We start from the raw sequence: 144,179 nt of genomic DNA, 5'->3' as shown, positions 1-144,179 counted from the left end.
ATATCTCCTCAGGATCACGTAGTGTCTTTAAGAGGGCTAAACGTCCTCACAGGGTGTTTGTCAATCATCCTGAGTTTAAGGTCATTGTCCAGAGACATAGGGATCAACCATATAAACGGTTCACAGGGCAGAAGCCTATTGAGTCGAGATATCCCTTTGCTCCTGATTTAAAAAAGCATTGGCTACAGACTCTTTCAGTGGACCCCTTGTATCGCGTCTTGCATCCAAAATGCTCCTATCCTTGTCTGATAGTTCCTCAGTCAAAAATCCCACTCACAGTCAAATTGACCACCTTGCTCGGTCAGTCTTTGAGGCCTCTGGAGCTGCGCTCTTTCCTTCCTTTGCCACGACCTGGGTGGCAAAGCTATGGTCGCTTGAGCAGAGACTTTAACCACAACCATTCAGGATAGTGATCTTCCGCTGGAGGCAGCAAGCCTCGCTAGTCAGATATCTCAGGCCAGGGATTTCATAGTAAGAGCTTCTTTAGATGCGGCCAATTGCGCTGCACAGGCAGCAGCAAATGCCTTCTCCATCAGGAGGGCGCTATGGCTCAGAGAATCGCGAGTGGATTCTGCTTCCAAAAGATCTTTAACCTCTCTGTCTTACCAGAGAGGTCGCTTATTTGGAGAAAAGCTGGGACAACTTATCTCCGATGCTACCCGAGGGAAGAGTAAATTCCTTCCCCAACAAAGGCCCACTCAGCCATTTTGGAGCCAACAACAGGTCCGGACCCGGCCTTTTCGCAGCAATACCAACTGGTCCTCTACAACCTTCTCTTCTGGATCAGGGCAGTCCCCGCTTAGGAACAGAGGTTCCCAGGTCTCATATAGACCTAATCGTACCTGGAATAGCAGGCCAAAACTGTCAAGGATCCAAGGGAGCCAGATCCCATAGATCCTCTACACAATGACTTGTTACGGCATCTGGTGGGCACCAACAAAGTAGGTGGCCGTGTACTTTTGTTGCACTGAGCCTGGCTCTCTGTCATTCATGACGAGTGGGTCAGAGAGCTGGTGTCCTCTGGATACAAAATAGAGTTTTCTTCCCCTCCCCAACACATTTCTTTCCTGTCTTCTCCTCCCAAAACAAAGGCAACAGCCTTAGATGTGCTCCGAAGGGACAGAGTCATTATTCCGGTCCATCAAGATGAAAGGTTCAAGGGTTTTTACTCGAACCTATTTGTGGTTCTGAAGAAGGACTGAACAATGCGACCCATACTGGACCTGAAACTGTTAAACAGGTTTGTCAGAGTGCGACTTTTCAGAATGGAGTCTCTCTGCTCAGTCATCGCCTCGATGGAGAAAGAGGATTTCCTAGCATCCATCGACATCCAGGATGCTTACCTTCACATTCCGATTTTTTCCCCCTCACCAAAAATTCCTTTGCATCGTGGGGAACACTTTCAGTTTGTAGCCTTGTCCTTCGGCCTCGCCACCACCCCCAGAGTCTTCACCAAGGTCATGGCAGCTGTCATTGCCATTCTTCACACTCAGGGAGTGGTGTTGTTTCGGTATCTAGACAATCTGCTGATCAAAAGATCGTCTTTTCTGGCCTGCGAGGAGTGCATGAGTATCACAGTGGATACACTTTCTCGCCTGGATTGGAAGATAAACTTAAATACGTCTTCAGTATCTGCTCAGCAAATTTCCTTCTTGGGAATGATCCTGGACACTTCCCGCGAGTTGGTAATTCTCCCTGCAGAAAAGGTCTTAGCCTTACAACAGGGAGCACGGATGCTCTCCCGCTCTTTCCCTCACTCTATACGATTCAGTATGGGGATTCTCACCAAGATGGTGGCAGCGATAGAGGCAGTTCCATTCACTTAGCTACACCTCAACCCTTTGCAACATGCCTTTGTCCTCATATGAACTCGAGCCTGGGAGCTTTCTAGGAAAGTTCCCACGCTCGAGGGACAACCAGCAGAGAGCGCCTCACAGCAAATGAAGGTAAATATAGGTCATTGACCTACTTTACCTTCATTCCCCGGGGTTTTGCAGCCACGAGCACTGCTGCATTAGCAGAGCTCCTGGCTGTAAAATATTTTAACCCCTTCAGATGGATTTACATCGTGGGAAGTTACAGATCTTCGGAAGGTATGTATATTGTTGGTTTATTATTTTTTCTTTGTTACAGAGCGAGGGTCTTCAGATGGATTAAGTGGAGAATAAAATATTACAACAACCTTTGTGTTTATTTCATTAAAATACTTTTAAATAATGTGTTTGTGTTTTTTTTAACCCTTGGATTAATAATGGATAGGTGTCATAATTGACGCCTCTCCATTATTAATTTGGCTTAATGTCACCTTACAATAGCAAGGTGGCATTAACCCTTCATTACCCCATATCCCACCGCTACACGGGAATGGGAAGAGAGTGGCCAAGTGCCAGAATAGGCGCATCTTCCAGATGTGCCTTTTCTGGGGTGGCTGGGGGCAGATGTTTTTAGCCAGGGGGGGGGGGGGGGCATTAACCATGGACCCTCTCCAGGCTATTAATATCTGCCCTCAGTCACTGGCTTTACTACTCTGGCGGAGAAAATTGCGCGGGAGCCCACGCCAATTTTTTCCGCCATTTAACCCTTTAATAGCTAGAACGGCCAAATTTTGCATATACACACTACTAACATTAGTAGTGTGGAATATGCAAAAAAAATGGGGATATGAGATGGTTTACTGTATGTAAACCATGTCTCATATGTCGGGTTTAGGAAGGAGATGGCAAAAGCCGGCAATTGAATTACCGGCTTTAAAGCTATCTCGCGCTGTATGAAATATTAATATATATACATATATGTGTCTACTGACATATATATATATATATATACATATATATATATATATATACAGTATATATGTTTTTATGTTTTTTTTAACACATGGATCCCTTGTATATCCGTATGTCGGTTTTGCAAGCCTTCGAGAAAAACACGCAGTACGGATGCCATACGGATTACATACGGAGGATGCCATGCGCAAAATACGCTGACACACCCTGCCCACGGAGGAGATACGGACCACTATTTTGGGGACTTTTCTGCGTATTACGGCCGTAATATACGGACCGTATTGTCTTACGCCGAGTGTGACGCCGGCCTGATATCGCTGGTCGTAGCTAGAAGTCCAGAACTTTATTTGGTCGTCAGGTCGGCGTGTATCGTTGTGTTTGACAGCAAAAGCAACGATGCCTGCAATGTTTTACATGGAGCTAACAACCAGCTACAATGATAAGTGAGTCGCCGTTACATCACAGGATCGCTCCTGCATCGTTCTGGAGCTGCTGTGTTTGATGTCTCTACAGCGACCTAAACAGCGACGCTGCAGCGATCGGCTCGTTGTCTATATTGCTGCAGCGTCGCTGAGTGTGATGGTACCTTAAGTCTAATGGCTTGTGTTTGTTCCTTAGTTTTGACAAAGTTTATTCTTGTTAATGGTTACAAGCTCCTACTGCATTGTTAAGGTACCTTCACACTGACCAATTTCACAACGATATCGCTAGCAATCCGTGACGTTGCAGCGTCCTGGCTAGCGATATCGTTGTGTTTGACACGCAGCAGCGATCTGGATCCGGCTGTGACATCGTTGGTCAGAGCAGAAAGTCCAGAACTTTATTTCGTCGCTGGATCTCCCGCAGACATCGCTGAATCGGCTTGTGTGACGCCGATCCAGCGATGTCTTCACTGGTAACCAGGGTAAACATCGGGTTACTAAGCGCAGGGCCTCGCTTAGTAACCCGATGTTTACCCTGGTTACCAGTGTAAATGTAAAAAAAACCAAACACTTCATACTTACATTCCGGTGTCTGTCGCGTCCCACGGCGTTCTGCTTCCCTGCACCGTCAGCGCCGGCCAGCAGTAAAGCAGAGCACAGCGGTGACGTCACCGCTGTGCTTTACGGCCAGCCAGCGCTCAGTCAGTGCAGGAAAGCAAAGCGACCGGGGACAGACACCGGAATGTAAGTATGTAGTGTTTGTTTTTTTTTACATTAGCACTGGTAACCAGGGTAAACATCGGGTTACTAAGCGCGGCCCTGCGCTTAGTAACCCGATGTTTACCCTGGTTACCAGGGGACTTCGTATAGTTGGTCGCTGGAGAGCTGTCTGTGTGACAGCTCTCCAGCGACCGCACAGCGACGCTGCAGCGATCGGGATCGTTGTCTAGATCGCTGCAGCGTCGCTAAATGTGACGGTACCTTTACTGAAGTGGTTCAATTAGAGCCAGCAGGAGGGTGTATACTGCAGAGGAGGAGTTAATCTTTCTATGTTCACTTAGTGCCTCCTAGTGGCAGCAGCATAACACCCATGGTCTTGTGTCCCCCAATGATAGGCTCGGAGAAATGGATTTTATGGTGAGTACACAAAAATCCCTATATTTCATCAGTTCCTCTGTGTTCATAGGATGAGCTTTCATTGATTCCGGAGCTGTGAAGAATTTTATGAACCTCTCTCTAGCCGAAAGGAAGAGAATTCCTTTTGTTTCTGTGAGGATGCCTTGGAAAACAATCACTACAAATGACTTTGCAATTTCTGGTGGTTGTGTCCCACTAAGACGGTACTCCAGATTGAATCACTACATGTTGATAACATTTTTTATTAGTTTTGTCACTTTCTGATGCCCTAGTGCTTTTTGGACATTTATGGCTAAGGCTTCATATCCTGGTTATTGATTTGTCATCCTACCATATTGCCCTTTGGAGATTATATTGCTCTCAAAATGGCCTCAAGCTGTACCTCAACCACCATCTCTGAAACTCTGCTTTGTCTCTATTGTCTCCAATTTGCCTGTTCCTACCAGGACTTTGCAAATGTTTTTTCTAAGCAGAAGGCCGAGACACTCCTTCCACATCAGCTGTTTAACTGCACTATACTTTTTTTTTACCAGGTACTGAACCACCTTAAAGTTTTGCCTCTATTTCTCCCTGCAGCTGAGGCAATGTCAAGTTACAACAAAGAGGATCTGGAAAGGGATTTCATCCACTTCTCCGTCTGGTTCAAGCTTCTTCTTTGTTAAAAAGAAAGATGGTCATGGAGACCATGCATAAACTATAGGCACGGCCAGCTCCAGGCGTTCGTGGGCCCCGGGTGAAAGAGCCCCTTTAACACATACCGCGGTTCATGATGCACAGATACGGCAAAGAAATATAGGTATAGTACAATGCCAAAAATTTCACTAAGATTTTACTTCTTACATTACATGAGTAATATCTATTGTAAATTATACAAAGCTCAGAAACTAGACGGTATAGTCCTCCAAATAGTATTATGGGCACCACATAGTGCTCCATACAGAATAATGAGCCCCATATATTCCTCCATACAGTATTATGGGCCTCATATAATGCTTCATATATAATGGGCCCCATATTATGCTCCATACAGAATAATAAGACTCATATATTACTTCATACAGAATAATGGACCACATATAATGCTTCATAGAGTATAATGATCCTCATATATTGCTCATTACGTATAATGAGCCCTATATATTGCTCCATACATATTTGACCCCATATAATGCTCCATACAGTATATGATGGGTCCCATATAATGCACCAAACATAATGGGCCCCATATAATGCTCCATACAGTATATTATGGGCCGCATATGATGCAAAATACATAATGGTCCCCATACTCCATACATAATGAACCTCATATAATTCTCTATACAGAATGGGCTTCATATAATGCTCCATATATAATTGGCCCCCTATAATGCTCTATATGTAATGGGCCCCACATAATGCTCCAAATATAATGGGCCCCATATAATGCACCAGTATATCATGGGCCCCATATAATGTTCCATACAGAATGGGCCTCATGCCACACCATGGCCGGACAACATATTACCACCACATAGTGACTGAATACTACAATACTGATCAATAATAAAAAAAAGCCCACAATACTAATATCACCATAAGTTCCAGTATTCACAGGAGATCTGTATTTAGTATGCAGTTTCTGTGTACAGGTAATACAGTGATCACCGGTGACATTGTACACTGGTGCTCTGTATATAGTGTATAGTGTAAAAGTAATTCAGTGATCACTGGTGACATTGTGCACAGGACCACTGTATATAGTATTCAGTGTATAGCATCAGTGTAACACACTGACTCACCAGTGACGTCTCTAGGTGAAGTCCTTCATCTTTGCTTTTAATCTTCATCCAGCACAGATCACTGTCACTTCATCCAGCCAGGGCTTGTCTCTGCAGGAAATAACAGTTAGCTATAGCTCCACTTGCAGAACACATCACTTAGTTTTTCCCCAAATTCTAAACTACAACAGATGAAGAAAAAAAGCGACAGTGTTGGTCTGCACAGTAACAGGACCGCCCCGCCCCCATTTAAAACAATATCCTAAAAAAATAAAATAAATACATTACTGCAATAATAATATCCCTTAATTAGCCCCTATCGTAACAATATTCCCCATCCTGGCCCCCATGTGTCTCATTCCTGGCTCCAGCCATATGTTCTCCTATCCTGCCCCCATGTGATGCCTCATCCTGCCCCATATGATTTCCCCATCTGTCCCATGATTCTGCCCCATCTGCCTCCAGCCTGCCCCATATTCCTGCCCGATCTGTCTCCATTCTGCCCCTTATCTCCATTCTGCCCCAGTGTCTCCATTCTGCCCCTTGTCTCCATTCTGCCCCAGTGTCTCCATTCTGCCTTTGTGTCTCCATTCTGCCCCCTTGTCTGCATTCTGCCCCGTGTCTCCATTCTACCCCCGTCTCCATTCTGCCCCCTTGTCTCCATTCTGCCCCATTGTCTCCATTCTGCTCCCTTGTCTCATTCTGCCCCCTTGTCTCCATTCTGCCCCCTTGTCTCCATTCTGCCCCTTGTCCCATTCTGCTCCCTTGTTTCATTCTGCCCCTTTGTCCCATTCTGCCCTCTTGTCTCCATTCTGACCCCTTGTCTCATTCTAGCCCCTTATCCCATTCTGCCCCCTTGTCCCATTCTGCCCCCTTGTCTCCATTCTGCCCCCTTGTCTCATTCTGCCCCCTTGTCTCATTCTGCCTCCCTATCTCAATTCTGCCCCCGTGTCTCCATTCTGCCCCCTTGTCTCCATTCTGCTCCCTTGTCTCATCCTGCTCCCTTGTTTCATTCTGCCCCCTTGTCTCCATTCTGCCTCCTTGTCTCATTCTGCCCCCTTGTCTCATTCTGCCCCCTTGTCCCATTCTCCCCCCTTGTCCCATTCTGCCCCCTTGTCTCCATTCTGCCCCCTTGTCTCCATTCTGCTCCTTTGTCTCATCCTGCTCCCTTGTCTCATTCTGCTCCCTTGTCTCCATTCTGCCCCCTTGTCTCCGTTCTGCGCCCTTGTCTCCATTCTGCCCCCTTGTCTCCAATCTGCCCCCTGTGTCTCTATTCTGCCCCTTGTCTCCATTCTGCCCCCTGTGTCTCCATTCTGCCCCCTTGTCTCCATTCTGCTCCCTGTCCCCCTTCTGTGCCAGACTGGATGGAGACACATGGTCCACATTGCTGCTTGCCGCTTTCAGTTAAAAAAATAAAAAACCTTTCTTCTTACCTTGCCGCGCTCCTGCGGCGAAGCAAAGATCCCTCCCGGCGTTTCAGCGCGCACTCGCCGGCGAATGACAATGACGTCATACGCCGGCGAAGTGCGCTGACGTCAGCTGCCAGCCTCCGATTGGCTGCCGGCTTTAACCATTGCAGTGCTGGCCCGTGGGCTGCAATAGAGTAACTGAACCTACGCCCGGGCCCGATGAGCAGAAGAGACGGGGCCTGATGAGGGCCCCCTCTGCCACCGGGCCCCATACGCCAGTCAGGGCAGTAATGCCCTGATGGGGTGGCCCTGCTCTGACTTGAACGTCAGAAGATGCAGAAGACGCTGCAGCACAGAAACAGGGAGAGGTAAGTATTGCAAGTACCAGGGCTCTGAGCAGGCGGCCACTCGTCGGCGCTGGCACTGGGCCCCCATGACTATCAGAGTCTGCATAAAATCATGCTTAAAGAACATTATTGATTGCCTCTCATCTCTGAACTATTTGACAGGAATAAAAGTGCTACTATCTTCACCAAAATGTAGCTGTGTGGAGCTTATATCTGAAAGACCGCGTGCAACCCGGCGATGTTCATTATGAATATGTTGTCATACCTTTTGGATTATGAAACACACAGACTGTGTTCCAGCACTAACTTAATGATACATTTCATGATGTCTTGTGCCAGGATATCTTACTCTATCTGGATGAGATCCTGATATTCTCCAGAGATGTAGACTCACACCATCTTCATATTCGCTACAGTATGAAAAAACTTCAACAAAACCATCTTCATGCAAAGCTGGGAAAATGTCTCTTAACTTTTAAGTATCATAAACTGCTGTTTCTTAGAAATATTATCTCATATAAATGTCTGAGTATGGATTTAGAAAACGTTTTGGCTATTTTGTATTGGCCACAAATTGTTAGACTCAAAACCCTCCAAAGATTACTTGGCTTTGCAAATTATTGCTGTCAATCCATTAAATATTTATTGGCCCTTATTTGCAAGGTTTCTAGTTGTCGCTAACTTAAATCTTGTGTTTCCACTGCTCCAGTCCTACACCATTCCAATGTTCATAGATGATTTTTACTTGAAGTGGATGGTTGCAATTGGTGTAGGTGCTGTTGTGTCAAAAAATTCCTCTGAATTGGAAATCAACCATGCAAATTATTCTTCAAGAAATTCTGTAGTGCGTAACAAAATTATTCTATTGGTGATTGTAACCTTTTAGCCATAAAATCAGCTTTTGAGGAATGGTGACTTCTAACCAAAGGAGCTAAGTTCTCGATAACTATATATAAGGACCATAAAAATCTGGAATATCTTCACTCAGCCCATAGGCTGAATCCAAGTCATAGTCGATGGTCTCTCATCTACCATTTTTACTTCATCCTCAGTTACCAATCTGCCACGATAAACCACTGGGCCCAACACCAATCCAGTTTTATTTTTCAATATAATGTCTCTAAAGATATGCTTGCACATTTATTTGAGCCTGAATGTATATTTGTTTCCATTCTTCTTCCAATTCTCCCCTTAAACAATTTTTTTTCCCTCAAAAGTATTTAATCAGAAAGTGTTAAGTGAACTGTTGAACTCCTCATTTTTATTGGGGTCATACATGGAAACAAGACAAAAGTAATTTGTGACATATTGTCCTCATTGAACCACAACAATCGTTCAAGGAATCAGCGTCGGTTATCAACATATTATTTACAAATTGACAAAGGCAAATAATTCCTACTTAAAAATTCCTAAATATAACTTTAAATGATGCCTATTTAATAGATATACAAGAAATGAAATATGTGCTCTATAAAATCACAAATAATGTGATGGTCTAATTCCCTTAACCAGAGAGATTTATATTGTGACAGCTGTGATCATACATCAAGTCACAGAAATAGTAGACCTCCAATTAGAATAGGGTACGAGTTATAATATATCTGGCCTCTCAAGCTATCAGTGCTATGCACCATACACCGCTATTTCAAAGAAAAATACAAGATATTAGTCTCTTTACACTCTCAGCATTATATGGCTGAGATTAATAATAAATAGCTGTAATGGCTTACCAAGATGGGTAGTAATACTACCTCATTAACATTGAAGATTATTCCACCCTAAGAGTAGTTTGAATTAGAGTCGAGGTCCACTCATATCTATCTGATCGTACCGCTTTACTGAGTGTTTTCAGATATACTCCTCAACGGCTGTAAGAAATCTCTCTATTACCAGGAACTAGTCTCAATCATAACTCTGTCTAATGTGGCTGCGGATCACACATTTTTGCTTTCATATTAGTGCAACACATTAGTGCTTATTAAAACAAAACTGCAGCTGGTTCTCCAACATGTTTCCCCATTACTGGCATCTTCATCTTTCAATGACCTTACAAAAGATTGGCTGTAATGTCATAAAGGTCATCCAATCCTTATTTTGAATGCATCTTCCAATCTTACAAGCTATTACTAAATAAGCCGAGCTTGTTAATAAGGCTATAAACAACAGAAGCTCTCATAGGTTTCCTTGTTCATGACATATGGACTAGTCTGTCCAATGAAGGTTTACAGAACCAAACTGACCAATCAAAGAATCCTTCCAGGTCGACCATTAAGACCTGTGGAGATCATATGACCAGAAATAAAGTAAGCACTAGACCACTTGTAAAAGGACCTGTGCAATGTGTCAGAAAACCTCCCAACAGGACTTACCGGTACCATGTAACCGGAAATGACATAGGTATTGGCCATGTTACTAATGCCAGAGCCTTATCACAGGACCTGCGAAGGTCATGTGACCAGAGATGACATGGGTGCTGGACTGGTAAAAGGACCTGTGCAATATCTAGAAGAATTATCCTCACTGGGTACAGTTAAAAATATCATTTGGCACAGTTCATACTCTCATGTGCCATCTATTGGTCATTTTCAGTCTCTTTCTATATCACAAGAGTTTTTGGATGAGATTTCAATGGAATTTGTTGCTGATATTCCTGAGGCTCGAGGATTTGCTACCATCTAGGTTGTAGGGGATTGTTTCTCCAAGATGTTTTGTTTTATTCCATTAAGAGGACTTCCATCTGTTCTACATTTAGCTCAAATATTTTTCAAGGAAATTTTCTGTTTTCTTGGTCTTCTAGTCCATATTGTGTCTTACCGTGAAATGTAATTTGTTTTGAGGCTCTGTAAAGTACTCTGCAAAAATCTAAAAATCTCCTAAGATTTCTCCTCCACAGACTATCACCCATAAAGTAATGAGCAAATTGAGACAATTAATCAGTCCAGGAGACAATACCTAAGAATTCTCATCAATTCTCATCAAGATAATTGGATGGATTTGTAATCTTTGGCTACATTCGCCAACAACAATTCAGTTTCTTAGGGTACCATCACACAGTGGCATTTTGATCGCTACGACGGCACGATCCGTGACGCTCCAGCATCGTAACAATATCGCTCCAGCGTCGTAGACTGCTATCACACTTTGCAATGTACGACGCTGGAGCGATAATTTCATGACGTATGTGCGATGTAGAAGCCGTTGGTTACTATGCGCACATCGTATACAATATCGTGCACACCTTTGTTACACCATGCGATCATGCCGCCACAGTGAGACACTAGACGACGAAAGAAAGTTTCAAACGATCTGCTACAACGTACGATTCTCAGCGGGGACCCTGATCGCAGGAGCGTGTCAGACACAGCGAGATCACTGGAACGTCATGGATATATCGCTGGAACGTCACGAATCGTGCCATCGTAGCGATCAAAATGCCACTGTGTGACGGTACCCTAAGTCTTCTCAGAAATCTCCCTTTGTGGCAGTGTATGGTTAAGAGCCTCATCTTCCTCTGACAATTGCAACAAAAAGTCATCTTACTGCCATGTGCAATGTATCTCAGGACATTCATAACATTTGGACTGATGTACAATTCAATTTTCATGCATCCACTGTGAAAGCGAAGAAGAGTGTGTGTCCTCAACATCTCTCCTGGAAATAAGGTTAGACGTTCCACCAAAAATACCTTTTAAATACTCATGGCAAGAAACTGGTTTAAATTAATCCAGCCACTTCGCATGTGAAGTTACCTCTCACATTAAACATTTCAAATGTCCTTACTACATAATCTTGTACTTAAAAAAATTGTCTCCTACTGTCAAGACAGCTTGTGCTTCTGGCTCTCCTGCCATGATGCTTCTGATCCTAACAAGGAACATGAGTTCATCCAATTCTGAACTACAGTGGTGCAAATAAGTATTTGATCCCTTGCTGATTTTGTAAGTTTGCCCACTGACAAAAACATGAACAGTCTATAATTTTAAGGGTAGGTTAATTTTAACATTGAGAGATAGACTATCAAAAATAAAATCCAGAAAATCACATTGCATAAATTATATAAATTTATTTGCATTTTGCAGTGAGAAATAAGTATTTTTGTCTCATCTAAATTTTTGTCTCATCTGACCACAGCACCTTCTCCCAATCATTCACAGAATCATCCAGGTGTTCATTGGCAAACTTCAGATGGGCGGGCACTGCAGGATTTTAAACCTTTACGGCGTAATGTGTTACCAATGGTTTTCTTAGTGACTGTGGTCCCAGCTGCCTTGAGATCATTAACAAGTTCCCCTATGTAGCTTTAGGCTGATCTCTCACCTTCCTTATGATCAAGGATACCCCACGAGGTGAGATTTTGCATGGTGCCCCAGATCAATGTGAATTGACAGTCATTTTTTATTTCTTCCATTTTCTTACTTTTGCATCAACAGTTGTCTCCTTCTCACCCAGCTTCTTACTTATAGTTTTGTATGAAAAATTAAATCTGAGCAATAAACAAAGTGAACAACATCTCAATGCATCAGAAATAACTATCTTCAATATACAAACGAGACAGAAAAACTCCCACAAATATATGGAAAATTAGAAAAATATAACTCTACTGACACACATATAGCCCCCCCCCCCCGAAGAAGCCTACGTGAAACGCATGTAGGGGCTGGTAGTCAGGTGACATCACGGTGACCGACATGGGTAAGGATCAGTCCTGAACTTTCCACTATACTATTTGCCTCTTAAAGGCATATTACATTGTATAATATGGTTCAATAGCCCTAAGAATTTGATCCCACCGGTCATACAATTAATACTAGTGATCAGGGCCGGACTGGCCATCTGGCAATTCTGGCAAATGCCAGAAGGGCCTGTCTGATCATGAGCTGCCTTGTCTGCTACATTGCTAACAAAATTGGTGTTCTCAAGATACCCATACTGTTAAGAGTTGTGATGGAGCACAAAGTCGCTGACTCCGTCACTTACCCCAGCAGCCACGGGTAGCATTTGAAATATTGGTCTTGTAGAAGATCTTCCTTTCCTCCATCCAGGGTAATATTAGTAATATATATTCACATCTGGTTCTTGGGGATGGGGACAACATAGGCCTGTGTGGTTTCAAATGCCAGGCAGCCCCAGTCCGTACCTGCTAGTGATGATCTCCAGACTCTCTATTTTTGTCCTGTGTCCTTCACATTGAATTTTACCTATATAATATTTTTGCATGTATGTATTTTATTGACTTTTCTGCTGTTTACATTTATGTTTTTGTACCAATAAAATATATTGTACTGTATATATCCTTATGACAGATTGTATGACTCCATTACTTATGGTTTTGTAGCCCATTCCAGCTTTGTTCAGGTGAATGATCTTGTCCCTGACATCCTTAGAAAGTTCTTTGGTCTTGCCCATGTTGTAGAGGTTACAGTCTGACTGATTAATTGAGTCTGTGGACAGGAGTCTTTTATAAAGGTGACTATGTAAGACAGCTGCTTTTAATGCAGGTAACGAGATGATTAGGAGCATCTAACTGGTCTGTAGGAGCCAGAACTCTTAATGGTTGGAAGGGGATCAAATACTTATTTCTCACTGCAAAACGCAAATACAATTATATAGTTTATACAATGTGATTTTCTGGGTTTTATTTTTGATATTCTATCTCTCAATGCAAAAATTAACCTACCCTTAAAATTATAGACTCTTTATGTCTTTGTCAATGGGCAAACTTACAAAATCAGCAAGGGATCAAAAACTTATTTTCCTCATTGAATAAAAAGATTCATTAAAACGTCTTCTATTTGATTGAGCGGAAAAGATACGGTCCCAAAGAGACATGCTTGGTTCATACAAAGGTTATTAATGCCTCCCAATCATGCTCGGGAGATTTCATGCCAAGCATTCACTTTCTTCTGGTACAGACTCTTCTAGGAGGGGCCCTAAAAGGCATTACTCACCTGTCCCTGACTCCCCTCTCCTATGGTTTTCTTTTCTATAGGGTTTTTCAATAAACCAATCTCTTTTAAGATCCCCAATGGCCATTACAAGTAGACCTTTCACCAAATGTTTCATGTTGTACTGGACACACAATGGAATAGTGGCTGCAGAGTGCAATAAAACGTGATTTTTTTCTTTTATATTTCGAATCTCCAGCGCAAAGATATTAACAATCAAAGTATTTGGCACCTAATGAGATAACTTTTGTTAAGTCCAAGAGGGTGTTATCAGATAGTTTTCACTGGGTGCATGGACTTCTTCTTCCTGTATGATACTAAGCAGCCAGCAACACACTGGAGAAAGAGGAACAAGCCCTCACAATAGCTTAGAGGAGGTTTCTCAGTGCGTGAGATATAACGATAAAGTCCTGTTCTCCTGGTCTAACATCCTGTATGAATTGAAAGTGCTAGGATTATAGCACAGATATAGGACACCTTTTAGATAAGATGATTGCATAAGTAGCCTGCTTTATTTTCACTAGATATCCAAATTCTTTGATTGCTAATATCAATGCAAGGGAGAGGCAAAAAAAACAAAAGTGTTTTCTTTCACTCTGCAGCCACTTTTACATTGTGCACCCAGTTAAAAATGAAAAATTGGGTGAAAGACCTCTTTAAGGTTGATTCACATAGCTATGTGCTTTCTGAGTCTTCAGTAAACTTTTAATTCAGTTACCACGTGTATTTCTTGAGTTTACCTTTATATTAATTTTTATCAACTGGCTATAGGAAAGAAATATATTTTGGTACCTGGCTGGCTAATAATTTCTGTAGCGAACTCCTGCTTGTTAGTCATCTATCTACATTTACACCCTGACTCAGACATAACAAACTTAAGACTGCAAAACACAAACAAATGGGTAACGTACAACCCAGGGGGACTAATACTGATACTAAGACTAATACTTCCTCCGAGGGGAAGCTGTATGCGAAACGCGCGTCAAGGGTGTTCCTTTGGCAACCACGCAGGTCTTTTTACTTATTGTATACTGGTCTTTTCAGATGTTGTGCTATTCCTCTTAGGAATGAACCTAATCTTCATACATCTTTGTTTCACTTTAGAACAAGGTTTTTAGACAATTGGTGATATATTTATGCAACTGTGTTTCATTGCTTGACACAATGGCTGCCCACCTGTAGCTCATATACTATCTTTTCAGCAGATATCCACTTCAGGGATATGCTTATTTTACTATAGAGATTTCTATGTGATGAGATCCTGTCCCACTGCATCTATAAACTGGACTTCCAAATGATTGATATATACTTATTGGTATATGTGCATCCAGGTACGGTGATTGCTATCATCACCATTTGGTAGTTGACAAAGTCATTCACCTGTATTACATATTGAACTATTGGTTATTTCCTTATAGCTCATATGCAGCCCTTTGCAAATTGACATTTGTCCTGAAGAAATTTAGATCTTCTATGACAGGAATTTTCCTATCATATTCTTCTATGTATCTCTTATGGTAGTACTTATATTTGGTGATTGATGCATATTTATTTGCATATTGAGTTTGTCATTGCTACCCAGTGATTAAAGTCAGTTGAACTTTATGATCTCTCTGTGTGGCTTAGCCTATGTTTGATGCTCTCCATTTTATGCTTATGTTTTATAATACTTTTATATGTTTTGTTGATTTAATGAAGAATTGTGGTTTTCTACCCATGGTTCATGTCTCTACGTGTTTATAGGATTTTGAGGCCAGAAAAGCAGAACCAAAACACCCAGAGAAAAAGTGTATCTCCTGTGCCTTGGTAGAAAGAGAAACCAACCTCGGAATACAAACTCAAGTTCACACTATAAAGCTATTACAATAGTGTGTAATAATTTCTACAACCAAGTATTCTGTTCATCTATACGTCAGTTAACCATTTGTCTTTTGTAAGCATATTGAACTCATAATAATAATCTTTATTTTTATATAGCGCTAACATATTCCGCAGCGCTTTACAGTTTTTGCACACATTATCATCCCTGTCCCTGATGGGGCTCACAATCTAGAATGCCCACACTATAATGCTGCTGCATTAATCTGTCCTGACTGGAGTAAGATTTATGGTGCAGAAAATGCCCTGGCATCAGGGACCCCCCCATCCTATCCCAGCCTTGCTTATTTTGGCAGAGCTATGACAAACCTATATGAAAATGTGAAAAGTTTCAAAATGTTTTGCACAACTCCCAGTTGTGCAAAAATATTGTAGCTTTTTAATGCAATTTATGTCATAATTCCGATGAAATTGCTTTGATGAATTGGTCCTCTAAGGCTATGTGCACATGATGGATTTTTTATGCGTTTTCGCTGTGTTTTTTTAAATGCTCCAAAAATGCAATGGAATACTAAAGCAAGGTAATTAAATGACAATCATGAAGTGTTTTGCACATAATCAGTAAATTTCCATCCATATTCGCAGCGTTTCATTTTCTGCAGCATGTCAATTCTTTTTGCGTTTTTGACTCATTGACTTCAATTGAGTCAGTCAAATCTGCAGCAAAATCATAGGTGTAAAAAGGTTTGCGTATTTGCAGCAGATTTGCTGCCAAAAATGGTGAGATTTGTCAAAGGGAAATGATGTCAGAAGAAGAAAGAGTGTGTGGGTGGAGAATATGTGTGTGTGTCAAAACATTTACATATTCACATACAAAAAACATACTTACCGAACGCCTAATCTCTGATGCCCGTGTCTCCTGCAAACAATAAAAAATAATAAAACAACATATACTCAACTTTCTGCCGTAGTCCATTTAATACCGAGTGTCCCATATTGATCTCACCTGGCCACCGGCAATACACTGACAGGAGGTAATCGCTCCTGCAGTGTATGACTGAGCCGCCTTGAGAGTTCACTGGAGTTCATCAGTTGACCAGCTCCAGTGCTCTCACTTATGGCACCACTGCGTGGGAAAGTTCTCACACAGCGGTAGTGCCATAATTGAGAACACTGGAGCTGATGAACTCCAGTGAACTCTCACAGGCGGGGATACGCTGCGGGATTGATTACTCCCTGTCGGTTATAGGATGTTTCGCCCCCAGCAGTTCACCCCACAAATATGAACCCCACTTGCCACCGCTCCAGGGCAAGTGGTAAGAGAGAGGCTAAGTGCCAGAATCGATGCATCTATAAGATGCGCCATTTTTGGGACGGCTGAGATCTGATGTTTTTAGCCTGGGGGGATGTCAATATCCATGGCCCCTTCCCAGGCTGTTAATATCACCCCACAGCTGTCTGCCTAGAGTTTGCTGGTTTGATTTTATAGGGAGACCCCATGTCAATTTTTTTCTGGGGTTCCCCTGTAAACTAGCCAGCAAAAGCTATGCAAACAGCTGTGAGCTAATATTAATAGCCTGGGAACCTTTTGCAATTTTCTCCCTCAGCCGTTGGCTTTCCCTCTGCTGGCTATTAAAATTATGTCCATGTGATATTTCAGTTTTTTACTTTTTTATTAAATTTGCAAAAATTTCTACATTTCTGTTATTTTCAGTTAAGATGGTGTGCAGAATGTACATTAATGTGAAAAAAATGAACTTTTTTTTAATTTACCATATGGCTGCAATGTAACAAAGAGTGAGACATTTAAAGGGGTCTGAATACTTTCCATACCCACTGTAGATTACTCAATTAGTCTCTTTCACATTTTCTCTTTGTCTCTTTCATCACTTTAATCACTTTGAACATAGAGAAATACTTGTCCTCCTTTCCTACTTGTCCTGTCTTTCTGAAAGTGTGAATAGATTTACTGTTCTTTGGTAAAATGTAACCACCACAAGCATCTTGAACCATGCATTCTAACAAGGCGCAACCACTTACATTTGCATTCAGTTGGCCACCACGTTATTATGTGTCACTTTCGGCTGCATATAATTGCAAATTTTTAGAACTTCTACATTGGTTCCTAATAAAAAGTAATCTAATTTAATCTAAGTCACAATTCTAGAAAAACATTAGAGAAACTAATAACACTCAAATAGTTGTATGGTTCATGAATTTTATTAGGTAAATTGAGCATCCATCCATAGTGTTGCTGGAGAAAAGTAAGTGAACTCTTACATTTATTAACATATAGATCCACATTTTGAGAAGTTTAGATTAATCTTTACTGCTATAATAGTTCAGTTCATAAATATTGCTAGGATGCTTTGCATGCAGAGCCCTCTTTAACCCCTTACCGACCGCCGATACGCCTTTTAATGGCAGCAGTTAAGGGTACTTATTCCTCAGTGCTGTTAAAAAGCAGAAATAAGGTTATAGCGCCCCCCAGCGTCGGGAAATCTCCATGGTCTCAGTTACCAGGATCACTATCACTATGATCAAAATAAAAAAAATAGTAAATCAAACATCCCTTTATCACCCCCTTAGGTAAAAATAATAAAATTAAAAAGTGTTTTTTTTTCCATTCTTTGCAGTTAGGGTTGGGGCTAGGGCTAGAGTTGGGGTTAGAGCTAGAGTTAGGGTTGGGGCAGGAATTTGGGTTGTGGTTAGAGCTAGGGTTAAGGTTAGGGTTGGGGCTAGCATTAAGGTGTTGTTGGGATTAGGGTTGTGTTAAGGTTACGGTTGGGGTTACAGTTGTGGTGTTGGGGCTAGGGTTGTGTTGGAGTTAGGGTTGTGTTGGGGTTACGATTGGGGTGCTGGGGTTAGGATGGTGTTGGAGTTGCAGTTAGGGTTGGGATTAGGGTTAGGGTTGAGATTAGGGTCAGGGGTAGGGCTGTGTTAGTGTTGGAGTTATAATTGGGGGGTTTCCACTGTTTAGGTACATCGGGTTTGTGGTCCATTTTCTCCTGATACCCTTGTAAAAATAAAAAAAGTAAATGTTTTGTGAAAAAAGTAAATGTTAATTTTTTTCTTCCATATTGCTTTAGTTCTTGTGAAGCACCTGAAGGGTTAATAAACTTCTTGAATGTGGTTTTGACACCTTGAGGGGTACAGTTTTTAGAATGGTGTATTTTCTGCAAAATTGACCCCCCAAACTCACTTCAAATGTGACGTGGTCCATAAAAAAATGGATGTTGGAAAAATGACAAATTGCTGATCAACTATTAACCCTTGTAACATCTTAACAAAAAAAATTATGCTTTCAAAATTGTGCTGATGTAAAGTATACATGTGGGAAATGTTATTTATTAACTATTTTGTGCGATATGACTCTCTGATTTAAGGACACAAAATAAAAATTTTGAAAATTGCAAAATTTTTGCCATTTTTGCCAAATTACCGTTTTTTCATAAACACAAGTCATATCGAAGAAATTTAACACCTAACATGAAGTAGAATATGTCACGAAAAAACATTCTCAGAATCAGTGAGATTTGTTGAAGCATTCCAGAGTTATAACCTCATAAAGTGACAGTGTTCAGAATTGTAAAAACTGGCTTGGTCATTAAAGACAAAATTGGCTCTGTCACTAAGGGGTTAAGTCATGTAACAACATCCCAACAATAATGTCAGGAGGACTTTTCTTTTTCAATAATTCTTCAGTTGATTTACTTGAGTGCCGGGGTTATTGTTTTATTGCCTCACTCAATATCTTTTCAGCTTGAGGTCATGGATAGCAATCCATCTGCAGGATATTCACACATGGAACCCTTAACCATAGATCTCCTGATCTAATATCCGGAGGGTAAACACGTTGAGATAAATTGAAAGACTGACATATGGATCGATAAGTGTCATGGCACCTGTCATTTATTTTGTGTGTTTACCACAGCATTAATCATTTATCAGATCTGTTGATTTGAATACATACATACAATTTTTTGGGAAGTTTCTTGCTTTTTATGAGATAAAAATGAAGGACTGACATGTGGATCGACAAGTATGTCATCTACTATATGTATGTATACTAAAGCACAAATGATATACCTGATCTATTAGTGTGAACGTATACATATGGGTTCCAGAAACCTTCTTGTTTTATATAGATATATGTTTTTCCTATCCTGCAAGCCCCAATTGATGGGTTATTTTAAGTATTTTTTGTATTTTCCAGGTATAGTGGATGTTTGACATATCTTCTTGTAATCCTACTGTCAAGCATGTCAGTCCATTATTATTTCTCTAAAGAGATAAAGGTTATTTATTGAATAATAGAAAATTGGGGCACAGATGACGTGTTAGTGGGGGCGCCACTGGCGTGCTGTATTAGGGTGCCAACCCCTGCCAACAGGAAGAATCAATTTAATAGACTTCGGGAGGAGAATTAGGTCCCATTTTGTTATCTTATTTTTCATCCACCAACTTAACTAACGCCAAAAGTGAGATTTTTTTTGCCACGTATTGTATTTATCATTGGAACTATGTGGCCACATACTACACCACTGAATTAGGATCAAATAACTTATTGGTTGTGGGACGGGCTTATAGAGTATAAAATATATATCTGTTTTTATGCACGTTTTTCGCAAATATTTTTTATGGGAATTTTTATTTTGGACAGTTTAAGAATCTCAAAGAAGTTTACATTTTAGGGATGTTTAGGTAAGATAGGCACTGTACGACTGCTGTCATTGAATTCTCATGGAAAAATTTTTCATACATCTTTGAATTCATTGTCTCTGCCCCCAACACTCCTCCAATAATTGAAAGGCATCCAGGCAATGCAGCACCAAACCATGATGCTCCCCACATCATGTTTGAGATGAGATTTTAGTATTGTTGTGCCTTGCACTTTTTCCTCCAAGCAAAGCATTGTGCATTAGCCTAAAAAATCCATGTTCATCTTATTTGTCTATAGGACAATTTCTCAGATGCACAAAATGCAGTTTTTAAATGAAGGTCTTTATTATTTAGGTGACGATAATGTGTGCAAAACTGTAAAGCGCTGCGGAATATGTTAGCGCTATACAAAAATAAAGATTGTTATTATTATTTTTATTATTTAGGGATAAAGAAATCCAAACCAAACTAAGCTGTTTGTCTTGAGACATGGTTCACACTAACCACTCTTTCTTGAGAAGAACAGATCTGTTAGTAACCAGGCTTGCTTTTCCTTTAGTTAATTATTATTATTTTTTATTGTTATAGCGCCATTTATTCCATGGCGCTTTACATGTGAGGAGGGGTATACATAATAAAAATAAGTACAATAATCTTAAACAATACAAGTCATAACTGGTACAGGAGGAGTGAGGACCCTACCCGCGAAGGCTCACAATCTACAAGGGATGGGTGAGAATACAGTAGGTGAGGATAGATTAATAGATTAATTAATAATATTAATGAATATTAATATAATATAATAATAATATAATATTAATATTAATCTATTAATTAATAGATTAATGTGCAAAGCTCCAGTTAACCCTACACTTCCAATCTCATCTAATCGAAAAGTCTGTTGCTAATTGAAGTAATTAAAGTAGTTGGTCACTTTCTCTTGTTGGTGCAGCTTTCTTCACAACGTGACCAGCACTTTTGTCCATTCAATGGCTGCAGGTAGAAGAGCATGTGACCAGACCTGTCTATCAGCCTCCTCCTTTCTTCATGAGGTCTTTTATAATTGGTGGAGACTAAGAATAGAAAGTGTCACATCCCTTTAACACAGATGTGTTCTTACTTAGTCTTCTATTGACATTGGCGTCAGATTGGTGGATTTATGACTATATAGCAGAAAACAGTTTACCAGATTTGAATAAAATTGTAGAAGGATCTTCCCACACTAGACTGCTACATTAATTCTTCATCATCCCAACTATGATCAATAATATGTGGTAAAGGGGTTGTCCCAACTCAAGAATGGAGATGTGAAATTCCTTATCAGAATGGAGTGTGAGCATGCCACCGCTTCATTCATTAGTAGATGGATAGGTCATAACTTGCCAAAATGAGACAATTCCTACAATCCCAATGGACCTGGAACTCAAAGGATATTAGATATTGACCAAATAACACTGTGAATAGGGGATATTACAATTATCACCTCAGACTAAACTTGACGAATCTTCCGAAGTTTGACTTGGGCACATTTTCTCAATTCAGAGGGAAAACTAAGTGTGGATTGATAAGGAAAGGTTGCAAAAAATGTTACATTCATCTCTCTCCAGTCTTCCCTTCAACTGTCTAGCCATCACCAGTCCTCCGATCGTCTCTTCTATATTCCTTCTCCCTGGGTCTTCTGTTCACTAGGGAGCACGTAGTCATGTGAGGGACATGATGCACATGGCTGACATATATCACGTGGAGAATGAAGCACATCACTGATAAGTGTTGTGCCCCATGTGATGATGTGGGGCTTAGAGAATAGAAAACCCGGTCAGCAGTATTAAAAAGATAAAAGAACAAAGAAAAAAAACTGGTTAATCCAAATTTTTTGCAAAATTCTAGGCAAGATCACAAGTGATACCGAATATTATGTAAATCACGCACTTCAATATTACAAGAAGACTATCACTAACCCCTAAAGCAATGTGAAGTGCATGTAGAATGAGCGAGGGGCTGTTTTGCTGACTCTACTGCAGACACTATTATTCTTAGATAGCCCCCATAAAAAATCCTGCACCTGATAACAGTTTGGAAGATCTGAATAAGGATTTATGCGATGAAATACGCAGGGCAAAGATTGCTACGAGAAGGCACAGTAACAGTATCACAGCACACGATGCAGCTGCTTCTTTCGCCTTCTGGTCAAGTGATTGTTCATTGTTATATCATCTGACACAGCAGAGTTTTCAGACGTCCAGCACATGATTACAGCCTGCTACTTTTCACTAGATGAGCTTTCCAAATTGCCTGCCAGGTATGTTACTTGTGAGCTTAAATTTATCAGCCTCTTTCTCCATTGGCGTCACATGAAATGAGATAAATGAAAGAAAGGGTTGTCTGATACATTTTTTCATTCCCTCTATTGAGTTTGAACTTTTATTAAAAGTGACCCTGAAGCCAATTAAATTCCTTCTACACATAGTTTCCAGCAGCAAACGGTTAATGAAATGTCTGTGCCGTTACTGTCTGTAGGAGTTTGGTGCTATAAAAATAACTTTTATATTGTGAGAGACGGATTTTTATCTAGGAGTAAACTTTTAACTGTCTTTTTCTTGCAGAAGGTCTGTTTCAGAATTCATTATCTGCACTAACATAGAAAGACTATATACTGTATGTATCACCAACGATTCAATGAATCCAGCGTCCAATTCCATTCTTTCATTAAAATTCTATTCATCCAGCATCCAAGAGACAGATTTGATGCTGAATTATCATGTAAGTGATTACTGCACTGTTATAGATGGTGACTTAACGCTGACGTTCTTTATGATGGAGTCATTCACTTTTCCTATCTTTTCCATCTTGCTCAGACCGACACGACAACTTGTCCGGTCAGGACTCGACTGCAGAGATTACAACATAGATACATATGACTTCTCACATTTCAGGCACCGTCACCATCTATTCCCAACCTGCACAAACTCCTTATCCTTCTAATACCCCAATGCTGAGCCGCTGCTGCCGTATGCGCCCTTATTACTGCACCTACTGTGTTACTGTGTGCCCTCTAGATGGTAAAACAAACCTGTAGAATATATTCATGCCCTTGGCAAGTGCCCTAGAAAACAGTGCCCACATTTTACCCCATAGAAAATAATAATGCCCTCTGTGTACACCTTTGACATTCACAATAACCAGAATGACCATATAACAATAAATGTCCACTTAACATTTAATAATGTTCTTAGTCTCCCCCTTGAACAACACCCCTGTACACAGTATGACGTTCCCCTATACACAGTATAAGGCCCCCACACAGTATACTGCCTCTTAATAGCCCTCAAACCGTTTTATGGCTCCAACACTGTATGATTACCCCATACTGTACAAAGAGTCCTCATTAGCTTCCACACTGTATGATGGACCCATTACTGTAATACCCACACTGTATTCTGGTCCCCTAAATAGCCTCCATATAGTACAATACACCCTATAGTCCTCCATATAGCATACTGCAATCCTCATAGGCCTTTATATAGTATAATGCACTCCCCATAGGCCTCAGTATAGTATAATGCATCCTATAGTCGTCCAATATAATGCACTCCCCATAGATCTCCATATAGTAAAATAAACTCCCCATAGGCCTCTATATAGTATAATGTACTCCCCAAAAGCCTCCATACAGTATAATATGCTTCCCATTGGCCTCCATACAGTATAATGCAGTCCCCATAGGCCTCTATACAGTATAGTGCACTCCCCATAGACCTCTATATAGTATAATCAAGTCTCCCTGCTCTGCCGAAGAATGTAACCGTATGGGCACACTGCACACATCGATAGTTACAGTAGTGTAACTCTGGGTGTGCCCCTCAAAGTGAGGGGCCCCCTCTGCCTCCCCGGTAGCTACGTTACTGCATCAACATATTACATGGTGCTACACTTCATGTTCTTAGAGGGGCCAACCATCTAAATTCCACATCAGCCCACTTTTACACATTAGGTTAAATGCCGAAATAAATGTAACCCTTTGCTCGCTAACATACATGTCATGATCAATATAATAGAAAGTTAAAACCTAAACCAGGACTGGTTCCAAAATACATACTTGCACATTCTGACAATATCCGGCACCGTTTTGTTGAAGACACTGTGTCTGCAAATTCGTAAACATAGTGTCTTTATAATATTGCACCGTAGTACGGTAGGCGCACTCACCGACTCCGGCCCAACACTGCACAGGCGTCACCCATCCCGGCTTCCGACAGAAGGATGTGTCCAGCGTTAGACATAATATGTCACATTTTTCATGACACGCAAATAGATTGCCAATTATTAGAAATGTCAAATTTGCAACCATACACATCCTGCATATTCTTTCTCAGTAGAAAACAGCCTGCGTATAGTGGAGATCTGGGGATTATATTATTTAACTGCTACAATATATCCAATGTACAATTTATCTGAGAGAAACTGCTCTGTGGACAAATTGCTCCTGATACAAATGAACAATAGTTTGTCGGCTAACTTGCTGCACATAAGTTAGAACTTACCTCAATAAACAGAATTTTATTGTCTTACCTAATAAGCAGTTCACCTAAGTATATGCTTAGAACCCTCTATCATTCATTCTTTCATTTCGAAATCTTGCAAGCCAGCAGGAATGTACTCAAACTTTTGAGGTTACATGTGTAGGCAGCAAGCACAAAAAGAGTAATGAGCGGTGTCAGATTTTTGGCCGTGTGGTAAGCGCTGAGCTGCAACCATTTTAATTATATTTGAGTAGCCAATCTTCAGTCAGTGACAAAGGTTAATTTATAAGCATCACTGTTGTTCGGGTACAAGCTGTGTTGTACGGTGGCACATTTAGATTCATAAAATGCTACATATTGCTAGAACTTGAACACTTTCATAGACTATATTGCTACGGTTTGATGGTCCTGACACAGGGGTGATGTCCAAATGCAGTTGACTCTGCTGGAAAAACACGGCTTTGCAGTAGCTGCAAAAAATGTTGAAAGTCGAAGCAGTAAGAACTGAATGGAGAATATTACTGAATAATGTACTTTGCTTTAGTTTCTTTAAAAGCCCCAGAAGTGCATTCATCAAGCAAACTGCTTGACAGGACTATTGTTCGCCAAATGATGCACATTATATGTGTACGGTCAGAAGAGAAACGTGTGACAACATAAAGTCAATATTTCACTTGATCAATTGATTTCCTATCAAATTTACACCATGAGTGAATTTACAATGAGAAGTGACCACTGACACTGATAAAGCCTGCCAGTGACCGGATGACAGAAATGCTGAAAAAAAAATCACAGTACTAGAAACTAATGATACAAAAATAAAATATAACCTTTATTGTTACAATAAAAAAACAACTTTATACCTATATTCACACGTTTGCTTTGTATCTGTTTTTTTTTTACGGTTATAGCACATACACATTATAATCTATGGTGCTATTCACAACCGTATTCTTTTACAGACTATTTGTCCATGCAAAAAACACAGAGTCATGTCCATTTTTTTTTTATCAGCAGCACAGATGATAAAAATTGACACACTGATGACACACAAATGGTAAAAATGGAAACACTGATGAAACACTGATGGTGAAAATAGATACACTGATGACACACTGATGGTAAAAACAGACTAAGGCCTCCTTCACATGTCTGTTTTTTATGTCTGTATGCGGTTCGTTTTTTAAAGACTGCAAATACGGACACACGCACACCCATTTTATTCAATGGTGGGGCGCACATGTCAGGTTCCTCACATGGACGCAGACATGTCAGCTTTTTACACGGATTATGAACAAAATGTGTGCTGCACACGTGCACACAGATGACGTACAGATGACATCCGTGTGTCATCAGCATGACATACTGGTGCCTGGGAAAAAGCGGTACAGTTCAAACTGTTCCCAAGTCCTGTGATCTGCACGACCATGCGACAATGATGGAAGTTGTGTTCAGGACCTGCTGTGTCTATCGTGTGTCAAATGAAGATTTAATTTAAAGAAATCGAGTGGGAAAGCCCACGGCTGGGGGCTGATGTTACTAATCTGGGAAGGGGGTGAAGCAGTACAGTTAGCTGTTCCCAGTCGTCAGGTGCTGAAGGCAGCTCTCATCGTCGCCTGGTCTCACAGTGATCATCACGACCAGGCGACAATGATGTGAGTTGTATTCAGCACCTGTTGTGTACATTGTGTGTAAAATAAAGAATTAGTTAAAAAAATGGCTGGGGACTGATGTGGAAAGGGTACAATGTCCTAAAAGGTTCCTAGGCTATTAATAACAGCTCATAGCTGTTTGCTTAGCCTTTACTGGTTAGTTTATGGGGGACCCCAGAAATAAGATGACTTGGGGTCCCCCTATAAATTCTAAGCTAGCAAAGGCTAAATAGACAGCTGTGGGTTGATATTAATAGCCTGGGAAGGGGTCAGGCATATCATTCCCCCTCCCAGGCTACCATCATCAGCCCCTGGCCGCCCAAGAAATGGCGCATCCATAATATGTGCCCAATCTGGCACTTAGCCTCATTCTTTCCACTTTTGAGGTAATAGGGTTGGGGTTGATGTCAGTTTTGTATCGTCAGCTGACATCAAGGCCAGGGATTAATAATGGAGAGTCATCTATAAGATGTCCTCATTACTAACCCCATAGTCATGTTGTCCGTGTGTCACACAGACATATGAACAACAAAGTGATGGTGATAAAAGCAGACACACTGATGGTAAAAACTGACACATGGATGGTAAAAATGGACACACGGATGACACACTGATGGACGTGTGAATGAGACCTAGAGAAAATAGAAATGAATCAAATAAAATATCAGTGTGTGAGAATTAACTTAATATTAAAAAGCAAAACAAGACAAGAAAAAAAACAACTAAAACAACAACAACAAGAACACAATAATAGTACAGAAACCACTAACCCAACTTTTCCAGGGGTTGTCTACTTTAAGGCAAATTCTATGGTTCTAAATACGTAAAAATACATGCAAGGTACAAATATACTGTATTTGTAATTACAAAGGCATCACCATCAGCTAATTGTCCAGGTAGCTCCACTTCCAACTTACAGGACAATTTAACCATGACAGATTGGAAAGTAGGTTAGCTACTAGTGATGAGCAAATAGCATTGTTGCTCGGGTCTCCCCGAGCATGCTCGGGTGATCTCCGAGTATTTTTTTTAGTGCTCGGAGATTTAGTTTTCCTTGCCTCAGCTGCATGATTTACGGCTGCTAGATGGCTTGAATACATGTGGGGATTCCCTAACAAATAGGCAACCTCCACATGTATTCAGCCTGTCTAGCAGCAGTAAATCATGCAACTGCATGCAACGAAAACTAAATCTCTGAGCACTAACAAATACTCGGAGACACCCGAGCGTGCTCAGGAAAACACGAGCATCGAGTATACTCGCTCATCACTATTAGCTACCCCTTTGCATACAGCAGTGATGGTGTGCTGAGGCAGAATATACCCTGTTGTGTCAATCACAAGCCAAAAGTGGAGCTGCCGGGAACTGGGACCACTGCTGATATCTGAAGAATGAGACATCTTTGTAAACGCAATTATATTGGTAGGTTGTATATCACGAACACATCTGTAGAAATGTGACAATCTTTTAAAGTGATTATGGACTTGAGCAACAACATGAATTGAGGAGTTGAAAAACGTTTCCTTTGGGTTAGATATCTGTTCAGGATCTTACGTTGCTCTGTCCCTGATACATGGCCATATTCTATTGCTGTAAAATAGTGTTTTCTTTTTTTCCTATTCATGTGTTCAATTGCACAACAGAACGCTTTCCCCTGAGCGTCTACTGATGAGGTCAAGGCTACTTTTTAAACCCAGCCAAGTCTATTACTATTGCCTGAGTTTCGGTTCCTCTTAATGCCTACCTCTTGCCTGCATTATTCTACACCAATTTCTGTGCTATGACTCTGCTTTTTATCTTGTCCCTTCTGTTTATATCTCTCAAGTTTGTCTCTCCAGTTTGCCACCTGACTATGTCATAGTCAACTCTTAAAGGGGTTGTGCATGAGTAGCATAGTTATGATCTATCCATAACACAGGTCATCAATATCACATTGGGGCAATGGCATATCGCTGGTGTGCTGTTATGGCTCCATGTATCTTTATATTACTGCTCATTCAGATAATAAGATTTCCAAATGTCAGACCACCACAGATCTGATGCTGATGAAATAGCCTGTGGATAGGTTATCAATATATTAGTTCTGCATAACCGCTTCAAAAGTGCTTTCAAAGCCAGACTTAGCACGGTCCTCTCTGATTTGCAGGTCCCAAGAACTGCCTCGATTTTCATTCTTTCACTCTATTCAGGGATCTGAACTGGCTGCAGAAGCCCCCTGACCTGCACCAAAAAAGTAGCTGTTGGCCTGTGGAGGGAGTTGAATGATAACCATGCTAAATATATAACAGTGAGGCAGAGACATGGTCATCGGGATAGCTGTGGTCAGGGCCGGACTGGGACTGAAATTCTGCCTTACGTTTGAAAGTACCTCACGTTCCTTTTCCAGATGAAGGTCTCTATTACAAATATCACCCTTCCTGCAGAAAATCAAAATTGGAAAAAAAGTGAAAGAGCCAATTTTAACCTTAACTCCTCTACCCCCGAGGGTGGTTTGCTTGTTAATGACCGGGTCAATTTTTTACTATTCTGACCACTGTCATTTAAGAGGTAAAATAACGCTTCAATGGATCTCGGTGATTCTGAGACTGTTTTCTCATGACATATTGTACTTCATGATAGTGGCATTCATGACTATGAAAATTGTACATTCACACTGAAGGCATCAAAACTATGAATTAACGCATGTGGAATTACAGTATATACTTAATGTCATTACAGCGGTGGACGCCGCTGCAGCCCTTGGGACACAGGCTACGTCCCAATCATTATTGGAAATCCCTCCACATAACTTTCGCTCTCATCTTTGGCTTGCACAGCAGTCTTCTATCACAGTATATCTCTTTATACATTATGGGAGGATAGAAGCTGGCAGCACTCGATCGGCTCTTCTACATAGCCGCAATCATTAGATCGCTGCTATGCAGCAGAAATGCAGGTGTGCTATGAGCGCCGAACACAGGGTGGCGCTCACAGCAGGCCGGCATCAGTAACCATAGAGGTCTCAAGGACCTCTATGGTTACTATTCTGATGCATCGCTGACCCCCGATCATGTGACGGGGTCGGCGATGCGCTCGTTTCCGGCCGCCCGGCCGGAAGTGCCGGTTAAATGCCGCTGTCAGCGTTTGACAGCGGCATTTAACTAGCTCATAGCGGTGGGTGAATCGCGATTTCACTCGCCTTTATTGCGGGCACATGCCAGCTGTTCAAAACAGTGGACATGTCCCAGCTTTGATGCGGGCTCACCGCCGGAGCCCAGTATCAAAGCGTGGTATCTGACCTCGTATGGACTATCCCGTCCGAGGTCAGAAAGAGGTTAAAGTGCTGGAAGCGGTCTGTGACCATGTGTGGCACCTAGTGCCGGGTGTCAGAGGTCAGACTCAGCTGACACTTAGCGGCATTTGCCCACGCATCCCCTTTGTGTGCAGGCGATTGCAATGACTTAACCCCTTTACCCCAAGGGTGGTTTGCACGTTAATGACCAGGCCAATTTTTACAATTCTGACCACTGTCCCTTTATGAGGTTATAACTCTGGAACGCTTCAATGGATCCCAGTGATTCTGACATTGTTTTCTCATGACATATTGTATTTCATGATAGTGGTAAAAATTCTTTGATAGTACCTGCGTTTATTTGTGAAAAAAACAGAAATTTGGTGAAAATTATGAAAATTTCACAATTTTCCAACTTTGAATTTTTATGCAATTAAATCACAGAGATATGTCACACAAAATAATTAATAAGTAACATTTCCCACATGTCTACTTTACATCAGCACAATTTTGGAACCAAATTTTTTTTTTTGTTAGGGAGTTATAAGGGTTAAAAGTTGACCAGCAATTTCTCATTTTTACAACACCATTTTTTTTTAGGGACCACATCTCATTTGAAGTCATTTTGAGGGGTCTATATGATAGAAAATACCCAAGTGTGACACCATTCTAAAAACTGCACCCCTCATGGTGCTCAAAACCATATTCAAGAAGTTTATTAACCCTTCTGGTGCTTCACAGGAATTTTTGGAATGTTTAAATAAAAATGAACATTTAACTTTTTTTCACAAAAAATTTACTTCAGCTCCAATTTGTTTTATTTTACCAAGGGTAACAGGAGAAAATGGACCCCAAAAGTTGTTGTACAATTTGTCAAGAGTACACCGATACCCCATATGTAGGGGTAAACCACTGTTTGGGCGCATGACAGAGCTCGGAAGCGAAGGAGCGCCATTTGACTTTTCAATGCAAAATTGACTGGAATCGAGATGGGACACCATGTTGCGTTTGGAGAGCCCCTGATGTGCCCAAACATTGAAACCCCCACAAGTGACACCATTTTGGAAAGTAGACCCCCTAAGGAACTTATCTAGAGGTGTGGTGAGCACTTTGACCAACCAAGTGCTTCACAGAAGTTTATAATGCAGAACCGTAAAAATAAAAAATCATATTTTTTCACAAAAATTATCTTTTCGCCCCAATTTTTTTATTTTCCCAAGGGTAAGAGAAGAAATTGGACCCCAAAGGTTGTTGTACAATTTGTCCTGAGTACGCTGATACCTCATATGTGGGGGTAAACCACTGTTTGGGCGCATGGGAGAGCTCGGAAGGGAAGGAGCGCTGTTTGACTTTTCAATGCAAAATTGACAGGAATTGAGATGGGACACCATGTTACGTTTAGAGAGCCACTGATGTGCCTAAACATTGAAACCCCCCACAAGTGACACCATTTTGGAAAGTAGACCCCCTAAGGAACTTATCTAGATGTGTTTTGAGCGCTTTGACCCACCAAGGGCTTCACAGAAGTTTATAATGCAGAGCCGTAAAAATAAAACAAAAATTTTTTTCCCACAAAAATTATTTTTTAGCCCCCAGTTTTGTATTTTCCCGAGGGTAACAGGAGAAATTGGACCCCAAAATTTGTTGTCCAATTTGTCCTGAGTGCGCTGATACCCCATAAGTGGGGGGGGGAACCACTGTTTGGGCGCATGGGAGGGCTCGGAAGGGAAGGAGCTCCATTTGAAATGCAGACTCAGATGGAATGGTCTGCAGTTGTCACATTGCGTTTGCAGAGCCCCTAATGTACCTAAAGAGTAGAAACCCCCCACAAGTGACACCATTTTGGAAACTAGACACCCAAATGAACTCATCTAGATGTGTTGTTAGAGCTTTGAACCCCCAAGTGTTTCACTACAGTTTGTAACGCAGAGCCGTGAAAAAAAAAAAAAAAACTTTCCCCCAAAAATTATTTTTTAGCCCCCAGTTTTGTATTTTTCCGAGGGTAAGAGGAGAAATTCGACCCCAAAAGTTGTTGTCCAATTTGTCCTGAGTACGCTGATACCCCATATGTGGGGGGAACCACTGTTTGGGCGCATGGGAGGGCTCGGAAGGGAAGGAGTGCCATTTGGAATGCAGACTTAGATGGAATAGTCTGCAGGCGTCACATTGCGTTTGCAGAGCCCCTAATGTACCTAAACAGTAGAAACCCCCACAAGTGACCCCATATTGGAAACTAGACCCCCCAGGGAACTCATCTAGATGTGTTGTGAGAACTTTGAACCCCTAAAGTTTATAATGCAGAGCCGTGAAAATAAAAAATCTTTTTTTTTTCCCACAAAAATTATTTTTTAGCCCCCAGTTTTGTATTTTCCCAAGGGTAACAGGAGAAATTGGACCCCAAAAGTTGTTGTCCTATTTGTCCTGAGTACGCTGATACCCCATATGTTGGGGTAAACCCCTGTTTGGGCACACGGGAGAGCTCGGAAGGGAAGGAGCACTGTTTTACTTTTTCAACGCAGAATTGGCTGGAATTGAGATCGGACGCCATGCCGTGTTTGGAGAGCCCCTGATGAGCCTAAACAGTGGAAACCCCCCAATTATAACTGAAACCCTAATCCAAACACACCCCTAACCCTAATTCCAACGGTAACCCTAACCACACCTCTAACCCTGACACATCCCTAACCCTAATCCCAACCCTATTCCCAACTGTAAATGTAATCTAAACCCTAACCCTAACTTTAGCCCCAACCCTAACTGTAGCCCCAACGCTAACCCTAACCCTAACCCTAGCCCTAACCCTAGCCCTAACCCTAACCCTAGCCCTAACCCTAGCCCTAACCCTAAACCTAGCCCTAACCCTAACCCTAGCCCTAACCCTAGCCCTAACCCTAGCCCTAATGGGAAAATGGAAATAGATACATTTTTAAAAATTTTTCCCCTAACTAAGGGGGTGATGAAGGGGGGTTTGATTTACTTTTATGGCGAGTTTTTTAGTGGATTTTTATGATTGGCAGCCGTCACACACTGAAAGACGCTTTTTATTGTAAAAAATATTTTTTGCGTTACCACATTTTGAGAGCTATAATTTTTCCATATTTTGGTCCACAGAGTCATGTGAGGTCTTGTTTTTTGCGGGACGAGTTGACGTTTGGTAACATTTTCGGGCACGTGCCATTTTTTGATCGCTTTTTATTCCGATTTTTGTGAGGAAGAATGACCAAAAACCAGCTATTCATGAATTTCTTTTGGGGGAGGCGTTTATACCGTTCCGCGTTTGGTAAAATTGATAAAGCAGTTTTATTCTTCGGGTCAGTACGATTACAGCGACACCTCATTTATATCTTTTTTTATGTTTTGGCGCTTTTTTACGATAAAAACTATTTTAGAGAAAAAATAATTATTTTTGCATCGCTTTATTCTCAGGACTATAACTTTTTTTATTTTTTTGCTGATGATGCTGTATGGCAGCTCGTTTTTTGTGGGACAAGATGACATTTTCAGCGGTACCATGGTTATTTATATCTGTCTTTTTGATCGCGTGTTATTCCACTTTTTGTTCGGCGGTATGATAATAAAGCGTTGTTTTTTGCATCGTTTTTTTTTTTTCTTACGGTGTTTACTGAAGGGGTTAACTAGTGGGCTAGTTTTATAGGTCGGGTCGTTACGGACGCGGCGATACTAAATATGTGCACTTTTATTGGTTTTTTTTTAATTTAGATGAAGAAATGTATTTATGGGAATAATATTTATTTTTTTTCATTATTTAGGAATATTTTTTTTATTTTTTTTTACACATTTGGAATTTTTTTTTAACTTTTTTACTTTGTCCCAGGGGGGACATCACAGATCGGTGATCTGACAGTTTGCATAGGACTCTGTCAGATCACTGATCTGACTTACAGCGCTGCAGGTTTCACAGTGCCTGTTCTGAGCAGGTTCTGTGAAGCCACCTCCCTGCAGGACCCGGATCCGTGGCCATCTTGGATCCGGGTCTGGAGCAGGCAGGGAGGGAGGTAAGACCCTCGCAGCAACGCGATCACATCGCGTTGCTGCGGGGGGCTCAGGGAAGCCCGCAGGGAGCCCCCTCCCTGCGCGATGCTTCCCTCTACCACCGGCACATCGCGATCATCTTTGATCGTGGTGTGGCGGGGGTTAATGTGCCGGGGGCGGTCCGTGACCGCTCCTGGCACATAGTGCCGGATGTCAGTTGCGATAAGCAGCTGACACCCGGCCGCGATCGGCGGCGCTCCCCCCGTGAGCGCTGCCGATCGCATATGACGTACTATCCCGTCGAGGGTCAGATAGGCCCAGGGCACCTCGACTGGATAGTACGTCTAAGGTCAGAAAGGGGTTAATGATCCGTCCATGGTCAAATAGGCCCAGGTCACATGGATAGATCATTGCGTCCATTGTCAGAAAGGGGTTAATGACCAGGCCAAATTTTTGGACCAGTGTCACGTCATGTGATAACAACTCTGGAGAGATTTTTTGCGGTAAAAACGCTATAAAAACTCATTAAAAATGCATACATTATGCATCCTATCATCCAGAATGCATTCTGCATGTTTTGTGCACACGATGCGTTTTTTTTCTGCGAAAAAAAACGCATTGCGGTAAAAAAAGCAGCATGTTCATTAATTTTGCGGATTTTCTGCATTTTTCCCGCTATTCTATTTGCTATTTGGGAAAAAACGCATAAAAAATGCACCAAAAACGCGGTAAAATTGCAGTAAAAAAGCATGCGGATTTCTGGCAGAAATGTCTGTTTTTTGTCAGGAAAATTTTTGCAAGAAATCCTGACGTGTGCACACCAGTCATTCTGAGATAGTTTTTTTCTTTACACATTGTACTTTATACACCAAGGAAAATCCTATATTTGGAATTAGGTATAGGCAAAAACTCAATGGACAGTATTATACAAAAAAAACCCTATTTAAAGCGAAAAAAAAATTAGGAAAACGAGTATCTTATGCCACAACAATTTTTATTATACACACGTATTGGAAAATAATTTTATCAAAATAATAGTGCCGAAGCAGGAAAGGGGGATCCAATATAAACCAATATTAACAGCAGTAAAAATTACAATAGTCCCATATTAATTGCACAGTCCAATCTACCGTATATACTCGAGTATAAGCCGACCCCCCTAATTTTGCCACAAAAAACTGGGAAAACTTATTGACTCGAGTATAAGCCTAGGGTAGGAAATGCAGCAGCTACCGGTGAATTTCAAAAATGAAAATAGATGCTCCATACCGTTCATTGCCCCATAGATGCTCCATATAAAGCTGTGCCACATATAATGCTCCATATTGTTCATTATTGCCCCATAGATGCTCCATATAAAGCTGTGCCATATAGTGCTCTGCACCATTCATTATTGCCCCATAGATGTGCCATATAAAACTGTGCCATATAGTGCTCTGCACCGTTCATTATTGCCCCATAGATGTGCCATATAAAGCAGTGCCATATAGTGCTCTGCACCGTTCATTATTGCCCCATAGATGTGCCATAGAAAGCTCTGCCATATAGTGCTCTACACCGTTCATTATGGTCCCATAGAAAGCTGTGCCATATAAAACTGTGCCCGATAGTGCTCTTCACCGTTCATTATTGCCCATAGATGTGCCATATAAAACTGTGCCATATAGTGCTCTGCACCGTTCATTATTGCCCCATAGCTGTGCCATAGAAAGCTGTGCCATATAGTGCACTGCACCGATCATTATTGCCCCATAGATGTGCCATAGAAAGCTCTGTCATATAGTGCTCTGCACCGTTCATTATTGCCCCATAGATGTGCCATAGAAAGCTCTGCCGTATAGTGCTCTACACCGTTCATTATGGTCCCATAGAAAGCTGTGCCATATAAAATTGTGCCATATAGTGCTCTTCATCGTTCATTATTGCCCATAGATGTGCCATATAAAACTGTGCCATATAGTGCTCTGCACCGTTCATTATTGCCCCATAGATGTGCTATAGAAAGCTCTGCCGTATAGTGTTCTACACCGTTCATTATGGTCCCATAGAAAGCTGTTTCATATAAAACTGTGCCATATAGTGCTCTTCACCGTTCATTATTGCCCATAGATGTGCCATATAAAACTGTGCCATATAGTGCTCTGCACCGTTCATTATTGCCCCATAGCTGTGCCATAGAAAGCCGTGCCATATAGTGCACTGCACCGATCATTATTGCCCCATAGATGTGCCATAGAAAGCTCTGCCATATAGTGCTCTGCGCCATTCATTATTGCCCCATAGATGTGCCATAGAAAGCTCTGCCGTATAGTGCTCTACACCGTTCATTATGGTCCCATAGAAAGCTGTGCCATATAAAACTGTGCCATATAGTGCTCTTCATCGTTCATTATTGCCCATTGATGTGCCATATAAAACTGTGCCATATAGTGCTCTGCACCGTTCATTATTGCCCCATAGATGTGCCATATAAAGCTGTGCCATATAGTGCTTTGCATTGTTCATTATTGCCCCATAGATGCTCCATATAAAGCTGTGCCATATAGTGCTTTGCATTGATCATTATTGCCCCATAGATGCTCCATATAAAGCTGTGCCATATAGTGCTCTTCATCGTTCATTATTGCCCATAGATGTGCCATATAAAACTGTGCCATATAGTGCTCTTCATCGTTCATTATTGCCCATAGATGTGCCATATAAAACTGTGCCATATAGTGCTCTGCACCGTTCATTATTGCCCCATAGATGTGCCATAGAAAGCTGTGCCATATAGTGCACTGCACCGATTATTATTGCCCCATAGATGTGCCATAGAAAGCTCTGCCATATAGTGCTCTACACCGTTCATTATGGTCCCATAGAAAGCTGTGCCATATCAAACTGTGCCATATAGTGCTCTGCACCGTTCATTATTGCCCCATAGATGTGCCATATAAAACTGTGCCATATAGTGCTCTGCACCGTTCATTATTGCCCCATAGATGTGCCATATAAAGCTGTGCCATATAGTGCTTTGCATTGTTCATTATTGCCCCATAGATGCTCCATATAAAGCTGTGCCATATAGTGCTTTGCACTGTTCATTATTGCCCCATAGATGTGCCATATAAAACTGTGCCATATAGTGCTTTGCACTGTTCATTATTGCCCCATAGATGTGCCATAGAAAGCTCTGCCGTATAGTGCTCTACACCGTTCATTATGGTCCCATAGAAAGCTGTGCCATATAAAACTGTGCCATATAGTGCTCTTCATCGTTCATTATTGCCCATAGATGTGCCATATAAAACTGTGCCATATAGTGCTCTGCACCGTTCATTATTGCCCCATAGATGTGCCATAGAAAGCTGTGCCATATAGTGCACTGCACCGATTATTATTGCCCCATAGATGTGCCATAGAAAGCTCTGCCATTTAGTGCTCTACACCGTTCATTATGGTCCCATAGAAAGCTGTGCCATATCAAACTGTGCCATATAGTGCTCTGCACCGTTCATTATTGCCCCATAGATGTGCCATATAAAACTGTGCCATATAGTGCTCTGCACCGTTCATTATTGCCCCATAGATGTGCCATAGAAAGCTCTGCCGTATAGTGCTCTACACCGTTCATTATGGTCCCATAGAAAGCTGTGCCATATAAAACTGTGCCATATAGTGCTCTTCATCGTTCATTATTGCCCATAGATGTGCCATATAAAACTGTGCCATATAGTGCTCTGCACCGTTCATTATTGCCCCATAGATGTGCCATAGAAAGCTGTGCCATATAGTGCACTGCACCGATTATTATTGCCCCATAGATGTGCCATAGAAAGCTCTGCCATATAGTGCTCTACACCGTTCATTATGGTCCCATAGAAAGCTGTGCCATATCAAACTGTGCCATATAGTGCTCTGCACCGTTCATTATTGCTCCATAGATGTGCCATATAAAACTGTGCCATATAGTGCTCTGCACCGTTCATTATTGCCCCATAGATGTGCCATATAAAGCTGTGCCATATAGTGCTTTGCATTGTTCATTATTGCCCCATAGATGCTCCATATAAAGCTGTGCCATATAGAGCTTTGCACTGTTCATTATTGCCCCATAGATGTGCCATATAAAACTGTGCCATATAGTGCTTTGCACTGTTCATTATTGCCCCATAGATGTGCCATAGAAAGCTCTGCCATATAGTGCTCTGCACCGTTCATTATTGCCCCATAGATGTACCATAGAAAGCTGTGCCATATAGTGCTCTGCACCGTTCATTATTGCCCCATAGAAAGCTGTGCCATATAAAACTGTGCCATATAGTGCTCTGCACCGTTCATTATTGCCCCATAGATGTGCCATATAAAGTTGTGCCATATAGTGCTCTGCACCGTTCATTATTGCCCCATAGATGTGCCATAGAAAGCTCTGCCATATAGTGCTCTGCACCGTTCATTATTGCCCCATAGATGTGCCATAGAAAGCTGTGCCATATAGTGCTCTGCACCTTTCATTATTGCCCCATAGATGTGCCATAGAAAGCTCTGCCATATAGTGCTCTGCACCGTTCATTATTGCCCCATAGATGTGGCATAGAAAGCTCTGCCATATAGTGCTCTGCACCGTTCATTATTGTCCCATAGAAAGCTGTGCCATATACAACTGTGCCATATAGTGCTCTGCACCGTTCATTATTGCCCCATAGATGTGCCATAGAAAGCTGTGCCATATAGTGCTCTGCACCGTTCATTATTGCCCCATAGATGTGCCATAGAAAGCTCTGCCATATAGTGCTCTGCACCGATTATTATTGCCCCATAGATGTGCCATAGAAAGCTCTGCCATATAGTGCTCTACACCGTTCATTATGGTCCCATAGAAAGCTGTGCCATATCAAACTGTGCCATATAGTGCTCTGCACCGTTCATTATTGCCCCATAGATGCCATATAAAACTGTGCCATATAGTGCTCTGCACCGTTCATTATTGCCCCATAGATGTGCCATATAAAGCTGTGCCATATAGTGCTTTGCATTGTTCATTATTGCCCCACAGATGCTCCATATAAAGCTGTGCCATATAGTGCTTTGCACTGTTCATTATTGCCCCATAGATGTGCCATGTAAAACTGTGCTATATAGTGCTTTGCACTGTTCGTTATTGCCCCATAGATGTGCCATAGAAAGCTCTGCCATATAGTGCTCTGCACCGTTCATTATTGCCCCATAGATGTACCATAGAAAGCTGTGCCATATAGTGCTCTGCACCGTTCATTATTGCCCCATAGAAAGCTGTGCCATATAAAACTGTGCCATATAGTGCCCTGCACCGTTCATTATTGCCCCATAGATGTGCCATATAAAGTTGTGCCATATAGTGCTCTGCACCGTTCATTATTGCCCCATAGATGTACCATAGAAAGCTCTGCCATATAGTGCTCTGCACCGTTCATTATTGCCCCATAGATGTGCCATAGAAAGCTGTGCCATATAGTGCTCTGCACCTTTCATTATTGCCCCATAGAAAGCTGTGCCATATAAAACTGTGCCATATAGTGCCCTGCACCGTTCATTATTGCCCCATAGATGTGCCATATAAAGCTCTGCCATATAGTGCTGTGCACCGTTCATTATTGCCCATAGATGTGCCATAGAAAGCTGTGCCATATAGTGATCTGCACCGTTCATTATTGCCCCATAGATGTGCCATAGAAAGCTCTGCCATATAGTGCTCTGCACCGTTCATTATTGCCCCATAGATGTGCCATAGAAAGCTGTGCCATATAGTGCTCTGCATCATTCATTATTGCCCCATAGATGTGGCATAGAAAGCTCTGCCATATAGTGCTCTGCACCGTTCATTATTGCCCCATAGAAAGCTGTGCCATATACAACTGTGCTATATAGTGCTCTGCACCGTTCATTATTGCCCCATAGATGTGCCATAGAAAGCTCTGCCATATAGTGCTCTGCACCGTTCATTATTGCCCCATAGAAAGCTGTGCCATATAAAACTGTGCCATATAGTGCTCTGCACCGTTCATTATTGCTCCATAGATTTGCAATAGAAAGCTGTGCTACCGGTATATATAATGCTGCGGCTGCTGCAATGAAAAAAAAATGCCATACTCACCTCTCTTGCTTGCAGCTCCTCAGCGTCCCGTCCCGGCGTCTCTCCGCACTGACTGTTTAGGCAGAGGGTGGCGCGCACACTTTATGCGTCATCGCGCCCTCTGACCTGCACAGTCAGAGCCAGAGGACGGTGAATATGTAATACTTACCTGCTCCTGGCGTCCCGCTCCTTCTCCCGGACAGCTGGTCTCCAGGTGCCGCAGCCTCTTCCTCTATCAGCGGTCACCGTTACCGCTCATTAGAAAAATTAATATGCGGCTCCACCCCTATGGGAGTAGAGTCCATATTCATTTCTCTAATGAGCAGTCCCACGTGACCGCTGAACAGGGGAAGAGCTGCAGCACCCGAAGACCGTGGGACTGCAGGGACAGCGCCAGGAGCCCCGGAAGCAGGTAAGTATGCCTCAGACCTCTCTCCCCCTCACCCGCCGACCCCACTGCCGACCGTGACTCGAGTATAAGCCGAGAGGACCCAAAAATTTGGGCTGAAAATCTCGGCTTATACTCGAGTATATACGGTATATTCAAAAGTATTGACTTATAATATATATGTATCAAAACAGTTAATGGGAACTATTGTCTTGCCAGAAAGCATAGAGTGAGGAAGATAGCACACTATCAAAATTGTACATGTGTGAAGAAAGAAATGCCAATATTGTCAGGCCACACAGTTGTATATCCCTTAGGCTATGTGCACACATCAGGTTTTTTTCCTGACAAAATCCTGAGAATTCTGCCAGAAATCCGCGTTTTTTTTCGCGCGGATTTCTTGCGGAATTTGCGAGTTTTTTGCGTGGTTTTTGCGCGGATTTTTTGCGGTTTTTATTTTTATTTTTTGGAATGTCAGTTTTGCTATGAAATCCGCAAAAAATCCGCAAAAAGAATGAGCATGTCCGTTCTTTTTGCGGAATGCGTTTTTTTTTGCGGAAAAAAACGCTAACATATGCACAAAAAATGCGGAATGCATTCTAAAAGATAGGATGCATAATGTTAGCATTTTTTTAGCGGATTTATAGCGTTTTTATAGTGAAATTCCGAAAAAAAAAAACGCTAAAAATCCGGACGTGTGCACATACCCTTATAGATGCAACATATATGTATATTGTATTAAAGTGCCAATGCTAAAGTGCTCGCAGTGCAGCTGCCTGATAATCATAAATCAGTGCCTGCTGCCCCTACGTGCGTTTCGAAGTCTCTTCTTCAGGACACAAAAATGCGTGTAGGGGCGGCAGGCATGGGTCCTCATTACTATACACTGCCAGTAAGTACCAGTTTGAGCACTTTCCTCTGTTGATACATTTATGATTATCGGGGCAGCTGCACTGTGAGCACTTTAGCATTGGCACTTTAATACTATACTATATACATATAGGAGTATCTCTGCAACAGGTATACAACTACATCTTTATGTCTATTTATACTGGGGTTAGGGACTTGTACCAGTGTCCCTTCTATCTGGGCGAGACTGGTCATTCAGCACCACCTTTTCTCTAGGCTTATTAACCTAGAGTACTTTTTGATATTGACATTATTGTCTCCATTCAATATATATGGTATAGCTCAGCATATGCATTTATTCTTGTTGCAGAGCTCCTTTGTTTACCTTGTAGGGCAGATGTCAGTAATTTAGATAGCACCACTTATATAGAACCCCTTGTATTATTAGCTATTTTAGCCTTACAATTGGTCATTTTCTGTGTTGCCGTGCTGTAGCCCTCTTTATATGTTAGTCGGTGCCCCCTATTATGGCTATTCTTACTATATTTTAACTGTTTTTAATTATCATTAATAAAATTCTTGTTTTTAATTTCAAGCAATTTTGGTGGGACCTCTTCTTTGTCATATATGGATCTATATGGGATTAGTGTTGTGTTGATATTTGAAGTGCCCCGTTGATATTTGGACATTTAGTGATTTATGTTTTTAATTGTGTACGTCTAGCCACTGTTTGCTTTAAATAAAGACATTATTCATTGCAATTTAAATTATTCTTGTCTATACATTGTAGGCTGTTTTGCAAGGTAAAGTAGATGAAATTTTCCCTTGAAAAAACCCAGAAACCATAACACAATAGTTTTCTGCATTATGTAAAGCGAAAAATCAAATCATGTCAAATGTTTATCCATATTTTATTCTGAAGTTCAGATCATTTCTTTGAAATATATGCATTTAGATGATAATATGTGAAATCAAATCAAGGTAAACTTGTTACAAATTGTCCAAGTAGAGCAGGGTTACTACTAAAATACACTGCCAAAATATTTTCTATTTGTGCAAACAATTTGACAGAATGTTTCAAGTGCATCATTGAAATATCAAAAGATTTGGGATTTTAATAGAGTTTATCAGGAGGTCGTTGGTTTAGCAATAAACAGAATTTTTGGTCTTCGATGTCTTTGAAAGCTTTGTATTTATAGTATTAGGCCATTTACTTCCATAGAGCTGCAGCTAAGGTCTGACCTTTACAATCACTCATCAGCCCATTAATTTGCTGTCTATAATAAGAAATAACAATTTAGTTTTATAAATCAAGGGACAAAACAAGTCTGTTTCAAAATGTTTTTCATTTTAAAGCTTAGTAATGGGGAAAATAGCATATTTACTTGACTCAAGACCGTCAGGAAATCAGAAAAAGGGTATATACCGGATTCAATTAATTTTATTGTGTTTTCAATCACAGACTATTATATTAATTATATATATGTCATAAGTTAGGATGATGAGGATTTAGTAGCTAGTAGCCCCACTGATCCAGAAAGAAGGAAGCACATTCCTCATTGCCAACACTCATTCACTCATAAATAGGAGTTTTACAAGCTATAAAGAATTTAAGAAAACCCACATTTTCTCAAAAATGTAAACATCAAACAAGTAGAAAATTGCAATAGAAATAGAAATGTGAATAAGGAATTCATAAATCCCCTTGATATCCATTTACTGCCAATACCGACCTATTTTTTACTGATTAAACAATATACTGAAACATTCTTTTTAAATGTTTTTATTTTCTGATTGTACAGTCTATACGTTTATTTTCTTTACATGATAATGAACACTTTAGAGATTTGCTTTACAGCAGGATCCTAATGACAAGAAATCTAATTCAGAATATTACTCATTGACTTCAATTGGAGGGTGTTGCGGGCAAGCTCTGTGACATTTCCAGGGGAGCTAAGGTATAACCAATAGCAAATTAAATAATTGTGATCGCACAATCAATTTCCAAATAATGAAGACACAAATGCTGGAAAGGACAAAAAGCGCAAATAGGGGTTTATCTGGGTTTACCCCTTAGTGACAGAGCTAATATTGATCTTAATGACCAGGCCAATTTTTTTTAAATCTGACCAGTGTCACTTTATGTGGCAATAACTAGAGATAAGCGAATATTTGAATGTTCGGTTCGGATTATGATTGTCAAATCTGCAATATTTGACGATTTATTTGTCGAATATTCGCCTATCATAGCCAAACGCCATTCATGTTTCACAAGAGTAGAAATAGTATCATAGGGATCGACATCTCTTCCACTACAGCCAACCCATCACATTAAAACCCAACCAGTAGTTTTCACATTTCCAAAAATTAGGGCCTGACACCACTGAAGTGGCATCAATTTCACCACAGTAAAAATAGTGTAATGGAGAATGATATCTCTTTCACTACAGTCAACCCAGTAGATGGAGAGACCTAATCAGGACTCTCCACAATTCTAAAAATTATTGGCAGACAGCACCAAAGTGGAACAAATTTCACAAGAGTAGAAATAGTATAATGGAGAATGATGTATCTTTCATTACAGCCAACCCAGCAGATGGACACCCAACCAGGAGTGTTGACATTTCCAAAAAGTAGGGCCTGACACCACTAAAGTTGCATAAATTTCACCAGAGTAGAAATAGTATAATGGAGAACGATGTCTCTTTCACTACAGCCAGCCTAAACAATGGACACCTAACCAGGAGAGTTGACATTTCCAAAAATTAGGGCCTGACACCACTGAAGTGGCTTCAATTTCACCAGAGTAGAAATAGTATAATAGGGACCGACACGTCTTTCACTACAGCCAACGCAGAAGATGGAGACCAACCATGACTGTTCACATTTCCACAAATTTGTGTTAACTACTGCATCAGCAGCAACAGCAAGCACAGAAGCAACACTAAAGATATCATAGAGGGCAGTTAATGCAGCACACTATAAAATGCTATCGCCTAGTCTGTACAGTCTGCGATTGGAGTGCAAAAGTCATTGAGGATCCATGACTTGTACATCTTGATGAAAGTTAGATGGTCTACACTTTCAAGGGACATCCGACTGTGCTTATCCATCAGGACACCACCAACAGTGCTGCCAGGCCTGATAATACCTCCAAGGCCATTCATCTCTTTTTGAAGACCAAATGTGAAAGGGACCAAACCCTCCCTGATGACATTGATATTCATTTCTAGATACTCCAGCACCATCCTTTTGGTTCATTGACCACGTGTCAGACTTGGCCTCTGTTGTGCTGGCGTCACGAGTTAACCTAAAAAAAAGTGTCAAAGGACTCACAGAACTGGCTTCTTCCACATACACTACTGCAGCTGCTTCTGCTGCTGTTTTGAAATTGACGAATTGACAAGCCAGATGTTGGAAGTCTAGAGCTATGATGCACAGAGTGCCTCACTGCTGTTTTGGAGAAAACCTCTCTTAAAGTTGTGTAAAAGCGTGTTTCGATACTTTCCATGTCGGGAAGCATCTGGCAAAATTTGGTCTTATAATGTGGATCTAACCAAGTGGCAACCCAGTAGTCAGCACTATTTCGAATCTTAACTATACTGGGATCATGCTGCAGATAGTGCAGCAAGAACATAACATAGTAACATAGTAACATAGTTAGTAAGAAGACACTCATATGTCGGGCTCTTCCATGAGATCCAAGACCATGCTGTGTATTTGGCTGGGTAACACTGATGCTTGCTTCCTCAGTCCCCTCCCGCCAACCACGAACAACAGAGAAAGGATGATTATCCTCTTCATCTCCTGACAGTTGCTCGCCCATCACCTCTTCCTCCTCTATGTGTTCCTCAAATCTTGCACCTTCAATAACAATTTGTCTGTTATCACTAGCCTCCCTTGATCGCAGTAATCCACCCTTCCTTGGCACCCACCTGCATGATGACAGTCTGGAATTTTGAGACAATATTATCCCTTCCACATCCTCCTCTGCTTCCTCTTCTTCCTCTGGGACTACCACCTCCTCCCGCAAGCTATTAAAGTCTGCAAAAGCATATAGGTGACCGGACTAGTGATGCTGATGATGGTGTCATCAGCACTAACGATCTTTTTAGCCATTTCTAAGCTGTGCAGAAGGGTGCAGAGGTCCTTCATCTGTGCCCACTCTGTAAACGTGATATGCATTACGTCCGTACTGCGTTGGCCCAGGCTATACAACATGACATAATGCATCAAGGCTCGTTGCTGCTGCCACAGTCACTGTAACATGTGCATAGTGGAATTCCACCATGTCGGCACATCGCATATCAACCACCGTGTCAGCACACCGCATATCAACCTGTTAACTGGCATGGACAAAGACCTCTGTATCGTTGCAAGTTGATGACCTGAGGGGTGCGAATGGCAGAAGTAAGCACACAGCTTCTGTGCTTTCAACAGTAGCTCACTGGCAAAGATAATGGTGGAGAAAATGCTGTACCACCAGGTTCAGGACATGAGTGAGCTTGCCTTGCCATAGGGCCACCACCATGTTTGCACCATTATTGAACATGGCCTTCCCTGTATACAGGTTCAGTGGAGACAGCCATTGCTCAAACTTGGCCTGTAATGCTATCCACAACTCTTTAGCTGTACATCTGCGATCTCCAATGCATATCAATTTTAACACTGCCTGATTGCAGTGAACCTTGGCTGCGCAGTACGGAAGTGGTGAGGATTTTCTCTGCACTGTTGGAGCACGTGTCTCACTAAGGCAGAGGGTGAGGGTGCAGGTGGAGGAGGTAGGGGAGGAGGCAGAAGCAGTGGAGTAAGTGTGAAATATAGAGGTTTGTCCTGCAAACCTTGTGAATTCCAAGACTTGTGGAGCAGCACCTCCCCCCTGCCTCTACAGCCACCAGAATAGCCCAGTACCCAGTCAGTGAGATGTAACATCCAAGTGTCTGGGGTGAAATGCACCCTGGCAGACATAGATTTAGTCAAGTGCAGGCACAGATTTCTTAGAAAAGTAATGGCGACTGGTCAATTGATACTGGAGGACTGCGACAACCATCAGCTTTCGGAAACCATCTGTATCTACCAGGCAGAAAGGCAGCATTTCCATGGCCAACAGATTGGAGATGGTGGAGTTCAATCTCTTAGCGTTGTCATGTGTAGGAGGAAACAATCTTTTACATGACCACAACTATGGGACCGTGGGCTGGCTGCAGTGCTGAGAGAAGGCGGAGTATGATGAACCAGACAAACTGCTGGACCATGAGATAGGTGCAGGCGGAGATGTTACAGTGGATTGAGAAACTTGTGGTATGCTCATTCTCTGAGAACGGTCAAAAACTGCAGGCGTGTCTGCTACCATAACAGCTGATGACGGGCTCTCAGTCAGTGTGACTGGAGAGGGTAAAGAACCAGAGGTTCTGCGGTCGGAGACCTGGGTCACAATATTTGGTACAGTAACAGAAGAGGAGGATGAAGCAGCAGATGCGATTGATGGGGCTGCTGATGGTTGTTGAGGTCTGCTGGTCTGCATTTTAGCGCAGTGGGATTCCCAGAGTAAAGCATATTGATTGCGCATGTGAAGGTTCATACATGCAGTTGTCAAATTATTGCACTTTTTACCTCTATTCAATTTTTTTGCAAAGTAGACCGATTACGTGAGTTGGCTAATCCTGTGCGGTGTCAAACTAGGCCCAGGCTAGGTATCGCTTGCCACCTCTCCGAGCTGCAGACCCATAAATGCTGCTGCTCACAGCCAAAGTCGTTGCTAAGGATGCTTTGCTCATCGTGGCTGCACCATTACATGTCTGCAATGTGCAGCGCAACTTAACCTACTCGTCTTCCTCCTCAGATGATCTACTCAGCTTTGTACCTCTGTGTTCATGCCAACTGGGATCTACCACCTCATCATCATCATCATCTGTGTTATCACATTCCTTGCTCTGAGAGTCGCCCTTCTCCTCTTCCTGCCCTGACAGCACAGTACAGTCCACGTGAGCCTGAGATATCGGAGTCTTATCAATATCACCCCCTGGGGGTTAATGTCTGGTTATGAGGGTCAGGATGATGTTCAGACCCTACTTTGTCCTGCCCCACATCAAAGCTAAAAAAATTTTGAGCATCGGTGCAGATTTCCTCCTCTTGAGTTTATGAAGCTTGTGAGTACACTTCCGATGCCCATAGCATAGAATGTGTGAACAGCTCTTCAGACTGTGGTTCCCTACAGTCAATGGTACGGTTGGAGAGTTGCAACACGGGGGGGAGCAAGGGTAATTTGGGTGCCACCTCTGTGGACTGTACTGGGTGTGACGTTGAGGTGGAAGAAAAGGAGAGGCCATTTTAAGCTGCGCTTGCCATCCACTCGAGCACATGCTCTTTCTGGGCCTCATCAACAAGGTGTACCTGCCAAAGAAAGGTAGTCGAGTAGCCCTTCCAGTAACAAAAGTTATCAGTTGTCTTTGTATGGGATATGACGTTTTTGGTTCACTTGTGCTTTCACAAACATTACCACCTACCCCACGTACACCTTAACCACCAAGCCTAATCCCCCTTCCACCACGGCCTCGCTTTTTCCAGTCCTGTTGCTCAAATAGTGTGGTAGGAGCACAGTGTTAGCAGCAAAAAATTGGATTTTAACTTCTGCACATGCTCTGCAAACAACTGGATTTTAGTGGCAGTAAATGACAAGGTGAAGTATGGTATGCTGGAGAAAGAATTGTTTGAGTGTGGATGAGGCCAGTATGACAAAGAAGATATGCTCAAAAGAATTTTAAAATTAGATCTCACTACTGTATGATGTTAGTAACACAATAAATATTTTTGGGCCTCTGGATGAGGCCTGTATAACATAGACTAGATACTACAAACAATATCAAAGTGAGCTCTCCCCTACTATATGACGTTAGTAACATAAGGAATGATTTTTTTGTTGTATGAGAACTGTATAAAATAGACTAGATGCTGCAAACAATTTGAAAATGAGATGCACCCTACTGTATGACGTTAGTAACCGAAGAAATTTGGGGAGGTCTGTGGATGAGGCCTGTATAACATAGACTATATGCTACAAACAATTTGAAAGTGAGATGTCTCATACTGTATGATCAAGAAAAGCACATCCAGCCCATGAATGGCAGCGCTTCCCAGGACTCACATTCAAAGATGATATTTCATATTTTTTTATTTCATAACTTAAAATAGAAGAGATACAACGCGTTTCGGATACAGTATATATCCTTCTTCAGGTATCATAAAAACACAGTACAAATCCTACTAGTATAAAATTCAATTACACTTATATATAGTATCACACCTTTTATCCCAGTCTCAGAAACTTGATTTGGGGTGTGGACTAAGTTCAGGAAAACACCCACTGATTGATACAGCCTTGTTAACATTGATGCAAGAAAGAGAGAAATAAATAAAAATAAAAATAAATAAATAAATATATCAAAGGGAAAAAAAAACACAAGAAGAAAAAAGAAAAAAAATCACAAGAAAAAATAAATAAATAAATAAATAAATAAAAAAAAAATCTTTTAAACTCTCTCTATGATATCATTCAATCCATTTGGAAATAATGTTCCCAAACGATATATCCAAAACGTTTCTTTCCTGTTTAAAAGAGCATTCCTGTTTGCAACTCCAGAGGGTATCTGCTCCACTGGAGTTACTTTTATGTTAAAAATTTTATTGTGTTTAAGTAGTAGATGCCTTGAGAGACTGTGTTTTAAAAAGCCATTTTTTGCTCTATTTCTGTGGCCATTAATGCGGGACTGCAGTGTCTGTACAGTGCGTCCCACATACTGCAAACCACAACTGCATGTGATGACATATACAACATGATCACTACTACAGGTGAGTCTTTGTGAGATTATATAAGTGTAATTGAATTTTATACTAGTAGGATTTGTACTGTGTTTTTATGATACCTGAAGAAGGATATATACTGTATCCGAAACGCGTTGTATCTCTTCTATTTTAAGTTATGAAATAAAAAAATATGAAATATCATCTTTGAATGTGAGTCCTGGGAAGCGCTGCCATTCATGGGCTGGATGTGTTTTTCTTGAACTACTCATCCTGTGTGAGCCTTACTCTGGCTCTCTCACTTGGATCCACCCGAGGCAAGCTGCAAGCCCTGTATATTGAAAAGTATCTCAGAGAGAATTTGGAGGATACACGATCTAAAGCCATTTTAGTCTTTTATCAGGTGAGTGCATAAAATTGTGCACCCTTTAAAGACTATAATATTGTGTTTACGCACTTAGGGCGTCGCGATTTGTCTGTTCTTCTCTCCCAAACAGGGTTTTTTTGTATATTGTTACCAAAAGGAGTTCTTCCTAATCGGTTGAAGATCGACACCCCAGACAGCAAAGGGGAGCGAGCAGCCTAGAGTGAAAATGGAGTATTATAACAACAGAATTGAGAGGAGAAAGGAGCTGTTATCATCCATTAAGAACATGACTAATACAAGGTTGGATAATTCTTGTACTGAACCTGTGATTGATATTGAGACAAAAAGGACCATCACTGGTCTTTTTTTGGACTTTGAAAAACATATGAAGATGGAAATAAGACATCAGATTGATGCAGAATTTCTAGGTATTTGTATTCATCAAAAAATTGTTCCAAATGGTTTGAAGATACATTTTAATAGTACTTTTTCAGATGACAGTAATTTTACCAATAATTGGAATAATATTTTAAATGATTGTTCTTATAGTCTTATGAGTTTGTTAGTGGAAAAGCGTTCTGAGCTAGCCAGTAAAGCCACAATGATTTGTGAAAAGAAATTACTTGAACTTGAAAAGTTTAAAAGTTTACATTTTTTTAATTTGGTGAATGATGACATTACCAGGAAACTCAAAGTATTTGAAAATGATCTAGTAGAGGTAAAAATAAAAAAATTTCGTAGGGATACTGTTAAAACTAAACCAATGTCAAAGGAACCAATCAGGAATAAAAACCTGATAGGTATCAATGAACCAACAAAGAAAAAACCTAGTAATTTAAGAACAGAAGTCCTGGTCCCACAGGAATTAGGTTTAAAACAAACAAGGACTATAATCAATTCAAATATAAAAAATATACATGATATTGAAACAACTATATCTCAAATTAAATTACCTCTAAATACGTCTACCCCCGAGAACATTCACACCATATTGAATAAAAATGCAAAAAAGAAAAAACCTCCACCCATTGAAAAAAACATTCCATTAGAGCCCAGGATCATTATAATGAAAAATGCTCCAACATTACCTCTCCCTAATCCTGGACTTCCCCCATTGGAAATTCCTACTGCTTCCCACAGGTTGGAAATTTCCAATGTTGAATTTGATATAAATGAACTAACTATCCATGATCATACAGAATCCCCATCTACATTCACCACAGTATTACAAGCGCCCACTCCATCACCATCTTCAGTAGTATCCAACATCTCTTTTTTAGAGATAGGTCCCACACGTCCAAGTGTTTCAGAAATAATTTTACCACCACTAATCAGTTCTTCACAAACAGCTCAAATTTTCAGTCCAATACAAAAGAATCATATTACAAATTACTTCGCACCAACTGTAATATCAAGATCCAAAAAAAGAAAAGTAGAGCAAGAGGAAAAAGAGGAAAGGGATCTAATAGAAATCTGAGAATATGTAAATAAAACAAGGAACCCTGAAACTTATAAACAACTAAATCCGCCTCTGGTTAAAATATTTAATTTATCGTCCCATATTTTATCCTCCTCAGAAATGGAAATTTTAAGTAGGGGACTAAATTTCTGCCCTGCTCAAGATATGAATGCATTCGATCTTTTTCTCGATTTAAATGCGTACACTCGTAAACTCACTCTTAAAAGGCATTTCTTGTTGAACGAAAAAAATGGGGACATTGGGGATCCCCCAAAAATACTGATCCCAATAGAGACAAACAAAGAAAGGGAATATATCCATAAGGAAGTACACCCAAAATCTCTATTTAATCCTCATCAACACCGAGGACCAAATATAGATACCTTTTTTTCATTAGTATCTGAAGAATTTAGGAAATGGGAAAATAATAATAATAAACATAAAATCCAAAAGCATGGAACTGGAAAAAACAAGATAAAAAAGGAGAACAATATCTCTAAAAGAGAGAAAATGGCATTGGAGGATTTGAGACAAAATACAGATATAGTAATAAGGCAAGCTGATAAAGGAGGGGGAGTAGTTGTGCAAAACAGATCTGACTATATTGAGGAAGCTTTGAACATATTGTCTGATATGAGATATTACAAAATTCTAAAAGAAGATCCTACACAATCCTTTGTTCGGGACTATCACCATATGATTAAGGAAGCCTATGAGAGGAACATTCTCAATAAAACAGAAAAAAGGTTTTTATCAAATCCTGCACCAACCATGGCGTTATTTTATCATCTACCAAAAGTGCATAAGAACTGTGAAAAACCACCTGGTAGACCAATTATATCAGGAATAGGGTCTTTAACTTGTCATCTTTCTCATTATATTGACCTGTTTCTACAAGAACTAGTAAAGTCTCTTCCTTCATATTTGAGAGATTCCACACAATTAATCGAGGAGCTGAGGGATATTGAATGGGAAGATAATTATTCCTTTATCTCATTGGATGTTAATTCATTATATTCCAACATAGATCACGAAATGGGGGTAAATGCAGTGGGTTTTTATTTAGCAAAGACAGAGATGCTCCCCGAACAAAGAGATTTTCTGTTAAAGGGTCTGAAATTCATTCTTGAACACAATGTGTTCATTTTTGAAGGCGTACTGTACTTACAGTTGCTCGGCACCGCGATGGGGACTCGGGTCGCGCCAAGTTTTGCAAACTTATTCATGGGACGATTCGAGTCCTCATCGTCACTTTCTAAGCCTGTTTTCTATGACAAAATAAGGCTTTATAAGCGCTTCATAGATGATCTGATTATCATATGGAAGGGGACAGAGGAGGAAGCGGTACAATTCATAAAGGAGCTCAATAATAACACCTGGGGGATTACCTTTACATCACAAATTAATAAAGAAAAAATGGTATTTCTTGATTTAGAGATCAGCCATAGTGGTAAAAAAAACCATCACGAAATCCCACTTCAAAAAAGTGGATTCAAATGGCTTTTTAGATTTCAATAGTGCACATTACAAGAAGTGGAAGGATAATATACCCCACAGCCAATTTTATCGCATCAGAAAGAATTGTACGAGAGAATCTGATTATGTAGCTCAGTCTAAAATTTTAAAAAGAAAATTTAAAGAAAAAAGATACCCGAAAAATTTGATAAATGGTGCATATAGGGACAACAAAATAAAAACACAGGAAGAATGTTTAAAAGGAAAAACCAGGAAGGGGGACGCTTTGACTACTGGTAAGGAAAAAAGTGATGATCGCTGGAAATTGAATTTTGTGACAACATTCAATAGGGGCAATAAAATCATAAGAACTGTGCTTTCTAAATATTGGTACATCTTGAAGCGTGACCCTGTCTTGGGAAAACATCTCCCTGATAAACCAGGGATTACATATAGAAGGGGGAAAACTTTGAAAAATTTGGTGGCCCCCAGTAAATTAAAAAAACAGTTGGATCCAAAAAGAAAAAACATTTATAAAAATAAGGATCAAACTTTATGTGGAGTTCTTCAAGGCACCGGAGTTTTTAAATGTAACTCCAAAAAATGTTGCACCTGTGGGATCCTAGATCATGGGGCTAAAACTATTAAATGCAATAATACTGGTGATGTCTTTGAAATCTCACAAAGACTCACCTGTAGTAGTGATCATGTTGTATATGTCATCACATGCAGTTGTGGTTTGCAGTATGTGGGACGCACTGTACAGACACTGCGGTCCCGCATTAATGGCCACAGAAATAGAGCAAAAAATGGCTTTTTAAAACACAGTCTCTCAAGGCATCTACTACTTAAACACAATAAAATTTTTAACATAAAAGTAACTCCAGTGGAGCAGATACCCTCTGGAGTTGCAAACAGGAATGCTCTTTTAAACAGGAAAGAAACGTTTTGGATATATCGTTTGGGAACATTATTTCCAAATGGATTGAATGATATCATAGAGAGAGTTTAAAAGATTTTTTTTTTTTTATTTATTTTTTTTTTCTTGCGATTTTTTTTTTCTTCTTGTGTTTTTTTTTTCCCTTTGATATATTTATTTATTTATTTATTTTTATTTTTATTTATTTATTTATTTTTTTCTCTCTTTCTTGCATCAATGTTAACAAGGCTGTATCAATCAGTGGGTGTTTTCCTGAACTTGGTCCACACCCCAAATCAAGTTTCTGAGACTGGGATAAAAGGTGTGATACTATATATAAGTGTAATTGAATTTTATACTAGTAGGATTTGTACTGTGTTTTTATGATACCTGAAGAAGGATATATACTGTATCCAAAACGCGTTGTATCTCTTCTATTTTAAGTTATGAAATAAAAAAATATGAAATATCATCTTTGAATGTGAGTCCTGGGAAGCGCTGCCATTCATGGGCTGGATGTGCTTTTCTTGAACTACTCATCCTGTGTGAGCCTTACTCTGGCTCTCTCACTTGGATCCACCCGAGGCAAGCGGCAAGCCCTGTATATTGAAAAGTATCTCAGAGGGAATTTGGAGGATACACGATCTAAAGCCATTTTAGTCTTTTATCAGGTGAGTGCATAAAATTGTGCACCCTTTAAAGACTATAATATTGTGTTTACGCACTTAGGGCGCCGCGATTTGTCTGTTCTTCTCTCCCAAACAGGGTTTTTTTGTATATGTCATACTGTATGATGTTAGTAACACAAAAATGTTACTGATTTTTTTCGATTTTATAAATTTTTGCTTGTGTTTCCGATCACGAATCCGAGTATGCCATATTCGTACCGTATTCATTCACAGTATGAATGTTCTCTTACCCATTGCAGGTATATCAACTTATGCTCCTGCTCTGTCTTTGGTTTTAATGTAGCTTGTGGGTTAAAAATGCTCAAAACATCCCTAAATGAATTCCTTGTAAGGTTTAGTTTTCCAAATGGGGTCATTTGTTGGTGTGTCTGCATTTTTGGAACCTCATGGGTTCTGTAAATGCAACAAGGTGTCAAAATTTACGTTCTAAAAAGCAATTTGCCTTCAGAGCCCTGCCTTGTTTCCAAACATTATTTTTTTACCCAATATCGGCTATCACTGCATTTGGGAGAAATTGTATAACAAGTTATTGAGTCCATTTTCTCCTTTAACCCCTTGAGAAAATTACAAATTTGGTGGTAAAACAAAATTGCACTGCAAAATCTTTTTTTTCATTTTCACATCTAAATGTTATAAAATTCTGTGAAGTACATGTGGTATAAAAATGCTCAACACACCACTAGTTCAATTTTTTTTAAGTGTTTAGTTTCGAAATTGGCATCACTTATGGGAGTTTTCTGCTGTTTTGACACGTTATGGGCTCTGCAACTGCAGGATAATGTCCACAATCTATTCACCATGATCAGAAGAAATTGCATAACAAATTATGGGGTTTGTTTTTTCCTGTTACCTCTTGTGAAAAGAATAATTTGGGGCTAAAATAACATTTTAAGTGAAAACTTGAAAATTTTCACTAACATGCATACAAAATAGTCAAATGTTTTAACTTGTGAAAATTTCTGCTGCTTTGTTACTTGAGGGGCTCAGCATATGTGACATGGTTTCTGCAATTTATTCCACCCAAATTTATTCTTGAGAAGTCAAGTAGCACTTCTTTCCTTACGATCCCAGCATGTGCCCAAACAACAGTATTTAATTAAACATGAGGTTTTAACACATTTGGGAAAAATTGTGTAATAAAAATTTGTAGTGTCCATTCTCCTAATACCTTTTGTGAACAATAAAAATTCTGGGAACCAGGAGTATGTGCTGACAAGACCATTCACTATAATGATGTAGACAGTCACTGTGTGCTCTGTCATGCATCATTTTCCACCATATATACCTATTGGGGGTGGGCAGCATTACATGGTTGACGACAATGTCTTGCTGACTGCCTCAACAAGACATATCCATTACAGTAAATGGCTGCCCACTCTCCCCAGTCCCACAAGCTCGCTGCCTCGGGGTAATCCTTGATGCTGATCTCTCCTTCAAACCGCATGTCTAAGCCCTTTCCACTTCCTGCCGACTTCAACTCAAAAATATTTCACAAATCCGTTCATTCCTCAACCATGAATCTGCAAAAACCCTAGTCCATGCCCTCATCATCTCTTGCCTTGACTACTGCAACCTCCTTGTTGTGAATTCTGTGGTCAAGCTCCCTCCTGTGGTCATGAGTGGTACTTCGGCTGGTTCTATCCATGGGCTTCCTTTGGTGGATGTGAGTGGGGCTGCGGCTTCTGAGTTTCCTTCCTCAGGTGACGAGGTTAAGTCGTTAGGTGCTGCTCTATTTAACTCCACCTAGTTCTTTGTTCCTAGCCTCCAGTCAATGTTCCAGTATTGGTCTTGCTCTCTCCTGGATCGTTCTTGTGACCTGTCTTCCCTGCATAAGCTAAGTCTGCTTGTGTTACTTTTGTTTGCTATTTTTTCTGTCCAGCTTGCTATATTGGTTTTTCTTGCTTGCTGTAAGCTCTGGGACGCAGAGGGAGCACCTCCGTGCCGTTAGTCGGTACGGAGGGTCTTTTTGCACCCTCTGCGTGGTTGTTTGTAGGTTTTTGTGCTGATCGCAAAGATATCTTTCCTATCCTCGGTCTATTCAGTAAGTCGGGCCTCACTTTGCTAAAATCTATTTCATCTCTGTGTTTGTATTTTCATCTTTACTCACAGTCATTATATGTGGGGGGCTGCCTTTTCCTTTGGGGAATTTCTCTGAGGCAAGGTAGGCTTGTTTTTCTATCTTCAGGGCTAGCTAGTTTCTCAGGCTGTGCCCGAGGCGCCTAGGTCTGGTCAGGAGCGCTCCACGGCTACCTCTAGTGTGGGGTGATGGGATTAGGGATTGCGGTCAGCAGAGTTCCCACGTCTCAGAGCTCGTCCTATGTTATTAGTAACTATCAGGTCACTTGGTGTGCTCTTAACCACCAGGTCCATTGTGTTTCTGAACCACCAGTTCATAACAGTACTGGAGGCCCAAAGTACTAATGCTTCTCAATAGAGAGAAAAGAGAAGTTCTGAGACCATTTTTTTTTCTCTGCACTGTGTTTTGTCTTTCATTTCCCCTAGACATTTGGGTGGTTCAGGACACAGGTGTAGTGATGGACATTAAAGGTCTGTCTTCTTGTGTGGATCATCTCACTGCAAGAGTACAAAAAATTCAAGACATTGTGGTTCAGAAATCTATGTTAGAACCTAAAATTCCTATTCCTGATTTATTTTCTGGAGATAGAGCTAAGTTTCTGAATTTCAAAAATAATTGCAAACTGTTTCTGGCTTTGAAACCCCGCTCCTCTGGTGACCCAGTTCAACAAGTTAAGATCATTATTTCCTTATTACGTGGCGACCCTCAAGACTGGGCATTTTCCCTTGCGCCAGGAGATCCTGCATTATGTGATATTAATGCGTTTTTTCTGGCGCTCGGATTGCTTTATGATGAACCTAATTCAGTGGATCAGGCAGAGAAAAATTTGCTGGCTCTGTGTCAGGGTCAGGATGAGGTAGAGATATATTGTCAGAAGTTTAGGAAGTGGTCTGTGCTCATTCAATGGAATGAATGTGCGCTGGCAGCAATTTTCAGAAAGGGTCTCTCTGAAGCCCTTAAGGATGTCATGGTGGGATTTCCTATGCCTGCTGGTCTGAATGAGTCTATGTCTTTGGCCATTCAGATCAATCGACGCTTACGTGAGCGTAAAACTGTGCACCATTTGGCGGTATTATCTGAGCATAAACCTGAACCTATGCAATGTGATAGGACTTTGACCAGAGCTGAACGGCAAGAACACAGACGTCGGAATGGGCTGTGTTTTTACTGTGGTGATTCCACTCATGCTATCTCCGATTGTCCTAAGCGCACTAAGCGGTTCGCTAGGTCTGCCACCATTGGTACGGTACAGTCAAAATTTCTTTTGTCCGTTACTTTGATCTGCTCTTTGTCATCCTATTCTGTCATGGCATTTGTGGATTCAGGTGCTGCCCTGAATTTGATGGACTTGGAGTTTGCTAGGCGCTGTGGGTTTTTCTTGGAGCCCTTGCAGTATCCTATTCAATTGAGAGGAATTGATGCTACGCCTTTGGCCAAGAATAAGCCTCAGTACTGGACCCAACTGACCATGTGCATGGCTCCTGCGCATCAGGAGGATATTCGCTTTTTGGTGTTGCATAATCTGCATGATGTGGTCGTGTTGGGGTTGCCATGGCTACAGGTCCATAACCCAGTATTGGATTGGAAATCTATGTCTGTGTCCAGCTGGGGTTGTCAGGGGGTACATGGTGATGTTCCATTTCTGTCTATTTCATCATCCACCTCTTCTGAGGTCCCTGAGTTCTTGTCGGATTACCGGGATGTATTTGATGAGCCCAAGTCCAATGCCCTACCTCCGCATAGGGATTGTGATTGTGCTATCGATTTGATTCCTGGTAGTAAGTTTCCTAAAGGTCGACTGTTTAATTTGTCTGTGCCTGAGCACGCCGCTATGCGGAGTTACGTAAAGAAATCCTTGGAGAAGGGTCATATTCGCCCGTCGTCGTCGCCATTGGGAGCAGGGTTCTTTTTTGTGGCCAAGAAGGATGGTTCGTTGAGACCTTGTATTGATTACCGCCTTCTAAATAAAATCACGGTCAAATTTCAGTACCCCTTGCCGCTGCTGTCTGATTTGTTTGCTAGGATTAAGGGGGCTAGTTGGTTCACCAAGATAGATCTTCGTGGTGCGTATAATCTTGTGCGTATTAAACAGGGCGATGAATGGAAAACAGCATTTAATACGCCCGAGGGCCATTTTGAGTACCTGGTTATGCCATTCGGGCTTTCCAATGCTCCATCAGTATTTCAGTCCTTTATGCATGGCATCTTCCGAGAGTACCTGGATAAATTCCTGATTGTATACTTGGATGATATTTTGGTCTTCTCGGATGATTGGGAGTCTCACGTGAAGCAGGTCAGAATGGTGTTCCAGGTCCTGCGTGCAAATTCTGTTTGTGAAGGGGTCAAAGTGTCTCTTTGGTGTTCAGAAGGTTTCATTTTTGGGGTTCATTTTTTCCCCTTCTACTATCGAGATGGATCCTGTTAAAGTTCAGGCCATTTATGATTGGACTCAGCCGACATCTCTGAAGAGTCTACAAAAGTTCCTGGGCTTTGCTAATTTTTATCGTCGCTTCATCAATAACTTTTCTAGTATTGCTAAACCGTTGACTGATTTAACCAAGAAGGGTGCTGATGTGGTCAATTGGTCTTCTGCTGCTGTGGAAACTTTTCAGGAGTTGAAGCGTTGTTTTTCTTCTGCCCCTGTATTGTGCCAGCCAGATGTTTCGCCCCCGTTCCAGGTCGAGGTTGATGCTTCTGAGATTGGAGCAGGGGCTGTTTTGTCGCAAAGAAGTTCTGATGGCTCGGTGATGAAACCATGTGCCTTCTTTTCCAGGAAGTTTTCGCCTGCTGGAGCATAATTATGATGTTGGCAATTGAGAGTTTCTGGCCATGAAGTGGGCATTCGAGGAGTGGCGTCATTGGCTTGAAGGAGCTAAGCATCATGTGGTGGTCTTGACTGATCACAAGAACTTGACTTATCTCGAGTCTGCCAAACGGTTGAATCCTAGACAGGCTCGTTGGTCGCTGTTTTTCTCCCGTTTTGACTTTGTGGTTTCGTACCTTCCGGGCTCTAAGAATGTGAAGGCGGATGCCCTGTCTAGGAGTTTTGTGCCCGACTCTCCGGGTTTGCCTGAGCCGGCGGGTATTCTCAAAGAGGGGGTAATTTTGTCATTGTTCGGTGTTGGCTGGTCATCCTGGAATCTTTGGTACCAGAGATTTGGTGGCTAGATCCTTTTGGTGGCCATCTCTATCGCGGGATGTGCGTTCGTTTGTGCAGTCCTGTGGGACTTGTGCTCAGGCTAAGCCCTGCTGTTCTCGTGCCAGTGGGCTGCTTTTGCCCTTGCCGGTCCCGAAGAGGCCCTGGACACATATCTCTATGGATTTTATTTCGGATCTCCCTGTCTCGCAAAAGATGTCGGTCATTTGGGTGGTTTGTGATCGCTTCTCTAAGATGGTCCATTTGGTACCCTTGTCTAAATTGCCTTCCTCCTCTGATTTGGTGCCATTGTTTTTCCAGCATGTGGTTCGTTTACATGGCATTCCGGAGAACATCGTTTCGGACAGAGGTTCCCAGTTTGTTTCGAGGTTTTGGCGAGCCTTTTGTGCTAGGATGGGCATTGATTTGTCTTTTTCCTCGGCTTTCCATCCTCAGACAAATGGCCAAACTGAACGAACCAATCAGACCTTGGAAACATATCTGAGATGTTTTGTTTCTGCTGATCAGGATGATTAGGTGTCCTTTTTGCCTTTGGCTGAGTTCGCCCTTAATAATCGGGCCAGCTCGGCTACTTTGGTTTCTCCGTTTTTCTGCAATTCTGGTTTCCATCCTCGTTTCTCTTCAGGGCAGGTTGAGTCTTCGGACTGTCCTGGTGTGGATACTGTGGTGGATAGGTTGCAGCAGATTTGGACTCATGTAGTGGACAATTTGACATTGTCCCAGGAGAAGGCTCAACGTTTCGCTAACCGCAGGCGCTGTGTGGGTCCCCGACTTCGTGTTGGGGATTTGGTTTGGTTGTCGTCTCGTTATATTCCTATGAAAGTTTCCTCTCCTAAGTTTAAGCCTCGTTTTATTGGTCCGTATAGGATTTCTGAGGTTCTTAATCCTGTGTCTTTTAGTTTGACCCTTCCAGCTTCTTTTTCCATCCATGCAAAAAAGAAAAAAAAGAGCATGAACCGCACATCCCAAAATCATGCGTTGATCTAAAGCCGCTAGGCAAAAATTAATATAACTGAATATGAGGTTTTCAGTTTAACATTCTGATCAGACTGTATGAAGCCCACTGCCCCTTCACGGCAAACCTCGTAGTGGGTCCTAACGCCCTAACTGAGCAGAGCCGTGCGGCGCCCACCGCCACAGCGGCCATGCACCAGCAGGGCGGACGGCCTGTTGCCCCACAGCACCCATGCTGCAAGACTGAGTCCCCAAGACTCCAGACCGCGCCACCCCACCAGCACAAAGCCACAGCAACAATGGCCGCCACACAGCACCAACACCAAAATGAAAGGAGCACCTAAACTTACCTTCCTCCAGCTCTTCAGTGAGAGCCAAAATGGGCTAGACCCCTTACTTTGCAGTCTCCTGCTAATTAAAATCACCTGAGCCAAATGGGAGGAGTGCTGGTCCAAGAAGAAGACTAGAACATGCTTTGCAAAAAAGAAAAAAAAAAAAAAAAAAGCGCATGAACCGCACATCCCAAAATCATACGTTGATCTAAAGCCGCTAGGCAAAAATTAATATAACTGAATATGAGGTTTTCAGTTTAACATTCTGATCAGACTGTATGAAGCCCACTGCCCCTTCACGGCAAACCTCGTAGTGGGTCCTAACGCCCTAACGGAGCGGAGCCGTGCGGCGCCCAACGCCACAGCGGCCATGCACCAGCAGGGCGGACGGCCTGTTGCCCCACAGCACCCATGCTGCAAGACTGAGTCCCGGAGACTCCAGACCGTGCCGCCCCACCAGCACAAAGCCACAGCAAAGCACAAAGCCACAGCAACAATGGCCGCCACACAGCACCAACACCAAAATGAAAGGAGCACTTAAACTTACCTTCCTCCAGCTCTTCAGTGAGAGCCAAAATGGAGTGAGAATCCATAATGTATTCCATAGGTCATTGTTGCGGAGATACGTGGCACCTGTGGTTCCATCCGTTGATCCTCCTGCCCCGGTTTTGGTTGAGGGGGAGTTGGAGTATATAGTGGAGAAGATTTTGGATTCTCGTATTTCGAGACGGAAACTCCAGTACCTGGTTAAGTGGAAGGGTTATGGTCAGGAAGATAATTCCTGGGTCTTTGCCTCTGATGTTCATGCTGCCGATCTGGTTCGTGCCTTTCATTTGGCTCATCCTGGTCGGCCTGGGGGCTCTGGTGAGGGTTCGGTGACCCCTCCTCAAGGGGGGGGTACTGTTGTGAATTCTGTGGTCAAGCTCCCTCCTGTGGTCATGAGTGGTACTTCAGCTGGTTCTGTCCATGAGCTTCCTTTGGTGGATGTGAGTGGGGCTGCGGCTTCTGAGTTTCCTTCCTCAGGTGACGAGGTTAAGTCGTTAGGTGCTGCTCTATTTAACTCCACCTAGTTCTTTGTTCCTAGCCTCCAGTCAATGTTCCAGTATTGGTCTTGCTCTCTCCTGGATCGTTCTTGTGACCTGTCTTCCCTGCATAAGCTAAGTCTGCTTGTGTTACTTTTGTTTGCTATTTTTTCAGTCCAACTTGCTATATTGGTTTTTCTTTGGGAATTTCTCTGAGGCAAGGTAGGCTTGTTTTTCTATCTTCAGGGCTAGCTAGTTTCTCAGGCTGTGCCCAAGGCGCCTAGGTCTGGTCAGGAGCGCTCCACGGCTACCTCTAGTGTGGTGTGATAGGATTAGGGATTGCGGTCAGCAGAGTTCCCACGTCTCAGAGCTCGTCCTATGTTATTAGTAACTATCAGGTCACTTGGTGTGCTCTTAACCACCAGTTCCATTGTGTTTCTGAACCACCAGTTCATAACACCTCCTGCTCTGTGGCCTCCCCTCTAACACTCTCGCACCCCTCCAATCTATTCTAAACTCTGCTGCCCGACTAATCCACCTGTCCCCCCGCTATTCCCCGGCCTCTCCCCTCTGTCAATCCCTTCACTGGCTCCCCATTGCCCAGAGACTCCAGTACAAAACCCTAACCATGACGTACAAAGCCATCCACAACCTGTCTCCTCCATACATCTGTGACCTCGTCTCCTGGTACTTAACTACACGCAACCTCCGATCCTCACAAGATCTCCTTCTCTACTCCCCTCTTATCTCCTCTTCCCACAATCGTATACAAGATTTCTCTCGCGTATCACCCCTACTCTGGAACCCTCTACCACAACACATCAGACTCTCGCCTACCATCGAAACCTTCAAAAGAACCTGAAGACCTACCTCTTCCGACAAGCCTACAACCTGCAGTAACCACCGATTGACCAAACTGCTGCATGACCAGCTCTATCCTCGCCTACTGTATTCTCACCCATCCCTTGTAGATTGTGAGCCTTCGCTGGCAGGGTTCTCACTCCTCCTGTACCAGTTATGACTTGTATTGTTTAAGATTATTGTACTTGTTTTTATTATGTATACCCCTCCTCACATGTAAAGCGCCATGGAATAAATGGCGCTATAACAATAAATAATAATAATAATATACAACCAATAACGATCCATGACAGAGCACAGGGTGACTCTGTCTGCATCATTATAGTCAATGGCCCTATCAACTTACACTCCTGAATCCTGTTTGCGGTGGTTGGGACATAAGCAGGCTCGGACTGGCCCACCGGGGAACCGGAGGATCCTCCGGTGGGCCCTGGCACTGACACCTGCTGGCAGGGCCTCCCCCCGCTCCAGGGCCCCCTCCCGCTCCAGGGCCCCCTCCCCCCGCTCCAGGGCCCCCTCCCCCGCCGCCGCTGCCCGCCTTGAATACTCACCCTGCCTGCTCCAGCGATGGTCTCGGCGTCTGCACTGCAGCTCGTCCTGAACGAGCTGTCACGTGACACCGCTCATTAAGATCATGAATATGCGCATATTCATGATCTTAATGAACGGTGTCACATGACCGCTCGAGCAGGAAGAGGTGCTGCGCCGGCGCCGCCGCCTGGAGTCGGGACAGAGCGTGAGGGATGTCGGCACGGCCGTGCAGTGGGACAGGTGAGTATGAGGGATGGGGGGACGGGGGGATGAAGGAGGACATAAGCCGGCGCGCCGAGCAGGAGCGGGTGCGGAGCCATGCAGGGGGGAATATGAGCCATGCAGGGGGGAATATGCGCCATGCAGGGGGGAATATGTGCCATGCAGGGGGGATTATGAGCCATGCAGGGGGGATTATGAGCCATGCAGGGGGGATTATGAGCCATGCAGGGGGGATTATGAGCCATGCAGGGGGGAATATGCGCCATGCAGGTGGGAATATGACATGAGCCATGCAGGGGGGAATATGAGCCATGCAGGGGGATTATGCGCCATGCAGGGGGGAATATGAGCCATGCAGGGGGGAATATGACATGAGCCATGCAGGGGGGAATATGAGCCATGCAGGGGGGATTATGCGCCATGCAGGGGGGATTATGAGCCATGCAGGGGGGAATATGAGCCATGCAGGGGGAAATATGAGCCATGCAGGGGGGATTATGCGCCATGCAGGGGGGATTATGAGCCATGCAGGGGGGATTATGAGCCATGCAGGGGAGAATATGCGCCATGCAGGGGGGATTATGAGCCATGCAGGGGGGAATATGCGCCATGCAGGGGGGAATATGACATGAGCCATGCAGGGGGGAATATGAGCCATGCAGGGGGGAATATGACATGAGCCATGCAGGGGGGAATATGACATGAGCCATGCAGGGGGGAATATGAGCCATGCAGGGGGGATTATGCGCCATGCAGGGGGGATTATGAGCCATGCAGGGGGGATTATGAGCCATGCAGGGGGGATTATGAGCCATGCAGGGGGGAATATGCGCCATGCAGGTGGGAATATGACATGAGCCATGCAGGGGGGAATATGAGCCATGCAGGGGGATTATGCACCATGCAGGGGGGATTATGAGCCATGCAGGGGGGAATATGAGCCATGCAGGGGGGAATATGACATGAGCCATGCAGGGGGGAATATGAGCCATGCAGGGGGGATTATGAGCCATGCAGGGGGGAATATGAGCCATGCATACAGGGGGGGATATGAGCCATGCATACGGTGGGGGGGGGATATGAGCCATGCATAGGGGGGGGGATATAAGCCATGCATACATGGGGAGATATGAGTCATGCATACAGGAGGGGGTAATATGAGCTATGTATATGGGATAGGAGGGAGATGAGCCATGCATACAGGAGGGGGGTCATTATACAGTATGGAGCATCATGTGCGGTCATTATACAGTATGGAGCATCATGTGCGGTCATTATACAGTATGGAGCATCATGTGTGGCCGTTATACAGTATGGAGCATCCTGTGTGGCCATTATACAGTATGGAGCATCATGTGCGGTCATTATACAGTATGGAGCATCATGTGTGGCCGTTATACAGTATGGAGCATCATGTGTGGCCGTTATACAGTGTGGAGCATCATGTGTGGTCATTATACAGTATGGAGCATCATGTGCGGTCATTATACAGTATGGAGCATCATGTGTGGCCGTTATACAGTATGGAGCATCATGTGTGGCCATTATACAGTATGGAACATCATGTGTGGCCGTTATACAGTATTGAGCATCATGTGTGGCCATATTTTTGTTTGTTTATAATTATTGTATATAAAACAGTGTGATCAGCAGTGCTAAATGGCTGCGGTTGGGACGTGGATATGGGTGTGACTAGTTGTGAAATGGGTCTGGTCAGAGGCGTGGCCTAAAATTTGCTGCGGCGCAGTACGCACGCCACAAACTTAATACCTCCTTCCCTTCAAAAGTTGGGAGATATGGTACCACATTTGCCAGATCACGGCAAGTGCCGCAAATCCCATAGAGAATGTATGAGGCCAAATGCAGTGTTGCTGTAAGTGATCCGTTACGCGGCCGATGCAGAAAAACTGCCTGATCTGCTGCAAAAGGCGACTTTCACATCAGCGATTCTTGCCAAAGTCACTGCCGATAGTGTCATACTCACCAAAAGGGGAGGCAGCGCTAAAAGTGCCTAGGGCAGCAGAAACTCTAAATACGGCCCTGGAGGGCTACATTATATTCTGTGGGGGGAATGCATTATACTCAAGGTACTACATTATATTATGGGGGGCTACATCATACTATATGAGGGGTTACAGTATACTCTATGGGGGGCTGCATTATATTCTGTGGTGGGGCTGCATTATTCTCTCAGGGGACTACATAATATTATGGGGGCTACATCATACTATATGAGGGGGCTACAGTATACTCTATGGGGGGGCTGCATTCTATTCTGTGGTGGAACTGCATTCTCTCAAGGGACTTCATTATATTCTGTGGTGGGTGGCATTACACTATATGGGGGGGGCTGCATTATACCCTATGGGGTGCTACATTATATTCTATGGTGGGGACTGCGTCATACCTGAGAGGGTTGCATTATATTTTGTGGGGTGCTGCATTATATTCTATGAGAGGGGACTGCATTATATTTTATGAGGGGGCTACATTATATTCTGTGAGGGGGCTACCCCAACCCTTGCTACATTATTAAGACGTGAACTACCTTATATTATACCCTGATACTAGCGCTTTTTACCGCACAATTGGTGGTCTTGTATCTATTTCTATGTAGCTACATAGTGGGCCCCAAGAATGATTTTCTCCGACGCTGGACATAAGCCTCGATGAAGCCACTCAATGTAGTGGCAAACGCTACACAAACCCAGCCTTATTTTCATCTTGCATCTTGAGTAGCAAACAGCTCTCCAGTCTCTTTCACTTCCTAGTGATCTGTGCCCACCATGGCACTGTTGTTACTTGTTGACATTAAGCAGCACAAAAACACCTACAAATTGTAAGACAATGTTACAAATACATTTTTTTGGTCATTAACTTCTGTTATCATTCAGGTACTAATATGATTTCTGTTTTTTTATTGGCAAAATTAGCAGATAGACTTTCTATCAAGTCAGCCAGGACTGTAAATGCAGTTTGATCGTGAAGGAATAATGGCAGTGGGAACAGAGCCTGAAATAAAGAAAAACAAACATTTGGGGTATTTTGTTTGTTTCAGCATATCAACTTTTTGCATAGCAAGGAAAAAAAGAAGAGAAAGAACAAAAATTAGAAATAAAAAATTATGGTAGTTGTAGAAAAGAGCAGAAGCAATGCCAAAAGATATTACTTCTATATCCGAGGAAAGAATAAACTCATATCTATCCTAAGAATTAAAAGGAAATTATATAAAGGAAGACTAAATCAACCACGTTTCTTCTTTCAACCGGAAATCTTCTGTATTTCTTTATTAATAAAATATATTGGAGTGTTATAAATATTACTTAAATCCAATAAAAAGTAACCAAATCAACAAAAGAAGCTTTAATAGCATGCAACATTCTGATTACTAAGGCGAGAACTATAGCAATGTGTAAAGTGTTAATAACACAGACAAACAATAGGTACATGTCAATATCACTGTTGCATCTGGGAACACTGTCTGGTGTAAAATTTGATAAGTTGTTCTTTAACTATTCCACAATTTTGTGACTGCCCAACATACAGCATCTGGGAGCATTGTCTAGTACAGAATGTGATAAAATACATTGTAAGATCTGGGAAGCAGGCCCAGTGAGGTATTCAGGGAATATGACAACAGTAAAAAAAAGTATAAAATCTGGGAACATGGAGAGTCAGGGCACATACATTCCTATATTTTTGGCTAGTGACAGCATATAACATAATGTAATTCTATTTAACTACAGACTACGTATGTAAGAAGCCCAAATCTATTACTAGTTATGCAATAAAAGACTCATTTACCTTCTGCTTTTATATCCTTTTCAGCACTGAAGCAGCATTAGATCAATAACCAGTAAAAAAAATGTTCAGATTTGTTTGTTCTAACCAGTAAAACAAAAAATTCATGAATAGTTATAAACCGAAGGAACAGGACATTAAGGAAACAGCGCTAAAGAGTATGTTCTGAATTGGTACTATATACAGGATTGACGTCCAACACATTTCCATGGTGACCCAATGCTTCTGAAGGCTTTAATTATCTTCTTCTAAACTCTTTCACGACAAGACGGTATGTAATCTCTTGTATCCATGGGAAAATTGCATGAGAAAGCCAGAGAAAAACATAAAATAGATTTGTTTTTAAGACAATAAACTACAAGTGTGACTGTATGTTTCTAAGGAACATAATTGCATTGATGTGATGCCGGTTTGTGTGTGGGCCTCTTTCATGGAGTGTCGCCTCTAATGAACTGACAGAAATATGTTTTCTTTCAGAAGTTTTAGTCACCCACTGTTCTTTAACTCTTTCATTTCCAAGCCTGTGTGTCCTGCAGGCACTAGCCTGCTATTCCTTTGCTATTTCTATACATTGCATTCTCCATGCTCCAAGTTTACGGCTTTGTTTAATACCTGCATTTGATGTGTGTATATATAGACATGAAGGGACCAGTTTTCACTATATTTTAGATCAATGATTTTCGAAAGTCGGATCAAGGAACGTCAGGATTCCTCTGAATAGATGTGCTGTTCCTGAAGGTTCATCTATGCAACCAGTCAGCATCTAACATTGATAGTTAATACTTATCAGGCCTGTGCTTAAACTGCGTAAGTACAAGATTTGTGGCGATTTGTAGGTGATGTGGGACGGGTCATCCACATCAATCAAGCCAGGAAGATGGCGATTCTGTACATGGAGGAGTCACTGAAATAAGAAAAAACATGTCCATTGGACCAGACCATGCCATATGCCAGATGTTTACAAAGCATTTTTTTTGGCGTATGCAATGGGAGTTCAGGGCTTAGATACGGGTTGATAGACTACAGTAATACAGCAGATAAAGGTGGTTGATTTACTTTATAATGGGAAAACCTGGTGATAGGTTCCTTTTAATTTCTGCAGCATACATACTGTATCCAAAAAGAAAAGACTAGTAGTAAGATTTAAATAAAAGAGACTTCAGCTCTATGCGTCACTGTGTGCCATTATGTCATCATGCAGTCCAGCTGCAACAGTTTCTACAAAAAGGAACTCTTACGCCCCTTTCACACATCAGTTTTTTGCCATCAATAGGAATTCGTCGAATTGTGGCCTCACATTTCATCCGTCGTTCACCGGATCCGTAGAAAATTGTTAGTCCGGCGGCCGGAGACTACAGATAAAGTAACGTACAGTACAGACCAAAAGTTTGGACACACCTTCTCATTTCAAGATTTTTCTGTATTTTCATGACTATGAAGCTCATCAAGAGAATGCCAAGAGTGTGCAAAGCAGTCATCAAAGCAAAAGGTGGCTACTTTGAAGAACCTAGAATATAAGTCATAATTTCAGTTGTTTCACACTTTTTTGTTAAGTATATAATTCCACATGTGTAATTCATAGTTTTGATGCCTTCAGTGTGAATGCACAATTTTCATAGTCATGAAAATACAGAAAAATCTTTAAATGAGAAGGTGTGTCCAAACTTTTGGTCTGTACTGTATTTTTTGTGTCCTGCAAAAAAACAGACCGCGACGGATCCGGATTCTTTGCTAGAATGGAAGCCTATGGCGTAGAATCCGTCAAATGACGGAATCCGGCAACAGATTCCGATTTTTTAACTGAGCATGCTCTGATCCAATTAGCAGGATCCGTCCAAAAAATGGATCCGTCGCATCAGTTTTTCACAATCTGTGATGGATCCATCGATCCGTCGAGCCAACAGTGACTGCCGGCAAAAAAGTGATGTGTGAAAGGGGCCTTACTTGGAAAAATTGGAATCTTTGCCAGCATAGCTATAGTGAGATGCAGTGATGATGGCTCACCTACAGAGGTGAATTCTCTAAGCCAAGGTCAGGGGGAGCATCACACACCAGAGGCGATGATGCGGAGTACATACATCAAAAGAAAGAAAAATGCTACTGAGCCTCTGAATATGGAATATGGAAAAAATATCAAAAGTTACTTTATTGATAAAAACAGATCTGGGGAGGATAGACAACAATAAATTTGTGACACTATTCCAGCAGGAGAGGTCTTATCATGGGTATGTGCATATAACCAAGTTTGGTTTCATTGCATATACAGCTCTGGCAAAAATTAAGAGACCACTGCAAAATGTTCAGTTTGTCTGATTTTTCTCTTTATAGGTATATTTTTGAGTAAAACGCAAATTGTTATTTTATTCTATAAACTTCTGACATGTCTCCGAATTTCCAGGCAATACATTTTTTTTTTTTCTGAAAAGGAGAAATGTCACCAAAAAACCGACCTTCACACAACAGCCATAAGGTAAAAAACTACAAATAATCTTTATTAAATACAATGCATATAAAAACACAGTATGACAGGTAGCATACCCAAAGCACAGAACAAAAGGTGGGAAACCCAGAGCTAAAACGTATCATGAATCACATCCCAAATGTAAACAGTATAATGTAACAAAGTGCCAAATGTGCAGTTGATCAAATACATACATACACACAGTATAAGTATACAAGGCAGGTAATAACCAATATATTTACCAGATGGAGCGCTCCTGGGGACCCACCACACCCGACGCGCGTTTCGCACCGAAATGCTTCGTCCAGGGGTGGTTAGGTGCCAACCAGTGATCATATTTAAACCCCCGGTACCCAATAGGAATGGTGATGACATAATCGTATAACATAGAACAGCTGTGGACGCATGCGCAATGTAGATGTAATGACGCGCTAAATAGACGGCAACATAATGCCAGGAAATACCGTGACTTGTACCGGCGGCAACATGTCCATGGTGACACACGCGGACGCTAAGCCGAGAACCGGAAGTGGTAATGTAGAGACGTAACATCCGGTCCGACACTGATGTTGTTGACAACCGCCCCTAACAACCCTCTGACGGCGCCTACCATGACGCCCAGCTAAGGGGCGTAGTAGATACACTTCATGCAAATCACAAAAGAGGACTATAACCGCCGTAACCATACCAACGTAGGTCCCGGTGACCATTGTTATAAAGTACATAGTCACGGTGTGTGCATGAATGAAAAAAACTCCTAACATCAATCAAATATATCTGCATAAAAATTGAAAAGGCGCTAAACGCAAAATAATTATGTTTAAGGAGCAACAACCGCACCTCTGATGAACGAGGCAGAAAGAACGCATCTGAACACCTCCTGGAAGATCAGAACGAGTATACGTGACAACCATAACATGAGACAGTTGATCATAGTCATACAATAAAAATACAGCAGTGATGCTAAATCGGCAAAACACGCCCACTTGTACCTAGAGAAACCGTGGACTATGAGCTGGAGATAAGGCAAAAAGTCAAGAATAAAGATGAATAAACAGTGCAAGTGAAAAAAAGTGCGCAGTGCAAGACGTAAAACCTATTAAGGAAAAACATCTGATTAATAAATACAACATCAAATATAACTAATACAAAAAAAATAATATACAGAGAAACAATATAAATATATATTTTGTCAATGACAATAAATGTGTCATGAGGACGCAAAGCATCCAAGTGCATATAGTACATAATCAAGTGCACATAAGGCCGAAATAGCATAATTGATGACAACACTCCAAATTCAGAAACATCCACATCCACTGAACTTCCAGAAGTCAGCACCACCTATAGGACCAAGGGCAAATAAGACAAAAATTAGAACAACGAACAAAATAAAAACAAAACACCCATAAAACCAACAATAAAATAAATAAAAACACAGCACTAAGGTATCTAGAGACCACATTATACCGTAACAACCCTACTAAGTCCATGGGATACCAATGTGGAACCAAATATCAGTACCCAAAGGGCCAACATATGAACAACAACCAACATCAAATATCACTACCCTAAGAAAGAGGAGAAACTGTTATATTCATTTAAGCCCAGAGGAGCAAGGGTACCCAGCCTAAATATCCACCGAGCCTCCTTCTGGGCCAGCAATTGTTTCCAATTACCACCCCTAGGGCCGATAAAGACTCGATCGATACCCTTAATTTGTAGAACTGTTGGATCACATCCATGAAAAGCTTTGAAATGGTGTGGAATAGATTTTAATTTGACGGGATCAATCTCCATCTCCGCCTTCTCAATATCCAACACATGTTCCCGTACCCGCCTACGAAGTTCCCGCGTAGTCATCCCGATGTAGATCAAGCCACATGGGCATGTGGCATGGTATATGACTGCCTTCGTGGTACATGTGATGGTATGTGTGATACGGTACGTCCTATCCCCTTTAGAGTTCTTAAAATCCAGGGCTGTAGTGATGTTACGACATGCTACACATTTCCCACACTTAGAGCAGCCCCATGCAGGGCCCTTGGTACCAAAAATATACTGAGGGTTCGGTCCCCTATAATAGCTATGTACCAATTGATCTCTAAGATTAGGCGACCGTCGGTATGTAATCGATGGATAAGAACCAACGCAATTGGCGATAGTCCTATCCATCAAGAGTACCGACCAGTGTTTAGTAATTGCTTTCCTAACCTCTTCGCTCCTAGAGTTGAAATACAGGATGCACCGTACCTGATCCTGAGCCTTCGCAGTAGGCTGTTTCTGTAATAGAGCATTCCTTCGACTATGATAGGCCCTCTGGTATGACCGACAGATAGTCTTTTTGCCGTAGCCTCGATTCCTAAAACGTGTCCATAGATCTTGAGCTTGATGTTCAAATAACTCATCCTGGGAACAAATCCTCCTAGCCCGCAGGAATTGTCCTGTAGGGATATTTCTGATCAGATGGCGTGGATGCTGTGAGGAGGAATGAAGGAGGGAATTAACGGAGGTAGATTTACGGAACAAATCAGTACAGATAGTACCATCATCCCTGACTTTGATGGAAATGTCCAAAAAATCTATTTGTTCAGTATCATATTTGTATGTTAGTTTGATATTTTTAACATTTGAATTCAAAATATTGATAAACTGATCCAAATCACTCTTATAAGAGTGATTTGGATCAGTTTATCAATATTTTGAATTCAAATGTTAAAAATATCAAACTAACATACAAATATGATACTGAACAAATAGATTTTAAGAGTGATTTGGATCAGTTTATCAATAGGAGGATTTGTTCCCAGGATGAGTTATTTGAAAGCAATTACTAAACACTGGTCGGTACTCTTGATGGATAGGACTATCGCCAATTGCGTTGGTTCTTATCCATCGATTACATACCGACGGTCGCCTAATCTTAGAGATCAATTGGTACATAGCTATTATAGGGGACCGAACCCTCAGTATATTTTTGGTACCAAGGGCCCTGCATGGGGCTGCTCTAAGTGTGGGAAATGTGTAGCATGTCGTAACATCACTACAGCCCTGGATTTTAAGAACTCTAAAGGGGATAGGACGTACCGTATCACACATACCATCACATGTACCACGAAGGCAGTCATATACCATGCCACATGCCCATGTGGCTTGATCTACATCGGGATGACTACGCGGGAACTTCGTAGGCGGGTACGGGAACATGTGTTGGATATTGAGAAGGCGGAGATGGAGATTGATCCCGTCAAATTAAAATCTATTCCACGCCATTTCAAAGCTTTTCATGGATGTGATCCAACAGTTCTACAAATTAAGGGTATCGATCGAGTCTTTATCGGCCCTAGGGGTGGTAATTGGAAACAATTGCTGGCCCAGAAGGAGGCTCGGTGGATCTTTAGGCTGGGTACCCTTGCTCCTCTGGGCTTAAATGAATATAACAGTTTCTCCTCTTTCTTAGGGTAGTGATATTTGATGTTGGTTGTTGTTCATATGTTGGCCCTTTGGGTACTGATATTTGGTTCCACATTGGTATCCCATGGACTTAGTAGGGTTGTTACGGTATAATGTGGTCTCTAGATACCTTAGTGCTGTGTTTTTATTTATTTTATTGTTGGTTTTATGGGTGTTTTGTTTTTATTTTGTTCGTTGTTCTAATTTTTGTCTTATTTGCCCTTGGTCCTATAGGTGGTGCTGACTTCTGGAAGTTCAGTGGATGTGGATGTTTCTGAATTTGGAGTGTTGTCATCAATTATGCTATTTCGGCCTTATGTGCACTTGATTATGTACTATATGCACTTGGATGCTTTGCGTCCTCATGACACATTTATTGTCATTGACAAAATATATATTTATATTGTTTCTCTGTATATTATTTTTTTTGTATTAGTTATATTTGATGTTGTATTTATTAATCAGATGTTTTTCCTTAATAGGTTTTACGTCTTGCACTGCGCACTTTTTTTCACTTGCACTGTTTATTCATCTTTATTCTTGACTTTTTGCCTTATCTCCAGCTCATAGTCCACGGTTTCTCTAGGTACAAGTGGGCGTGTTTTGCCGATTTAGCATCACTGCTGTATTTTTATTGTATGACTATGATCAACTGTCTCATGTTATGGTTGTCACGTATACTCGTTCTGATCTTCCAGGAGGTGTTCAGATGCGTTCTTTCTGCCTCGTTCATCAGAGGTGCGGTTGTTGCTCCTTAAACATAATTATTTTGCGTTTAGCGCCTTTTCAATTTTTATGCAGATATATTTGATTGATGTTAGGAGTTTTTTTCATTCATGCACACACCGTGACTATGTACTTTATAACAATGGTCACCGGGACCTACGTTGGTATGGTTACGGCGGTTATAGTCCTCTTTTGTGATTTGCATGAAGTGTATCTACTACGCCCCTTAGCTGGGCGTCATGGTAGGCGCCGTCAGAGGGTTGTTAGGGGCGGTTGTCAACAACATCAGTGTCGGACCGGATGTTACGTCTCTACATTACCACTTCCGGTTCTCGGCTTAGCGTCCGCGTGTGTCACCATGGACATGTTGCCGCCGGTACAAGTCACGGTATTTCCTGGCATTATGTTGCCGTCTATTTAGCGCGTCATTACATCTACATTGCGCATGCGTCCACAGCTGTTCTATGTTATACGATTATGTCATCACCATTCCTATTGGGTACCGGGGGTTTAAATATGATCACTGGTTGGCACCTAACCACCCCTGGACGAAGCATTTCGGTGCGAAACGCGCGTCGGGTGTGGTGGGTCCCCAGGAGCGCTCCATCTGGTAAATATATTGGTTATTACCTGCCTTGTATACTTATACTGTGTGTATGTATGTATTTGATCAACTGCACATTTGGCACTTTGTTACATTATACTGTTTACATTTGGGATGTGATTCATGATACGTTTTAGCTCTGGGTTTCCCACCTTTTGTTCTGTGCTTTGGGTATGCTACCTGTCATACTGTGTTTTTATATGCATTGTATTTAATAAAGATTATTTGTAGTTTTTTACCTTATGGCTGTTGTGTGAAGGTCGGTTTTTTGGTGATATTATATGTTTCCTTCATGGCTGTATATTAGGGATATTTATAGGTGTTGAAAAGGAGAAATGGTCAAAATTACAGTGCTTTCAGACCTCAAAAGATGCAAAAAAAAAAAACAAGTCCATATTCATTTAGAAACAACAATACTAATGTTTTAACTCGCGAAGAGTTCAGAAATGAATATTTTGTGGAATAACCATGATTTTTAAAAACAGCTTTCATGCGTCTTGGCATGCTTGCCACCAGTTTTTCACACTGCTTCTGGAGCAAAAATGTAAGCAGTTATTCTTTGTTTGATGACTTGTGACTATCCATCATCTTCTTGATTACATTCCAGAGGTTTTCGATGGGGTTCAGGTCTGGAGATTGGGCTGCCCATGACAGGGTTTTGATGTGGTGGTCTCTTAATTTTTGCCAGAGCTGTGTGCTTCCAAAATTCTTGAAATAGCCCTGCATGTGTTTTCTCATAGTAATACTGCTTATTTGATACCCTCTCCTGGTGTTTTTGTTGCCATTTTATTGTTGTGTTCCCTCCCCATATCTGTTTTTATCAATAAAGTTCCCTTTGACATTTTTCCAGATTCAGAGGCTCACTAGCATTATTTATTTTGACGTATGTTTGTCTCTTTGATGTTGCCTCAAATTAGGTATATTCTTGCTCACATTACTAGTTCCTTGACTAGACCCTTGATTACTCACAATTTAGACAGATGTGAATTTTAACGGGCTTTTTCAGCAAGTTCTTTTGATTCACCTCTGATGATGCAGCGGAGCAGATCTTGCCAGTCAGCACATGGAACAGAGATGAAAAGGACAGCAGAAGTGCTGACAAACAGGCAAATACACACTGGAACAGGACATGTAAAGCTATTCCAGATATTGCAGCAGCAAAGTGGTTAATAGCAGAAATGTATGCAGCATGCAAATTTTTTACTGCAGGGTAGCAGTGATGATTAGACAAACTAATTGCTTACTTGAAGTTTTCTGATTGTACACAGAAATAGTAGAGATTAATAATAATAATAATAATAATAATAATGTTCACAGCTTGCAAAGAAATTGTTGTAGCAGCACTCATATTTCGTGAGATGAGTCTGGCCACATGTACTTGTAGCAGCAGAGTAAAGCATGCAAAAGCACAGGGTTTCACAGGAATGAGCTAGAAAGTAGCTGGTAGGAGTTAGCTGGAGAAATAGGCAGCTGCGTTAAGTGGATGATGAGGGAAAACTCCAAAACTCCTTTAACCCCTTCCCGCCACGGCCCTTTTTTCGTTTTTGTGTTTTCGTTCCCCTCCTTCCCAGAGCCATAACTTTTTTTTATTTTTCCATCAATATGGTCATGTGAGGGCTTATTTTTTTGCGGGACGAGTTGTACTTTTGAACGACACCATTGGTTTTACCATGTCTTGTACTAGAAAACGGGAAAAAAATTCCAAGTGCGGTGAAATTGCAAAAAAAGTGCAATCCCACTCTGGTTTTTTGATTGGCTTTTTTGCTAGCTTCACTAAATGCTAAAACTGACTTGATATTATGATTCTCCAGGTCATTACGTTTTCATAGACACCTAACATGTCTAGATTTTTTTTATCTAAATAGTGAAAAAAATTCAAAACTTTGTGCAGATACGTTCTTTTGATTGCCCGTTATTGCATTTTAATGCAATGTCGCGGCGACCAAAAAAACCTAATTCTGGCATTTCGAATTTTTTTCTCGCTACGCCGTTTAGCGATCAGGTTAATGCTTTTTTTAATTGATAGATTGGGCGATTCTGAACGCAACGATACCAAATACGTGTTGGTTTGATTTTTTTTTTATTGTTTTATTTTGGATGGGGCGAAAGGGGGGTGATTTAAACTTTTATATATTTTTTATTTTTTTCATATTTTTAAAAACATTTTTTTTAACTTTTGCCATGATTCAATAGTCTCCATGGGAGGCTAGAAGCTGCCATAGCCTGATCAGCTCTGCTACATAGCAGCGATCATCAGATCGCTGCTATGTAGCTGAAATGCAGGCTTGCTATGAGCGCCGACCACAGGGGAGCACTCACAGCAGGCCGGCATCAGTAACCATGGAGGTCTCAAGGACCTCTATGGTTACCATCCCGACGCATCGCCGACCTCGATCATGTGACAGGGGTCGGCGATGTGCTTATTTCCGTCCGCGCTGCCGGAAGCGCTGGTTAAATGCCGCTGTCAGCGTTTTGACAGTGGCATTCAACAGGTTAATAGCGGCGGGTGAATCGTGATTTCACCCGCCGCTATTGCGCGCACATGTCAGCTGTGCAAAACAGCTGACATGTCACGACTTTGATGTGGGCTCACCGCTGGAGCCCACATCAAAGCAGGGGACCCGACATGCGCCGTGCTAGTACGGGGCATGTCGGGAAGGGGTTAATACCCATGGTGGCTGAAAAATATGCTTCCTGATACTGGCAGACACAGACAAAAGAGGGCCGATGTTCAAAAACAATATATGGGCCCTTTGCAGTCCAACAGCTCATTGCAATGAACAATTCCACCTGCTTTTGTGGTGGAAATTAGCCTCCATGCCTGTTGTTCCTCTGTCCCACTGCCCTTGCTTCCTGAATACTTTGACAGCATGTGGCTGCCTGATCTGACCTTTAAAGGCATTAGGTGTTGTCAGAAGTGTTTGCCAGGTTACCATAGTAGCCCGGCATGATCCAATACACAAGAAGTTGGCGATAAGGGATGGAAATAAAGCTTATGGCAATTAACAGTACCCACCCTTTTAGTTCCTCTTCCAGAAATGTCAGGAACAGAAAAAAATCAATCGTAGACAGACATAGGTGCTGCCCTGACAGTACGAAAGAATTTATTGTGGATCAGAGAAAGAAAGAAGGCTCGTTTTCATCTAGTGTCACTAGAAATGTGATCAACCATTCCCTTAGCCTACTGAAAACTAACATCTAAAGGGGAAACATTTTGAGGTACCATGAAGTCTTCACAGGTATTCCTGCTCTAGTCATCCAAAATTCTATGCTAGCATGATCGCTGCTTCCTAGGCAAATTTCATTAATTTCATTGCACAACATCTCCTATTTTAAAAACTAGAGCTAATAATTTAGGGATATTGTAATATTCTGTTCCCTTATGGTCATAGAAATGTGGATATCCTTATTTGAATGAATTTACAAACAATTCATGAAGATTTGTTGAACAGTGTAATTAGGTAAAAAAAAATCTTATGGAATTCACCGCAGTTCACAGCTCACATAGAGATGACCATGAGAACCGCCGGCTCTGACCTGCGGTAAACTTACTGATGTCACCAGGGCCGCCATCAGGGAATTACTGCTTTGACTGGCATATGGGGCCCGATGAGCAGAGGGGGCCCTCTATGGGCCCCGTCTCTTCTGCTCATCGGGCCCCAGCGGCAGGCCTCTGCCAGTGCAGTAACTGAACCTGAGAATGAGATGCAGGTTCAGTTAAACTCTATAGCCGTGCGGGCCCACATGGCAATAGTTAAAAGCCACCAGCCAATAGAAGGCTGGCAGCTGACGTCAGCGCGCACGTAGCCAGAGGTGTATCTAGCTCCTCCTGCACCCGGGGCAAAAGATCAGTTTGGCGCCCCCCCCCCTCAGATTTCTGCCCCCTATAATCTCCTCAGATTTCTTCTGCCCCCATAATGTCCTCAGATTTCTTCTGCCCCCATAATGTCCTGATTCCTGCCTCCATCCCCTCCCTTCCCAGGTGCAGTTGCATCTGGTGGAGAAATCTGAGGAACATATGGGGGGGATGGGGGCAGAAATCAGGACATTAGGGGGGGCAGAAGAAATCTGAGCACATTATGGGGGCAGAAATCACAACATTGCACCCATCCAGCCCCCTGGCCTTGTTTCAGTCCTCACATAGTAGTATATAGCACAGACCACATAGTAGTATATAGGACAGCCCAAACAGTAGTATACAGCACAGCCCACACAGCAGTATACAGCACAGCCCACACAGTAGTATACAGCACAGCCCACACAGTAGTATACAGCACTGCCCACATAGTAGTATACAGCACAGCCCACATTGTAGTATACAGCACAGCCCACGTAGTATATAGCAGCCCACGTAGTATATAACACAGCCCACGTAGTATATAGCAGCCCACGTAGTATATAGCAGCCCGCGCAGTATATAACACAGCCCACGTAGTATATAGCAGAGCCCATGTAGTAAATAGCAGCGCCCATGTAGTAAATAGCAGCCCACGTAGTAAATAGCAGCCCACGTAGTATATAGCAGCCCACGTAGTAAATAGCAGAGCCCACGTAGTATATAGCAGAGCCCATGTAGTATATAGCAGCCCATGTATTATATAGCAGCTCACGTAGTAAATAGCAGCCATGTAGTATATAGCAGCCCATGTAGTATATAGCAGAGCCCATGTAGTATATAGCAGAGCCCACGTAGTAAATAGCAGCCCACGTAGTATATAGCAGCCCACGTAGTATATAGCAGCCCACGTAGTAAATAGCAGAGCCCATGTAGTATATAGCAGCCCATGTAGTATATAGCAGCCCACGTAGTAAATGGCAGCCATGTAGTATATAGCAGCCCATGTAGTATATAGCAGCCCATGTAGTATATAGCAGCCCACATAGTAAATAGCAGTCCACATAGCAGCCCACGTAGTATATAGCAGCCCACGTAGTATATAGCAGCCCACGTAGTATATAGCAGCCCACGTAGTATATAGTAGCCCACGTAGTATATAGCAGCCATGTAGTATATAGCAGCCCATGTAGTATATAGCAGCCCACGTAGTAAATAGCAGCCATGTAGTATATAGCAGTCCACGTAGTATATAGCAGAGCCCATGTAGTATATAGCAGCCCACGTAGTATATAGCAGCCCACGTAGTATATAGCAGCCCACGTAGTAAATAGCAGAGCCCATGTAGTATATAGCAGCCATGTAGTATATAGCAGAGCCCACGTAGTATATAGCAGCCCACGTAGTATATAGCAGCCCACGTAGTATATAGCAGCCCATGTAGTATATAGCAGCCCATGTAGTATATAGCAGAGCCCATGTAGTATATAGTAGCCCATGTAGTATATAGCAGCCCACGTAGTAAATAGCAGCCATGTAGTATATAGCAGCCCATGTAGTATATAGCAGAGCCCATGTAGTATATAGCAGCCCATGTAGTATATAGCAGCCCACGTAGTAAATAGCAGCCCGTGTAGTATATAGCAGAGCCCATGTAGTATATAGCAGCCCACGTAGTATATAGCAGAGCCCATGTAGTATATAGCAGCCCACGTAGTATATAGCAGCCCACGTAGTATATAGCAGCCCACGTAGTAAATAGCAGAGCCCACGTAGTATATAGCAGAGCCCATGTAGTATATAGCAGCCCACGTAGTATATAGCAGAGCCCATGTAGTATATAGCAGCCCACGTAGTAAATAGCAGCCCACGTAGTAAATAGCAGCCCACGTAGTAAATAGCAGAGCCCACGTAGTATATAGCAGAGCCCATGTAGTATATAGCAGCCCATGTAGTATATAGCAGCCCACGTAGTAAATGGCAGCCATGTAGTATATAGCAGCCCATGTAGTATATAGCAGCCCACATAGTAAATAGCAGTCCACATAGTAAATAGCAGCCCACGTAGTATATAGCAGCCCACGTAGTATATAGCAGCCATGTAGTATATAGCAGCCCATGTAGTATATAGCAGCCCACGTAGTAAATAGCAGCCATGTAGTATATAGCAGTCCACGTAGTATATAGCAGAGCCCATGTAGTATATAGCAGCCCACGTAGTATATAGCAGCCCACGTAGTATATAGCAGCCCATGTAGTAAATAGCAGAGCCCATGTAGTATATAGCAGTCCACTTAGTAAATAGCAGAGCCCATGTAGTATATAGCAGCCCACGTAGTAAATAGCAGCCATGTAGTATATAGCAGTCCACGTAGTATATAGCAGAGCCCATGTAGTATATAGCAGCCCACGTAGTATATAGCAGCCCACGTAGTATATAGCAGCCCACGTAGTAAATAGCAGAGCCCATGTAGTATATAGCAGCCATGTAGTATATAGCAGAGCCCATGTAGTATATAGCAGCCCACGTAGTATATAGCAGCCCATGTAGTATATAGCTGCCCACGTAGTATATAGCAGAGCCCATGTAGTATATAGTAGCCCATGTAGTATATAGCAGCCCACGTAGTAAATAGCAGCCATGTAGTATATAGCAGACCATGTAGTATATAGCAGAGCCCATGTAGTATATAGCAGCCCATGTAGTATATAGCAGCCCACGTAGTAAATAGCAGAGCCCACGTAGTATATAGCAGAGCCCACGTAGTAAATAGCAGCCCATGTAGTATATAGCAGCCCACGTAGTAAATAGCAGAGCCCACGTAGTATATAGCAGAGCCCATGTAGTATATAGCAGCCCACGTAGTAAATAGCAGCCATGTAGTATATAGCAGCCCACGCAGTATATTCGAGCCCATACCTTGTCCTTCCAGCCAGGCTCTGCATTCCCCCCGGCCCCCGCAATCCTTTGCTCCAGGTGCTGCACAGTGCACACTTCCTGTTTAGCGACGCACGGCTCATTCTCTGGGCACTGGACAGGGTCGGAAGTCACTGCATATCCATGGCGACGCATTGTGGGCAGCTCTCATCTCCAGCAGCTGCGAAAGTCCCAGAGCTCTGTGCCGCCTCCTCTTCTAGCGTGCACCTCGGGCCGCAGATGCTTGCCTCAGGGGCTGCATGTTTGAGAATTCCACGGACGGGGAGCTTCCTCCTTGGACCACCGCATCAGGTGGTCTGCTGGCGCCCCCTGGTTGGCTGCGCCCGGGGCACATGCCCCGGCTGCCCCCCCCCCTGGATACGCCACTGCACGTAGCCGACGTATAACGTCTTTGTTAATTGCTGGCGAGTACGCGCTTGAAATGCCTAGGGTGGACCGCGGTCAGGTAAGGAGAAATTGTTTTTTTTTGTATTGAAAGAGGCAAGCCGCAATATGTTTAGGCGGCAGGATGGAGACACATGGACCATGTGTCTCCATCCTGCCCCATCTGTCTCCTTCCTGCCTCATGATCCTGCACCATGTGACATGGTGAAGGATGGACAAGGAAAGTAGAATTCGGTCCCAGGAGCGCAGAAGGAATACTCGGACACCAGGTATTATTTCAGCCACAACGCGTTTCAACGGTTAACACCATCTTCATCAGGTGGACATTTTATTGGTGATGAAAAAGAGGCAGTATTTAAATAGACAACAGCCAATCACAAAGCTATTATAATTACATATGCTAATGTGTAGATTTAATAGATCATTATAAAACAACTTGCACACAATGGCAAATACACAGAGCATTTAAAAAGCTGCAGAACAAACGCAGCGAGAAACTATCATTTAAAAAAAAACGTAATAAAATGAAACTAGGATAAAAAATAAGCAAAACCACAAAATTAATCATAAAAAATAAACATAAAAAAAGAAAGATAAGAAAAAAAAAAATACGAATATAAAAAAGAAAGGCATATCTAACTTGTCACTTTATCAATCATAAGATTCAATCCTTCAGGGGCCAGCGTACCCAATTTAAATATCCAGAAGCTTTCTTTTTTTATTAGACTGCTGAATCGGTCTGCCACATTGTAAGTTATATGGTCAATAATTGTTAGTTTCAGAGATTTCCAGTTTTTTTGGTGCATTAACAGAAAGTGTTTGGACAAACTGTGTAGTAAAAAAAAACCATTTTTTAGATTCTGTCGATGTTTATTCAGTCTAGCGTGCATAGTTTGTACAGTGCGGCCCACATACTGTAGACCACAATTGCATTCAATCAAGTAAACTACGTGTAAGTGGACTGGCAGTTGACAAATGAGTGAATTTTAAAAAGGGTGCCTTTTACAATGGAAGTACAGCAAAGGCTCTTTGTATTCCAACAGGCAAAACAACCATAATTCGAAAAAAACTGGGAACCTAAATGTGGTGAAGCTAGTGTAGTATTACTGGGTACAATCCTATTGCCTAAAGTCCGATTCCCACGGAATATTGTTATGGGATAAGGAGGTAAATGTCTCGAAAGTACTGGATCTCCTTTGAGAATAAACCAATACTTCGACAACAGTTTCCTGAACATTCCATGAGATTGATTGAAAGTGGTGATAAAGCTCCATCTACTAAATGACATCTTAGGGGAAGATGACTCTATAGTTCTCGCTTTAATACTGTTAATGCAATCATTCTGGGTGAGGGATTTGGCTCTCGATCAAGCATCCTTAATAAGTTTTTTTGGATACCCTCTCTGGTTGAACCTAAGATCCAAAGTTTTGGCCTCCCTGAGGAAAATCAGAGTCATATATACAATTTTTTCATATCCGCCAGTATTGTCCATAGGGGACATTTTGGATCCACTTAGGCAGGTGGCCACTGTCAAAACTAAGATAACTATTTACATCTACTTCTTTAAAATGTGTCGTAATGGAAAAGCAGCCGGATCCATCAACATGAACCACAAGATCTAGAAACTGGATGGAGACATTGGAGATATTAGCTGTAAACTTTAACCCCCATAGGTTCTTATTAAGATTAGAAGTAAACTCCAACTCCTCCTCCGTACCAGACCATATACAAAACAGGTCATCGATGAAACATCGGTAAAAAATCAACTTACCAGATGTCAGGCCTGACTGCGTGATGAGGACAGACTCTACCACCCCCATAAACAAATTTGCATAACTGTGGGCAAATCTTGTCCCCATCGTGCAGCCTTTGACCTGACGGTAAAAGGTTTGTTCAAAGGAAAACACATTATTTTCAAGTACAAATAGAATGGCATCTATTAGAAAATTTTTTTGTTAGGAAGGTAGAGAGGAATCATTTAAAAGAAATTGGTAGAATGCCTCATTACCCTTATCATGAGGTATGTTAGTATAAAGGGCTTGGACGTCCATAGTAATCAGAAAACAGGAATAGGTGGTAATTTTAACCCCTTAGCGACCGCCGATACGCCTTTTAACGGCGGCCGCTAAGGGTACTTAAACCACAGCGCCGTTAACGGCGCTGTGGAAAAAGTAAATAGCGCCCCCCAGAGTCGGATTTTCTCCGGGGTCTCGGCTGCCGGGGGTAGCCGAGACCCCAGAGAACATGATTCGGGGGTTTTTTAACGCACCCCGCATTTGCGATCGCCGGTAATTTAAAAAAAAAAAAAAACGCGATCTCTTTTTAATTTCTCTATCCTCCGATGTGATCGCACATCGGAGGATAGAGAAAAGGGGTCCTAGGTAGCCCCCCAATACTTACCTATCTCCCCCGATGCTCCTCGTGGCTCCCGGTGGGCGCCGCCATCTTGAAAATGGCGGGCGCATGCGCAGTGCGCCCGCCGACCGGCCCCGCGAGAATCTTTGGGGTCTCGGCTGCCGGGGGTAGCCGAGACCCCAAAGAGCATGATCGGTGGTCGGTTTTAGCGACCCCTGTTTTGCGATCGCCAGTAATTAACTGTTTACCGGCGACCGCAAAAAAAAAAAAAAAAAAAAAAGCTAAGTGTAATTCTCTGTCCTCTGATGTGATCGCACATCAGAGGACAGAGAAATAGGGGGATTCGGGGACCCTGCCATACTCACCTGTGTCCCTGGATCCTCCTGCTGCTCCTCCTGGCCGCCGGCATCTTCTGGGCAAAAGAAAATGGCGGGCGCATGTGCAGTGCGCCCGCCATCTGTCTCCATCTGCCGGCCGGCAGGAGAAGAGCAGTTGGGGCTAAAATTAGGGGTAGGGGTAGGGCTAGGGGTAGGGTTAGGGGTAGGGTTAGGGCTAGGGTTAGGGGTAGGGGTAGGGTTAGGGGTAGGGTTAGGGCTAGGGTTAGGGGTAGGGCTAGGGTTAGGGGTAGGGTTAGGGCTAGGGTTAGGGCTAGGGGTAGGGTTAGGGGTAGGGCTAGGGTTAGGGCTAGGGTTAGGGCTAAATTTAGGGTTAGGGTTGGGGCTAAATTTAGAGTTAGGGTTGGCGTTAAATTTAGGGTTAGGCTTCTTTCACACTTACGTCGGTACGGGGCCATCGCAATGCATCGGCCCGACATACCGACGCACGTTGTGAAAATTGTGCACAACGTGGGCAGCGGATGTAGTTTTTCAACGCATCCGCTGCCCAATCTATGTCCTGGGGAGGAGGGGGCGGAGTTACGGCCACGCATGCGCGGTCAGAAATGGCGGATGCGACGTACAAAAAAACGTTACATTGAACGTTTTTTTGTGCTGACGGTCCGCCAAAACACTGATCCAGTGCACTACGGACGCGACGTGTGGCCATCCGTCACGATCCGTCGGCAATACAAGTCTATGGGCAAAAAACGCATCCTGCGGGCACATTTGCAGGATCCGTTTCTTGTCCAAAATGACGGATTGAGACGGATGCCAAACAACGCAAGTGTGAAAGTAGCCTTAGGGCTAGGGTTAGGGTTGGGGCTAAAGTTAGGGTTAGAGTTGGGATTAGGGTTAGGGTTTGGATTAGGGTTGGTATTAGGGTTAGGGTTGGCATTAGGGTTACGCTTGGGATTAGGGTTAGGTTTGGGATTAGGGTTAAGGTTAGGGTTGTGATTAGGGGTGTATTGGGATTAGGGATAGGTTTGAGGTTAGTGTTGAGATTAGGATTAGGGGTGTGTTGGATTTAGGGTTTTGATTAGGGTTATGGTTAGGGTTGACATTAGGGTTGTTTTGGGGTAAGGGTTGGGATTATCGTTCGGGTTAGTGATTAGGATTATGGATCGGGTTGGGATTAGGGTTAGGGGTGTGTTGGAGTTGGGTTGGAGCAAGAATTGGGGGGTTTCCACTGTTTAGGTACATCAGGGGGTCTTCAAACACGACAGCCAATTTTGCGCTCAAAAAGTCAAATGGTGCTCCCTCCCTTCTGAGCTACCCCCACATATTTGGCATCAGCATACTCGGGATAAATTGGACAACAACTTCTGGGGTCCAATTTCTCTTGTTACCCTTGTGAAATTAAAAACTTGGGGGCTACAAAATCCTTTTTGTGGAAAAATATATATATATATATTTTTATGACTCTGCATTATAAACTTCTGTGAAGCACTTGGGCATTCAAAGTTCTCACCACACATCTATATAAGTTCCTTGGGGGGTCTAGTTTCCAAAACGGGGTCACTTGTGGGGGGTTACTACTGTTTAGGTACATCAGGGGCTCTGCAAACGCAACATAACGCCCACAGACCATTCTATCTAAGTCTGCATTCCAAAACGGCGCTCCTTCCCTTCCGAGCTCTGCCATGCGCCCAAACAGTGGTTTACACACCCACATATGGGGCATCAGCATACTCAGGAAAAATTGAACAACAACTTTAGTGGTCCAGTTTCTCCTGTTACCCTTGTGAAAATAAAAACTTGGGGGCTACAATATCTTTTTTGTGAAAAAAAAAAATATTTTTTATTTTCACGACTCTGCATTCTAAACTTCTGTGAAGCACTTGGGCATTCAAAGTTCTCACCACACATCTAGATAAGTTCCTTGGGGGGTCTAGTTTCCAAAATGGGGTCACTTGTGGAGGGTTTCTACTGGTTAGGTACATCAGGGGCTCTGCAAACGCAACATAATGCCCGCAGACCATTCTATCAAAATCTGCATTCCAAAACGGCGCTCCTTCCTTCCGAGCTCTGCCGTGCGCCCAAACAGTGGTTTACCCCCACATATGGGATACCAGCATACTCAGGATAAATTGGACAACAACTTTTGGGGTCCGATTTCTCTTGTTACCCTTGTGAAAATAAAAACTTGGGGGCTAAAAAATCTTTTTTGTGGAAAAAAAAATATTTTTTATTTTCACGACTCTGCATTATAAACTTCTGTGAAGCACTTGGGCATTCAAAGTTCTCACCACACATCTAGATAAGTTCCATGGGGGGTCTAGTTTCCAAAATGGGGTCACTTGTGGGGGATTTCTACTGTTTAGGCACATCAGGGGCTCTCCAAACGCGACATGGCGTCCAATCTCAATTCCAGCCAATTCTACATTGAAAAAGTAAAACGGCGCTCCTTCACTTCCAAGCTCTGCGGTGCGCCCAAACAGTGGTTTACCCTCACATATGGGGTATCGACGTATTCAGGAGAAATCGCACAACAACTTTTGTGGTCTAATTTCTCCTGTTACCCTTGTGAAAATAAGAATTTGTGGGCGAAAAGATCATTTTTGTGTAAACAAAAGCGATTTTTTATTTTCACGGCTCTACGTTATAAACTTCTGTGAAGCACTTGGGGGTTCAAAGTGCTCACCACACATCTAGATAAGTTCCTTAAGGGGTCTAGTTTCCAAAATGGTGTCACTTGTGGGGGGTTTCCACTGTTTAGGCACATCAGGGGCTCTCTAAACGTGACATGGTGTCCAATCTCAATTCCAGCCAATTCTGCATTGAAAAAGTCAAACGGCGCTCCTTCACTTCTAAGTTCTGCGGTGCGCCCAAAAAGTGGTTTACCCCCACATATGGGGTATTGGCGTATTCAGGAGAAATTGCATAACAAAATTTATGGTTACATTTCTGTTTTTACACTTGTGAAAATAAAAAAAATGGTTCTGAATTAAGATGTTTGCGAAAAAAAGTTAAATGTTCATTTTTTCCTTCCACATTGTTTCAGTTCCTGTGAAGCACGTAAAGGGTTAATAAACTTCTTGAATGTGGTTTTGAGAACCTTGAGGGGTGTAGTTTTTAGAATGGTGTTACACTTCATTATTTTCTATCATATAGACCCCTCAAAATGACTTCAAATGTGATGTGGTCCCTAAAAAAAATGGTGTTGTAGAAATTAGAAATTGCTGGTCAACTTTTAACCCTTATAACTCCCTAACAAAAAAAAATTTTGTTTCCAAAATTGTGCTGATGTAAAGTAGACATGTGGGAAATGTTATTTATTAACTATTTTTTGTGACATATCTCTCTGATTTAAGGGCATAAAAATACAAAGTTTGAAAATTGCAAAATTTTAAAATTTTTTGCCATATTTCCGTTTTTTTCATAAATAATCGCAAGTAATATCGAAGAAATGTTACCACTAGCATGAAGTACAATATGTCACGAAAAAGCAATCTCAGAATCAGCAGGATCCATTGAAGCGTTCCAGAGTTATAACCTCATAAAGTGACAGTGGTCAGAATTGCAAAAATTGGCCCGGTCATTAAGTACCAAATTGGCTCTGTCACTAAGGGGTTAAGATCAAATCAATCAAATGAGATGAATCTTTAAGATAAGAGTCTAAAGCTACAACATACTTCTGCTGAAACAAGTCCACATAGTGAGAAAGATTACTGGTGATTGAGCCAATCCCAACAATGATTGGACGACCAGGTGGATTAGTCGGATTTTTATGGATTTTAGGTAAAAAATAAAAAAACGGGGTTTTGAAACGAGAAATATTAAGAAATTTAAACTCTTTTTTTGCTCAGGATCCCTGAGGAATGAGCTGTTTTAATAAGTGCATTATATTCGACAAATATATTGATAGAGATATCACGTTCAAGTTTTAGGTAATAGTCTGAGTCACTCAAAAGTTTAAAGGTACCTTCACACTAAACGACGCTGCAGCGATCCAGACAACGATCCGGATCGCTGCAGCGTCGCTGTTTGGTCGCTGGAGAGCTGTCACACAGACCGCTCTCCAGCGACCAACGATGCCGGTAACCAGGGTAAACATCGGGTAACTAAGCGCAGGGCCGCGCTTAGTAACCCGATGTTTACCCTGGTTACCATCCTAAAAGTAAAAAAAAACAAACACTAGATACTTACCTACAGCTGTCTGTCCTCCAGCGCTGCGCTCTGCTTCTCTGCTCTCCTCCTGTACTGTCTGGGAGCCGGAAAGCAGAGCGGTGACGTCACCGCTCTGCTTTCCGGCTCACAGCCAGTACAGGAGGAGTGCAGAGCACAGCGCTGGAGGACAGACAGCGGTAGGTAAGTATCTAGTGTTTGTTTTTTTTTACTTTTAGGATGGTAACCAGGGTAAACATCGGGTTACTAAGCGCGGCCCTGCGCTTAGTTACCCGATGTTTACCCTGGTTACCAGTGAAGACATCGCTGGATCGGTGTCACACACGCCGATCCAGCGATGTCTCCAGGGAGTCCAGCGACGAAATAAAGTTCTGGACTTTATTCAGCGACCAACGATCTCCCAGCAGGGGCCTGATCGTTGGTCGCTGTCACACATAACGATTTCCTTAACGATATCGTTGCTACGTCACAAAAAGCAACGACATCGTTAACAATATCGTTATGTGTGAAGGTACTTTAAGGGCTTCTGTAATATAGCCCCCCCTGTTCATTAATACTACCCACCCTTATCTGCATTTTTTATTATAATACCCTTATTCTCACTGAGGGATTTTATGGCAGCCTTCTCACCGCTACTTAAATTCATATTATGTTGTCTAGTCAAGGATAATGAACGAATTTCCTTAAATATAAGTTGCTAAAATGTTTCTATATGTGACCCTTTGTGGTGAATAGGATAGAATTTACTGTGAGCATTTTTTGGGGCAACATGTATAAATTGGTCAGATTCATGAGAAGAATCTTCTATTGTAGAATTTTTTGTACATTTGTCACCTTCTATCAGAAAATGCCGCTGCACCGTAAGTTTTTGCATAAAATCATTAAGATCAAGATAAAGGTTAAACACATTCAGAGGAGAGTCAGGGCAGAATGACAGACCTCGTTCCAACAATGAGGTTTCATCTCCACTTAGTTGGTGATCAGATAGATTAAAGATGCTAGAATGTTGGTTCGAATTATCAGAATTCTTTATTGTGTCTAATATGGGGGGCCTTCCAGCTTTTTTGTTTTTGCCCTTGCCCCTAGAACCTCGTAATCGCTTTTTCTTTTTATCTTTGCTTCGTGACCCGATACCACCTGACAAAAATGAGTGATCTTGGTATTTTGAAAGTTAGTGCAGGGGAATAGGATGAGATAGAAGAGTTCAGGTCACAGGGTATAGCTCCATTATCCCTCACCAAAATGTCCGATTCTATTGTATCAATCACTGGTAGATCAATGACTGTGCTAACCTTAATGGGGGAAGAGACGGGAAGAGGTAGCGAAGTAAGGGATATAAGAGAACAATCAGTATCATAAACTGTGAGTTGAGAGAGGCCATCAAAATTATCTTAGGCCCAGAGCAGGCCACATTTCCAGAGGGATTCTCTGAAGAGATTAACAAATTAGACCCTGATATTGACTCCTTTACATGAAGGGGAAATTTGTTCAAATCACAACCAGAAAGCAGAGAAGAAGTGGGAATTTCTACCGATTCAATCAAAGTGGTCAAGTTGTTTATATGAGTGTTAATACTACCTTTCAGGCTTTCCTTATGTTGCTTATAAAATATTTTCTGTTGCTTATTACAAAAACGTAGTAAGGGGTTAATATCACCTTCCAAGTGAGAAGATGTAGTATCCTTAACAGGGTGTAGACTAGCAGTAGGTTGGGCTATCTCTGTTTCCATAGGAGCAGCTGTATGACTAGACAATCTGTCCTTTTTATTCCTCATAAATTTGGATGCCTTTTTCTTAATTAGTCCTTCTTCAAACTTATTTAATCTACCATGTAGTTTTAAATTAAATTCTACAATTTCCGGACATTGAGAAAACACGTTCAGTTTTTCCCTGATTAAATTGAGTTGGAGTATGGCAGAGTCTGCAATACAATTACGTTTGGAAATAAGTAAGTTCATCATGTGTAAAGAACATTCTGAACGTATAGGTGAAGGATGGAGACACATGGTTCAGGATCATGGGCAGGGTGTAGACAGATGGGGACACATTGTGCAGGATGGAGACATAGAGCAGGATAGAGAGAGATGGTGTAGAATCATGGGCAGGATGTAGACATGGGGCAGGATGGAGACAGATGGGGCAGGATCATGATACAGGATGGAGACGGGGCAGGATGGAGACATATGGGGCAGGATGGAGACAGATGGGGCAGGATGGAGACAGATGGGGCAGGATCATGATACAGGATGGAGACGGGGCAGGATGGAGACATATGGGGCAGGATGGAGACAGATAGTGCAGGATCATCAGGTGGGATGGAGGCAGAGGGAGCAGTATGGCGAAACATGGTCCAGGATCATGGGGCAGGACAGAGACACATGGTGCAGGATCATGAGGCAGGATGAAGACAGACAGGGAGGGATAGAGACAGATGGGACAGGAACATGGTGCAGGATGCAGACATGTGGTGCAGGGTCATGTGCAGGATGGAGACAGATATGGAGGTATGGAGACACATCTATTCTATTCTGACAGTTCAGGCTGTGGATTTACTGTACTTGGCTGATAAAAAGCCAGGTTTCATTTGAGATGTGTGCTTAAAAATCAAATGGTAAATGCATGGTCTGTGTGCTGTGCGATTATTTTTCTTGAAGACAAACACAGAATGGTGTTATTTTCTTTTCAGTCCAATTAGAGCCAAGGAAAAGCTTGCAGATCAGCACTGACTCATTTACTAACATCGGTCATAATCCAATGCAATGCTTTCTCTCATTGCACTTGTCCGACTGATACGCTAATATGAGCTAACGCGACTGGTGGAGTTACTTCCACGCATCCTTCTAAATACTGATGAAAAACAGAGCTTTCTGCTGGAAATGTGTTTTTTTTTTTTTTTAACATACTGTATATTTGAATAATTGCAGAATTATAAAAAAAGTTGCGATTAGAAATATATTTACTGCAAGCACCTTATCTATATGGCTGTGCTCCATATACAGTACGCGCTGATGGCTGTGGTCCAACATTAACATTATAATCTGCGTTTGTGATGTCAGTCCTTTTCTGAAGTCATTCGCTCTTTAGCAGCCTAGCGCATCTAGCAGTTACCATGACAATGCTAGAAACTGTCACACAATATACAAATGGAACATTCATAACAAAGCCTCTTATTGTGACACAAGCTCTAACCTTTTTATTGACTTGTTAAATTGCAAAAGATTTCTTCACCGGCATATAGATTGGGTGGGCAGGAAATATTTTCCTTTATGTTCATTTCTATAGTAATATTTTCTTTTGTTCCATTTGTTTTTTAAATCATCACCATCATTATTATTTTGTCGCGCACAAACGCTCAGTTGACACCAATTTATATTTGATTCTGGATACCAATTCCATAGCAGTTATGGAAAGAATCCTGCTCCTGCTCTTACAGACCCAATTTACAGTAGCTGTTAATAGAATTTCAAATCGGAAACATTGGACATGTTTATTCCACAGATTTCCGATGTGTGCGTTCACCTCTTCTATAGGCCACTTTTATTCTTCAAAGACAGTGTTTGTCATTTGGAGGATGCTTGTTATTTCCGGTGGTTATTTTTTCTCTTTTTTTGGTTTTCTTTCAAATCAAAAAGGTTTTTTATTCTTCCAAGTACCATTTATTATTATTTTAGGGCATAACTAAAAGGGTGACATACGGATTGATTCAATAACAGCAACTCATCATCACCGCACTTCTCATGATGTTGCCTCATTTGCGCCACCAGGCCTTGCATCTCTTTGTTGCATCGTTTGCATTTTGCACGCATGCCTGCCTTACCGATAGGCGAAGGAGCTTCATTAAAATATTCCCAAACTGGGTCTCTTTTACGGCCTGCTGCCATTATAAGGAAAGAATGTAATAAACCTCAGATCGTACACACAAACAGATCCAGACTTGTCTGTCTGTGGCTATGCTGCAGTATTGTGCTCAAAGTTTCACTTTCATTTTCTTGTCTGCTTGCCCTTCCTCCTCCTCACACTTAGATTCACATTCTTCTTGTGTTGTGCAGATCTATTCCACTCCAAACAATCAGAAACATATTGTCTAACTTCTTGGACTTGGCACTGAAGGGGTTGATTCTGTATTCATAGGTTTGTAGAACAATAGGATTAAGGTCTTTTTCTCAACTCTGTTCATGTTGTAACATTTTTGCCGTGAAGAAGAGGCTGGGACCTCTGCGGAGTCAAATTCAGTTTTGAGAACTGCATAAGTAAAGCGAGCGTCTGTGATAATATAGGAGAGAAACTGCCCACTAATCCTACAGAAACCTCTGGAAGAGCATGGCATTGTGAATGTTACACATATACAGCCTTTATTCTACTGAGTTAAACAACTCAGCTTTATCTCATGATGGAAGAACCTTTGGATGGTAAAATATTTTCCTCAAAAAGCAGTTTCTTGAAAAAAAATCCGATTTAAATAAAAAAAATCCGATTTAAATAAAAAAAATCCGATTTAAATAAAAAAAATCAGATTTGTTTTGATTTTTTAAAAAAAAACATTGATTTTTATCCACCCTGAGTGTATGTATATGTACCTATGCACAGTGCTCGTATGTATCTGTGGGACACAAAGATAATCACAGTACACTACACTATATATATATATATATATATATATATATGTATGTATATATATATATATATATATATATGTGTGTGTATTAGAACCTGAGTGTACAGTAGTTATCTGTGTGTGTATAATTATATATATACAGTATACTGTATATGCTACATATAATGCACACACATACACACAGTCATGGCCAAAAGTGTTTTCATGTATCGATGTGTACTTTGGTTATCTATGCATGTATGTACAATCTATATATATAGTTGTCTAAGGGTTTTTCCGTCTGTCTGTCTTTCTGTCTGTCTGTCTTTCTGTCTGTCTGTCTGTCTGTCCAGGAAATCCCGCGTCTCTGATTGGTCGAGGCCACCAGGCCACAGAAAGACAGACAGAAAGACAGACAGACGGAAAAACCCTTAGACAATTATATATATAGACTAGATTGTGGCCCGATTCTAACGCATCGGGTATTCTAGAATATGCATGTCCCCGTAGTATATGGACAATGATGATTCCAAAATTCGCGGCAGACTGTGCCCGTCGCTGATTGGTCGAGGCAACCTTTATGACATCATCGTCGCCATGGCAACCATTATGACATCTACGTCGATACTGTGCCCGTTGCTGATTGGTCGAGGCCTTGCGGCCACGACCAGTCAGACGCGGGATGTCTGTCCTTTATGACATCATCGTCGCTGTTCCTCTTGCTGATTGGTCGAGGCCTGGTGGCCTCGACCAATCAGAGATGCGGGTTTCTACAATGATACTGTGCCCGTCGCTGATTGGTCGAGGCCTGGCCCTAGATTGTGGCCCGATTCTAACGCATCGGGTATTCTAGAATATGCATGTCCCCGTAGTATATGGACAATGATGATTCCAGAATTCGCGGCAGACTGTGCCCGTCGCTGATTGGTCGAGGCAACCTTTATGACATCATCGTCGCCATGGCAACCATTATTACATCTACGTCGATACTGTGCCCGTCGCTGAATCAGAAACGTGGGATTTCTACGTCCTTTATGACATCAGCGACGGGCACAGTATCGACGTAGAAACCCGCGTCTCTGATTGGTCGAGGCCGCCAGGCCTCGACCAATCAGCAACAGGAACAGCGACGACTATGTCATAAAGGACACAGACATCCCGCGTCTGATTGGTCGAGGCCTGGCGGCCACGACCAATCAGCAACGGGCACAGTATCGACGTAGATGTCATAATGGTTGCCATGGCGACGATGATGTCATAAAGGTTGCCTCGACCAATCAGCGATGGGCACAGTCTGCCGCGAATTCTGGAATCATCATTATCCATATACTACGGGGACATGCATATTCTAGAATACCCGATGCGTTAGAATCGGGCCACAATCTAGTATATATATATATATTAGTACCTGAGACACAGTAGGTAGTAAGTGCAAACGTAAATATCACTTAAAGGGAACATGTCAGCAGTTTTGACCGCTATAAGGGTACCGTCACACAGTGGCACTTTGATCGCTAGGACGGCATGATCCGTGATGTTCCAGCGATATCCTTACGATCTCGCTGTGTCTAACACGCTACTGCGATCAGGGACCCCGCTGAGAATCGTACGTCGTAGCAGATCGTTTGAAACTTTCTTTCGTCGCTGGATCTCCCACTGACATCGCTGAATCAGCGTGTGTGACGCCGATTCAGCGATGTCTTCACTGGTAACCAGGGTAAACATCGGGTTACTAAGCGCAGGGCCGTGCTTAGTAACCCGATGTTTACCCTGGTTACCAGCGTAAATGTTAAAAAAACAAACACTACATACTTACCTTCAGCTGTCTGTCTCCGGCGCTGTGCTTCTCTGCACTCCTCCTGCATCCTGTGTCAGCCCCGGCCAGCCGGAAAGCAGAGCAGTGACGTCACCGCTCTGCTTTCCGGCTGACCGTCGCTGACAGTGCAGAGGAAAGCAGAGCGCCGGAGGACAGACAGCTGAAGGTATGTATGTAATGTTTGTTTTTTTAACATTTACGCTGGTAACCAGGGTAAACATCGGGTTACTAAGCGCGGCCCTGCGCTTAGTAACCCGATGTTTACCCTGGTTACCGGGGACTTCGGGATCGTTGGTCGCTGGAGAGCTGTCTGTGTGACAGCTCTCCAGCGACCAAACAGCGACACTGCAGCGATCGACATCGTTGTCGTATCGCTGCAGCGTCGTTTCAGTGTGACGGTACCCTTAGATATGGCCACCACCTTTCAGGGCTTATCTACAGAATTCTGTAATGCTGTAGATAAGCCCCCGATCCGACCTGAAAGATAAGAAAAATAAGTTTTATTATACTCACCTGGGGGGGGCGGTCTGGTCCGATGGGTGTTAAAGGTCAGGATCCGGCGCGTCCCATCTTCTTGCGATGCCGTTCTCCTGTTGCTTTATGGCTCCCCGGCATTGCGCTCCTGCACAGGCATACTTACTGTATCTGTCCTGTTGAGGGCAGAGCAAAGTCTGCAGTGCGCAGGCGCTGGCCGGGCAACTCTGACCTTTCCTGGCATCTGCGCACTGCAGTACAATGTACAGATAAGTACGACTGCGCAGAAGCGCAATGCCGGGGAGCCATGATGCATGCAGGATGGCGGCGATCATAAGAAGATGGGAGGCGCGGGACCCGGAGCTGTGACACTCATCGGACACTCATCGGACCGCCCCCGAGTGAGGATAATAAAACTTATTTTTCTTCTCTTGCAGGTCGGATTGGAGGCTTATATACAGCATTATAGAATGCTGTAGATGAGCCCTGAAAGGTGGTGGCTGTATCTTATATCTGCCAAACCTGGTGACAGGTTCCCTTTAACGGGGCATTCCCGGGGCCAGACAAATCACCAATGCAGCTGCATCGGGCCCAGAAGTGGAGTGCGGCCACCGACACCAACGCATATTTCAGCTCAATCTGCATCGTTGGACGCACATTCAGCTGAAATATATTGCAGCGCCGGTGATCCACCAGATCCGCTGCAATACACGCCGCTGACCAATTTGCATCTAGCATCTGACCTCGGTGTGCCCATGACTGGGGGGCATATGGCAGTGACGACAAGTCAGCTGGCGGCTCTTGCGCCGATTGCAGAAGAGGATGCCATGTGGCGTGGGAGCGGAGAAAGGTGAGTAGAATTGAGTTTTTTTCATGTGTTGCAGAAGAACAAGACAAATTATCAGAGAAAGGGGCATGTAGCGCTATGCCTGACATGGTGTCCCCTCCTCCCTCGATGCAGGGTCACCAGCTTACTCACTGGCACATGGCACTGTCTCCATGCGTGGAGACATCTTGTATAAAAAGATCCCTCCCCAGTAGGGAGATGCCTGAGCAATCCCTATACTTACAGCATGGTAGGTGGTTGGTGTGTACGCAACTGTATGTTGCCAGGTCCCCCATCCCTAGTCTGATATAGTATCCCATATCCCATACCCTGTGTATTGTTATTAGTGCTCGCTTCCTGTGACTGCTTCGGCGGTGTCCGCATCCTGAAATCACATCTGCGGTACCGGTACCCTCACGTCCCTTATTACGTAGCATCCTCTCTATTTATGTATGGTGCCGTCCTTTATTATATAGTGTCTAGTGATGAGAAAATATACTCATTACTCGAGATTTCTCAAGCATGCTCAGGGTCCTCCGAGTATCTTTTAGTGCTCGGAGATTTCGTTTTCTTCGCGGCAGCTGAATGTTTTACATCTGTTAGCCAGGATGAGTACATGTGGGGGTTGCCTGGTTGCTAGGGAATCCCCACATGTACTTAAGCTGGCTAACAGATGTAAATCATTCAGCTGCGGCAAGAAAAAGTAAATCTCCAAGCACTAAAAAATACTCGGAGGACCCCCGAGCGTGCTCGAGAAATCTCGAGTAACGAGTATATTCGCTCATCACTAATAGCGTCCTGTCCATCATTACATAGTATCATCTCTTGTCAGCTACAGCACCTTCCCTTACATTGAGCATTCTCATTATTTTTGTTATTCACAGCGTCTTCGCTTTATTGCATGGTGTCCTCTCCTGTAAAATGACTGCTGAGGGAGCAGCATCTGACCAGAAGACCAGTCCATTAGCCGCATCCATCACACAAGACGCTTTCCCATGCTCCATCAGCCATGATTTCAGTTTATATCTAACAGGAGTGGATGATATGTAATAAAGAACAGTGAGGTATAAATAACAAAAATAATGAGAATCTGATATGTAAGGGACGGTGCTGTACATAACAAGAGGGAACTATATGATAAGGGACGATGCTATACATAAAGAGAGAGCACTGTGTAATAAGGGGCGGCAATATATATGAGAGGAGACTGTAAAAAAATATGTACATCTGTAGCTTGGTCGCGATGAAAGGAGGGGGGGGGGGCAAGATACATTTCTTGCACAGGTCCCTAAGTTGTCTGTGTCCGCCCCCGGAATGAAGTATTTATCAGGATAAGCAAGATATATCAACATTTCTGAAGATGATTTTTTTGTGAAAAAAGGAGGACAAGAATCTTTTGGAATCACGTAAATATGGACACTTTAGACTTCTTTTATAATAGAAAACCTTTAGGTTTGTGTACATGCAGCACATGTTCACACTGGCCACTAAAACAACAAAACCCTCAAATAACCAACTCCAAACATAAATGTCTTTTTTTAGCTGGACATTGCATTCATGTAGTTCCGCATGGCTGTGTATCCACTAGGCGGGTTTCACTCCTTCTTTGCCCTTATCCACACGCACATCACTTGACCAATGGTGAGGTTTTAATATTAGAGGTTAGGACCATCCCGAATAGGGTCAATGTGACATGCTGGGATGGTTTTTATATTTGTATTATCAAAATTATGTTAACTAAGCACTCTATGTTATTGCTGCTTATTTATTTACTGCAGGATATTTGCTTATAATGTTTCTATCTTTGATTTTTTGTCTTTTTATAATAGGGCATTCTGTAGAATAATAAAGGCACTTCATTCAGAAAATCAGGTGGGGGATGAAATTGTGAGTGGAATTTACTCTATTCTATGCCTTTTGATCTCCAAGTTTTAAAGTTGTCTGAGATCTAAAGGAAATCAATACAGCACAACCTTGTATTTTGTACTAACATTTTTTTTTAAGCTTCATTAGCACATGCTAGCTACTTAAGTAGTGTCACAGACAAAGAAAAGTTATCTCCAAAATATGCAACCAATTGAAACTTTGGAGTGTGAATAGAAAGGTGAAGCTTCCCCGCCCAGCAGTGTTATTTGATCACCATGACACAGGAGTTATAAGACAAGATGTATATATATGTAGATATCTTTCAGGCCACATTCACACTTTCAGTATTTGGTATTTTACATGAACATTTGTAATTATTACACCTATAAACCGCACCTAAATTATTATTACGCCAGGCAAGTAGTCATAAATACACCAAAGAAAAAGCACTAAGCGAAAAAGTAATAAAATATATAAATTTGATTATAACACCAATAAAATCAATCAAGTAAATACCATACATAACCAAGGGGAACCAAAAAATACAGAAAAACCACAAGGTATGGCTGGAAAAAGTGGTAACAGACAATATGGAGTAACCTTCACAATATCAGCATCATCATAATGACAGCAAAGTAATCACATGTTCAAAGGACTTATATATAAAACATTAATAATACACCTGATACCACAGCCGTCAATGACAATGAACCCAAAGCCAGTGCATATATATGATAAAATAATAGTTTATATAAAGATAAGGTGCAAAGTACCAGCTAGGAATAAATATAAGTATCAACAAATAGTAACGTTTTTAACCCCTTCATGACCTTGGGATTTTTCGTTTTTCCGTGTTCGTTTTTCACTCCCCTCCTTCCCAGAGCCATAACTTTTTTATTTTTCCGTCAATTTGGCCATGTGAGGGCTTATTTTTTGCGGGACGAGTTGTACTTTTGAACGACATCATTGGTTTTAGCATGTCGTGTACTAGAAAACGGGAAAAAAACTCCAAGTGCGGTGAAATTGCAAAAAAAGTGCAATCCCACACTTGTTTTTTGTTTGGCTTTTTTGCTAGGTTCACTAAATGCTAAAACTGACCTGCCATTATGATTCTCCAGGTCAGTATGAGTTCATAGACACCTCACATGACTAGGTTATTTTTTACCTAAGTGGTGACAAAAAATTCCAAACTTTGCTAAAAAAAAAAAAAAAATTGTGCCAATTTTCGATACTCGTAGCGTCTCCATTTTTCATGATCTGGGGTCTGTTGAGGGCTTATTTTTTGCGTGCCGAGATGACGTTTTTAATGATAGCATTTTGATGCAGATACGTTCTTTGATCGCCCGTTATTGCATTTTAATGCAGTGTTGCGGCGACCAAAAAAACTTAATTCTGGCGTTTCGAATTTTTTTCTCGCTACGCTGTTTAGCGAACAGGTTAATGCTTTTTATTAATTGATAGATCGGGCGATTCTGTGCGCGGCAATACCATATATGTGTAGATTTGATTTTTTTATTGATTTATTTTGATTGGGGCGAAAGGGGGGTGATTTAAACTTATATATATTTTTATTTTTTTTCACATTTTTTTTACTTTTTTTTTTAACTTTTGCCATGCTTCTGCTAGAAGCAACTAGAAGCAGGCACAGCACGATCGGCTCTGCTACATAGCAGCGATCTGCTGTTCGCTGCTATGTAGCAGAAAATTAGGTGTGCTGTGAGCGCCGACCACAGGGTGGCGCTCACAGCTACCGGCGATCAGTAACCATAGAGGTCTCAAGGACCTCTATGGTTACAATGGAGAAGCATCGCCGACCTCCGATCATGTGACGGGGGTCGGCGATGACGTCATTTCCGGCCGCCCGGCTGGATGCGGTAGTTAAATGCCGCTGTCTGCGTTTGACAGCACCATTTAACTAGTTAATAGGCACGGGCAGATCGCGATTCTGCTCGCGCCTATTACGGGCACATGTCAGCTGTTCAAAACAGCTGACATGTCCCGGCTTTGGTGCGGGCTCACCGCCGGAGCCCACATCAAAGCAGGGGATCTGACCTCGGACGTACTATCCCGTCCGAGGTCAGATAGGGGTTAAGGGTTCAGGATCATTGTAAGCCAAAGCATCAGAGGATATAATAACAGCATTAGAAAAAAAGCAAGTAAAGGAAACATATTTACCCAGTATAAACCACCAGCCAGGGACCCACGACACCCGACGCACGTTTCGCTCAGGAAAGCTTCGTCCAGGGGTCTGGATATGCATCAAAAAGGGGGGAAAATACATAATATGGAACAGCTCTATTAACAATAAGGGCGAAAGCTATGTAATAAGGGACAAAGTTATATACTAAGAGAGGATGCTACAATATGTAATTAGAGATCATGCTATGCATATTAAAAGTACACTATAAACTAATGGACCATGCTATACATAATAAGTGAGTACATTATATACTCATGTATAGCACTGTACATAATAAGGAAGATTGGTTTACAAACAAGAGTATTACTCCCAGCATCTCTCTGCAAGCTATAAAGTTTACTTACCGCTGATATCTCCTCTGATTTGAGTTGTTTCTTTGCTCTCTTATTCATACGGTCAACTTCCAGCCACGACTTGTCTTGCCGCACTTATCAATGTGGCACTGAAAATAACTAGGTCATATATACCATATATACTGTATACATTTGACTCCTGAATAAAAATATCTACCACATTATGCCCCTTAATAGAAATACGGACTCCACCATTAATGTACAATTAGCTACACACTACTCAAAATGTAGATTAATAAACCAGCCCTGTGACTTCCATAAACCATAAATAACTACTTTTCCACTGCCCAATAAATGTAAATTAGACACTACGTCTCTCCCCACAAATACATTGCCAGCCCCTGTCCTATGTCCTCTTTACCCCCAAATCATTATTAGACCCTGTGTATTGTCCTCTCTCGCCCCCAATTCTTTACAAGGCCTTGCAATGTCCTCTCTCGTGGGGACAGCAGGTTTAGCAGTGAGCACAGTCCCGGACACCTTAATTTCACCACATTCAAAAATTAATGGGAGTATTAAATTAAGTAAATAGACATTCAGTATGGTTTCAGACCAAGCAAGAACATATTCTAGTAATTCCATCAACCTGTCTAAAGACATTCATTTATTACAGCCCTATGTGCTGTTTTGCTTGTTCACCTCTACATTTCCCCAGAGACTAAAGCCTTAAACAATTATTGGCATTTCTCTGAGGAATGGGTTAATATATTTACAGCATGTTTGGCTATAGGTTATTTTTTCTGTGGAAACAATTGATATCTATCTTGCTTCATCAGTTGAGCGAGCCATTAAACTAGGCTTATACAATCCTCTGTAATCCAGTATTTTTTTGTAAACTGTGAAATACTTCAGCACAGAAAATATCCTGAATCCTGATGCACGTATCAGGACCAAATGTTATCTTGGAGTCTTATTTTTGCCTAATTTTGCCATTTTAATTGTTTAATAACATGTAAAGTATTATAAAGATGACACCAGTAAGCACGCAACGCAGTTTCTAAATTATGATTTCATAAATTGAAAGAAAAGGAAAAGAATGATCCAACATCACTGTTCCATTTGTGAAAAAGTAACATACGATCTAAACTTGATACCTGGTTGGTAAAGTGGAAGTTCTTTTTCCCTATGCCGTGACCTTCAAATGTGGATGACTTGGGGTACTTTCACACTAGCGTTTTTTTTAATCCGTCACAATGCGTCGTTTTGCAGAAAAAACGCATCCTGCAAAAGTGCTTGCAGGATGCGTTTTTTCCCCATAGACTTGTATTGACGACGCATTTCGAAGGATTGCCACACTTCGCATCCGTCGTGCTTTGGCAGACCGTCGCAAGCAAAAAACGTTACATGTAACGTTTTTTTCTCCTGACGGACCGCTTTTTCCGACCGCGCATGCCCGGCCGGAACTCCGCCCCCACCTCCCCGCACCTTACAATGGGGCAGCGGATGCGCCGGAAAAATGCATCCGCTGCACCCATTGTGCAATGCAGCAAACGCTAGCGTCGGAATCTCTCCCCGACGCATTGCGACGGTGAGATTCCGACGCTAGTGTGAAAGAAGCCTTAAAGGGAACCTTGATTCATGCAGCCTAAACCACAGGCAGCGTAAATCAGTCTGGCTGCACTATGTTTTTCTCTGAATGGAGACCTGTCAATCAGTTAGAGGCGGTGTGGAGAGAAGCTGGGGCAGCGCCAGACTAGTCTTGTTCCTGGCCATGGTCCTTTGCTCTTGAAATTACATTGACGAGCAGTCAGCCTCTGATTCAAGTGATATTTCCCCTTTAAATACTAAGACACTCTGATCATGTCCTTTGAGAAAGTCAACAAAACCCGCAATTACGTAGAATGGTCTAAACACGTTGAAGTTTTCACCTTTATTACTACAATGTTTGTGACATGCATTTAAGTGTCTATATACATTAGACAGCAAAATAATATTGACTTAATGCATTCACAGCGCAATACAGCATCTCACGCAATGAATTTAGGAAGCAAAACATCTGTGTTATTGACCTTTTCATAATGTTCCCAGGAACGAAATATCGGTGAAGTGAAGCAGAAATAATGATATATCATTAAACAGTGATTATCTAGACACGCTTGAGGTGCACGCGATGCAAGTAACCCCACATCCGTCACTACGAGGAGCGGATATAGGAGATTATTATCTGAAGTAACATGTAGTAGTACCTGTTATGTCATCAGAATCTAAAGCATAGGCTACTAGCAACCGCCATCTCCTATCTCAGTAGTGGGAAAGTCTGTCCTCACTAAATACAGATTTTACCCCTGAATTGAGAATTTTCATAATGACTGATCAGTTCTGGCAGAGAAAGGAGCAAATCTCTCTCATAAGATATATTACAAACTTGCTTACTTTCATGTACACTATTGATTTATGGAATAATAATTAAAACGATGGTTACTCTTTAATCTGTTTCTGAAATAAAAATAAATGTTTTGACACATAATGGTTGAGCAAAAAGACATATGTGCATCACTCCACAATGTACAGGTGTTGCTAGTCCTACTAATCAGAAAAGGCGCTGGGGATGTAACATGTAGGAGGAAGGTCACAGGGCTCTGGTCCATCTGCGATTTGGAAAATGTGGCTGCAGCGCCCCAGAGTCCTGCTTCGTTGCAGTAATATTATTCTTCCACCAGGGGGAGTGATGTTACGTCTGAAGTCAATGAAGGAGATCTTCTGTCCAGGTATCACAACCACAATACACACTTCACACTCCAGTCTGCCAGGGGGAGCTAAGCTTCTATCTATTAGGGCACTCCTCACACTTAGGTAAAACTGGTGGGTTGGTTAGGAAGTTAGACAAAAGCTGACTGGGCTTCACCCAGACAGAAGCTGACTGGAGGGAGAAGGAGATAGTCAGTGAGTCCCGACCGAGTTTGGCAGAGGCTGGTTGGAGTGGGTTCCAGCCAGCTCCAGACTGCGGCCTGTGGAAGACGAAGGTACACGGAGCTGCGCCTGTATCCCATGCGGCAGCATCCTAAGAAAGGACATGAAAGGAATTGTGTTGCAACGAGTGAGCAACGAAGTCATAGCAACAGGAGAGGAACATCAGTGGGAGACCAGCTAGAAGCAGGCTGCCTCCTTCTGAAGCGCACTACCGGTAGCCAGAACACCGAGTAAGGATCTCTATGCCGTTACTTCAGAGACTGGCAGGACAGTTAATTCCACGTTAGCTGCCCAACTATTTACCCAGGAGGCAGGGTGGCAGGGTCCCTATAAAAAGCCTCAGGCCACCAGTCATACAGGTTTGTCCTATCCGTAAGGGGGAGAGAGAGAAGAGACTTAACATCTACAATAGTTGTGAGGACCTTACCGAGTTGCTCAACAGGGAGGTACTACAACGCCCAGGCGCTAGAGGAAAGCTATTGAATTCCACCTGGATAAGGGGACTCTGGATTTGCCTTCAGACCGACCGGACTCTGCCTGCCCTGTGGTCCCTACCCTGGACTGTGGATGCTGAAGCCTTCAGTAAAGGCAAAGAGACTGCAACCTTGTGTCCTTGTTATTCACTGTGCCTTACATCATCCACCATCTACACTCTGGGAAGCCCTGGGGACATACTTCACCTGTGGGAAGGTATACCATCTAGCTGCCATAACATCACCCCAGCGGACCCCTAAGCAGTGTCGGTCACCCTGACCGAATACCACAGGTGGCGTCACGAACATTATCCCTTTAAAGACCTTTCCCCCACAACATTAACGAACCTCCCGAGGGCCACGGACCGGGTCAGCCACCGTGACATCCCCACTGAGAACCGAAGGGCCCAGATCCGAGTACCCCACAGCCCTTGGGGGCGCTCCACGGTCCTGGGAAACTTTAATTTCCCCATCTCTGGTACTCATTTGTGTTTAATTTAAGAGTTTTGATCCTGTAGGGTGGTTACTTGCTGCTTGCTTGAATTCAGGGGATGTGTCCACAGACTCCTCCTGCTTGACTGACAGCTCCTTTGCATAAAGCCACACATCATAGAGGTTGTCAGGGAAGTAAATGGAAGTGATGCTGGGCAGAGAATAGAGCCAGGGTGACATAGGTTTCAGATCTTCAATTAGCTCCTCAGCCTCATTTGCTTTTCAATTCACACGGTGATTTCTCAGTAATGGAGGACAACGCTGGTCATGTAAGAGTATTGTTGTACTTGTCTTGAGAGAGTGACATGCAATTGTTCTAGAAAATTAAGTATTTCTCCCAGAAAATGATTGCAATTACATATATTTTGTTATACATATGTTTATTTCCTTTGTGGGTAATGGAACAACACAATACCCTCCAGAAAAAGCGCAAGTTGGACATAAATTCACACAAAATCCCAAAATGGGCCAGACAAAATTGTTGGCATCCTAAATAATAAATAATCTTTTATCTTTACATAGCGCTAGCATATTCCGCAGCACTTTACAGTTTTGCACACATTACCCTCTACTTAATATTTGAATGCACACCCTTTGGATTAAATAACTGCAATAAATCACTTCCTATAACCATCAACACTTTTTGAAAACTGTTCCAGGTCACTCATATTTGAAGGGTGCCTTCTCCTAACAGCAATTTTAAGATCTCTTCATAGGTGTTCAATTGGATTTAGATCTGGACTCGTTGCTGGCCACTTCATAATTCTTCAGCACTTTGTTTCCATCCATTTCTGGGTGCTTCTTGAAGTATTTTTGGGGTCATTGTCCTACTGGAAAACCCATGAGCTAGTATGCAAACCCAGCTTTCGGAGACTAGGTACTACTACATTTTGACCCAAAATCCTTTGATAATCTTTAGATTTCATGATGCCTTGCACACAGTCAAGGCACCCAGTGCCAAAGGCAGCAAAACAACCCCTAAACATCTTTGAACCTCCACCATATTTGACTGTAGGTATTGTGCTATTTTCTTTGTAGGCCTCATTCTATTTTAGACAAACAGTAGAATGATGTGCTTTACCAAAAAGATGTATCTTGGTTTCATCTATCCACAAGACACTTTCTCAGAAATATTTTGGCTTACTCACATACATTTTGGCAAACAGCAATCTAGCTTTTTTATTTCTCTGTGATATCAGTGGGGTCTTCCTGGGTCTCCTGCAATAGTGTTTAATTTTATTCAAATGTTAAAAGACAGTTTGCACTGACACTGACGCACCCTGAGCCTATATAACAGCTTGAATTACCTTGCAGCTTGATTGGGGCGGCTTATCCATGATCCAGACTATCCTGCATTGCAACCTTTCATCAATTTTTCTCTGCTATCCATCATCATTAGCTATAGTGCCAAGGCTTGTAAACTTCTTGATTATGTTGCACACCATGGGCAAATGAACACCAAGATCTATGGATATGGACTTGTAACCTTGAGATTGTTAATATTTTTCAATAATTTTGGTTCTCAAGTCCCCAGACAGTTCTCTTCTCCTCTTTCTGTTGCTTGCAGTGTAGTGGTAAGCTGATTTTTACTTTACAATTTCTTTTTGCATAACAATCTGTGTTCTTTGCAGCCCTACCATGAGCAATGGAAGCGACTAAAGGTACCGTCACACTAGACGATATCGCTAGCGATCCGTGACGTTGCAGCGTCCTCGCTAGCGATATCGTCCAGTGTGACAGGCAGCAGCGATCAGGCCCCTGCTGTGCTGTCGCTGGTCGGGGAAGAAAGTCCAGAACTTTATTTGGTCGCTGGACTCCCCATAGACATCACTGAATCGGCGTGTGTGACACCGATTCAGCGATGTCTTCGCTGGTAACCAGGGTAAACATCGTTAAAGTAAAAAAAACAACCGCTACATACTTACCTACCGCTGTCTGTCCTCGGCGCTCTGCTTCTCTGGTCTAGCTGTGAGCACAGCGGCCGGAAAGCAGAGCGGTGACGTCACCGCTCTGCTTTCCGGCTGCCCGGCGCTCACAGCCAGACCAGAGAAGCAGAGCGCCGAGGACAGACAGCGGTAGGTAAGTATGTGTAACAACTCTGCTGGCATCACAGCATGGCCTCACATCTCTCACACAATCTTACCCACTGCTCCAGGCCATGATGTGCTTTCTCTTTAATGCCAGCTCCATGTTCTGTGTCTCTGCTCTGTGCATGCCTCATGGCTATGTGTATAGGGGGTCGGCGCCTGAACTCTCTGGTTCTTATAGGAATCAGGTGCACCTGTCCAATCAGTTCCTGACCAATTACCGAGAGGCCTCCTGTATATAGTGCAGCTCCACCCTGTGGTCTGGGCCTGTGCAATGTGTTTGCTCAGTTAGTGTTTAGCTGCTGAGTTTGCCTGGCCTTGTTTTGAGTTCTCCCTCTCTGGAGGCTTTTCTCTGTGCTATTGCCTTGAGCTTGTTTTCCGCCCTCCAGGAGGCTGTATATCCTGGTCCCAGTGTCTTTGTCCTTGTGTCTTGTTCCATTGCCTTGTCTGTACTTAGTCTTATCTCGGTCTCCTTGTCTGTGGCTATCTTCCCTGCTGTGTCTTTCCTTGTGCTCTCTTACTGCTTACTCTCCGCACTCTAGCGGCTCTGCCTGCTCTGTATCTTGGTGGCTTTACTGCTGCTCCGCACTCCTGCGGTTCTGCTCTGTTCTACTCAGCTCTGCTCCCGTTGCTGCAGAAACCTCTTGCTGCAGTTCCTCTCTGCAATCCTTGCGGTTTCACTCTGCTTAGCTTCTGCAGTATCTCTTGCTGCAGCTTCTCTCCACTTTCTTTGTGGCTCTGCTCAGCTTTTGTTGCTTCACTATCTCTTGCTGCTTTTCCACTCCTATCTGCAGTCTTGCACTCCTCTCCTGTGTGAACAGGTCCCTACCTGTTTCTTCATATCTCATTCCTTTCTGCTAGTCTCCTTTCCTTCTGGCTTGTTTCCGTACCTGCTTCTTCTGTGTGTACAGGTCCCTACCTGTTCCTTCATCACACTCACAATAGGACTGCACTCGGGTGTCATCAGAGTGCAGCCTGATTCATACAAGACCTCAACCAGTCCTGTGTTTCCTGCTGTCCTAGCAAGCCCTGTGTTCTCTGCCGTGTCTATGCCACCCCTGTGTTCCAAACTACAAATCTGTACCTGCACGTCCAGTGTGAACAGGCCCTTACCTGTTCCTTCATATACCACATCAACCAGTCCTGTGTTCTCTGCCGTGCCTCCCAATCCTGTGTTCCTGCCAGTCCTGCCGTTCCTGCCCTGCCTTCCAGTCCTGTGTTCCTGCTGTCCTAGCCAGTCCTGTTTCCTGCCGTGTCTCTGCCAGCCCTGTGTTCTCTGCCGTGTCTCTGCCAGCCCTGTCTCAGCCGTGCCAGCCTACTCGTCTGTGTTCCAGCCGTGCTCTTCTGCCAGTCCTGCCTAATGCCCGCACCAATCCTGGTGTTCCTGTCTCCCAAGTGGGATCAGCAGCCACAGCCAGACACCACCCTGGAGTAGCACCTGGCAGCTGCCTGCTGCACAAGCCTGTCCTCACCATCAGAGGCTCCAGTGAAAACCCAGGCAGCTGTTATAGTCACGCCCCTTCCAGGGTAGTCTGGTTTGTGGCACAGTGGGGCCACAAAACCCCCGAGCTCACGCCCACCAGTCAGTGAGCGTAACAGTATGTAGCGTTTGTTTTTTACTTTTAGGATGGTAACCAGGGTAAACATCGGGTTACTAAGCGCGGCCCTGCGCTTAGTAACCCGATGTTTACCCTGGTTACCGGGGACCTCGGGATCGTTGGTCGCTGGAGAGCGGTCTGTGTGACAGCTCTCCAGCGACCAAACAGCGATGCTGCAGCGATCCGGATCGTTGTCGGTATCGCTGCAGCGTCGCATAGTGTGACGGTACCCTAACTTCAGTGGAAGAGAGATAGGCAGTGACCTTGGACTCACAGGAGGCATGTTTGATGAAAATAAGGACAGGTGAGATTGTAAAAAAGTTATTGGTGCGGCTGATTAATCGAGATAAATGCCAGGAGTAGAAGGAGACAGGTCTAGTCACTGATGTCTTGTATAAATATATTTACCATACACTCATGGCTTTCATATTGAGATATCTTACATGTCTGAACACACAAAGTCTTCTCACCCAGATGCTGTGAAAAATAGGAAGTTTACATGTGTGTGAACTTATTGCATTAAGGAAAGTGGCCCCCACACTTCCAGCACCTATGTATAAGTAGCTTATTATGGCAGGATTTGCAAAGAATCATTGGTTTCCTGTACTACATCTTTGTTATGAAGTACGCGTTCTTTACAAACGTGGACTCTGGAGGTCTATCTAACGCGGTAACATGGATTCCTATGTAGCATACATCCTATTGTAGAGTGTCCTTTGGTTTGTTGCTGATTTTTTCTCACTAAAACATGACTACTACTTTGCTGACTTTTGTACTGTTTTTGTAAAAATAGCATGTATTAAACTTTTAATAAAAAATAGTGAATGTATACCCCTGACTCAATTCTCCCAGCTTTTGAAAAGATTGGTGGCAAAGACTGGTTTTTTACTCAACCTGATTATCTTAACCCAAAACTGTCAAATCTGACTAATTCTATAGTTATATGAAAGTTTTGGGGATTTTTAATTAAATTATCCAATGGACTGAAAAAAGTATGGTATGGAGTAATTCATATCAATGCATTAACCAACTCAATGTCAAAAAACCCCACACTGTGCAGTGCATTTTCCACCACTTTCAACTTCTTTTCTAACTCCTCAGCAAATTTGGTCTTGTCTCTTCCTGTAGGTCAACGGCAGTGAGACCCAAGTGACCATGAAGCAACATCACACCCCATTATTTAATTGTAGTTAGCACCTGCTAATTCCTTTGTCTACCTTCACTGACCTGCAGACAAAATAGTCACTCTACCTTTCTAGATCTACATATGGGTTGTCTTCTCCCGTGTCCCCTCTTGTTATATCTACTTCATGTTACTGTGCCCATCTGAAAAGATGGATACTGCCGGTAAGGAGCCAAACTGGAGCCCGGTATTATACAATACTTTGAATTCATTTTGTCCTATACAACTCAATTTCTCCATCAGATGCACAACTGAATCTTGTGCGGGAGACAGGAACACATTGCAGTATGAACAGCCCCCTACACTTTCCTCCTTCTTCCTGTTGGCACTACATGTGAGCAGTAAGTAATATGCTGCTGTCATCTATCCACCTACCTATCTATGTTACAGGTCCTGTGCTTTAAGTAGAAGTGCAATATAATCTACTCGGAAATTGAACGCATTACAGTAATATATTTTAGTTAACATCAGACTATTTTGGGGATAATGCGTTCCATTGACATTTTGTTTTAAGATGAATAATTGAAGTTATAACTGTGAGCAAGAACTACATTTATCTTTGTGTGTGGGTGGTAATCTTTGCTTAAAAATTAGATTTAGCTTGGTGAATGCTTTTATGTGTTTGGCTAGAGGTAGTGGAAAAGCTGCGTTTTATCTGAATTGAAGCTTGATTCTGCTGATACACTGCTATATGCTGTAACTCTTTGCTTGTTCATTTATGTTTTAGGAATGAATTACTACTTTATTGTCAAGACAAGATGAAAGCAATGAAGCTAAGAAATATCAGTGTTGTACTTTGTCACAAATTGGTATTCTACAAAAATTACAATTCCTGAAGGAATCATCCTACTTCCTAATACCATTTAAATGGGCATCTTGCTCAGTGAAAAAGAAACGCTATGGTATTGTTAGATCCTTTATATGCTATGATATCCTTATATCCATTATACGCTATGGTCAGGGCCGGACTGGCCATCTGGCAATTCTGGCAAATGCCAGAGGGGCCTCTCTGGTCATGGGCTGCCTTGTCTGCTACATTCTTAACAGAGTTGGTGTTCTCAAGATACCCACACTGTTAAGAGTTGTGATGGAGCACAAGGTTGCTGACTCCGTCACTTACCCCAGCAGGCCACCGGAATCATTAGAAACATTAGTCTTGTAGAAAATTTTCCTTTCCGGCATCCAGGATAATATTAGTAATATATTCCATGTGGTTCATGGGGACGGGGACACATGGGCCTGTAAGATTTCAAATGCCAGGACTGAATTTCAGCCCCAGTCCGTTCCTGAGCTATGGTATACTTATATCCATTACCCATTGCCTGGACTCAGAGAAATTCACACTTTCCGCAAAATCCAAATTAGGCGTTATGTGCTTTGTCACTCCCAGAGCATTTAATGAAATTCTACGTCTTGAGTGTCATCATCCAGGTCGGGGTTTGCTTCTTGCTTCTTTTTCCCCGGCCTGGTCATGGAGGGCTTAACCTTTCCTGCCTCTCTTTGGTTCTTGGGTGGCTATTTATTGGTGCTATTTCTGGTTGCCTGTGTCAGTAATAGTTTTGGTCCTTGGCTAGAGCAGCTGATCCGTATACCCTAGTGATCCTTCTGCCTCTGACTTCCCGTGTATGTGTCTGACCTGTTCCCTATCCATGACTCAGTGTACATTTGGTGATTTCCCTACAGTGTATGACTCGGCTTGAACTCTGAACTCCGCCTTCGGTTTTTGTCTCTGGTTCTGCATTCCCCGGCTGGCTTTTGACCCTCTGGCTCGTACCATGTCTCCTCTTTCCATCTCACATTTTGGAAACCGCGCTCCCGTCTGGCTCTGACTTTTGGCTCGTCTCTGACCTCGTGCTTTGCTGTGACCTCTGGTACTTCATCTCCCTGTTTGTTGTTGTCTTTGGCCTGTTTGACTACTCTACCGCCTCCTGGTAGCGGCCTGCACTTCTGCACCGAAGTGCTACACAGTAAGTGCGACCCTTTTTCCCATTACAGTGCCCCTTGATGGTGGCTCAGTGCAACTGCTCCGCAGTTGCATTACAATGAGGTTTTTTTCTATAGCAACCAACCACATCACAGCTTTCATTTTATATTTTGCTCTTGCAAAATGAAAGTTATAATGACAATTTTACTGTTAAACGGACTCTGTCAGTACGATCAACCCCCTAAACTGCATATATGGGCATGCAAGTCTTTGAAATGTAAATCTATTAATCATAATGTAATTATCTATTGCTGTATTCCAAAGTAATTAGCATTTTAATTCAAGTTAGGCATTAGGTGCTCTGGGCGTGACAGAACACTTAACAAATCTCTGTCTTACAAGGTTGCTTCGCCACCTAGCACCAACCTCTTCAGCTTTTTTTGACAGCTCACCGTCTGATTTCATTGCCTGGTACCTTATGTCACACGGACAGTGAGCTATCAATGAGTAGAGGATATTTGCAGAGATCAATGAGAAACCATGCTTTATTTTTTGATCCGGCTCAAGGATCAATCTGACACAACTGATATGCCAAGAGAATAGGAAACAATGCCATAGAAATCTATGGCAGCAGTTATGGAAGAAGTTTCACTCTGAGATTTCTGTACTGAAGGGAAGTTTAACAGATCACCTCATATATGGAAAAATAGACCTTTATACATTGCATACACCATTTTTCCTTTTTCCTTGCTTCCCTACAGAGGGTAGTAGTCAGTGTCGACTGGAGTGCCAAGGGTCCACTAGTAACCAACTCCAGGGCCCAACATGTCAGCTACATGTAAATATGACATTATCCTCAATCACAGACTTATAACAATGAGAAGGGTAGATTGATACATGAATAAGATGCCTCCTCTGTCTGCACATAGTGATTCATGTATATATATGCCATATAAGAGGGTAGCGGCCCACTCTTGCACAGGGGCCCACCGGGGATTCTCCTGTTCTCCAGTGGGCCAGTCCAAGACTGATTGTAGTAGTTAGAGCTTTTCTTCTTCCTGTAGATGTTGTGAGGAACCGCTTCACTCCACTGTGATTATAAGCACAAAGGCGCCTCATCACATCCCATCATCTTATCATTAGAACAGCATTTATACCTTCTTAGTCTTCATTCGACATGCTCGCGCTTTATTTGTGTTGCTTCTTTGCAAATCCCCTTAGTAAAGCTATATTTATTTGCTCTCTTTGTTTTTAAGCACTAAAAGAAACAGGATTCTTAACGACTTAGGCAAAGTCATCATTTATGTTATCTCCTGTGTGAGTTAATATCCTGTGGTGGGTTGCTGAGATATGATAACATCTTAAAAACGCAATCAATAAACAGCAAGCAGCTTAAGATGGATTTGCCGAACAATCTATGTGAACCAGATATTGAAGTTGTATCCACAGTGGACCTTGGGAATTTTGCCATATATTTAGATTCTAACAATCTTGACAAACTATATAAAAAGAATGATTTTTTTTTGCCATTATATTTTAGAACTAATGTTGTTCTTTGTGTTTTTACACTGAGGCGCAGGTCTCCACAGGTAGATTCACAGCTCATTGAGTTATGGCTTCCTTTCTCATCTAAATGGAAAAACATCTTAGACTTGAAAATGAATCAAGGTGGATTTTCTTGGGAGCTTTTGCTTTTAGAAATTGACAATATTCAAAGAAAGGAATATGCATTCTCATGATTAGCTGCCCTCCTCAAAATACTTAGGCCAAATGATACACTGTAATAAAATATCAATGTATGAAGTTACACATCATGTATGTGTTTACGTTTAGTGCCCGATATCAATGTCAGTTTGATTTAAATCCCACGCTCGTCTAACATTTGCCTGCTGACTCCTGACGTCTGAATGCAGCTTCTAACCTATTTACTTGGAGTTAAAGCTTTTATCATTTGTAAATCAAGTTGCAAAATATAGAAATTTGTGTTTAAAATAAAACAAAATGTCACTGTATTTCTGAGCATCCAAAAATATAGCTGAAAAAAAAAAAAAAAGAACTAGCAGGTTACAGAGTGAGCTCTATTAGTACGGGTTAATAAAATTACAGACATACCGAACTTGCACGATAAGTAACGTTTTGATAATGACATTGAAGGAGCTGTTTGAGGGCTTGGTTTTCTTTTTATGGCATTTATGTTGATATTATGCTTATTGAGTTTATTATTTTATTGTGTTCTTTATTGCTAACATGGTTAAAAGGGGGTGGTTTGAATTTGTATATTTTTTTCAGATCTTTATACTGAATACTTTAAAATTACATTATCGCAATATGTAGTTGTAAGCAGTTTGCGGGATGCAGTGACGCAAGGGAGGCAGAGCAGGGGTTAACAATATAACAGTTTAATTGACACAAAAGAGAAACTTGTTGCAGGGAGATGAACAGTTAAATTGAAAAGAGAAAATGTAAGATAACAGGAGTACAAATATCAACTTTATCCTGTCCTTATGTTCCTCCACTGCAGATGTGCCGATGGGGGTTGTAGTACTGGCAACGGCTGGGGTAGTATCCACAGATGGGGTCCCACAGATGACGTACCAACTTCTGGTGGCAACAGGCGGTCTCTGGTTTTACCCGTTGAGCCCCTGGTCCATGAGCCTGTGCAGCTAAAGTAACAAGAGCTGCAGCAATCCTGGGGTTAAACGTGGGCTGATGTGTACTGTCTGGCAGAAAGGTGTTGTGAATTCTGTGGCTGAGTTCACTTCTGTGGTCACAAGTGGTATTGCAGTCTCTGGGCTTCCTCCCTCAGGTGTTTTGGTGAGCTCGTTGGCTGCCTTGCTATTTAGCTCCACCTGAGTCTGTCTTCCTTGCTCCTTGTCAATGTTCCAGTGTTGGATCTGAGCTACTGCATCTTTCCTTGGGCCTGCTGCTCTGCTAGATAAGTGCTTCTAGTTTGTTTTCTGTTTTTTCTGTCCAGCTTGTTATTATCTTTTGCTGGAAGCTCTGAGAAGCAAAGGGGTGCACCGCCGTGCTGTTAGTTCGGCACGGTGGGTCTTTTTGCCCCTTTGCGTGGTTTTCGTTTTAGGGTTTTTTGTAGACTGCATAGTTCTCTTTGCTATCCTCGCTCTGTCTAGAATATCGGGCCTCACTTTGCTGAATCTATTTCATTCCTACGTTTGTCTTTTCATCTTGCTAACAGTCATTATATGTGGGGGCTGCCTATTCCTTTGGGGTATTTCTCTGAGGTAAGTCAGGCTTGTATTTCTATCTTCAGGCTAGTCAGCTCCTCAGGCAGTGCCGAGTTGCATAGGTAGTTGATAGGCGCAATCCACTGCTGCTTCCAGTTGTGTGAGGATAGATCAGGTACTGCAGTCTACAGAGATTCCACGTCTCAGAGCTCGTCCTATTGTTTTGGGTTATTGCCAGATCTCTGTATGTGCGCTGATTACTGCACGCTGTGTTGCCTGATTTTCAGCCATAACAGTACAAGGAGCCTTTCAATGATTTCCAATAGAGGGAAAAAAGAAATCCTGACATCATTTTTTTTTCTTAGCTCTGTCTTCAGTCTTTTTTTTCCCCTAGACATTAGAGTGCTTCAGGACACAGCTGTGGACATGGATATTCAGGCTCTGTGCTCCTCAATGGATAATCTCGTTGTAAATGTACAAAAGATTCAAGATACTATTGATCAGAAATCGATGCTAGAACCAAGAATTCCGATTCCTGATTTGTTTTTTGGTGACAGAACTAAGTTCCTGAGCTTCAGAAATAATTGTAAGCTATTTTTGGCCTTGAAACCTCATTCTTCTGGTAATCCTATTCAACAGGTTTTGATTATTATTTCTTTTTTGCGCGGCGACCCACAGGACTGGGCGTTTTCTCTTGCACCAGGAGATTCTGCATTGAGTAATGTTGATGCATTTTTCCAGGCGCTGGGATTGCTTTACGATGAGCCTAATTCAGTGGATCAAGCTGAGAAAAATCTGCTGGCTTTATGCCAGGGTCAGGATGATGTAGAAGTATATTGTCAGAAATTTAGAAAATGGTCAGTACTCACTCTGTGGAATGAATCTGCACTAGCGGCTTTGTTCAGAAAGGGTCTCTCTGAAGCTCTTAAGGATGTAATGGTGGGATTTCCTATGCCTGCTGGTTTGAATGAGTCTATGTCCTTGGCCATTCAGATCGGTCGTCGCTTGCGCGAGCGTAAATCTGTGCACCATCTGGCGGTATTGTCTGAGAGTAAGCCTGAGCCTATGCAGTGCGACAGGACTATGACTAAAGTAGAACGGCACGAACACAGACGTCTGAACAGACTGTGTTTCTATTGTGGTGATTCTACTCATGCTATTTCTAATTGTCCTAAACGCACTAGGCGGTTCGATAGCTCTGCCGTTATTGGTACTGTACAGTCCAAATTCCTTTTGTCCATTACCTTAATGTGCTCTTTGTCATCGTATTCTGTCATGGCGTTTGTGGATTCAGGCGCTGCCCTGAATCTGATGGATTTGGATTATGCTAAACGTTGTGGATTTTTCTTGGAGCCTTTGCGGTGTCCTATTCCGTTGAGAGGAATTGATGCTACACCTCTGGCCAAGAATAAGCCTCAGTACTGGGCCCAGCTGACCATGTGCATGGCTCCTGCACATCAGGAAGTTATTCGCTTTTTGGTACTGCATAATTTGCATGATGTGGTCGTGTTGGGGTTGCCATGGCTACAAACCCATAATCCAGTATTGGATTGGAACTCTATGTCGGTAACCAGCTGGGGTTGTCAGGGAGTACATGGTGATGTTCCATTTTTGTCTATTTCGTCATCCATTCCTTCTGACATCCCAGAGTTCTTGTCGGACTTTCAGGATGTATTTGAAGAGTCCAAGTCTGATGCCCTTCCTCCGCATAGGAATTGTGATTGTGCTATCGATTTGATTCCTGGTAGTAAATTCCCTAAGGGTCGTTTATTTAATTTGTCCGTACCTGAACACACCGCTATGCGCAGTTATGTGAAGGAGTCCCTGGAGAAGGGACATATTCGCCCATCGTCGTCACCATTGGGAGCAGGGTTCTTTTTTGTAGCCAAGAAGGATGGTTCGCTAAGACCGTGTATTGATTACCGCCTTCTTAATAAGATCACTGTTAAGTTTCAGTATCCCTTGCCATTGATTTCTGACTTGTTTGCTCGGATTAAGGGGGCTAGTTGGTTTACTAAGATTGATCTTCGTGGTGCGTATAATCTGGTGAGAATCAGGCAGGGAGATGAATGGAAAACGGCATTTAATACGCCCGAGGGTCATTTTGAGTATCTGGTGATGCCGTTCGGACTTGCCAATGCTCCATCTGTTTTTCAGTCTTTTATGCATGACATTTTCCGTGAGTATCTGGATAAATTCTTGATTGTTTACTTGGATGACATTTTGATCTTCTCAGATGATTGGGAGTCTCATGTGAAGCAAGTCAGAATGGTTTTCCAGGTACTGCGTGCTAATTCCTTGTTCGTGAAGGGATCAAAGTGTCTCTTCGGTGTGCAGAAAGTTTCATTTTTGGGGTTCATCTTTTCCCCTTCTACTATCGAGATGGATCCGGTTAAGGTTCAGGCCATCCAGGATTGGACTCAGCCGACATCTCTAAAAAGTTTGCAGAAATTCCTGGGCTTTGCTAATTTTTATCGTCGCTTCATCTGTAATTTTTCTAGCATTGCCAGACCATTGACCGATTTGACCAAGAAGGGTGCTGATTTGGTTAATTGGTCTTCTGCTGCCGTGGAAGCTTTTCAGGAGTTGAAGCGTCGTTTTTGCTGTGCCCCTGTGTTGTGTCAACCTGATGTTTCTCTTCCGTTCCAGGTCGAGGTTGATGCTTCTGAGATTGGTGCAGGGGCGGTTTTGTCACAGAGAGGTTCTGGTTGCTCAGTGTTCAAACCATGTGCTTTCTTTTCCAGGAAATTTTCTGCTGCTGAGCGTAATTATGATGTGGGCAACCGAGAGTTGCTGGCCATGAAGTGGGCATTCGAGGAGTGGCGTCATTGGCTTGAGGGTGCTAAGCATCGCGTGGTGGTTTTGACTGATCATAAGAACCTTACTTATCTTGAGTCTGCCAAGCGCTTGAATCCTAGACAGGCCCGTTGGTCGTTATTTTTTGCTCGTTTTGATTTTGTGATTTCATACCTTCCGGGCTCTAAAAATGTGAAGGCGGATGCTCTGTCTAGGAGTTTTGTGCCCGACTCTCCGGGGTTATCTGAGCCGGCGAGTATCCTCAAGGAAGGAGTCATTGTGTCTGCCATCTCCCCTGATTTGCGGAGAGTGTTGCAGAAATTTCAGGCTAATAAACCTGATCGTTGTCCGGCCGAGAAACTGTTCGTCCCTGATAGGTGGACTAGTAAAGTTATCTCTGAACTTCATTGTTCGGTGCTGGCCGGTCATCCAGGAATCTTTGGTACCAGGGAGTTGGTTGCTAGATCCTTCTGGTGGCCATCTCTGTCACGGGATGTGCGTGCTTTTGTGCAGTCATGTGGAATTTGTGCTAGGGCTAAGCCCTGCTGTTCACGTGCCAGTGGGTTGCTTTTGCCCTTGCCGGTCCCGAAGAGGCCTTGGACACATATTTCGATGGATTTCATTTCTGACCTTCCCGTTTCTCAAAAGATGTCTGTCATTTGGGTGGTCTGTGATCGCTTTTCTAAAATGGTCCATCTGGTGCCCTTGGTTAAATTGCCTTCCTCCTCTGATTTGGTGCCTTTGTTCTTCCAGCATGTGGTTCGTTTACATGGCATTCCTGAGAATATTGTTTCTGACAGAGGTTCCCAGTTTGTCTCGAGGTTCTGGCGAGCCTTTTGTGGTAGGATGGGCATTGACCTATCTTTTTCCTCGGCCTTCCATCCTCAGACTAATGGCCAGACCGAACGAACCAATCAGACCTTGGAAACATATCTGAGATGTTTTTCTTTCCGCTGACCAGGATGATTGGGTGTCATTTTTGCCGTTGGCTGAGTTCGCCCTTAATAATCGGGCCAGCTCGGCTACCTTGGTCTCTCCATTTTTCTGCAATTCTGGGTTCCATCCTCGTTTCTCTTCAGGACAGGTTGAGTCTTCGGACTGTCCTGGTGTGGATTATGTGGTGGACAGGTTGCAGCAGATCTGGACTCAGGTAGTGGACAATTTGACCTTGTCCCAGGAGAAGGCTCAGCTTTTCGCTAATCGCAGACGCCGTGTGGGACCCCGACTTCGTGTTGGGGATCTGGTTTGGTTATCTTCTCGTCATATACCTATGAAGGTTTCCTCTCCTAAATTTAAACCTCGTTTTATTGGTCCGTATAGGATTTCTGAGATTCTCAATCCGGTGTCTTTTCGTCTGACCCTCCCAGACTCCTTTTCCATACATAATGTATTCCATAGGTCGTTGTTGAGGAGATACGTGGCACCTATGGTTCCATCTGTGGAGCCTCCTGCCCCTGTTTTGGTGGAGGGGGAATTGGAGTATATTGTGGAGAAGATTTTGGATTCTCGTGTCTCTAGACGGAAACTCCAGTATCTGGTCAAATGGAAGGGTTATGCTCAGGAAGATAATTCCTGGGTTTTTGCCTCTGATGTCCATGCCCCAGATCTTGTTCGTGCCTTTCATGTGGCTCATCCTGGTCGGCCTGGGGGTTCTGGTGAGGGTTCGGTGACCCCTCCTCAAGGGGGGGGTACTGTTGTGAATTCTGTGGCTGAGTTCACTTCTGTGGTCACAAGTGGTATTGCAGTCTCTGGGCTTCCTCCCTCAGGTGTTTTGGTGAGCTCGTTGGCTGCCTTGCTATTTAGCTCCACCTGAGTCTGTCTTCCTTGCTCCTTGTCAATGTTCCAGTGTTGGATCTGAGCTACTGCATCTTTCCTTGGGCCTGCTGCTCTGCTAGATAAGTGCTTCTAGTTTGTTTTCTGTTTTTTCTGTCCAGCTTGTTATTATCTTTTGCTGGAAGCTCTGAGAAGCAAAGGGGTGCACCGCCGTGCTGTTAGTTCGGCACGGTGGGTCTTTTTGCCCCTTTGCGTGGTTTTCGTTTTAGGGTTTTTTGTAGACTGCATAGTTCTCTTTGCTATCCTCGCTCTGTCTAGAATATCGGGCCTCACTTTGCTGAATCTATTTCATTCCTACGTTTGTCTTTTCATCTTGCTAACAGTCATTATATGTGGGGGCTGCCTATTCCTTTGGGGTATTTCTCTGAGGTAAGTCAGGCTTGTATTTCTATCTTCAGGCTAGTCAGCTCCTCAGGCAGTGCCGAGTTGCATAGGTAGTTGATAGGCGCAATCCACTGCTGCTTCCAGTTGTGTGAGGATAGATCAGGTACTGCAGTCTACAGAGATTCCACGTCTCAGAGCTCGTCCTATTGTTTTGGGTTATTGCCAGATCTCTGTATGTGCGCTGATTACTGCACGCTGTGTTGCCTGATTTTCAGCCATAACAGAAAGGACTGTGGCTTACTGTCCTGTAACCGACCCTCGCTTCTCTGTACATGTGCGGTATTAACTGGGCGCGTGGCGCTCTGCACACTGTCTCTCTGGCGAGCTCGCCTAATCTCTGCCGCGGCTCGTCTCTGTACTGTCTGTTACCCTGCAGAGCGTGCTGCACGCCTGCTTGTGCTCGCGCTGCCAGCGGGAAACTAAGGCTAGTTTCACACTAGCGTTTACCTGATCTGCGGAGGTCTGCGGACTTCCTCTGTGAAGCCCCACCCTCGGCCGCACGTGCGCCGCTAGCTCCGCCTACTTCTGCATGCGGCCTGCATGCAGCCTGCGTACCTATCTTTAACATTAGGTATGCAGGTCGTGCCGCTATATGCGGATGCTTCCGCATGCGTCGTTTTGGTGTGTCTAAGCACACCAAAGCTGTACAAAATACAATACCAAGCAAGGGACAGGTTTCGAACAAGCATTTAATGAGAGTCTGTGGCTAGGTTTTTGGCAGAGACCCTGACTCCAGTGATGTGTCACTTATTGGGCTATTTGCTGCAGTTTTGGTAAAATCCTTGTTTTATCTGCTGCAGATCTACCAGTTCTCTGAATGCTGAGCACTGTATAACATTGCCCATACCACTGATTGGTAGCTTTCTATGTACACTGTGCATAGGCAGAAATCTGCCAATCAATGGGGATGCTGGGGATATACAGAGCTCATGAATGTGTATGATTATCATGCAACAGGTTTCCTAGTCTTTTAAAGATAAAATCACTGTTTTATCAGCAAGAGTTTATCAAAACTACAGCAAGCAGCCCAGTCTCTGTCTCTACTTTATTCTGTTCTCAGATTAGGTGGCAAAACCTGGTGATAGATTCCCTTTAAGTAAGCTGACAATCCCATTCTGTTTTTCATCTCCAGATTGGTTTACTAGTAGTGTTGAGCGATACCATCCGATATCCAGAAGTATTGGTATCGGATTGGATCGGCCGATATCCCAAAAATATCGGATATCGCCGATACTGATACCCTTTCTGTCCTTCTACATCCTGTTCCAGAGGGGGGAAGAGTGTGGGTGGTGTGTGGGTGGACACTGTGTGTGTCTGTGTGTGTGGGCAGTGATTTGTACGGGCCTCTCGGGGGTCTGTGCGTGCCTGCCGTGGCTCTGTGCGGTGTGCTGGGGCTCTGTGCAGCGTGCCAGGGCTCTGTGCGGTGTGCCGGGGCTCTGTGCGGTGTGCAGGGCAGTGTGTGTGTGTCGGGGCTCTGTGCGGCGTGCCAGGGCTTTGTGCGGCATGCGGGGCTCTGTGCGGCGTGCCGGGGCTCTGTGCGGCATGCGAGGCTCTGTGCGTGTGTAACGGGGCTCTGTGCGGCGTGCCGGGGCTCTGTGCGTGTGCCGGAAATCTGTGGGGCGTACGGGGCACTGTGCAGCGTGCGGGGCTCTGTGCAGGGCTCTGTGCGGCGTGCGGGGCTCTGTGCGGCATGCCGGGGCTCTCTGCGGTGTGCCGGGGCTCTGTGTGGTGTGTCGGGGCTCTGTGTGGCGTGTCGGGGCCCTGTGCGGCATGCCGGGGTTCTGTGCGGCGTGTGGGGCCCTGTGCATGTGTGCCGGGGCTCTATGCGGCATGCCGGGGCTCTGTGCGTGTGTGCCGGGGCATGCGGGGCTCTGTGCAGCTCTCTATGCGGGGCTCTGTGTGGCGTGCGGGGCTCTGTGCGGCGTGCTGGGGCTCTGTGCGGCGTGCCGGGGCTCTGTACAAGTGTGCCGGGGCTCTGTGGGGCTCTGTGGGGCGTGTGGGGCTCTGTGCAGTGTGCCGGGGCTCTGTGCGTGTGTGCTGGGGCTCTGTGGGGCGTGCGGGGCTTTGTGCGGCATGTGGGGTTCTATGCGGGGCTCTGTGCAGCATGCGGGGCTCTGTGCGGTGTATGGGGCTCTGTGCAGTGTGCTGGGGCTCTGTGCCACATGCCGGGGCTCTGTGCGTGTGTGCCGGGGCTCTGTGGGGCGTGCAGGGCTCTGTGCGGTGTGTGGGTCTCTGTGCAGGGTCCTGTGCGGGGCTCTGTGCGTGTGTGCCGGGGCTCTGTGTGGGCTGCCGGGGCTCTATGCGGCATGCCGGGGCTCTGTGCGGGCTGCCAGGGCTCTGTGCGGGCTGCCGGGGCTCTGTGCATGTGTGCCGGGGCTCTGTGGGGCGTGAGGGGCTTTGTGCGGGTCGATGCGGGCCTGCCGGGGATTTGTACGGGCCTCTCGGGGGTCTGTGCATGCCTGCCGCGGCTCTGTGCGGCGTGCCGGGGCTCTGTGTAGCGTGCCAGGGCTCTGTGCGGCGTGTGGGGCTCTTTGCGATGCATGGGGCTCTGTGCGGCGTGCCGGGGCTCTTCACAGCGTGACGGGGCTCTGTGCAGTGTGCCGGGGCTCTGTGCGGCGTGCGGAGCTCTGTGCGGCGCTCTGTGCGTGTGTACCAGGGCTCTGTGCAGTGTGCCGGGGCTCTGTGCGCCGTGCCGGGGCTCTGTGCGGCGTGCCGGGGCCCTGTGCGTGTGTGCCGGGGCTCTGTGGGGCGTGCGGGGCTTTGTGCGGGTCGGTGCGGGCCTGCTGGGGATTTGTACGGGCCTCTCGGGGGTCCGTGCATGCCTGCCACGGCTCTGTGCGGCGTGCCAGGGTTCTGTGCGACGTGTGGGGCTCTGTGCGGTGTGCCGGGCTCTGTGTGGCGTGCAGGGCTTTTTGCGGCGTGCCGGGGCTCTTTGCGGCGTAGTGCAGTGTGTCGGGGCTCTGTGCGGCGTGCGAGGCTTTGTGCGGCGCTCTGTGCGTGTGTGTCGGGGCTCTGTGGGGCGTGCAGGGCTCTGTGCGGTGTGCAGGGCTCTGTGCGGTGTGCCGGGGCTCTGTGCAGCGTGCCGGGGCTCTGTGCGTGTGTGCTGGGGCTCTGTGGGGCATGCGGGGCTCTGTGCGGCGTGCAGAGCTCTGTGCAGCATGCCGGGTTCTGTGCGGCGTGCGGGGCTCTGTGCTGTGTGCTGGGGCTCTGTGCGGCGTGCGGGGCTCTGTGCTGCGTGCCAGGGCTCTGTGCGGCATGCGGGGCTCTGTGTGGCATACATACATACTGCATACAATACATTCATACATTGCATACAGTACATACACACAGACATACAGTACATTAAACATAGAGTTCATACTCACCATTACTTGTCACTTTGTTCCCCGAAGCCAGTGTCATCTGTAAAAAAAAATGAAAATAACAAACAACCAATATACTCCCTGTCCGCAGAAATCAACGAGAGTCCCAAGACGATCTCCTGTGGAGAACGGCAGCATCAGCTGTTGCGACCGCTCTCCAGGGGCTCCAGGAACATAATGACGGGAGGAAGGTATCCTTCTGCACTGTATTCCTCTGCCGCTGTAAAAAAAAAATTGTACCTAGTCTCACTTTTGGCATTGCTGTATGAGAAATTTTCCCATGCAGCAATTGCCATAAAGTGAGACTTTGTCCTAAGGTAACCTCTCTACAGGAACCATTGTCTCCTGTCAGTTCACTGAGGGTCCTAAAGAGCAGTGACATCACCCGATGTCACTGTTCTATAGGGGAGATCGTCATGGGACACTCGTTATTAATTGGACTACGGCGGACAGGTAGTATACGGTTTATTATTTTACATTTTTTGCAGGCACTGAAGTATGGTAAGTATGGTTAAATGAAGAATATTAAAATACTTCTTTCCTAATGTGTGCGTGTTTTATTAACCCTTTCCTACTAGTGGATTAATAATGGATAGGCGTCTTATTGACGCCTCTCCGTTATTAACCCGGCTTAATGTCACCTTACAATAGCAAGGTGACATTAACCCCTTATTACCCCATATCCCACCGCTACATGGGAGTGGGAAGAGAGGGGCTAAGTGCCGGAATTGGCGCATCTCACAGATGCGCCATTTTTGAGGCGGCTGCAGATTGGTATTTGTAGCCGGGAGGGGGGGCAATATCCATGGCCCCTCTCTAGGCTATGAATATCAGCCCGAAGCTGTCTGCGTAGCCTTTCTTGCTATAAAATATAGGGGGACCCCACGTCATTTTTTTGGAGGTCCCCCCTATTTTAATAGCCAGTAAAGGCTACGCAGACAGCTGCGGGCTGATATTCATAGCAGGCTACAGATATTGGTCCCCAGCCGTCGGCTTTCCCCCTCTGATGCAGAAAATTGCATGGAAGCCCATGCCGTTTTTTTCCGTTTTTTTTTTTAAACTCAACGCTCATTAAGGCCTCTTTCACACTTGTGTCGGTACGGATCCGTCGCAATGCGTCATGCCAACTTTCCGATGCACGTTGTGAAATTTGTGCACGACGTGGGCAGCGGATGCAGTTTTTCAATGCATCCGCTGCCCATTCTGAAGTCCGGGGAGGAGGGGGCAGAGTTTTGGCGGCGCATGCGTGGTAGAAAATGGCGGACACGACGGACAAAAAAACCTTCACTTGAACGTTTTTTGTGCCGAATATCCGCCAAAACACGACAGATCCGTTGCACGATGGAGTATGTACTCTATGTTTAATGTACTGTATGTCTGTATGTACAGTGGGGCAAAAAAGTATTTAGTCAGTCAGCAATAGTGCAAGTTCCACCACTTAAAAAGATGAGAGGCGTCTGTAATTTACATCATAGGTAGACCTCAACTATGGGAGACAAACTGAGAAAAAAAAATCCAGAAAATCACATTGTCTGTTTTTTTATCATTTTATTTGCATATTATGGTGGAAAATAAGTATTTGGTCAGAAACAAAATTTCATCTCAATACTTTGTAATATATCCTTTGTTGGCAATGACAGAGGTCAAACGTTTTCTGTAAGTCTTCACAAGGTTGCCACACACTGTTGTTGGTATGTTGGCCCATTCCTCCATGCAGATCTCCTCTAGAGCAGTGATGTTTTTGGCTTTACGCTTGGCAACACGGACTTTCAACTCCCTCCAAAGGTTTTCTATAGGGTTGAGATCTGGAGACTGGCTAGGCCACTCCAGGACCTTGAAATGCTTCTTACGAAGCCACTCCTTCGTTGCCCTGGCGGTGTGCTTTGGATCATTGTCATGTTGAAAGACCCAGCCACGTTTCATCTTCAATGCCCTTGCTGATGGAAGGAGGTTTGCACTCAAAATCTCACGATACATGGCCCCATTCATTCTTTCATGTACCCGGATCAGTCGTCCTGGCCCCTTTGCAGAGAAACAGCCTCAAAGCATGATGTTTCCACCACCATGCTTTACAGTAGGTATGGCGTTTGATGGATGCAACTCAGTATTCTTTTTCCTCCAAACACGACAAGTTGTGTTTCTACCAAACAGTTCCAGTTTGGTTTCATCAGACCATAGGACATTCTCCCAAAACTCCTCTGGATCATCCAAATGCTCTCTAGCAAACTTCAGACGGGCCCGGACATGTACTGGCTTAAGCAGTGGGACACGTCTGGCACTGCAGGATCTGAGTCCATGGTGGCGTAGTGTGTTACTTATGGTAGGCCTTGTTACATTGGTCCCAGCTCTCTGCAGTTCATTCACTAGGTCCCCCCGCGTGGTTCTGGGATTTTTGCTCACCGTTCTTGTGATCATTCTGACCCCACGGGGTGGGATTTTGCGTGGAGCCCCAGATTGAGGGAGATTATCAGTGGTCTTGTATGTCTTCCATTTTCTAATTATTGCTCCCACTGTTGATTTCTTCACTCCAAGCTGGTTGGCTATTGCAGATTCAGTCTTCCCAGCCTGGTGCAGGGCTACAATTTTGTTTCTGGTGTCCTTTGACAGCTCTTTGGTCTTCACCATAGTGGAGTTTGGAGTCAGACTGTTTGAGGGTGTGCACAGGTGTCTTTTTATACTGATAACAAGTTTAAACAAGTGCCATTCCTACAGGTAATGAGTGGAGGAAAGAGGAGACTCTTAAAGAAGAAGTTACAGGTCTCTGAGAGCCAGAAATCTTGATTGTTTGTTTCTGACCAAATACTTATTTTCCACCATAATATGCAAATAAAATGATAAAAAAACAGACAATGTGATTTTCTGGATTTTTTTTTTCTCAGTTTGTATCCCGTAGTTGAGGTCTACCAATGATGTAAATTACAGACGCCTCTCATCTTTTTAAGTGGTGGAACTTGTACTATTGCTGACTGACTAAATACTTTTTTGCCCCACTGTATATATTGTATGTAATGTATGAATGTACTGTATGTAGTATGTATGTAGTATGTATGTAGCATGTATGTAGAATGTATGTATGTATGTAGCTTGTATGTAGCATGTATGTAGTATATACCATGTATGTAGCATGTATGTAGCATGTATGTAGTATGTAGCATGTATGTAGTATGTATGTAGCAAGTATGTAGCATGTATGTAGTAGTGTAGTATAACGCCACACACAGAATAGTATCGCTTATTTTTTTGTGCACTAATGCCAAACAGCCAACACTGGATTGACACTGGTTGTTTCATCGGTATTTTTTGCACCTGTGTATTTGCCATCATTAATCGTGTCCGCCGCACCCTGCTAGTGCATTCGGTTGGAGGCTTCAGCAGGTAAACATCTCTGCATTTTTCTCTGTGACTTTTTTCAATTTTTTTGGAGGATTTTTAAGTCCTCTTTTTGTGTCGGTGAGTTTTTATTCTATGTATGTAGTATGTAGCATGTATGTAGCATGTATGTAGTATGTATGTTTTTTTTTTCATTCAACACATTAGCCGGATCATGGACTACTACTGTCCCATGATTGGCTAATGTGTCAATCACTGTCACTGTAGTAGGCATCGTCCTATGGGACTTGTAGTCCCATCGGACGATGCCTGCATGCCGCACAGAGCCCCGGCATGCCGCACAGAGCCCCGGCACGCCGCACAGAGCCCCGCATGCCGCACAAAGCCCCGACATGCCACATAGAGCCCCGGCACCCATGCACAGAGTCCCGCACACCACACAGAGCCCCGACATGCCACACAGAGCCCCGGCACACACGCACAGAACCCCGCACGCCACACAGAGCCCCGGCACGCCGCACAGAGCCCCAGCACACCGCACAGAGCCCCGGCACACACAGCCCCGGCACGCCGCACAGAACCCCAGCACACTGCACAGAGCCCCGGCACACACGCACAGAGCCCCGCATGCCACCCAGAGCCCTGGCACACCGCACAGAGCCCCGGCACACACGCACAGAGCCCCGGCACGCCGCACAGAGCCCCGCACGCTGCCCAGAGCCCTGGCACGCCGCACATAGCCCCGGCACACACGCACAGAGCCCCGCCACGCCGCACAGACCCCCGACAGGCACGCACAGACCCCGCCCGCACACACACACGCATCTCCGCCCACGCACTGCCCACACTCCATTATAGTGCATCATTGCACTATAGTAACACAGTAACATAGTAACATAGTTAGTAAGGCCGAAAAAAGACATTTGTCCATCCAGTTCAGCCTATATTCCATTATAATAAATACCCAGATCTACGTCCTTCTACAGAACCTAATAATTGTATGATACAATATTGTTCTGCTCCAGGAAGACATCCAGGCCTCTCTTGAACCCCTCGACTGAGTTCGCCATCACCACCTCCTCAGGCAAGCAATTCCAGATTCTCACTGCCCTAACAGTAAAGAATCCTCTTCTATGTTGGTGGAAAAACCTTCTCTCCTCCAGACGCAAAGAATGCCCCCTTGTGCCCGTCACCTTCCTTGGTATAAACAGATCCTCAGCGAGATATTTGTATTGTCCCCTTATATACTTATACATGGTTATTAGATCGCCCCTCAGTCGTCTTTTTTCTAGACTAAATAATCCTAATTTCGCTAATCTATCTGGGTATTGTAGTTCTCCCATCCCCTTTATTAATTTTGTTGCCCTCCTTTGTACTCTCTCTAGTTCCATTATATCCTTCCTGAGCACCGGTGCCCAAAACTGGACACAGTACTCCATGTGCGGTCTAACTAGGGATTTGTACAGAGGCAGTATAATGCTCTCATCATGTGTATCCAGACCTCTTTTAATGCACCCCATGATCCTGTTTGCCTTGGCAGCTGCTGCCTGGCACTGGCTGCTCCAGGTAAGTTTATCATTAACTAGGATCCCCAAGTCCTTCTCCCTGTCAGATTTACCCAGTGGTTTCCCGTTCAGTGTGTAATGGTGATATTGATTCCCTCTTCCCATGTGTATAACCTTACATTTATCATTGTTAAACCTCATCTGCCACCTTTCAGCCCAAGTTTCCAACTTATCCAGATCCATCTGTAGCAGAATACTATCTTCTCTTGTATTAACTGCTTTACATAGTTTTGTATCATCTGCAAATATCGATATTTTACTGTGTAAACCTTCTACCAGATCATTAATGAATATGTTGAAGAGAACAGGTCCCAATACTGACCCCTGCGGTACCCCACTGGTCACAGCGACCCAGTTAGAGACTATACCATTTATAACCACCCTCTGCTTTCTATCACTAAGCCAGTTACTAACCCATTTACACACATTTTCCCCCAGACCAAGCATTCTCATTTTGTGTACCAACCTCTTGTGCGGCACGGTATCAAACGCTTTGGAAAAATCGAGATATACCACGTCCAATGACTCACCGTGGTCCAGCCTATAGCTTACCTCTTCATAAAAACTGATTAGATTGGTTTGACAGGAGCGATTTCTCATAAACCCATGCTGATATGGAGTTAAACAGTTATTCTCATTGAGATAATCCAGAATAACATCCCTCAGAAACCCTTCAAATATTTTACCAACAATAGAGGTTAGACTTACTGGCCTATAATTTCCAGGTTCACTTTTAGAGCCCTTTTTGAATATTGGCACCACATTTGCTATGCGCCAGTCCTGCGGAACAGACCCTGTCGCTATAGAGTCACTAAAAATAAGAAATAATGGTTTATCTATTACATTACTTAGTTCTCTTAGTACTCGTGGGTGTATGCCATCCGGACCCGGAGATTTATCTATTTTAATCTTATTTAGCCGGTTTCGCACCTCTTCTTGGGTTAGATTGGTGACCCTTAATATAGGGTTTTCATTGTTTCTTGGGATTTCACCTAGCATTTCATTTTCCACCGTGAATACCGTGGAGAAGAAGGTGTTTAATATGTTAGCTTTTTCCTCGTCATCTACAACCATTCTTTCCTCACTATTTTTTAAGGGGCCTACATTTTCAGTTTTTATTCTTTTACTATTGATATAGTTGAAGAACAGTTTGGGATTAGTTTTACTCTCCTTAGCAATGTGCTTCTCTGTTTCCTTTTTGGCAGCTTTAATTAGTTTTTTAGATAAAGTATTTTTCTCCCTATAGTTTTTTAGAGCTTCAATGGTGCCATCCTGCTTTAGTAGTGCAAATGCTTTCTTTTTACTGTTAATTGCCTGTCTTACTTCTTTGTTTAGCCACATTAGGTTTTTCCTATTTATAGTCCTTTTATTCCCACAAGGTATAAACCGCTTACACTGCCTATTTAGGATGTTCTTAAACATTTCCCATTTATTATCTGTATTCTCATTTCTGAGGATATTGTCCCAGTCTACCAGATTAAGGGCATCTCTAAGCTGTTCAAACTTTGCCTTCCTAAAGTTCAATGTTTTTGTGACTCCCTGACAAGTCCCCCTAGTGAAAGACAGGTGAAACTGCACAATATTGTGGTCGCTATTTCCTAAATGCCCAACCACCTGCAGATTTGTTATTCTGTCAGGTCTATTAGATAGTATTAGGTCTAAAAGTGCTGCTCCTCTGGTTGGATTCTGCACCAATTGTGAAAGATAATTTTTCTTGGTTATTAGCAGAAACCTGTTGCCTTTATGGGTTTCACAGGTTTCTGTTTCCCAGTTAATATCCGGGTAGTTAAAGTCCCCCATAACCAGGACCTCATTATGGGTTGCAGCTTCATCTATCTGCTTTAGAAGTAGACTTTCCATGCTTTCTGTTATATTTGGGGGTTTGTAACAGACCCCAATGAGAATTTTGTTACCATTTTTCCCTCCATGAATTTCAACCCATATGGACTCGACATCCTCATTCCCTTCGCTAATATCCTCCCTTAAAGTGGACTTTAGACAAGACTTTACATAGAGACAAACCCCTCCTCCTCTCCGATTTTTACGATCCTTTCTAAGCAGACTGTAACCCTGTAAGTTAACTGCCCAGTCATAGCTTTCATCTAACCATGTCTCGGTTATTCCCACTATGTCAAAGTTACCTGTAGATATTTCTGCTTCTAGTTCTTCCATCTTGTTTGTCAGGCTTCTGGCGTTTGCGAGCATGCAGTTCAGAGGATTTTGTTTTGTTCCAATCTCCTCACTGTGGATTGTTTTAGAAATGTTCTTACCTCCCTTCTGAGTATGTTTTCCTGGGTCGTCTTTGTTCGAGTCTAATGTTTTTCTTCCCGTCCCCTCTTCTTCTAGTTTAACGCCCTCCTGATGAGTGTAGCGAGTCTTCTGGCGAATGTGTGTTTCCCAGGTTTGTTGAGGTGTAGTCCGTCTCTGGCGAGGAGTCCATCGTACAAGTAATTCACACCGTGGTCCAGGAATCCGAATCCTTGTTGTCTGCACCATCGTCTTAGCCAGTTGTTTGCATCAAGGATCCTGTTCCATCTCCTGGTGCCATGCCCGTCTACTGGAAGGATAGAAGAAAAAACTACCTGTGCATCCAGTTCCTTTACTTTCTTCCCCAACTCTTCAAAGTCCTTGCAGATTGTCGGTAGGTCCTTCCTTGCCGTGTCATTGGTGCCAACATGTATCAGAAGAAATGGGTGGACGTCCTTGGAGCTGAAGAGCTTTGGTATCCTATCGGTCACATCCTTGATCATCGCACCTGGAAGGCAGCATACTTCTCTTGCAGTTATGTCCGGTCTGCAGATGGCTGCTTCTGTGCCTCTCAGTAGTGAGTCTCCCACCACCACCACTCTTCGTTGCTTCTTGGCTGTACTTTTTGCTGTCACTTGTTGCTGTGTGCCCTTTTCTTTTTTGCTTGCTGGTATTGCTTCATTCTTGGGTGTGCCATCTTCATCCTCTACAAAGATTTGATATCGGTTCTTCAGTTGTGTGGTTGGTGATTTCTCCATGGTCTTCCGATTCCGGTATCCGATATCGCAAAAGTATCGGAACTCTGTATCGGAATTCCGATACAGCGAATATCGGCCGTTACCCGATATTTACAGTATCGGAATGCTCAACACTATTTACTAGGTTGATTTTTATTCACATTTTTAATAGCTTTCTTTTCCATGGACATCACTCAGCTCAAGGAAGAAGTGCTGGAGTGCAGGCACAGCGGAAAAAGCTGGCATTTAAGTGAGAAAAGGTACTTGTGTTACGATGTGCAAGAGTTGAAAACAGACCAGCAAAATAATCTCACCAGCTTCTACTGTATATAGACATAAATTTCACACTGGAAAAAGGTTTTATAATGTATTGATATTTTTTTAATTTCCCTTAGTACCTTATGATTAGTGCTAGCTTACGATTATTATCATATTGCTTTTAGTGCTTAAAGTGACTTTAAGAGTATCTCCTACTCAGTATTTGGTCAGTTTTTTACCTCAGTATCTGTAAGCCAAAACTAGGAGTGTGTGGTAATACAGAAGTCGTGACGATTTTCTATTCTACTGTTCCTCTGACAAGCCAAAACCAGGAGTGGAACAATCAGAGAAGTATAACAGAAACACGTCACCACTTTTGTATTTATCACCCACTCCTGGTTTTGGCTTACAGATACTGATAAAAAATACTGATCAAATACTGAACGTGTGACAATTTTGACAAATGTTCTGAGACAGTCCAACTTATAATACTAATTGGATCAATATCATCCGAACTGATAGCATTGTAACCACTAATGTAAACATATGCCTTTAGAAGCAGCCTACATAAATTACTGACATGGACACTTCCAACATAATACATGATTATTTAATTTAACGGCATTTATTTCATGCTGATATTTTTACAACATTCATGCACTAGCACTTTATATACTAGCTTTCTTCAGTCATTGTGATCATATAGACTATCTGTATAACTATAAGTGGAGTTTATGCTGAATAATATTTTCCTCCTTTGGTCTGATTTATTTCATACTTTGACATTTCAACATCAATTATGCACTAGCACTTTATGACATTAATTGTGGACATAGAGGATCCATATTCCCTTTCTCTGTTACTTATATGTGGATCAACAGCCATAAATACTGGAGTCTCTGCTCTAGAATTTTCATTCTTTATGTATAGTTTTTTAGGCCCGATTTGTGCAAAACATAATTTTTTTTAATTATATACTAGATTGTGGGCTATTGACTCCATGTTATTTGTAGGAAGTATCAGAACACTGATGTGCTTGACACACTATACACTGCTCAAAAAAATAAAGGGAACACAAACAACAGAATATAACTCCAAGTAAATCAAACTTCTGTGAATTCAAACTGTCCATTTATGAAGTAACACTGATTGACAATCAATTTCACATGCTGTTGTGCAAATGGAATAGACAACAGATGGAAATTATTGGCAATTATCAAGACACCCTCAATAAAGGAGTGGTTCTGCAGGTGTGGGCCACAGACCACATCTTAGTACCAATGCTTTCTGGCTAATGTTTTGGTCACTTTTGAATGTTGGTTGTGCATTCACACTCGTGGTAGCATGAGACAGACTCTACAACCCACACAAGTGGCTCAGGTAGTGCAGCTCATCCAGGATGGCAATCAATCCTAGCTGTGGCAAGGTTTGTCCAGAGGCTGGAGATGCTACTAGGAGAAAGGCCAGTACATAACAAGATGTGGAGGGGGCCATAGGAGGGCAGCAACCCAGAAGCAGGACCGCTACCTCCACCTTTGTGCAAGGAGGAACAGAAGAAGCATAGCCAAAGCCCTGCAAAATGATCTCCAACATTCCACAAATGTGCATGTGTCTGCACAAATGGTTAGAAACCGACTCCATGAGGATGGTCTGAGTGCCCGACGTACACAGATGAGGGTTGTGTTCACAGCCCAACACCGTGCAGAACTCTTGGAGTTTGCCACAGAACACCAGGATTGTCAAATTTGCCACTGGCTCCCTGTGCTCTTCACAGATGAAAGCAGGTACACACTGAGCACATGTGACAGACATGACAGAGTCTGGCGATGCCGTGGAGAGTGATCTGCTGCCTGCAACATCCTTCAGCATGACCAGTTTGGCACTGGGTCAGTAATGATGTGGGATGTCAGACGTGCATTCAGCTTTTGTGTAGTTTGTCTCTTTGTACCTTGTGTTCTGTTTGTTGATCTTAGCTTGGACCTCGTTCTGACCATCCATCTGTGTAACCCCTTTGCTCAGATCCTCTATACTCCTGTCATTTTGACCTTGCACTGCTACCTGACTATGCCTTTGTCTCTTCCTTATTTTTATGACATAACCTCCTGGCTTTTTACCTCGGACTCCTTGACTATCATGGCTCGTGGCTTGTTCGTGAGAAGTGACTCAGCATCACACAGTGTTTATAATAATATACAAACATGTTGTAAAATGGACAAAACAATACAGTATAAACAGTTACATAAAATAAAAAGGATAAACAGAATAAATGTATTAAACCTAAAGTTGAAGGGTTAGCTCTGTCTCTAATTGTCATGGTTCGGTTTCTTTATCCAGTGATCTTTTGCTGCCTTGTGGTGACCCCCCTCTGCTGAGCTACAGTTCTTTTCTTCTTTATCCAAATGCTGATGGTTTGTTTTGTCTTAGGGTACCGTCACACTATACGATTTACCTACGATCACGACCAGCGATATGACCTGGCCGTGATCGTAGGTAAATCGTAGTGTGGTCGCTGGGGAGCTGTCACACAGCCAGCTCTCCAGCGACCAACGATGCCGAGGTCCCCGGGTAACCAGGGTAAACATCGGGTAACTAAGCGCAGGACCGCGCTTAGTTACCCGATGTTTACCCTGGTTACAAGCGTTAAACTAAAAAAAAACAAACAGCACATACTTACATTCTGGTGTCCGTCAGGTCCCTTGCAGTCTGCTTCCTGCACTCACTGACTGCCGGCCGTAAAGTGAAAGTGAAAGCACAGCCGCTGTGCTCTGCTTTCACTTTACAGCCGGCAGTCACAGTGCGAGAAGCAGAGACGGCAAGGGACCTGACGGACACCAGAATGTAAGTATGTGCTGTTTTTTTTTTTTAGTTTAACGCTTGTAACCAGGGTAAACATCGGGTAACTAAGCGCGGTCCTGCGCTTAGTTACCCGATGTTTACCCTGGTTACAAGCGAACGCATCGCTGGATCGCATCGCTAGATCGCTAGATCGGTGTCACACACACCGATCTAGCGATGACAGCGGGAGATCCAGCGATGAAAGAAAGTTCCATACGATCTGCTACGACGTACGATTCTCAGCAGGATCCCTGATCGCTGCTGCGTGTCAGACACAGCGATATCGTAACGATATCGCTGGAACGTCACGAATCGTACCGTCGTAGCGATCGAAATGTTATAGTGTGACGGTACCCTAAGTCTTCCTTTCTTAGTTGGCTCTTTTGGCTCTGTCTTATCACATTTTGGGATAGGCTTTATTATGTTCACCTTTCACTTACATCACTTACTGACTATACCAGCTCCCCTGCTATGGGTTTACCTTGTTCTGTAAGCTCCAATTGTATTTCCTTCTCTGAATCTGTGAGTTTTCCTCCCCAGCAACTTTCCCTTCTTCACCACGTTTGGGGGTCTGGTAGGTTTCACTTATTCTGTTTGTTTTTTGGTTCTCCTTATCTATCCTCTGTCAAAGTGTTTTAATTTCTCACCCTAGGTTCTCATGTCTCCATGAATGCTTTCCTCTACCTTTGTTGGGCTTGTGTGGTGGACTCCCCTCTGGTTCCTCAGGAGGTACAAGAAACCCCATGATGGCCTTTTTGGGAGCCAAGTCTGAGTAGGTGTATTTAGTTGTGCATTTAGGGCCTTTTCTAGTCTGTACAGGGACCAATTCGGTACAGGTGCAGCTTCTCCCTTTAGTAGTTTTTTGCTTCTTTTATCTGGGTGAGTGAGTAAGCATGATCATAAGACTTATGAAAGGGAGCTCGTTTTTGGAGATAAGGCTACATTCACATTTGCCTTGTGCGCCGCTGCGTCGGCGATGCAACGCACAACGCAAATAAAAACTTACCAAAACGCACACTAAAACGCTGCGTTTTGCGACGCATGCGTCCCTTTTTGCCGAATTTTGGACGCAAAAAAAATGCATCTTGCTGCGTCCTCTGCGCCCTGACGCGTGCGGCAAAAAAGACGCATGCATCGCAAAACGCAGCACAACGCATGTCCATGCGCCCCCATGTTAAATATAGGAGCGCATGACGTGTGCGTCGCCGCGGCTGCGCCCGACGCAGCCGGGCGGAACGCAAATGTGAACGTAGCCTTAGTGGAACAGAACCACAGCACACTGTGTCTCCCAGGATTGACACTGATCATGGTTCGGTATTTGCTTTTACTGTATTAAAGGGAACCTGTCACCCGTTTTTTGAGATTGAGCTATAAATACTGTTAAATAGGGCCTGCGCTGTGTGTTCCTATAGTGTATGTAGTGTACCCCGATTCCCCACCTATGCTGAGAAATAACTTACCAAAGTCGCCGTTTTCGCCTGTCAATCAGGCTGGTCAGGTCGGGAGGGCGTGGTGACATCGCTGGTTCTTCCTCAGCTTTACGTTGGTGGCGTAGTGGCGTAGTGGTGAACAAGCAGCGCGCGATCTGCGCTGTCATCCCTTTCGTCGGTGGGGGCGGCCATCTTCTTGGGGCCGCGCGTGCGCAGATCGAGTGCTCTGCTGCACGGGGCTTCAGGAAAATGGCCGCGGGATGCCGCGCGTGCGCATTAGAGATCGCGGCGGCCATTTTCCCAAAGCTGAGATGCAAACTCGGCTTTGGGAAAATGGCCGCCGCGATCTCTAATGCGCACGCGCGGCATCCCGCGGCCATTTTCCTGAAGCCCCGTGCAGCAGAGCACTCGATCTGCGCACGCGCGGCCCCAGGAAGATGGCCGCCCCCACCGACGAAAGGGATGACAGCGCAGATCGCGCGCTGCTTGTTCACCACTACGCCACTACGCCACCAACGTAAAGCTGAGGAAGAACCAGCAATGTCACCACGCCCTCCCGACCTGACCAGCCTGATTGACAGGCGAAAACGGCGACTTTGGTAAGTTATTTCTCAGCATAGGTGGGGAATCGGGGTACACTACATACACTATAGGAACACACAGCGCAGGCCCTATTTAACAGTATTTATAGCTCAATCTCAAAAAACGGGGTGACAGGTTCCCTTTAACACAAGTCATTCCCACATACCTCCCCTCCAGTAACTTATAACAGGGCTCGTCAGGGATGTGCTAGCTCTTTTATTGACTTATGGGATCTCCAACTTCCACAATATCTTTGTCTCAGGAGGGAGATATTACTGTCATGCTTCCTATCACAACTTTCTATAGATAGTAGACATTGCATGGATAGCATCATCTATCTTCAGATATTAATTTGCAGTTGTTGCCGCAAACAACAGACAGTGCGTAATTTCGCCATAACTTCCAAAACATGTCTTTCTTATCTGTGCCATCCATAATATCCCAATATTCATAATTTGAAAAGGAGGACAAAGGATTTTAAAGTAATCTAATTACCTTTCTGTTCAAGCTGAAGCTAGAGGTGATAGCTTGCAGAAGAATAGGGGAGGTGACAGATTTATGACTGGTGGAGATGCAACACCCCAGGTAACCGGTTGTTGCAGTGATGTTGCCTTCCTTTCGGGGAGGGCGATGTCATGCGTGGAGGCAAGGAGGATTCTCTTTACCAGGTAAGCACACGCGTTCAACACATTCTGAATCCAGGCCAGGAGGGGGATTTCAGGACCCAGATTCAGGGGAGCTTCCCTCAGCTTTAAGTGTCCTGGTCTGGAGGAGGAGTTAGTTGGTCCAGGGAGACCAAGTGAGGCAGTCTGAGAGAGACACAGAATGAGAAAGAAGTCTGAGACAGCAGACATAGGAGCTGTCAGCCAGGATTGTGCTGCGGCTCCAGGAAAGAGAGAGAACCTGAAAGGTTGTTGCATGCAGTGGAGCATTGAGGAAAAGCATGCAGGAGTGGAACAGGGCTCAGAGGGGAACTGTGACAGGGCACCCTCAGAGCCAGAGCGCAGAAACCGGGTACTGGGAGCCCAAGGCTTTTGTGGGACTCTAAGACACAAAGCAGAATCGGAGGGCACTAGACTACGCGTTAACTACCCGCATCAAGCCTGAGGTACAGCAGTACTCCAAGAGCCCAGGTCGTGGTAGAGACCCTATAAAAAGGCTCAAACTGCCTACCGTGCAGGCAACTGTCCCAAGACAGGAGAGAGAGGATTCCTTGCCAGCAAGCTGCAAGCAGCAGGGACCTCGCCATCTTAGCGCAAGTAGGAAAGGCTTACGGACCTCACCTGGGAGAGGCATCACCTTTGCCTCCAAGCCGGCCAGACCACACCACCACCCATGCCTCGTGTCCTGGACTGTGGCCTACTAACAACAGTAAACCAGGTAAAGAATTTACAACTTGTGTCTTCCACTTATTCATCGGCATACACCATCTTTGCCACACACCTTGGGAGCCCTGGTGACCCCACTTCACCTGTGGGAAGCGTCACCATCATTGCTGCAACAACGTCCCCCAGAGGACCCCTTTAAAGCAGTGTCGGTCCCCCTATTGACCGTACCCCACAGGTGGCATCACGACAGACTTTATCACAATTCCCCTTAAAAGACCTTCCCCTTTAATTGGGCACCCAGGGCCACAGACCGGGTCGCAGCCACCATGACATCCCCTTTAAGACCAGACCCGGTACTGAGTACCCCACTGCCCAGGCGGGGCATTGCAGGGATAACCTGAGGAAGAAGGAATTTGTGTCTGTGATCTATCAGATGACCAACTTTAATCACCTGTTTGTGGAGAGGGGGGGAGTTAGATATCTAAGCCGCAGTTAAGGGTCATTTGGGTGTCACAGAGCTAGATTTTGCTCCTTGTAATACATGTTTCAATGTTAATATGATAGCTTTATAGATTTTACCATTATTTCTATAAGATCTAATACAATTTTTGGTTAAGAATTAACAGTGAATGGTGGTAACATTTCTGAAATCAAAACTATTTTTCTTGTAAAACAAATGTAATGACCTTAGGATATAATTCTTGAAAGGGTAGCTGTTATGATGGGAAGTGCAGATTTTAAGCCAGAAGTCCTCTGGTTTAATTCTGTAACACTTCATACAGGATAGACATCAAGTGAAATAGTCTCCAAATCATCCCCAACACCTGCTCAGATGCTGTTCCTGGGACTTAAAACTTCTCCAGAAATACAATTCTCCACTCAGCAAGCCTGTATAAAACCACATCATAGTCATTTTCAGTTTCCATAGCATAGAATAAATGCAACACTACACAGGATAGTGGAGTGATAAGTGAGGGTGGGGGAGGGGATGTAGCTTTAGTCACTTGTCAGTAAATGGACAGTAAAATCACTAGCTCACCAGGGCAGCATATAGGGGAGAGAATGTTCTCCTCGTATGCCCAGGCACTGCCTCTTTCAGAAGGATCAGGTTCACCTCCCCTTGGCGAAGTCCTGATCCTCTGCCTGCTTGTATGATGCTCATCTGCCAATCTTCTCAAGTGCAATCGGATCATGGCTACAGTTTACAGTTACACCTACATAAACCCACATACTGAAGATATATAGAAGAGAGCACCCAAATCTTCATCTTTACTAGTGATGAGAGAGCACTAAAATGCTCGGGTGCTTGTTGCTTGGGTCGAACAAATTGGAATACTCGGGTACTCGACCCGAGCAACGAGCCCAATGTATGTTTATGGGAAACCCAAGTATTTTTACCGCGATCCCCCGGGGGTCCGTTTAAAGTCTTAAAAAGTCTGAAAATGATGGAAACACTGCTCAAATGACACAGGAACATCATGGGGATCGCCCTTGGAAGCATTTCTGACTCCTAGGTCACAGTTGTAAGCAATGTTTTTACAGGTGTACCAAAAAGCATACAAAAACGAAACCAAAATGAATTTTGCTGGGAAATATGTTAAGGTACATCCTTTCCAGGGTAATGACTTGTGTATAAGGAAAAATAATTAACCCCAGACCAAAATGTTCCTCCACCACTTGGGCTATGCTCACACGCAGCTTTTTTGATGTGTTTTTCAACTTTAACATTGCTTTCAACCAATAGAAATGCATTCACTGGGAAATGTCATTGTAACATTTAACAACCCTAGCTGGCCATGTGGTGTGTGACACATAAGGAGACACATCTTGTTTAATTTCTGAAGAAGGGACTCTTAAAGTCACAAAGCATCAGGATGCATTAATATTCTTAAAGGGCCATTATTAAACAGTGGGTCTCCTATGCTGTTATTGCCTATGCTGTGAGTGGCTGGGCTGCCAAGAATTACAATGCACCCCAATACCCCTTTCATGAGAGGTACAGGAGGGCCTCCTGAAAAAATGTTGCATTGAATGCAAGGCTTGCCCTGCTTTCAAGTCATATGCCCCCGCAATAAGCCGTTGAACCCAGATACTGGATGGCCACAGGAAAACCCACTTCACAGTCTTCAGTTGGTCCTGCCATACATGTTCCTTATGCCTTCAATGCAATCCCCCCTTTGAAGAAACATGGAGGAGGGCCTCCTAAACAAAACTGTCCCATTACCAAGGAGCGTGTCTCCTAGACTCGTACTGCCCATATACTAAGTGTATGGGCTAACCAACATTTCCCCGTGGTGGGTAAATTTTTTTTTTTTTTTAAATTCATGACAAAATAGTGTTTACTGTTTTGAGCTAGGGTAACCCACAGCAAAAAAAAGGATAATGAAAGCCTCAAAAGCACACTTTGTAGGCCACAGATAGATGAGGCGTGTCATGGAACTACCACAATGTAAATTTTTTTTGTTTTAACCAAGATAGTGTATAGACCTAGGGTATTAAGCAAAAACAAAGTGAATGGCCGACAGCACATCTGACAAAAAATTAGCAGGAAAAAAGGGCGGCGGCCCGTCCTATATCCACTGGACCCGAGTACATACCATAGAATGAAGTGAAGGACAGCATCCAGTCAAGGTGAAAGTGAAAAAAATCCTCTTTATTGTGCCATAACTGCGACGTTTCAACCCAAAGGGTCTTTCTCAAGCATACCATACAAACAACATGACGGCCTTAAATAGTAAGTTGGTCATCACCAACCAATCATCACATCTCTGGCCACCCACATAATTTATATAGCAAAGTTCAGTAATCACAAAAACAATATAAAGTTTACCTCACACATGATTAAAAACTGTACATCTTATTTATACATTATATGTATCACATAATGCAACCCAGAATTATAATAATAAGCGCATGTAGGGAATCAAACATATGTAAACAATGCTATCCACCAATCACCAACGCTGTAAAGGCAGGACTTTATATGATCCACCAATGTGATACCTTGTTACTCATGCACACAGCAACCACAAATCAGAGTGTATCCAATGCGACCCAATCATTAAGGACGGCACATGAGAGTCCATTTGGTCAGATCCAATCCAGGTTCACCATACAAAACCATGTGTCAAACGCTCACATATGGTATCACCTGATCATAGGTTACACTAGCCTCCATTCACAGGGCTCACATACTCCATGTCCAGCTGCCTAGTTCGTCAACCAATGAGCACACCCACCGGTCCCACATGACAAAGCCACAAGACCAAGCCTGCGACGCCACCATGGTTACCAGGAGGGCACACCCACTGATCTCCAAACGCCGCAACATGTGTCCAAATAAGGCAGAACACACCGCAGTGGCATGGTATCAGGGATGCACAATATGGGTAGCTAAAACTATAGTGAAAAATCATGTGGTGCATGCTAAGAACCTTGACACACAAGCACCTATCCACAGACCCCATATATACCACATGCGGCATCGTCATGGTAACCATAAGCACACGCACACCCATCACAGGGGGCGTCACCCAAGATCCAAAACAGCGTCTGCCATACCGATCAAATACTATGTGCTCAGACATCCGCTATGTTGTCAGCGACTATGGTCAGTTCACACTGTCTGACTGCAGGTGCCGATCGCATCCACCATCTAAATCATACACAGGTCAGCCATGTATTCCGTGTCCCCGTCCGCCAGTTCAATAAGAAAACGGCAGAGAGCACAACATGCGGCGCTGTCATGGTGACCAAGTGCACGCCCATAAGGGGCGTCACATGTGGTGTAGGTCAATGCCCACCACTACCGTGCTACCTTAGTGCTTCAGCATAGACACCCACTATACATGTCAGCGGCTGCAGTCAGGATCAAATTACAAGTATCTATGGCCTCAACACCACCGAAGTCAGAGCCCACTGACTCGCCATCTGCCCAGGGTTTTCCACCTCCAACCTCCATTACGAGTCCAACATCATGTTGAGCATTGATGTCAGCCATAAAGTCCTCAGGAACGAGACTGTGCATGACATCGTGAGCAGCCTCTACTCCTCATGTCGCCCTCAGAGGTTCCAGGACGTTTGCTGCAAGGATGTCTCGGACAGATTGTCCTCACCAAGTACAACTCTAAAACCTATCATATAGACGAGATTGCCTGGAACATGACTACAGCATCCACCTTCAAGAAGGCAGACGGAAGCAAGATCAGCTTTGTGGACTACTATAAGAACCAATACAATGAAAAAGTGAAAGACATGATCCATCCACTAATCGTGAGCCACAGATGGAGCCATCGTACTGGTGCCAGAGTTCTGTAACCTAACAGGTCTGACCGACAGAATAATAAATGACTTCAACGTCATAAAATACCTGGCCATTCACACCTGCTTACCATCAGAACAGAGGGAGAGGCAAGTTGGGAAGTTCATGAACTACATACACAAGGATGAGAGCGTTCAGAAAGAGCTACGTGACTGGGGGCTGAATTTCGATACTGAACTCCTGCAGTTCGAAGGGAGAATCGCACCTCCAGAAAAAAATCCTGCAAAAAGACAAATCTGCTGAATATAATCCACAGTTTGCTGATTGGTTGTGAGAGCTGAGGGGTCCTGTCCTGATCAGCCCCCGAGATATGAATAAATGGCTGCTCTTTTACAATTAGGAAATTAGGAAGCGGCGAACGCTCTTCTGCAGAACATATTCAAAATCACCCAGCAAATGCGCATCAAGATGAAATGGGTGGTGTTGGTTGTGGTCAATTTTTGAAAAAAAGAGTAGAACAAGGCTAGCAGACAGAACTATGAAACTTATGCCAGCGAAACTACGATTTTTCCACCACAGATATACCAGGCCTCAGCCTGACATAACAGACTGTATTAATTATTTTTTGTTTTTTGCTGATTTTTGGAAAAAAATAAAAATGAGTTAAACAAGGCTAGCAGACAGAACTATGCAACTTATGCCTGCTAAGCTGCGATTTTTCCACCATAGATACACCAGGCCTCAGCCTGACATAACAGACTGTATATATTTGTTTTTGGTTATTTTTGTAGAGAAGTCTTGCCCAATCCAGCCCTTGTTCATTTTTATAAGAGTCAGCCTGTCAGCATTTTCAGTTCACAGGCGGATGCGCTTATCTGTTATAATTCCAACAGCGGCACTAAAAACCCGCTCTGACAGAACGCTAGCAGCAGGGCAGGCCAGGACCTCCAAGGTGTAGAGAGCCAGTTCATGCCATGTATCCAGCTTGGATACCCAATAATTAGAAGGCACAAAGGAATCACGGAGGATATTTGTACGATCTGCAAGGTACTCCCTCAGCATCTTCCCAAACATTGCACTTCTTGCGACAGCACCCCTTGACTCTGTGCCGGCATGATGGGAGGGTCTGAAAAAACTGTACTTCTGTCTCTCTCGCTTGGACTCCTTGGTTGTAATAATAATAATAATAATCTTTATTTATATAGCGCCAACATATTCCGCAGTGCTTTACAGTTTAACAGTTTCAAACACAACAGTCATAAGTAACAACGTTAACAATACAATAATTAAAGCGAAATAATGGGTTGTACAACAAACTCTGATGTCTGCTGCCAGTGTTCTCATGTGGGAATTTTTTAATGCTTGTAGTCAACAACTGCCCTCTTCTGCTCACAAATCCTTTCCAACAATTTAGTACTACTGAGAATGGGCAAAAAACTGAGTTAAGGAATACATTGAAATATCTCCTCAAAAAGAGAACCCGGACCTGGTGGAACAAAGCCTCCCTGGAAAGCTACCTGGCCAAAGGCTTGATACCCAGGGGCCTGCGCATACGTATAATGCCCTCATTCCCTATTGAGGATATTGGCTTCAGAACAAGATGGGAGGAATCTTGTACCTCCTGCTCTAGATCCTTGATAGAACTTTTGATAGGGAACAACAGAAAAACTCTTGAAAAATTGGACATTGATATAGAATCAACCCGTTCTAAGCTGCTTGAGAATCTACCATCAGCAGAAATTGAGGCAATCAATAAAGACATTGACAGTCAATTTACCATATGGGAGAAAGAGGTAAAAGACACAAAGGCTAGGAAATTCCAGAGGGATTTAAGTGATTTTAATAGTGGTTCAATTTACAAATGGCCAACTGGCGAGAGACGTGAACGCACTCCTACACGCTCCTCCTCCATGTCATCCGCATCTTCGCGTGAAAGTGGCAGCTCCCATCAACGGGCTTACAACTTACGCAAAAACAACCCCGTTAAAAGAAATAATACACCCACTAAAACTTATGGACGACCAAGTAATGTATCTTCCTCTAAAATGCAGGTAATTAACTTATCTGATATTGTCCTTTCGCCATCTCAAATTGAAATACTTAGCTTGGGCCTATCTTTCTCACCCACATCCTCATTTGATCCTTTCCTAGCCATCAAAGACCTCCAGCTCTTTGCCCGCAAACTAGTCTTGAAAAAACTTCATGCTAAACCACATTCTGAAGATGCCTGGTCTGAGGATGAGTTACAAGCCATTGCCATCCTTGAGGAACTTAGTGATGAGCCACCAGACCGCACCCCTCCAGGTAAATTCATTCCCCCTGTCCCTAAAAAATTCCCGCCACTTAATTTATTCCCTAATATCGAACTGTTTGTTAAACTTGTCATTCAGGAATTTGAACAAATAAAAATTCCTGTGTTCAACCACAATCTGACCTACTCGCAAAGGTCAGCTCTGGCCGAGCTTAAAAAACTAAAAGGGGTCGTAATCAAACAGGCTGACAAGGGGGGCAATGTGGTGGTCTGGCCCGTGCAAATGTATGAGAGAGAAGCTTTTCGACAGTTGAGGGATTCCTCCTGTTATAAAAAACTGACTTTCAATCCCTCGGTCAAATTTAAAGGAGAACTGCAGGACATCTTGGACGTAGCATTCGATCAGGGCCTTATAACCATAGATTTAAAAAATCACTTAATACCACTCTATCCCAAAATGGCGTGTATATATTTTATACCCAAAATCCATAAGAACGCCCACAATCCCCCAGGACGTCCTATTGTTTCGGGCAACGGCAGTTTAACGGAAATTGTAGGTAAATATTTAGATCACCATCTTAAACCCCTGGTCGCGGATCTGCCCTCATACGTCAAGGACACCAGTGACGTCCTTAGGAAAATAGAAGGCATCCCTTTAGACCCTGACATGTGGTTGGTAACAATGGATGTTGAATCCTTATATACCTCCATCCAGCACAAACATGGCATAAGGGCTACACAAACTTTTCTCGAGATGTCTGAACACCAACCCGATTTCATCAATTTTCTTGTTACCCTCCTCAGGTTTGCCCTTGAACACAATTTTTTTATCTTTAAACAAAGTATCTATCAACAACAGCAGGGGACCGCGATGGGTGCGGCATTCGCATCATCCTACGCAAATCTTTTTATGGGCATGTGGGAAAGGGACATATTTTTCTCTAAACCTGTGGCACACATTGAGCGGGTCCTGTTCTGGGCCCGTTACATAGATGATATCCTCATGGTGTGGCAGGGCCCAGAGCGGGACCTCCTTGAATTTA

Source organism: Ranitomeya imitator, chromosome 3 (genome assembly GCF_032444005.1).
Source record: "Ranitomeya imitator isolate aRanImi1 chromosome 3, aRanImi1.pri, whole genome shotgun sequence".
Classification (NCBI taxonomy): Eukaryota; Metazoa; Chordata; class Amphibia; order Anura; family Dendrobatidae; genus Ranitomeya; species Ranitomeya imitator.
This window is presented reverse-complemented; position numbering follows the sequence as displayed.